This window comes from Hordeum vulgare, chromosome 4H (genome assembly GCF_904849725.1).
Source record: "Hordeum vulgare subsp. vulgare chromosome 4H, MorexV3_pseudomolecules_assembly, whole genome shotgun sequence".
NCBI classification, from domain to species: domain Eukaryota; kingdom Viridiplantae; phylum Streptophyta; class Magnoliopsida; order Poales; family Poaceae; genus Hordeum; species Hordeum vulgare.
Window position 1 is genome coordinate 426,014,382 of NC_058521.1, and position 144,179 is coordinate 426,158,560.

Sequence of the window (144,179 nt, forward strand, 5' to 3'; positions counted from 1 at the left end):
CAAGCTTGGTTTCGACGGCCAGGGGGGTGGCCGCGGCAACAGGGCTTGTGGCCCACTAGCCCACCCCCTCTGATGGATCTTGGCTCAGGTATTTTTCATATTTTCCATAAAAATTCTCTGTAAATTTTCAGGACGTTCCGAGAACTTTCATTTCTGCACAAAAACAACACCATGGCAATTGTGGTGAAAACAGCGTCAGTCCGGGTTAGTTCCATTCAAATCATGCAAATTAGAGTCCAAAACAAGGGCAAAAGAGTTTGGAAAAGTAGATATGACGGAGACGTATCAACTCCCCCAAGCTTAAAACCTTGCTTGTCCTCAAGCAACTCAGTTGACAAACTGAAAGAGAAAGAAAAACTTTGACAAACTCTGTTTGATCTTGTTGTTGCAACTATGTCTAACTCATAACCAGAATTTCAGCAAGATCACAAGTGAACCATATAAGCAAGTGACAGAAAGGTCTCATGGTAAACTAATATCAATGGCATAATCAGCTAGCGAGAAAATAATAATGAGTTTCAAATACCAACAATTCAATCAAAACAAGCATGAAGCAATATGAATAGGTGGTATCTCGCTAGCTCTTTCTGGGACCGCAAAACATAAATGCAGAGCACTTTCAAAGATCAAGGGCTGACTAAACATTGTAATTCATAGCAAGAAGATCCAGTCATAGTCATACTCAATATCAATCAAAAGAAAAGCATAAAAATGACAGAGGTGCTCTCTAATTGGTGCTTATATAAGAAGAGGATGACTCAACAGGAAAATAAATAGACAGGCCCTTCGCAGAGGGAAGCATTGATTTGCAGAGGTGCCAGAGCTCATGCTTTGAAAACAGAGATAATAATTTTGGGCGGCATGCTTTCATTGTCAACGCAATGACCAAGAGTTCTCAATATCTTCCATGCTACTTATGCTATAGGTGGTTCCTAAACATAAAAGTAAAGTTTTAACTCCCCCAACACCAATCAATCACACTCCACGGCTAGCTGAATCCTCGGGTACCGTCCATACTAACATCAATCCAGGGGGAGTCTTGTTTTACAGTTATGTTTTCGATTTAAGCGTGGAACTGGGCATTCCAATTACCGGCCCCTTTGTCGTGAATGACAATGAATAAACACATGTCGAGGATAGCACGCCTAACATGGAAGATACCAATAGCCCCCTGTCACCACATGAGCGGTTCGAGCATGCAAAACAGATTATTTCTTGAAGGTTTAGAGAATGGCACATGCAAATTTACTTGGAACGGCAGGTAAATACCGCAAATAGGTAGGTATGGTGGACTCTCATGGGAAAATTTTTGGGTTTATGGAAGTGGGTGCACAAGAAGTATTCCGCTTAGTACAAGTGAAGGCTAGCAAAAGACTGGGAAGCGACCAACTTGAGAGTAACAACGGTCATCAAGATGCAATGACTTTGACTAACAAGGAGTACAAGCATGAACATGATATAAATCACCATGAACACGAACATCATAGAGGCTATGTTGATTTTGTTTCAACTACATGCATGAACATGCGCCAAGTCAAGCCACTTGAAACATTCGAAGGAGAATACCATCCTATCATACTACATCATAGTCATCTCAAAATCTATGTTGGCATTCAAGACAAACCATTATAAGCTCCTAGCTAAATAAGCATGGCATCAGAAACTATGATCTCTAAGTTGTCATTGCAAACATGGTTCTCTCACAACAAGGCTGAATCTAGGACGACAAGCTAGTCATATTTACAAAAACAAAATAGATAGAGTTCATACCAGCTTTTCCAGTCTCAGTCACTTCATCATATATCATCATTATTTCCTTTCACTTGCATGATCGAACGATGTGAACAATAATAGGCGTGCTCGTGCATTGGACTAAGCTGAAATCTGCAGGCAAACACAAAGGAGAAGACAAAGTAATATGGCTCTTTGAAAGCTAAACAGGTATGCATGCAAGAGCCAATAAACATTATAACCAATATCTTCTACCATGACCCAAACAAAAACAAAACTATTTACACAGGAAAGCTCCCAACAAGCAAAAGAAGAAAGTAAAATCTTTTTGGGTTTTCTCAAAAGGACACAAAACAAGAAAACAAGAAAACAAAAATAAACTAGCATGGATAATACAGTGGCAAAGTGTAGACACCGACGAACAAAGTAAAAGCATAAGCATGAATGTAAGGTCGGTGTGAACACGTACTCCCCCAAGCTTAGGCTTTTGGCCTAGCTTGGTCTAGTCCCAAGGATGGTCCTGGCGAAACCCAAAATCATAATCAGGGTTATACGGGAGTGCTGCAGCCACTGCCTGAATAGTTGCCTCACGAAGACGAGCAGCCGTCGCCTCCCTCTCGTACTCCTCTGCCTCTCCTATAGTTATGTAGTATCTCCATTTAACCTAAAAGTCAAAGAAAGCAGGAGCAGGAAGGGTAATATGGAAGACACGCTGCCGGTTAAATATCAATCGGTATAGGAGGGATTCATCATCCCTCTCAAGAAACTGGTAGCGTGTCAAAGCGACACGGTCAAGGAAGCTGTATGGAGCGGGGGATCTCCTGCGCGGATGGGTACTCCAAGAAAATTTGCTATGCAAGTGGCATAGATGCCGCCAAAGAAATCTCCCCCAATAGCGTTTTTATTCAGCCTCCTTGCTATAATGGCTCCCATGTTGAAGATTTTGTCACCCGTAACTGCGCTCTTAAGGATAGTAAGGTCGGATGCGCACAGGTGACAATTTTCAACCTTACCGTTAATGCATCTACCTATAAAGAGGGCAAAGTAGTGCAAGACAGGGAAATGAATGCTTCCTATGGTATCTTGCATGATGTCTCTAGTTTCTCCAACAGATATATTAGAGAAAAAAATCTCTAACCGAAGTTTAGCAGGATCTTTAAGATTACCCCATCGGGTATTTTGCAAATCTTATTGAAATCCTCCAAATCCATGGCATAGGATTTATCATACAAGTCAAATAGTATGGATGAGTCACGGCCAACTGAAAATTTAAATCTACGCACAAAAGAGGCAGTGAGCATAGCATACTGTTCACATTTATCTGAGAGGAACTCTTCTAACCCGGCATTGCGAACAAGCATATCAAACTCATCCTTGAAGCCTGCTTCGATCATGAACTCGTCGGAAGGCCATTCACATGGTTGTACCGGTGCGTCCCTTAGTTGATAAGGATCGGGCTCCCGAAAAGAAAGATGGGGACCCGTCTTACTTGAGGAACCACCATGAAACTTCCTCCTGAACATAATTTCTCTTTGCTGAAATTTTGAAGTTCAAGAGAAAAGTGACTAAAGACCAACCATACCTTGTAGCAACTACTCCTACTAGTGCCTAGAGACCGTATCACGCGCTAAAACTACTTGGGACCAGCTAAAATCAACATTTCAAGCTCAAGAACAGGGTCACCAAGGTAGCAAGAATACGCGAAGGATAAAGCACTAGGGCAATAACTAATTGGACCAATGGAGGAGTCACTTACCAAGGAGTAATTTCCCCAAAACGGTTCGGAGAATGGTGCTTTGAGCAAGGAGATCGAAAATCACAGCCAAATGAGCAAGAACACGGGTTTGAGCTGCGAAACAATTTTTCTGGAGGAAGAAGAAGAGGATAGGAGCTGGAATGAGTGGAGGGGGCCCCTGTGGGCCCCACAAGCTTGCTCCCCGTGGCCAGGGGGTACCCCGCGGTGACAGGGCTTGTGGCCCACTGGGGTGGCCCCCAGGCCAGCTCTCTGTCCCAGTATTTTTCAAATATTCCGGAAAAAATCATACTAGATTTTCAGGACCATCGGAGAACTTTTATTTTCGAGGTATTTTTCTCCGGGACACTACAACAGAAAACAGGAAAAACTAAACTAAATATATCATATTTCTTCTAAGAAAAAGAAAGTGACACTTAAAACAGAGGTATGTGACTCCTTGGTTCATCCATTTCATGGTCATCGAACGAAATCCGTCAATGGGGTTGATCAAATCCTTATGACAAAACTTTCTCGAATCGCAAGAGAGCACGGAGAATTTTCAAATAGCCACTAAGTCACCTCAATGGGGATATGAATCTCCCCAATAAGCAATTCATACTTCATCTTGACACAAGGAATAGGGCATTCAAAGCTCCCAATAAGAATTGATGAAGTTTTTTCGATAACATTGATGCAATGTACTCGATATCATTTCTTTGGAAAGTGCACGGTATGCTCATTACCGTTGACATGGAAAGTGACATTGCCTTTGTTGCAATCTATAAAAGCCCCTGAAGTGTTTAAAAAGGGTCTTCCGAGGATAACAGCCATGGCATCGTCCTTGGGAATATCCAAGATAACAAAGTGTGTTTAGATAGTGGTGTTAGCAACCAAAACAGGCACAACCTCGCAAATGCCGACAGGGAAAGCAGTTGATTTGTCGGCCATTTGCAAAGAGATTTCAGTGGGTGTCAACTTATCCAGTTCAAGTCTACGATAAATAGAGAGAGGCATAACACTAACTCTGGCTCCAAGGTCACATAAGGCAGTTCTCACGTAGTTTCCTTTAATGGAGCAAGGTATATTGGGCACTCCGGGATCACCTAGTTTCTTAGGAGTTCCACCTTTGAAAGTGTAATTGGCAAGCATGGTGGAGATCTCAAGATCTGGTATCTTCCGTTTATTGGTCAAGATATCTTTCATGTACTTGGCATACGGAGACATTTTGAGCATATCAACTAACCGCATCTGCAGAAAGACGGGTCTTATCATTTCAATGAAGCGCTCAAAATCCTCATCATCCTTTTTCTTGGATGGCTTAGGAGGAAAGGGCATGGGCCTCTGAACCCATGGCTCCCTTTCTCTACCATGCTTCCTAGCAGTGAAGTCATTCTTATCGTATCTCTTAGGTTGTGGGTTATCAGGATTAACCGTAGGTTCAATCTCCACATCCTTATCATTGCTAGGTTGAGCATCATTGTGAACATCGCTGTCCATATTGTCACCAGGTTCATGTTCATCACTAGATTGTGTTTCTGCATCAGACGCAGAAATATCATTTGGTTCTTCAGGTGTGATAGTATTTGGTGAACTAACATGCAGGTTTGTATCATCCTTCTTATTCTCCTTAGGATGACTGGGTGCATCTGCATTAATTCCTTGAGAATCTTGATCAATTCTCTTAGGATGACCTTCAGGATACAGAGGTTCCTGAGTCATTTTGCCTCCTCTAGTAATGACTCTGACAGAGTTGTCATTTAATTCACTGAGCAGGTCATTCTGAGCTTTAAGTACTTGTTCTACCTGAGTAGTAATCATAGAAGCATGTTTACTCAGAAGCTTCAGGTCATTAACGTTTCTGTCTACACAAGCACTTAAATGGATAAGCATACGAGTACTTTGTTCCAAATGTCTGCTAACATAATCATTGAAACTCTGTTGTTTGGCAACAAAGTTGTCAAATTCATCAAAGCATAGGCTAGCAGGTTTATCAAAAGGAATATCATTCTCATGAAACCTACACAGAGAATTTACTTCCACTACCTGTATTGGGTTATCGAGACCATGGATCTCTTTGATAGGTGGTAGATTTTTGACATCTTCAGATATAATGCCTTTCTCTTGCATAGATTTCTTGGCTTCTTGCATATCTTCGGGACTGAGGAATAGAATACATCTTTTCTTCGCAGTTGGCTTGGGAGGTGGTTCGGGATAGTCCAAGCATTATCGTTGATCAAGATGTTATTCAGTAGAGTCTTAGCTTGTTTTACAGTTCGTTCCCTAAAAACACAACCGACACAACTATCTAGGTGGTCTCTAGAGGCATCGGTAAGTCCATTATAGAGGATATCAAGTATCTCGTTCTTCTTAAGAGGGTGATTGATGTCTACTACGCAACCTTCTCCTTGTAGACGTTGTTGGGCCTCCAAGTGCAGAGGGTTGTAGGACAGTAGCAATTTTCCCTCAAGTGGGTGACCTAAGGTTTATCAATCGGCAGGAGGCGTACGATGAAGATGGTCTCTCTCAAGCAACCCTGCAACCAAATGACAAAGAGTCTCTCGTGTCCCCAACACACCTAATACAATGTTAAGTTGTATAGGTGCACTAGTTCGGCGAAGAGATGGTGATACAAGTGCAATATGGATGGTAGATATAGGTTTTTGTAATCTGAAATTACAAAAACAACAAGGTAACAAATGGTAAAAGTGGGCACAAACGGTATTGCAATGCATGGAAACAAGGCCTAGGGTTCATACTTTCACTAGTGAAGTTCTCTCAACAATGATAACATAATTGGATCATATAACTAGCCCTCAACATGCAACAAAGAGTCACTCCAAAGTCACTAATAGCGGAGAACAAACGAAGAGATTATTGTCGGGTACGAAACCACCACAAAGTTATGCTTTCTGATCGATCTATTCAAGACTCCGTAGTAAAATAACACGAAGCTATTCTTTCCGTTCGATCCATCATAGAGTTCGTACTAGAATAACACCTTAAGATACATATCAACCAAGACCGTAATGTCACCTAGATACTCCATTGTCACCTCAAGTATCCGTGGGCATGATTATACGATATGCATCACATAATCTCAGAATCATCTATTCAACCGACACATAGAACTTCAAAGAGTGCCCCAAAGTTTCTACCAGAGAATCAAAACGTGTGCCAACCCCTGTGCATAGGTTCCCAATGTCACGAACCCGCAAGTTGATCACCAAAACATACATCAAGTACTCACATGAATCCACGTGTTCCAACACATATGCATAGGTTCCCAATTGTCACAAACCTGCAAGTTGATCACGACAGATAGACACGTGCAAGACATACATCAAGTGTTCTCAAAGACTCAATCCGATAAGATAACTCCAAAGGGGAAACTCAATTCATTACATGAGGGAGAGGGGGAAGAACATCATAAGATCCAACTATAGTAGCAAAGCCCATGGTACATCGAGATCAAGACATCTCAAGAACACGAGAGAGAGAGAGAGATCAAACACATAGCTACTGGTACATACCCTCAGCCCCGAGGGAGAACTACTCCCTCCTCGTCATGGAGATCGCCGGGATAATGAAGATGGCCACCGGAGATGGATTCCCCCTCCGGTAGGGTGCCAGAACGGGCTCCAGATAGGTTTTTGGTGGATACAGAGGCTTGCGGCGGTGGAACTCCCGATCTAGGTTTCTTTCTGGGGGTTTCTGAATTTATAGGAATTTATGGCGGTGGAATTGCGTCAGTTGGGCCCACGAGGAGGTCACAAGCCTAGTCGCCACCATCGGGGGGGGGGGGGGGGGTGGCGGCGTCAGGGCTTGTGACTCCCTCGTGGCTCTTCTGGCCTTCTTCGAAAGCTTCGGAGGTCTCTTTTGGTCCAAAAAAATCATCGTAAAGTTTCATTCCATTTGGACTCCGTCTGAAAATGGGCCAAAAACACGAAAAAAACAAAAACTGGCACTTGGCACTGAGTTAATAGGTTAGTCCCAAAAATATATAAAATAGCATATTCATGCATATAAAACATCCAAAGTTGATAAGATAATAGCATGGAACCATCAAGAATTATAGATACGTTGGAGACGTATAAGTGATCAGGCAGAGCATTGTGTAGCTGGACGAGCCTCCCCCAAGCTTGTGGGAGACTCTCTTCTTTGAGTTGAGCAAAGTTGTATATTTCCTGCAAGGCAGCTTGCTTCTTATGGGCAGGGAAATATTTCTCATAGAAGTAATAGATCATATCCTACGGACTACTCACACATCCAGGAGCAAGAGAAGTGAACTAGGCTTTAGCGTCATCCTTTAGAGAGAAAGGAAACAACTTAAGGATATAGTAGTGGCGGATCTTCTCCTCACTAGTGAAAAGGGTGGCTATATCGTGTAGTTTGGTAAGATGGGCTACGACCGTTTCAGACTCATAACCGTGGAAAGGATCAGATTCGACTAGAGAGATTATCTCAGGATCGACAGAGAATTCATAATCCTTATCGGTGATAAAGATAGGTGAAGTGGCAAACTTCGGGTCGTATTTCATCCTAGCTTTCAGAGATTTTTCCTTCCACTTGAGAAGTAATTTCTCAGCGTCATAGGCATCCTTACACACAAGAAATCCTCAATAGGAGAGCTAGATCTAGCAGGAGAAAAAGCAGGTTCTATCTCAATAGTATCGGTGGTTTCAGAAGCATCACGAGCATTGGCAGTGACTCTAGCAATCTGAGCATCAAGGAACACTCCTAGTGGCACATTAGGCAAAATAGCATCTCTAGCAGCATCAGGCATAGTATCATCAGGCAAAATAGCATCTCTAGCATCATCAGGCAAGGCAGTATCAAGCATAGTATCTCTAGCATCATCAGGCATAGTATCTCTAGCAGTATCAGGCATAGTATCAAGCATAGCATCATCAGGCATAGTATCAAGCATAGCATCTCTAGCAGTAGCATCATAAGCATCATCAAGCACATGCGACATATCAAGATTTCTAGCAGGAGGTGATGTCGCAAACTTACTCAAAACTGAAGGTGAATCAAGTGCAGAGCTAGATGGCAGTTCCTTACCCCCCCTCGTAGTTGAGGGCAAGACTTTGGTTTTTGGATTCTTCAGATTCTTCATAGTGATCAGCAGATATAAATACGAAGTGACTCAGAGAATAAAGCAATAACTCCCCAGCAACGATGCCAGAAAAATGCTGACTCCGTGTGACAACAGACCTTCCCTTGCAACGGCACCAGAAGAATGCTGCCAGCACACCCCGATAACGAAACTAGAAGAATGCTGTTGCCGGCCCACCAGCACGTGGGATCGCAACAGTTTTCGAGGGTAGAGTATTCGACCCAATTTGTTGATACGCCAAATGGAGGTGAGAGGATACTATCGAGTATTAGCAGCTGAATATGTCCGATTCAACCACACCTGAAAGTTTAGTATCTGCAAGCAAAGTATCAACAACAAAGTGGTATGATAACAACGGTGTCAGAAACGATCTGTTGACAACAGACTATTCCTAACTGTTGTATCAATGGCGCCAGAAGTTTCCTCGTTGATGGAAATTGTCTGTTTCCGTCAACGATCAGCGAATCAAAATTGTAGCAGGTAGTAGCAGTGTAACGAGTAACAACAGTGGCAAGGAACAGCAGTAGTGATAGCGGTAGCAAGTAGCAACAGTAGCAAACGACAGTACCGGCAGAGCAAGACAAGTAACAGCAGTAGCAGCAGAGCAAGACAAGTAACAACAGTAGCAGCAGATCAAGACAAGTAACAGCAACAGTAGGACAAACTCGTAGGCAATGGGTTGGTGATTCGTTTGGATGATATTCATCATGCAACAGTTATAACACGGAGAGATATGTGGCTAGCTCCCGTTCGCCAATGTGATGTAGGCATGCATTCCGTGTGTCGTCATACGTGCTTAGGGAAAAGAACTTGCATGACATCTATTGTCCATCCCTCCCGTGGCAGCGGGGTCCAAAAGGATACTACAGGATATTAAGGTTCTTCTTTTAATAAAGAACCGAAACAACGCATTAGCACTTGGTGAACACATGAACTCGTCAAACTATGATCATCACCGAGAGTGGTTCCGGTTATTGTACTCCGGGGTTGCCGGCTCATAACACATAGTAGGTAACTACAACTTGCAAGATCGGATCTAAAACACACATATATTGGTGACAACATAATAATTTCACATCTGAAATCATGGCACTCGGGCCCTAGTGACAAGCATTAAGCATGGCAAAGTAGTAGCAACATCAATCTCAGAACATAGTGGATACTAGGGATCAATCCCCGTCAAAAATAACTCGATTACATGATAGATCTCATCCTACTCATCACCGCCCAGCGAGCCTACGAATAGATTACTCACAAACTATGAAGAGCTTCATGGAATTGGAGAGGGAAGAAGGTTGATGATGATGATGGCGACGATTTCCCCTCTCCGGAGCCGAAAACAGGCTCCAGATCTGTCCTCCAGATGAAGAACAGGATGTGGCGGTGCCTCCGTATCGCAAACGCGACGAAATCTTCTCTTCTGATTTTTGTGTGCGAAAGTGAATTTATAGAGCTGAGATTGGGGGCGGCAGAGCCACGTGGGCCCCACAAGCTTGGTTGGTTGCCGCGGCCAGGGGGGTGGCCGCGGCAACGGGGCTTGTGGCCCACTGGCCCACCCCCTCTAGTGGATCTTGGCGCAGGTATTTTTCATATTTTCCATCAAAATTGTCCGTAAATTTTCAGGACGTTCCAACAACTTCCATTTCTGCACAAAACAACACCATGGCAATTGTGCTGAAAACAGCGTTAGTCAGGGTTAGTTCCATTCAAATCATGCAAACTAGAGTCCAAAACAAGGGCAAAAGAGTTTGGAAAAGTAGATACGACGGAGACGTATCACCGAGCTGACCATCCTGCGTTGATGCCTAACCCTGGCTCATACGCGCTCGTTCGCGACCCCACCTTCGCCTCCAAGAGGCTCACATGTCGGTTCTCCAGGGTGTTGGTCGACGGCGGCAGCAGCATTAACATCCTCTACCGCGACACCCTACTCAAGCTCGGGCTGAAGGAGAAGGACCTCCAGCCGAACCAGCACTGTCTTCCATGGCATTGTGCCGGGACAATCATGCTCGCCGATTGGAAAAATCTAGCTAGATGTCCTCTTTGGCGACAAGGCGCACTTCCGCCGCGAACCGATTTGGTTCGAGGTGGTGGACCTCAGTAGCCCCTACCACGCCCTAATGGGCAGGCCGTCTTTGGCTAAATTCATGGCCGTTGATGTCGGGTCCCAAGGGCATTATCACCATCACTCGTGACTACAAGAAGTCGCTCGAGTGCGCACGCGACAGTAGCCGTCTAGTCGACGCCCTGGTGATCGCTGAGGAGAAGAGACAGATCGATCGGCTCGTGGCTCAAGCTACCGACCAGCCGGCGATCCCTACTCCACTGTCCCAGTCGGCCGGCGAAGGCTCACTCGAGCGAGCCAAAGAAACCAAGCAGGTGCCGCTCGACCCTGCGAACCCCAAGCAGTGCATCACCATTGGCGCTAACCTGAGCGCCAAATAGGAAGGCGAGCTCGTCGACTTCCTCCGTGAGGATCGGGACATCTTCACATGGTCCCCAAAGGACATATAGGGAGTTCCAAGGAAGTACGCCGAGCACAAGCTTCAAGTGCGGCCGGATGCCAAGCCGGTGAAACAGTCCCTGTGCCGCTTTGCTAAGGGGAAGCGATGCACAATAGGAGAAGAGATCGCCCGGCTGCTTGCAGCCGGCTTCCTAATGGAAGTTTTCCACCTGGACTGGTTGGCCAAGCCAGTTCTGGTGCTCAAGCAAAACAAGACCTCGCGAATGTGCATCGACTACACAAGCCTGAATAAGGTGTGTCCGAAAGACCCTTTCGCTTTGCCCCGGATAGATCAAGTGATCGACTCCACAGCCAGCTGCGAATTGCTGTCCTTTCTAGACGCCTATTCAGGCTACCACCAGATCAAGCTAGATCCAGCCGACCGACTGAAGACCTCCTTCATTACGCCCTTCAGGGCTTACTGCTACACCACCATGACATTCGGCCTGAAGAACGCTCGTTCCACCTTCCAGCGCTGCATGCAACAATGCCTCATGCCGCAAATCGGCAGGAACATCCATGTCCATGTGGATGACATCATCGTCAAGACCAAGCAGCATTTTAGTCTCCTTGAAGATTTGCGAGAGACGTTCGCCAATCTGCGCGAATACAAGATCCGGCTCAATCCGGAGAAGTGCGTCTTTGGAGTTCCAGACAACAAGCTCTTGGGTTTCTCCGTGTCAGCTCGCAACATCGAAGCTAACCCTGAGAAGATAGGAACCATCGAGTGTATGGTGAAGCCGGCTCGAATCCTTGACATCCAGAAGTTTGCTGGTTGTCTGGCGTCCCTCAGCCGGTTGCTACGGCAACAAAAGTTCTTTCCCGGCAATGGTGCCAGAAATTCTTCTATCGTCTCTTGAGCTTGCGTTGATTTTTCCCTTGAAGAGGAAAGGGCGATGCAGCACAGGAACAGTAAGTATTTCCCTCAGTTTGAGAACCAAGGTATCAATCCCGTAGGAGAATCTCGTCAAGTCCAGAGTACCTGCACAAACACAAAGAGCTTGCACCCAACACTATAAAGGGGTTGTTAATCCCTTCAAGATTGATTGCACAGTGAGATCTGAAGGCGGAAAGTGCAACGAAGAAAAAGTGTAAGGCTGAAAATATGGTGTGGAGTAGACCCGAGGGCCATAGTGTTCACTAGAGGCTTCTCTCAAAATAGGAAATATCACGGTGGGTGAACAAATTACTGTCAAGCAATTGATAGAACAACACAAAGTCATGGCGATATCTAAGGCAATGATCATACATATAGGCATCACGTCTGAGACAAGTAGATCAGTACTTTCTGCATCTACTACTATTACTCCACACATCGACCGCTATCCAACATGCATCTAGTGTATTGACTTCATGACGAACAGAGTAACGTCTTCAGCAAGATGACATGATGTAGAGGGATAAACTCAAACCAATGATGAAAACCCCATCTTTTTACCCTTGATGGCAACAACAGGATGCGTACCTTGCTACCCCTTCTGTCACTGGGTGAGGTCACCGCACGGTATGAACCCAAAACCAAGCACTTCTCCCATTGCAAGAATCATAGATCTTGTTGGCCAAACAAAACCCACAACTTGAAGAGAATTACAAGGATATGAAATCATGCATAAGAGAGATAAGAAGAAACTCAAATAAGATTCATAGATAATCTGATCATAAATCCACAATTCATCGGATGTCGGCAAACACACCACAAAAGAAGATTACATCGGATAGATCTCCATGAAGATCATGGAGAATTTTGTATTAAAGATCCAAGAGAGAGAAGAAGCCATCTAGCTACTAGCTATGGACCCGTAGGTCTATGGTGAACTACTCACGCATCATCGGAGAGGTCGTGGTGTTGATGAAGAAGCCCTCTGTATCCGAATCCCCCCTCCGGGCACCAGAACGTGCCCCAGATGGGATCTTGCGGAAACACAAGCATGCGGCGGTGGAAAGGTACTTTCGATGATCTCCTAATTTTTTCTCGGATTTTAGGGAATTTATAGGCGAAAGTCCTAGGGCAGAGGTGGCCCAGGGAGCCCACAAGCCAGGGAGGCGCGGCCCCTCTCGCCGTGGCTAGGGGGCTTGTGGGGCCCTGCAGGCCCCCTGTCCTGATTCTCAGGCTTCCTGATCTTTTTCTGTTTCGGAAAAAATCTTTTTGACAGTTTCGTTCCGTTTGGACTCCTTTCAAAATCCTCCTGTGAAAGGGGTCAAAAATATGGAAAAAACAAGAACTCGCACTTGGCACTGAGTTAATAAGTTAGTCCCAAAAAATATAAAAAAGGCATACAAAACATCCAAAGTTTGACAAGATAATAGCATGAAACCATCAAAAATTATAGATACATTGGAGACGTATCAAGCATCCCCAAGCTTAACTCCTGCTCGTCCTCGAGTAGGGAAGTGATAAAGACTGAATTTTTGATGTGGAATGCTACCTAGCATAGTTGTCCTTTGCAACTTCTTTCACGTGACATGAATGTTCAGATCCGTAAGATTCAAAACAATAGTTTGCTATTGACATGAAAACAATAATACTTCAAGCAAACTTGCAAGGTAATCATGAACTTTCAAAATAACAAGGCCAAGGAAAGTTATCCCTACAAAATCATATTGTCTGGCCATGTCCATCATCCTCACACAACTAATGTAAATCATGCACAACCCCGATATTGGCCAAGTAATTGTTTTCGTACTCTTACTTTCTCAAACTTTTTATAACTATCACGCAATACATGAGTGTGAGCCATGGATATAGCACTATAGGTGGAATAGAGTGTGGTGGTGGTCGTGAGACAAAAAAGGAGGAGATGGTCACATTGATTCGGCATATCAAAGGGCTATGGATATGCCCATTAATAGATATCAATGTGAATGAATAGGGATTGCCATACAAAGGATGCACTAGAGCTATAAATATTTGAAAGCTCAAAAGGAGAACTAGTGGGTGTGCATCCAACTCGCTTGCTCACGAAGACCTAGGGCAATTTTGAGGAAGCCCATCATTGGAATATACAAGCCAAGTTATATAATGAAGATTCCCACTAGCATATAGTAGTGACAAAGCAAGAATCTCTCAATCAAGAAGAACATGGTGATATTATGAAGCACACGTGTGGAAAAACATAGTAGCATTGTCCCTTCTCTCTTTTTATCTTTTTTTATTTGGGCTCTTGGGCCTCTCATTTTTTTAATGGGCTTTTTTTGAATGGGATCTTTTGCCTCTTTTTTTTATTTCCTCACATGGGACAATGCTCTATTAATGATGATCATGACACTTTTATTTACTCACAGCTCAAAGCTTAGAACGATGATGACTCTATATGAAATGCCTCCAACAGTGTACCGGGATTGCAACAATCTAGCTTGGCGTATGACGTTGAAACATCTCGCTAGCTATCTTACGATCATGCAATGGCAATATGAGAGTGACGACACAAGTCATGAGACGGAACGGTGGGAGTTGCATGGCAATATATCTCGGAATGGCTATGAAAATGCCATAGTAGGTAGGTATGGTGGATGTTTTGAGGAAGGCATATGGTGGCTTTGTGCACCGGCGAGAATTGCGCGGCACTAGAGAGGCTAGCAATGGTGGAATTTGAAAGTGCATCTATACCATGACTCACATTAGTCATGAAGAACTCACATACTTGTTGCAAAAGTTTTTGTTAGTAATCAAAACAAAGTGCTAAACGCATACTCCTAGGGGAAGGGTTGGTAGGTGTTAACCATCGCGCGATCCCGACCTCAACACAAAGGATGACAATCAATAGATAAATTATGCTCCGACTTTCTAACATAGAGGTTCACCATACATGCATGCTACGGGAATCACTAACTTCAACACAAGTATTTCTAGATTCACAACACCCTACTAACATAACTCTTAATATTACCAAATCCACGTCTCAAAACTAATTGAGAGGAATCAAAACTTCTCTTTCTACTCAATGCACATGAAGATGGAGGTTTTTGTATCCTCTATGGGTACCTATCACCTTTGGGACTACTTTCATAGCATAAGCCTACTACCAAGTCATGCAACGCCGTGCTCTAAAAGATATAAGTGAAGCACATAGAGGAAAATTATATAGCTCAAAAGATATAAGTGAAGCACTATGAGCATTCTAGCAAAATCACGATGAGTGCATGTCTCTCTCTAAATGTGTGCAGCAAGTATTATTGTGACACAACAAAAAAGAAAAGACTCCTAAGATACAAGACGCTCCAAGCAAAACACATATCATGTGGTGAATAAAAATATAGCTCCAAGTAATGTTACCGATGGATTGAAGACGAAAGAGGGGATGCCTTCCTAGGGCATTCCCAAGCTTAGGCTTTTTGGTGTCCTTTAATTTGGCTTGGGATGCCTTGGGCATCCCCAAGCTTGAGCTCTTTCCACTCCTTATCTCTTTGTCCATGAGAACATCACCCAAAACTTGAAAACTTCACAACACAAAACTTAAAGAGAAACTCGTGATAACATTAGCACAAGAAAACAAACTACCACCTCTTTTGGTACTGTAGAAATCTTGATTTCTATTTATATTGGTGTTGGGATACTGTATTCTACTTTTCCATGGCTAGTACCCCCCCCCCCCCCGATAATATCCATAGTTTCATCAAAACAAGCAACCAACTCAACAAAAACTGAATCTGTCAAAAACAGACACGTCTGTAGAAATCTGTATACTTCGTATACTTCTGGTACCTCAAAAATTCTGAAAAATTACTACTGCCTGGAAAAATTCATATCAACCAGCAGAAAAAAGAATCAACTCAAAATCTCTTTCTGAATAAAAATGAAAAATCATCTCGTGAGCGAAACGTTTCTCTCTTTTTCCAGCAGGATCAAACAACCATCACCAAGACTAGTCATAAATGTTTTGCTTGGCTCAAACAAAAAAGGGAACACAAAAAACACAATTACAACAGAATTATGATGGTGTGGACGCAACAAAACAGAAAGAAAAATATATATTCATTGGGTTGCCTCCCAACAAGCGCTATTGTTTAACGCCCTTAGCTAGGCATAAAAGCGATAGAATCACGTATCGTCGTCTTTGGTGCTCAAACCATAAGTAGCGTGATCACTCATCATCTTAAGGTCTTCATCTTTCTTAATAGATGATTCGCCACTATTTTTAGGAACAAAAACAGACTTGGTGATCTTATTGTGGGCAAAATTTGGAGTTTCTGCACAGCGGCAAAAGCGGAACCCAAGTTGGTTATAACATCCTCTAGCTTGCCAATCCTAGCGGAATCATGACCTAGTTTTTCATTAACTGTTGGTTCCTTCTCCTTTAATTTTTTCAAAACCATTCCCACCTTGGATCCATATTGAGTGATTTGGTTGTGGATCTTTTTATCCAAATTCTCAATAAGTTCGATCGTAGCAACTTTATTTTCAATGACGTCCAACCTACGCATCACATGTTCTAGAGTTAAGGTAGTTCCATTAACCATGAGTGGGGGTGAGCCTACCAAATTTGTTACAACTCCGTAAGAACCAACGTTATGGCTACCCAAGAAATTTCCACTTACGATGGTGTCAAGAATATACCTATTCCAAGGGGAAATACCCACATAAAAACTGCGAAGCAGGACGGTAGTAGATTGCTTATGAGTATATCTACTCTAAGCATTGCAAATCCTATACCAAGCGTCCTTTAAGTTTTCTCCCTCAATTTGTTTGAAATTGAGAACTTCGTTCTCAGGAGTATCATTCGAAGTGGTGGATCTAGCCATGAGGACAGGTAGACTATCCCACACAAACGAACAGAAAGCAAGCGAGAGAAAAGGGCGAACGAAAAGGCAAACAAAGAAAAGGCAAATCTTTTTTTTGTATTTTTTTCAGAAGTGGGGGAGAGGAAAACGAGAGGCAAAAAAGTAAATGCAAGAGATGAGTTTGCGACACTTACTTGGATGAGTTCTTGACTTGATCCTCCCCGCCAACGGCGCCAGAAATTGTTCTGCTACGGCAAAAAAAGTTCTTCCCCGGCAACGGCGCCAGAAATTCTTCTGCTACAGCAACAAAAGTTCCTTCCCAGCAATGGTGCCAGAAATTCTTCTGTCGTCTCTTGAGCTTGCATTGGTTTTTCCCTTGAAGAGGAAAGGGCGATGCAACAAAGGAGCAGTAAGTATTTCCCTCAGTTTGAGAACCAAGGTATCAATCCAGTAGAAGAATCTCGTCAAGTCCAGAGTACCTCCACAAACACAAAGAGCTTGCACCCAACGCTATAAAGGGGTTGTCAATCCCTGCAAGATTGATTGCACAGTGAGATCTGAAGGCGGAAAGTGCAATGAAGAAAAAGTATAAGGCTGAAAATATGGTGTGGAGTAGACCCGGGGGCCATAGTGTTCACTAGAGGCTTCTCTCAAAATAGCAAATATCACGGTGGGTGAACAAATTACTGTCGAGCAATTGATAGAACCGCACAAAGTCATGACGATATCTAAGGCAATGATCATACATATAGGCATCACGTCCGAGACAAGTAGACCGATACTTTCTGCATCTACTACTATTACTCCACACATCGACCGCTATCCAGCATGCATCTAGTGTATTGAGTTCATGACGAACAAAGTAACGCCTTAAGCAAGATGACATGATGTAGAGGGATATACTCAAACCAATGATGAAAACCCCATCTTTTTACCCTTGATGGCAACAACATGATGCGTGCCTCGCTACCCCTTCTGTCACTGGGTGAGGTCACCGCATGGTATGAACCCAAAACCAAGCACTTCTCCCATTGCAAGAATCATAGATCTAGTCGGCCAAACAAAACCTACAACTCGAAGAGAATTACAAGGATATGAAACCATGCATAAGAGAGATCAGAAGAAACTCAAATAATATTCATAGATAATCTGATCATAAATCCACAATTCATCGGATCTAGACAAACACACCGCAAAAGAAGATTACATTGGATAGATCTCCATGAATATCATGGAGAACTTTGTATTGAAGATCCAAGAGAGAGAAGAAGCCATCTAGCTACTAGCCATGGACCCGTAGGTCTATGGTGAACTACTCACGCATCATCGGAGAGGTCATGGTGTTGTTGAAGAAGCCCTTCGTATCCGAATCCCCCCTCCGGCAGGGCACCCGAACATGCCCCAGATGGGATCTTGCGGAGGCAGAAGCTTGCAGCGGCTGAAAAGTACTTTCGATGATCTCCTAATTTTTTCTGGGGTTTTAGGGAATTTATAGGCGAAAGTCCTTGGGCAGAGGTGGACCAGGGATCCCACAAGCCAGGGAGGCGCGACCCCCCATGGCCGTGGCTATGGGGCTTGTGGGGTCCCTGCAGGCCCCATGCCCTGATTCTCAGGCTTCCCGATCTTTTTTGTTTCGGAAAAACTCTTTTTGGCAGTTTCGTTCCGTTTAGACTCCGTTCAAAATCCTCCTCTAAAAGGGGTCAAAAACATGGAAAAAACAGGAACTGGCACTTTGCACTGAGTTAACAAGTTAGTCCCAAAAAATATAAAAAAGGCATACAAAACATCCAAAGTTTGACAAGATAATAGCATGAAACCATCAAAAATTATATATACGTTGGAGACGTATCAACGGTTCATCAGCCGGCTGGGTGATACGTCTCAAACGTATCTATATTTTTTTATGGTTTCATGCTATTATCTTGTCAACTTTGGATGTTTTATATACCTTTTTTATCTTTTTTGGGACTAACTTATTAATTCAATGCCAAGTGCCAGTTCCTGTTTTTTCTGTATTTTTGACTCTTTTCATATCTGATTTTGGAACGGAGTCCAAACGGAATAAAATCCCCAAAATAATTTTTTCCAGAATAGAAGAAGATCGGGGGACTTGAGGGCCAAGGCAGGAGGCCCACAGGGAGCCCACAAGCCCTGTGGCCGCGGCCAGGGTGGCCGCGACCACCAGGCTTGTGGCCTACCTGGAGCTCCCCTGCCCTAGCTCTTTGGCCTATATATTACCTAATATCCCAGAAAAAATCAAGGCGTCCACGAAACCACTTTTCCGAGGCCGCAAGCTTCCGTTTCCGCGAGATCTCATCTGGAGACCCTTCCCGGTGCCCTGTCGGAGGGGACTTTGGAGCTGGAGGGCTTCTACATCAACATCATTGCCTCTCCAATGACTCGTGAGTAGTCCACTTCAGACCTATGGGTCCATAGTTAGTAGCTAGATGGCTTCTTCTCTCTCTTGGATCTTCAATACAAAGTTCTACATGATCTTCATGGAGATTTATCCGATGTAATCCTATTTGGCGGTGTGTTTGTCGAGATCTGATGAATTGTGGATTTGTGATCAGATTATCTATGAATTATATTTGAGTCTTTGCTGATTTCTTATATGCATGATTTGATATCCTTGTAAGTCTCTCCGAGTCTTGGGTTTTGTTTGGCCAACTAGATCTATGATTCTTGCAATGGAAGAAGTGCTTGGTTTTGGGTTCATACCGTGCGGTGACCTGTCCCAGTGACAGAAGGGGCAGCAAGGCACGCATCATGTTGTTGCCATCAAGGGTAACAAGATGCGCTTTCATCATAGATTTGAGATTGTCCATCTACATCATGTCATCTTTCTTAAGGCGTTACTCTGTTCTTATGAACTCAATACACTAGATGCATGCTGGATAGCGGTCGATGTGTGGAGTAATAGTAGTAGATGTAGAAAGTATCGGTCTACTTGTTTTGGACGTGATGCCTATAAATATGATCATTGCCATAGATAACGTCATGACTTTGCGCGGTTCTATCAATTGCTCGACAGTAATTCGTTCACCCACCATCTACTTGCTTTCATGAGAAAAGCCACTAGTGAACACTACGGCCCCCGGGTCTATTCACAACTATCATCTCAACTTTCACTCTTACTTTGCTTTGTTTACTTTTTTCTTTCAGTTCTCACTTTGCAAACAATCTATAAGGGATTGACAACCCCTTCATAGCGTTGGGTGCAAGCTCTTTGTGTTTGTGTAGGTACTTGTGACTTGACGCAATCCTCCTACTGGATTGATACCTTGGTTCTTGAACTGAGGGAAATACTTACCGCCGCTTTGCTACATCACCCTTTCCTCTTCAAGGGAACACCAACGCAAGGCTCCAAGGCCGTGGGGGAATCCTTTGCGTATTTGCCAAAGAAATCCCTATAGGCATAGCCAACAGTAGAAGGATTTCTGGCGCTGTTGCCGGGAAAGGTCTTTCGTTGCAGTAGCAGAAGGGTTTCTGGCGCCGTTGCCGGGGAGAGATCAAGTCAAGATCTATCCAAGTAAGTGTCACAAACTCATCTCTTGCATTTACCTTTTTTGCCAGTTGCCTCTCGTTTTCCTCTCCCCCACTTCACATTTGCCGTTTTCATTTGCCTTTCTCCTTTGCCGTTTTCATTTTCCTTTCGCCTTTTGTCATTTTTATTTGCCTTTTTGCCATTCTCTTTTGCCCGTTTCACTCGCTTACTTCCTGCTCGTTGGTGTGTGGGATAGTCCATCAATGGCTAGACCCACCAATCCAAACTATACCCCTGAGAACGAAGTTCTCAATTTCAACCAGATTGAGGAAGAAAACTTAAAGGTCGCTTGGTACAGGATTTGCAATGCTCAAAGTAGATCTACTCGTAAGAAATCCACTACCGTTCTTCTTCGCAGTTTTTATGTTGGAATCTCTCCTTGGAATAGGTATATTCTTGATACCATCGCAGGCAGGAATTTTTTGGGGAGCCATACTGTTGACTCCTATGGAGCTATCATGAATTTGGTAGGCTCACCCCCGCTCTTGGTAAATGGAACTACCTTGACCTTGGAACATGTGATGCAAAGGCTTGACGCCATTGAAAACAAAATTGCCACAATTGAACTTATTGAGTATTTGGATAGAAAGATCCACAATCAAATTACTCAGTACGGATCCAAAGTGGGAATGGTTTTGAAAAATTTAAGGGAGAAGGAACCTATAGTTAATGATTCCTCTAGAATTGGCAAACTAGAAGATGTCATAACCAACTTGGGTTCCACTTTTGCCGCTGTGCAAAATACTCCAAATCTCACTCTCAAAAAGACCATCAAGTCTGTTTTTGTTCCTAAAGCTAGTGGTGAGTTATCCAATAAAAATGAAGATCTTAAGATGATAAATGATTACACTACTTATGGTTTGAGCACCAAAGATGACTATACGTGATTCCATCACCTTATGCCTAGCTAAGGGCGTTAAACAATAGCGCTTGTTGGGAGGCAACCCAACGAATCTATCCTTTTTCTTTTTGTTTTTTGTTTTTCACACTTTCATAATTCTATTATGATTTTGCTTTTTGTATTTCTTTTGCGTTTGTGCCAAGTGAAGCCGTTATGATTAGTCTTGGGGATGATCGTTTGATCATGCTGGAAAAGACAGAAACTTTCTGCTCATGAAAAGAATTTTCATTTTTTGTCTGTGATAGATTTTGAGTTGATTCTTTTTGCTGCTGATTGCTACGCAAATTCTTCAGACTGTCGTAATGTTTCAGAATTTTTGAAGTACCAGAAGTATACAAAGTATACAGATTGCTACAGACTGGTCTGCTGTGAACATATTCTGTTTTTGTTGTGTTGGTTGCTTATTTTGATGAAACTACGGATAGTATCGGGGGGTATTAGCCATGGAAGATTGAAAATACAGTAGCCCAACATCAACATAAGTAGAATTTAAGTTTGCTACAGTACCTAAGGAAGTGGTGATTTGCTTTCTTATACTAATGTTATCACGAGTTTTTGTTTAAGTTTCGTGTTGTGAAGTTTTCAAGTTTTGGGTGAAGTTCTTATGGACAAAGAGATAAAGAGTGGCAAGAGCTCAAGCTTGGGGATGCCCAAGGCACCCCAAGTTGATTCAAGGATGCCGAAAAAGCCTAAGCTTGGGGATGCCCCGGGAAGGGATCCCCTCTTTCGTCTTCAATCCATCGGTAAAGTTACTTGGGGCTATATTTTTATTCACCACATGTTATGTGTTTTGCTTGGAGCGTCTTGTATCGTAGGAGTCTTTTATTTTTTTTGTGTCACAATCTTCCTTGCTGCACACCTAGAGAGAGAGAGACATGCACTCACCGTGATTTTGTCGAGCTTCACTTATATCCTTTGATTAGGCAATTCATCTCACATGTGTTTCACATATATCTTTTGAGCTAGTTGATTTTGCTCTATGTGTTTCACTTCTATCTTTTAGAGCACGGAAGCACGTGGCATGGTAGTTGATCTATGCTATGAAAGTAGTCTCAAAAGGGGTAGTTATCCAAAGGGATAGAAAACTTCCACCTTCATGTGCATTGAGTAGTTTGAGAAGTTTGATTCATCTCATTTAGTTTTGAGTTGTGGTTGTGGTAATATTGAAGTTATACTAGTAAGGTGTTGTGGATCTAGAAATACTTGTGTTGAAGTTAGTGATTCCCGTAGCATGCACGTATGGTGAACCACTATGTGATGAAGTCTGAGCATGATTAGTTTATTGATTGTCATCCTTTGTGTGGCGATCGGGATCGCGCGATGCTTTATACCTACCAACCCTTCCCCTAGTAGTATGCGTTGAATGCTTTGTTTCGGTTACTACTAAAACTTTTGCAACAAGTATATGAGTTCTTCATGACTAATGTTGAGTCCATGGTTTAGATGCACTTTCACCTTCCACCATCACTATCTTGTTTAGTGTCGTGCATCTTTCGCCGGTGCATAAAGCCCACCATTAGCCTCCCTCAAAACAGCCACCATACCTACCTACTATGGCATTTTCAAAGCCATTCCAAGATATATTGCCATGCAACTACCACCATGACATGTGCCACGACTTCTACATTGCCATTGCATGATCATAAGATAGCTAGCATGATGTTTCCATTGATGTCTATGCCATGCTAGATCATTGTCACGGTACACTACTGAAGGCATTCCTTATAGAGTCATCATTGCTCTAAGTTTTGAGTTGTAAGTGTGATCATCATCATTGATGGAGCATTGTCTCATGTGAGGAAATAAAAGAGGCCAGCGAAGCCCATTTACAAAAAGAGGCCAAAGATGCCCACAATATATATATATATATATATATATATATATATATATATATAAAGAGGCCAAAGAGCCCACAAAAAAAATGAGAGAAAAAGAGAGAAGGGACGGTGCTACTATCTTTCCACACTTGTGCTTATTAAGCACCATCATCTACATGATTGAGAGTCTCTTTTTGTCACCACCATATAGCTAGTGGGAAATTTTCATTATATAACTTGGCTTGTATATTCCAATGATAGGCTTCCTCAAAATTTCCTTAGGTTTTCGTGAGAAAGCAAGTTGGATGCACACCCACTAGTTTTCTTTAAGAGCTTTCACATACTCTTAGCTCTAGTGCATCATTTGTATGGCAATCCCTACTCATTCACGTTGATATCTATTGATGAGCATCTCCATAGCTCGTTGATATGCCTAGTCAATGTGACCATCTTCTCCTTGTTTGCCTTGCAACCTCCACCACACTCCATTCCACTTATAGTGCTAAAACCATGGCTCACGCTCATGTATTGCGTGAGAGTTGAAAAGGTTTGAGAAAGTAAAGGTGTGAAAACAATTACTTGGCCAATACCGAGGTTGTGCATGATTTAAATTCGTTGTGCAAGGATGATAGAGCATAGCCAGACTATATGATTTTGTAGGGATAACTTTCTTTTGGCCTTGTTATTTTGAAAGTTCATGATTACCTTGCTAGTTTGCTTGAAGTATTATTGTCTCCATGTCAATAGCAAACTATTGTTTTGAATCTAATGGATCTGAACATTCACGTCACATAAGAGGAGTTACAAAGGACATCTATTCTAGGTAGCATGAAAGCATCAAAATTTCATTCTTTATCACTTCCCTACTCGAGGACGAGCAGGAGTTAAGCTTGGGGATGCTTGATACGTCTCAAACGTATCTATAATTTTTGATGGTTTCATGATGTTATCTTGTCAACTTTGGATGTTTTATATACCTTTTATATCTTTTTTGGGACTAACTTATTAATTCAGTGCCAAGTGCGAGTTCCTCTTTTTCTGTGTTTTTGACTCTTTTCAGATCTGATTTTGGAACGGAGTCCAAACGGAATAAAATCCCCGAAATAATTTTTTCCAGAACAGAAAAAGATCGGGGGACTTGAGGGCCAAGGCAGGAGGCCCACAGAGAGCCCACAAGACATGTGGCCACGGCCAGGGTGGCCGCGGCCACCAGGCTTGTGGCCTCCCTGGAGCTCCCCTGCCCTAGCTCTTTGGCCTATATATTCCCTAAAATCCCAGCAAAAATCAGGGCATCCACGAAACCACTTTTCCGCTGCCGCAAGCTTCCGTTTCCGCGAGATCTCATCTGGAGACCCTTCCCGGTGACCTACCAAAGGGGACTTTGGAGCTGGAGGTCTTCTACATCAACATCATTGCCTCTCCAATGACTCGTGAGTAGTCCACTTCAGACCTACGGGTCCGTAGTTAGTAGCTAGATGGCTTCTTCTCTCTCTTGTATCTTCAATACAAAGTTCTCCATGATCTTCATGGAGATCTATCCGATGTAATCCTCTTTGGCGGTGTGTTTGTCGAGATCCGATGAATTGTGGATTTGTGATCAGATTATCTATGAATTATATTTGAGTCTTTGCTGATTTCTTATATGCATGATTTCATATCCTTGTAAGTCTCTCCGAATCTTGGGTTTTGTTTGGCCAACTAGATCTATGATTCTTGCAATGGGAGAAGTGCTTGGTTTTGGGTTCATTCCGTGCGGTGACCTTTCCCAATGACAGAAGGGGCAGCAAGGCATGCATCATGTTGTTGCCATCAATGGTAACAAGATGGGCTTTCATCATAGATTTGAGATTGTCCATGTACATCATGTCATCTTGCTTAAGGCGTTACTCTGTTCTTATGAACTCAATACACTAGATGCATGCTGGATAGCGGTCGACGTGTGGAGTAATAGTAGTAGATGCAGAAAGTACCGGTCTACTTGTTTTGGACGTGATGCCTATAGATATGATCATTGCCATAGATAACGTCATGACTTTGCGAGGTTCTATGAATTGCTCGACAGTAATTCGTTCACCCACCATCTACTTGCTTTCATGAGAGAAGCCACTAGCGAACACTACGGCCCCCAGGTCTATTCGCAACTATCATCTCAGCTTTCACTCTTACTTTGCTTTGTTTACTTTTTGCTTTCAGTTCTCACTTTGCAAACAATCTATAAGGGATTGACAACCCCTTCATAGCGTTCGATGCAAGCTCTTTGTGTTTGTGCAGGTACTTGTGGCTTGACGCGATCCTCCTACTGGATTGATAACTTGGTTCTCAAACTGAGGGAAATACTTACCGCCGATGTGCTACATCACCCTTTCCTCTTCAAGGGAACACAAACGCAAGGCTCCAAGGCCGTGGGGGAATCCTTTGCATATTTTCCAAGGAAATCCCTATAGGCATAGCCAGCAGCAGAAAGATTTCTGGCGCCGTTGCCGGGAAAGGTCTTTTGTTGCGGTAGCACTGGGCGAGAAGGCGCTTACACTCTATCAGCTGATGAAGAAGATGACCAAGTTCGAGTGGAATGACCAGGCGGATGAAGCCTTCCGCGACCTAAAGCGCATCGTCTTGAGCATGCCAATCTTGGCAGCTCCGACCGAAAGAGAGCTCATCCTCATCTACATCGCGGTGACCACTCGCATGGTTAGTGTGGTTCTGGTAGTGCAGCACAAGGCGGAGGGCAAGGTGCTATTAGTACATCGCCCTATCTACTACCTCAGTGAGGTCTTGTCCGCCTCCAAGCAATACTTCCCCCACTATCAAAAGATGTGTTATGTGTAATGGGATCCGGCATCGTCTTGATGTCTCCGAAAGGAGACCAACTCAAGTATGATCTCCACATACACTTCGCCGCCTGCAACAACGTCGCCGAGTACGAGGCGCTCGCTCATGGCCTCTGGCTTGCCAGAGAGATTGGCATCCGGCGGATCCTTTGCTTTGGTGACTCGGACCTTGTGGTGCAGCAGGTCTCTGGCGAATGGGATGCCAGGGACGCCAACATAGCGAGCTACTGCTTCCTCATTCAGCAGCTCAGTGGCCCTTTCAAGGGCTGCGAGTTCCATCATGTCCCCAGGGAGGATAACGAGGCGGTAGACACCTTGGCAAAAATTGGCTCCACAAGGCAGGCAATCTCAGCTGGCGTCTCCCTTGAGAAATTGTACAAGCCCTCCATCAAGCCATCTCCGGAGTCGACATCGATCTTTGTACCAGCAGATCCTTCCGTCCCATCGACGTTGGGCTCAGAGAAGTCGCCGGCTACGACTACTCTGCCGGCTACAACTACTATACCGGCTACAACTGCTACGCCGGCTACAACGGCGTTGCTGGCTCCAAGAACAACATAGGCCACGCCAGGCCTCGAATCCTGTCGGCTCAACACCGAGTGGGTGGCCGTCACGGAGGTAGACAGCGTGCCGGCTACCACGACGGCACCAGAGAGAGAAGTTCTCGAGCCTGCGACCGCATCGACAAGTGCGGGGGCTTCAAAATCCCCTGACCTTCAGGTCGAGGCGGAGCCGGCTTCAGTGTCGGATCCCTCATGGGCACAACCCATCCTGGCCTTCCTTCTTCGCGGCGAGCTTCCCCAAGTCGAGGCGGAGGCAAGGTAGATCCAGAGCCTATCCTCGGCGTATGCCATCGTCAACTGTGAGCTGGTTCGGCGTAGCGTGACCGACGTGCTTCAATGTTGCGTCGAGCCAGAAAGGGGGCATGAAATCCTTAGAGATATACATCAGGGTGAGTGCGGGCATCATGCCGCCTCTAGAACCTTGGTGGCCAAGGCATTCCGCCATGGATTTTACTGGCCCACGGCCCTTGAGGAGGCCATAGACATGGTCAACAAGTGCAAAGGTTGCCAGCGCTTCAGCACGCAGAGCCACCTACCGGCATCAGCCCTCAAAACCATCCCCTTGTCATGGTCGTTTGTCGTCTGGGGGCTGGATATGGTGGGGCCATTAAAGACCGCTCGAGGCAGCATCACACATCTTCTGGTCGCTGTTAATAAATTCACCAAGTGGATTGAGGCCAGGCCCATCAAGAAGCTTGACGATCCCACGGCCGTCAGGTTCATCAAGGACATTGTTGTCCACTACGGCGCCCCCCACAGCATCATCACCGACAACGGCACCAACTTTGCCAAGGGTGCATTGGCGCTCTTCTGTGCCCAAGAAGGCATCCGGCTCGACTTGGCGTCGGCGGCGCACCCGCAATCCAAAGTCCAGGTGGAAAGGGCAAGTGGCCTGATTTTAGCCGGCATCAAGCCAAGACTGGTGGCGCCACTAGTCAGGCCAGCCGGCTGCTGGATCGAAGAGCTACCTGCTGTGTTGTGGAGCCTCCGCACCACGCCGAACCGATCAATCGGCTTCACACCATTCTTCCTGGTATATGGGTCCGAGGCAATCATCCCCACGGATATAGAGTTCGACTCTCCTCGGGTCACCGTGTACACGGAGACGGAAGCGAAGGAGGCAAGAGAAGACGGCGTCGATCTGCTCGAAGAGGCACGGGAGCTGGCCTTGAGCCGGATGGCTATATATCAACAAAAGCTGAGGTACTACCACAGCAAGAAGATCGGGCCCCTCTCCTTTTGGGAGAGGGACTTGGTGCTTAGAAGAATCCAGCGAACAGCCGGCCAGCACAAGCTCTCCTCCCCATGGGAAGAAACTTTCATCATCAGCGGGGCATTGCATAACAATGCATACTATCTAATAGATGCCCAGAAGCCAAGGAAGCGCAAGAGAGATGACTCTGGCCAGGAAACGGAGCGTCCATGGAACGCGGCATTGCTTCACCCATTCTATTGCTAAAAAGCAAGAGAAAAAGCATGTATGTATGTATCTTCTTTCCTTTTCGGGATTGTTAATGAATGCAATGGGTGTTTCAAGCTGGTACTTGAGGCATACCTCTTTCAGATTCATGGCAAGAGTTGTTCACTCGAATGTGAGTTCCCCGGACCGGCTTCACGGGCTCGGGGGCTCGCTAGCCGGCCCGAACAACTTCCTTAATTATAGACGGACGTATAGTATACGCCAGGTTGAGCCCTTACCGCCTCGCACGAGCTACAGTCTGGCTCCCGGCTGTCCAGCTAACGAGACCGTGGTAGGGAAGGACGGCTACATGAAAAGTTCGACTACGAAGAGGTTGCCGACTCGGGTCGGTTTGATCGCTTCTGATCTTACTTTCTAGTTGTCCTCTGCTTGCTTGCTTTGAGTCCAAGTGTCTCGACGGCTTCAAAAATCCAGGTCCAATGTTTTCAAAGGCAGAACCCCCTTCCGAGTCACAAATCGGCTCCCGGCTGTCGGGCTGGCGGGGCGGATGCTAGAGAAAGCAAAGGAGCTCGATAAATAGGAGCCAAAAGGGAAACGAAAGACAAAAAAGCGAGTCGGCAAGCACATCGCTTACAAGTATAATGCAGAATAGATAAGCATATATCACATTCAAAGCATTTAAAGGCCCACGGCCGGAGTTCATTACAATAAAACACCCCGAGTGGGTGGAACTGTTGGACTAACAGCAAAATGAAAAAAAAATGAAAAAACAGAGCTAGTTGGTGGTGGCTCCGTCTGCGGCCCCAGCAGCGGCACCTGAGGTGGTGGCTTCAACATTACCGGCTCCGCCTGAGGTAGAAGCACCGTCATCGCCTCGGGCGCCTCCGGCACCGTCCATCATGGCTGAGTCAGCGTAGGCCTCGCCGCTGGAGTCGGCGACTTCTTCCTCACAGGACGTTTTGGTAGAGCTGCCTTCAGCGTCGTAGGGATGCAAATGGAATAGATCCTCAAGGATCACGTTGCCGTCTGCATCACGCTCCAAGCCGAACTCGTCCCAGGTGGCGAAGGCGGCGATGCCACTAGCTCTCACCTTAACTCATCCTCCACGGGTGCCAGTCCCAGGCGCCGCGAGCTTTCCCAAGTCGAGGTTCCGATACCAGAATTTGGCTAGGCGGAGCGCCATGTACGCTCCAGCAGGCGTGGCCGACGCGCGCCAGGCGTCTAGGCGAGAGTTGCCGGCTTCAAGCCAGCGGGATAGCCGGCTCATGGACGCTAGCTCCACCGCATCAGGCCACAGGGCCGTTACCATCTCCAACCCCGAGCTCTGGAGCCGCTCGAGGGAGCATGCCAACTCGAACATGTGGGACTTGGCGCCAATGGCTATTTCCTCCACGGACCAGCCGGCGTTGGCATCCACCTCTTCGCCAGCAGCGCGACGCTCTTCACGGCTGGTCTCAACGGCCGCTTCCACCGCCTCCTATGTCCCGGGGAAGAGCCCCGGGGGATGGGGGCGTGGTATGAAGGATAAGAAGGGGGAAATGCCAACAAGAATTAAAACAAAGTCAGGACAAAAAAGACACACGGTTGAAGTGGATGTCGGCTTCGCGTGCATCGTTCAAAGCTTCGCGGTCTCGTGCCACGCTCTCTTGAGCCAGGCGGGTGAGCTTGCCTTGGAGGGCCTAGTCCATATCGGTCTCCTTCACCAGCTGAGACTGCACCTTGGCCAAGGCGGCGTCCTTCTCCTCTAGGACGACATCCTTCCGCTTCACCTCCTCAAGGTGAACCTTCTCCAACCGCTCCAGGTCGGCAGTATGGTAGGAATCTTTCTCCCGTAGGGCGACGCGCAACTGCTCCAGCTCTGCCTGATGGGCCGTCTCATGGTCCTTCTTATTCGTCTGGAGAAGATCCAGCTGCAGGCGGAGTCGGCCGCCCTCTTCGCGCAGGGCTTCACGCTCCGGGACGGCAACATCCAGCCAGCCCTGAAGGTCACCGGTTCGGCCCTCGGCCGCCTAGATTTGGGCTAGCAACGTGTTGTATGCCTGCACTTGGGCATCATGGAGTTCCTACGACCAACACAAACAAAGCAAAGAATGAGATTCGGCCCGGCTAAGTCTCAGCCGGCCTGATTCTCGGGAGCTACACCCAGTGGGTGCGCTGGTGCGCCTCCGCTAAAAATGAAACAACAAGCAAGGAAATAATGAGATTCGGCCCGGCTAACTCTTAGCCGACCCGATTCTCGGGGGCTACACCCATTGGGTGCGCTGGCGCGCCCCCACTGGCGCAAAGATAAAGAGAAAACGACAAACCAAATCAAGTGAAAGGCGCGGGTTTGAAGACTTACCGCGGTCCATCCTTCGAGGCGCTCCAGGTCACATTTGGCCACCAGGGCCGCCTGCGCCACCTTCTCGCGGCTACGGGAGAATTCTGCCACCAGCGTCGGGATGTCGCCAAGTGCGGCGCGTGGAGGTAGGGTTGCGCGTTCGGCAACGGCCGCGTGAAGGTCTGCATGGGCCGGCTTCCGGAGATGAGACCGGCTCCAGACGCGGACGAGCTGCGGCTTGCTACGACCATGGTGCAGTCTCCGGGCGGTGTGCTTGTGGCCAGCTCCCTCGACACCTCAGCCGGTGCCGTCTCCATGGTGGGAGGTGGATTCACCGTCTCTGGTACCTCCATCGCTATCTTCGGCGCACCGTCTACACCAACATCAGGCGCTTCAGGGATCGCGTCGAGGCTCACTAACGTGGAGGACGCCACCTCGGTGTTCTTGGGTGTCGTGGCCGCCTCAGTGCGGTTCTGGGCCGGCTCGCTGGCCGAAATCCCCACACGTGCCTGTGGGGTGGGGTCGTGCTTCGTCTTTGACCGCCTCTCCTTTATGGTCGCTTATCGACCCGGTTGGGCTGGGTTCGGCCCTCAGCCGCCTTCCGAACCGCCTCCTCCCACTGGCGATTCTCTTCCTCAATCAGAGCCTTCTTGGCGGCAACAGCGGCGGCCCAGGCAGCTCGCTCGGCAGCAGAAGCAGTAACTTCCTCTGCCGTCTCGGCATCCGTGTCGTTCACAAACTGGTAAGGGAAAGTCCTTCATACAAAAAACCAAAAAGGGGGAAAGGTGTTCCCTTACCCGACGACGACGGGCACCGTCCTCCTGCCGATGGTGGCCCGCTGCTTCTTCGCGCCTCGGCCTCCAACCGGAGGTCCTGTGGTGGCACGCTTTGGAGCCGACTTGGCAGCGGCAACCTTCTTGTCGTCTCTTGGTCCTCTTCGTCGGCTGCATCACGCAAGGGAGATGGTGCCTCATCATCATCTGTCCAATCAAGAAGAGCAGACTTAAGATGCTCACCAGGCGGCTCGGTGCCCTTCGACTCCGCCGCCCCTTCCACGTCCTCGGAGGTGGAGATCTGCGGCTCCACCTGCCCCTCGTCCTCTATTTCAGTCGGGTACGATGCCTCCACGTCGGCACCCGGCTGCTGATTGACGTGCAAGCGCTCGAACAACTGGAGGATGGATCCGGCGTCCGGCATCAGAAGATGAAAAGAATACTCAAGAAGATAAGAAAAAGACTCTGGGAAGTACTTACCACTAGAGCCGGGTGGTTTCGGTCGTAGGGGGCCATGCCCCAATCCCAATCCCCGCTTCGTCCATGTTGGCGGAGGAGATCAAGTTCACATTCCGGGCCACCGCACCGGCTCAAAAGTTTTTAGTGGAGAGCCGGCAGGGGTCGCGCCGGCCACAAATCTAACAAATCAGGTGCGGCCGCCGCTGCAGATGCAGAATCCGGCGATCTACCATGGTGGTGAGCAGGTCAGTGGCCAAGAGGCCATGGGCCTTCAACTTATCGAGGTGAGTGCATATCAGCTTCACCTCGTTAATCGGCTTCGGAAGCAATGTCTTCCAGTTCTACTTCGCCGTTGGCGGAGCAATGGCGAACCGTGGAAGATTGATGAAGTCACGGGAGGGGTTTACATTCTTCACATAGAAGAACTCCTTCTGCCACTTCTTTATCGTCCGATCGAAACACCCTTTTTTTCCTATTTTCAAATAGGCTTCCGACCTACTCAATCCTTTCCCTTTCCGCGTCTCCACATTTCTCTTTTTTAATAGCTCGTTATTTTCCGAGGATACGAATCGAAAGGGCACGATACATAAATCCTGCAACAGGAAGCAAAATTTTGCTACTGGATCAACATCCAGCGTCTTCTTCGGACTCAGACACAAGAACGAAACCGCCAAAAACATGAAACAGAACAAAGAGGAGTAGTACTGCAACTGAATCATAGTCTGACACCGTCGATGGTTGGCTGTCGTGAGGAGGGTGCATTGCTGTAGTTGCTGGTAGGATTTTGCTGTTGCTATGTTCTTGCCGCTGCAGTGGCAGCTGTGGGAAGCCGGACGTCGTCCGGTGGTGCACCAGCGCGACACCGCAGGGGGTCATCTTCTTTGTACTCGACTTGTCCGCCGGCGGGAACTTGTTTGTCGTCACAGACTGCTGCTTGAAAAAGAAGAGCTTCCGCCATAGGTCCAGGCGGGGTTCAATCCCTATGAACCCCTCGCACCGGACGACGAAGGCGGCAAGCTGGAGGACGGCATTGGGCGCCAAGTGGTGCGGCTGCAGACCGAAGAAGGTCAGAAAATGCGAGAAGAAGTCACTCGCCGGAAGCTCGAATCCGCGGTAGAAGTCTTCGACGAACACCACCACCTCGCCCTCACCGGGGGTCGGGGCCGCTTCGGCGCCGGGCACCCGCGCTGCCATGAGATCCGCTGGAGGAAGCACGCGGCAGAGGCAAAGCGCCTCAATGTGCTCGGCGCTGACTTCACTGCCCACCCACGCACCTCGGGACTGGCCCTTCCTGGGGGCTCTACTAGACATGGCGGGGTAGTGGCGGGGAGTGAGACGGAGACTTGGCGGCCAACGGCGGCGACGGCACGAACAACAGCGCAGGCACGAGCAGCGCTCTCTTCTTTCTCTGACTCTAGGAAGGAAGGGGTGTTTGTGCGGGGCGAGAAGGGGGCGAATGGCCTCCTCGACGCCCCCGCACACCAATTTAACCCTCCAAGAGATCGTGGGGAGGGGATCCAGTGCGCGCGATCCCCACCTCATGCGGTTAATGTGTGAGCATTTACGCTCTGCCGCGGGGCGATCCGCAGAAGATCCGCGCGCGCGCGTGCCTAGGAGGTGTTGTGGCGGGGCGCATGCCCCATCCCGTCACCCGCGTAGTTAATCATGACGTCGGGCCCGAGGCCTGACACGTGGCGCGGCGGTGCTGCCTGCGATGAAGCTGAGGCGTCCGTTAGAAGCCAGTCGGCTTCCGACTCGGCGTCTCCCGCAACAAGCGACCCTTGAAGATCATCGACAAGGAACTGAAGCCGGCGAGGCCCTTCCTCTTGAGGCGGTGGACCTCCCCTGCTTCGGGGACTACTGCCGGGGGGTAACCCTGGGGTAGGCTCATCCAACCTATTCCTTTGCACCCAAGTACAAAGGAAGTCTTTAGCTTCCTCGAAACGGTCGACTCCCCCTGGCCGGCTAGGAAGTGCCTGCTGGATAGGGGCGAGACGACAACTCCTCCTGGTCGTCTAGAAAGCGCCTACCGGCTAGGGGCGAGAAGGCGGCTCCGAGGCCGGCAAGAGAGGCCGCTAGCCGGATAGAGAGCACGTGTCACATCCGATCCTAGGCTGTGACAGGACTCTATTATTAAAGGTGAAGACCCGTCAGCACGGGTACAAGGTTGAGGCGCACGCCAGGTACAGTGTCAGCGGCCATGCCGCTGACCTACACCAGCTCTGATCCATCAACCCAGCACAGTACCAGCCCGCCAGCGCCCACTCCAGTACCAAGCTCGGCGTGGCAACAGTGGAGACGTCCATACCGGCGACCCATGACGAATCTCGCAAGACGACGCCGGACGTACCACACGTGTCCTGCGTGGGCCTCACGCAAGAGCCCCATTGGCTAGCCCGCAGGTCCCATGGCCAGATAGGACCTTGCAGCCGGCGGGCCCCTCCAACGACAAGACCATACCATGGCGGCCCCCCTGGCCAGTGGGCGAGGCTACCAGGCGGGCCCCTCTTATGTAATTTTATCCATATTGTAGGTCAGTGGGTTCGACTATAAAACCCCCGACCCCCCTCCATGCAGAGGGTCGGTCAACTTCACACACACACTCACCCACTCATACAGGAGAGGTAGACGCGAGCCAGTAGCTCCTTCTTCCTCCTCCGTCGAACATCTCAAGGAGCCCATTGTAATCTCTCTGGTTCATCAACCAATCCGGCAGGACTAGGGGTATTATCTCCCACGGAGAGCCCTGAACCTGGGTACATCGTGCGTCTAACTCGCTTGTACCAATCCCGTTCCCGGAGCCCGCCGGTGTCCTTCGGTTCCCACCACTCTTGATTTGCCTATCCATGGCTACTGTCGTGAGTAAACGACGAGAGAGAGCTAGCTGGGTGATCGTCAAGGATCGATGGGATGATCGGGTGGTATTTTTTCGAGTTAGATCTGTTCCACGTAATTATTTCTTTTACAAAACCATTGCTTTTGCATCGTATTATATTGTTTGTAGTCGGATCGAGGTCGACAAAATTTTAACGACGGCAGTGCCAATCGCGTGGCGAGGCGCACGCGCAGAGGCGGCAACCTAGGGTTGCGGATTCGTTGCATTAGAGTCCTAGAACATGCATTCTATGTGATGGTTTAATCCTACAACTTGTAAAAGTGGACTAACTAGTCCTAGAACTTGCAAAGGAGGTACAAGTTTATTCATGGGCCAATCATACTACGCCACATGGAGCCAGTGTCGAAGAGACGGTCAACTAAGGCGTTTTTGCACTTTCTTCCCTGGCGTTTCCTCATTTCAACCGGCACTACAGAACACCTGAATTAATTTCCCTATCAGTAGCTTGTTTGTGTGCTCGAGGAACAAGAAGCTGGTAGCATGGCTTTCCTAAACATGGAGCAGCACACCTGGGCCTTCACCTTTAGCATCCTATGTACATACACACATTCATCCGTGATCCATATCCATAGATCCATATCCATGGATCCATATCCTACATTGTATGTGCAAGTGCTTCTGTTTCTTTGCCCTTCTGGAAAGGGCAGTACTGGGCGCCGGCGCGCCGGCCCGAGCGCTCGCGCCGGTCGCAGCCCAGTCGTTAGATCCACGATCAGCAAAGTTAGATCTCTCATGCACCAAAAATCCCTCGGTGTAGCAAATTTAGGTCACGACGGAGCAAATTTCGTCCATGGTTGCAACAAAATTATGACTGTAGCAAAAAAATATCAACGTGGTCGTAGTAAAAAAAAGGACGATGATGATGCATGGTAGCAAAACAAAATGTGGGTTGTAGCAAAACAATCCGATGAACTCGGGCTGCAACTCTCACGAATGTGTATGCAACTTTTTTAATGAACGGTTGCAGCAAAAAATGATACCGGTTGTAACAAAAATTAACAGGTTGTAACAAAAATCAAACGCCGGTTGTAAAAAAAAGATTCAACAAACTCGAGTTGTAACCAAACGTTAATGTAACTTTTTTAATGGATAAATTGTAGCAAAATGAGAAACAGTTATAGCAAATTTAAACGTGATTACAACAAATCATAGACGAGAAAATATTACAAGCCCTAGTCAGCTAGCCATGCACGCAGCGCGCCACCGGCCGAATCCGGCTGGAAGCGTTTCCCTTTTGAAAAGAATCATCACTGATTCCGGCTTACTTACACGAGTTGGATCCATAATCTTTGTGCGTCTTCTTCAATCTCTTTCATTGAGCTAAGCCAGCGTTTCAGTTGAAAAAAATGGAACGGCCAAACGAAGCTTTTACACTCTAATCAAGTGGTTACACCCGAACAAAGAAAGGAAACCAACATGCTTGCTGTGTGTACGTTCACAGAGACAAACAAACGTACACACAACTGATTTTCCTTTTTACGTTCACAGAGACAAACAAACGTACACACCCTCTCTTTTTTGTTTCCTTTTTTTGCGTTGGTTCACATAACTGATCATCGTCTCCGTTCTTGGTTTTGCAGGCAACATCATCTCACTCATGGTCTTCCTTTCACCACACTAAGCACCCTCAACTTTACAGTACTTCACTGGTCAGTTTTCACCAAATATACCATAGCCTTGCATACATGTATGTAGATCCATGCATGTCCCCTGTCATGTGTGTGTCTTTGTATATATTCAGACTAAAAATATACTTCCTCCGTCCCAAAATAAATGTCTTAACTTTGTACTAACTCTAATACAAAATTATACTAAACTCTAGACACATATTTTAAGACAGAGGGAGTACTATCTAATAACTACTCCCTCCGTCCACAAATAAGTGTACATATAGATTTGTACTTAGTCAAACTTTTAAAATTTGACCAACTTTATAGAAAATAGTAGCAGCATATATGGCATGAAAATGATATACTTAAAAACTTCATGTAAAGACAAATCTATTGATACTAATTTGATGTCATAAATGCTAGCACTTTTTTCAATAAAGTTAGTCAATTTTTAACTACTTTAACTGATAGAAAAGGAAAAATTACGCTAATTACCGGAGGGAGGGCGTAGGAAAAAAGAGGACCACAGTACATCGTACAACACACATGACACATCACACATGTCAATGAATACATGACTGACGGAAACGGTCACTGCTATCATCTACACTGTTCCAGAATTTTCGCTTATACCTGGAGACAACATAACACTGAATATTGCTACGTTAATTACTACTCAGTAGAGTAAAAAGTGATGAAAGTCACTGTAAGGTAGGTTCAGTGCAGTGCAGTGCAGTTCAGTTCACATATCTCGGTTGTTAGTTTGTTTAGCTGCCCTGATTACGTCAATGATTACTTACTTAATCTAGGTAGGTGCAGGTAAAAACAATTCTTATAGTATGTTGGTTGCTGCATGGTAATATTAACTATCAACTCTGATGGCTTCAAAAAAACTAATAGATGTCTACCGCGTGTTACCGTAAGAAGCCGACGGAAGGGTTCCAGTCGACGCCGTACCTCGTGAGGCTCTTCAACTGCTTGTTGTGGATGTACTACGCCTCCCTCAAGTTCCGCTCCAAGCTCCTCCTCACCATCAATGGTGTCGGTTACGTCATCGAGACCCTCTACATCACCATGTACATGGTCTACGCCCCCAAGAGCGCCAGGCTCCTCACCGCGAAGCTCTTCATTGGCCTCGACGTCGGGCTCTTCGGCCTTATCGCCCTCGTCAACATGCTCGCGTCGGCCGGCCCGCTCGGCGTCCAGGTTGTCGGCTGGATCTGCGTAGTTGTCACGCTCGGCGTCTTCGCCGCTCCCCCTAGCATCATCGTAACGATCCATTTATTTGTATATTCATATCTGTTTAAGGTTTGTGAATTGGAGATATTAATTAATCCTGTTGATGCACAGGCTTGTGATCCGGACCAAGAGCGTGGAGTTCATGCCCTACTCGCTGTCCTTCTTGCTGGTTCTCAGCGCGGTTACCTGGTTCCGTGCGGCGCGCTCATTAGTAGAAAAAGGTTCATTTGTCCCGGTTTCAGAGGCTCATTAGCCCCGGTTTCGAAACCGGGACAAAGAGCATCTTCAACAGTGGCCTCAAAAAACGCGTGTGTGGTAAATAACACTTTTAGCGCGCGCGGGACGAATTCGCGTGCTCCAGCGGACGCGGCAAAAACGCGCGCGCGGTAAACTTTTGCGTGTGCGCGGGACGAATTCGCGTGCTTCAGCGGACGCGGCAAAAATGCGCGCGCGACAAACTTTTGCGTGCGCGCGGGCAAAAGCGGGCGACCACGCGCCAGATCTGGCGCGCTGCTTTCAGGGCGCTATAAAATGCCGCACCCGCCACGCGGCTGCCCACACAGCCACGCGGCTCTCCCTCGCGCTCTCGACTCTTCCTCTGCACTCTTCCTCTGCCGCTCCCTCGCCGCTCCCTCTGTCGCCATGCCACTGCGCCGCCATTCATCGTCGAGCTACCGCAGCGTCCGCGAGCGCCCCTCCGGTACCTACTACGTCAAGATCCGGTCCGGCGACGTCCGCCTCTGCCTCGGCACGTTCGAGATCGCGCACGAGGCTGCCCCCGCGTACGACGCGGCAGTGTGGCGACTAGGGCAGCCTCGCGTGCAAATGAACTTCCACGACGTCTACATGCGCAGGCGTAGGACCTCGTCCCTCCCCCTCGTCTGATCACGGAGCAAGACCGTGCAGAGCACCGTCAGCAGCAGCAGCGCCTGCTCGTCGCCGAGGAGGACGAGCGGCGCATGACGGAGTGGCGCCGGCGCCACCCAAAGGATGTTTCCGCCGAGAATGCCTACTGGGCGGAGAAGACGGCAAGGCGTCGCGCGGAGCGACAGGACAGGCGTGTGCGCAAGTTATTCGTTGTATCGGAGTGCGGGGCCGTCGAAGCTGGTTTGCCGTCCATCTTCACCTCTGACGATGAACGTTGGGAGGACGCGTTTCTATCTACCTCGAACAGCACCCAGAGTGACGACTCGGAGTAGTTTTATATCTATATATGCTAGTTTTAATATCTATGTGCCGAACTAGTTTTATTATCTTTGTGTTGAACTAGTTTTATCTATATGTAATATATTATCCATATTATCTATGTTTTATTATCTATATGTAAAATATATTATCTATGTGTTTTATCTATTTATATGTGTTTTTATCTATGTGTTGGAGCGCCGCACGCATGCTAAATTTGCAGCGGCTGCTGGAGCACCGCACGCACGCTAAATATGCTGCAACCGCTCGAGCCGACGCTCGTCGGCGCCCTAAAAAAAGCTAACCGCGCGCTGTAGATAAGTTTTTTGGGCGCCGGTCGAAACGCGTCTGTTGGACATGCTCTTAGAGCCGGGACTAAAGCCCAAAACCTCTAGTCCCGGTTCTCTTACCAACCGGGACCGAAGGGTCTCCACATGACCGAATCGGGGAGCCCGGGCAGGAGGGCCTTTAGTCCCGGTTGGTCACACCAACCGGGACAACATGGCATCCACGCGTGAGCATCTGGTCGGAGCTGGGTTTTTTTTGAATGGGGGTGTTGGGGGGATTTTGAAGGGTTAATTTAGTGGTTTCATATTGTGTTAGCTAGCTAATATAGAGAAGTGTCCTCTCTTTCTCCGTGCTTGGTCGATGCTAGCTCCTATACATATATAGAGAACATGACGATAGCTAATAAGAAAATGAAGAAAACCATTTACAATCCCTAACATCTTTTACAATGTAACATCTTTTACAATGCCTAACATCATCTATCTAAGATCCAATCACAAATAGCTCACATGATATTCTCCGTCTTTAGGTATGACGTGGTCAAGAAAGAATCCCGTCAATTCCTCTTAAATTGCTCGGATGCCATCATCTGATAGGGGTTAATCCCGCTTCTTCCAGATTTAATTTAAAGAAGGGGGTCAATACATGATATATATGAATAAAACTCAACACAATTAATGGTAATATATAAAATAAAATTGTGAATATTATTTACGTACTTCAAATTGTTTGTCAGAGATGCCCCGCCCACAGATCGAGAGGCGAATGAACTCGCATACGTAGTATGCACATTTTCCAGTCCCAGCTACCTGGTACAAGCACTTTACGAGAATAGAGTTCAATCAAACTGATAAGCAAGCATGGTAATGATATATTGATGAAAATTTGAATGAATTAGAGATGTGCGGAACTAGCTAGTATTATTTACTGGGGTGTGTAAATTGCAACTCTTTGTTTAGACCGGGAGACTTTGAGGTGAACTTCTTCCAAACTCTGTCACGCAAAGAAAATGATTACCTGATATCAGGAAATTAACGAAAGTTGCATGCCGGTATGGTTCCGGTATTGACTGAACTTACTTCTTGAGCATTGCAGTCATGTCCGCATAATCCTCGGGATCTTTACGTCTCGAGTCTAAGACAGTTACTTTTGCCTCGTCAAGCTTAATGGATAGCAGAATAAAGTGGTAACTGCGCACACATATATAACTCATCAATTACATCTACTTAACCTCGAGTAAGCGAAACCGAGTATACAGAGAAGACAACAACACTCACTTGAAGTTGTAAGGAAAGAGTATTTCCCTTTTGTTTTGATTTGCAAGCAACGAGTTTAGCAAGCTAACCTCGGTCTCTTTGGATTCATTTCGTACCGACAATACATTTACGGCTTCTGGGCTAATGAACCCAACATCGAAGATTCCTGTTTTTTTAATTCGACGATCTTCAATCTGCATAATATACATAGTGAGGATAATTATATATACATGCAATGAATGAGCTGAGCTAGAGACTTAACTATAGAAGTAATACTTGCAAACAGTAGGAAGTCAGGAGTTGTTTGTCGAGGTCCAGTTGATTGTATAACTGAAAAACTCCTCAAGTTGAACAAGCATCACTGAAGTTCCAATGAAATCGTGATCTTTTTTCACTGCCATATAGATAGCGTCTTTCCTAAACTCCCTGCATATGTTCATGTACCACTCATGCAATTCGTGCATCCTCGGTGTTAGAGGAGGATGACCATATTTGACGAGAGGCTTCCCGGGAACGTATTCATATTTTTCTTTATTTGTTACCTCAGATATATCAAAAATTACTAAATCCTTCATGTAATCACCAGGATTGGTACGGGCAGCTACCTCGAATCATTAGCGACGACGATATCGCTAGACACATTGAGTGGGGGCATGATTGCTTCTTCTGTTGGCCGAGCTGGGGAATTGTTTTCCCACTTCTTCATTTTGCTAACCTTGCATCACTGCTAGCCGCCAGAGCAGCGGCGGAGTCTGTCTTCCGCTTGAGAGAAGGAGGCGGAGGAGGAGGCATCTTTCTTACTTGTGTAATTTTCGGTGGAGCGGCGACCTGTCTTCCGCCGTTGCAGAGGAGGCGAATTGCTCCGACGCGCCTGAGGAGGAGCTGAAGGAGGTGGACTGCTCCTATGCGCCTGAGGAGGAGCCGAAGGAGGAGGACCGCTATGACGTGCCTGAGGAGGAGCCTAAGGAGGAGGGCTGCTCCGACGCGCTGGAGGAGGAGCCGAATAAGGAGGCGGAGTCCTCCAACGCTCCGGAGGAGGAGCCAAAGAAGGAGGCGGACTGCTCCGACGCGCTGGAGGAGGAGCCGAAGAAAGAGGCGGAGTGCCCTCATGCGTCAGACGAGCCAAAGTGCCCTGATCACTCGCCAGAGGTGGATGAGGAGTTCCCTGATCACTCGTCGAAGGAAAAAGAGGAGGAGCCGTCTAGTTTGGAAGCTTGATGTACTCCTTCGGCCATAGACATTTACTCCTCATAGCATGAACCAACTTATTCTCCCCTTCACCTGTAGGGTGGTCAAGCTCGAGCTGCTCAAATCCCTCCTTTACTTCATCAACCATCACAACAGCAAAGCCACATGGAAACGGAAGGTAGTGAAAAGTTCCGTTGGGTTGAGGAGGTGCAACAAAGCCGATAGCAGCCTTGAAAGTGAGGTTCCGACATTTCGTCAACAGATCGCAAGGTTGAGACACCGTGGTATTATCCACGGGGTAGCTAGGAGTCATGAAGTCAGGCTGAACGAGCTCCGTGGAAGCCACGCTGCTTCTCCGCTGAGATGGCGGGGTAACTTCTGGGGTAGTTTCGTGCCACTGAGATGGTTGGTCGGCAGCTCGCTGGCTCTCAAGTTCCTCTGGAATTTGTAGTCTTGCATTGATCTTGTGCATGTCTCTCAGCTCTGCTTTCCTCTTTCTCTCTCGGCTTGTGTAACCGGCTGAGTCGGGAAACCCAACCTTCCACGGAACGGAGCCTAGTGTGCCTCGTGTTCGTCCAGGGTGCTCAGCATTCCCTAGGGCCTCAGTCAGCTCGTCCTTCTCTTTGTCGGGAAAGAATGTCCCTTCCCGCGCTGCGGTGATACACTTCTGAAGCTTGTTGATGGGTGTTGCAAGTTTCTCGTCTGTCCAAGGACACTTCCCTGTTTCAGGGTCCAAAGTTCCCCCAACCCCGAAGAACCAATTCCTTGAACGGTCAGGCTAGTTCCATGTTCGTGGTTGGGCCCCTTTAGCAATCAGGTCATTCTCAGCTTTGTCCCACAACGGACGGCCTTTTAGGTAGCCACCTGACCCCGTGTGATGGTGATACTGCTTCTTTGCAGCATTGTTCTTATTTGTCTCTAACATTTTCTTACTCCTGTCCGATGTCTTGTAGGCCACAGATGCGGGCCAGTGATCTCCCATCTTCTCAAATTGGCCGACGAATTCTGGAGTCTTCCCTTTGTCGAGAAACTTTGATTTCAACTCATTCTTCCACCTCCTGAATAGATCTGCCATCCTCTTAAGAGCACACGCCTTGACCAGTGGCTCTATAACTAGCTTATTTGGATCCTCCTCTGGTGGTAGGGTGAAATTTTCCTTTAGCGCGGTCCAAAGATCATCTTTCTGCCTATCGGTGACATAATCACCTTCAGGCTTAGGCTTATTCTATTGCTTGATGCTGATCGGGATGTTGTCTGTGGCAATAGCTCCGCACTGAGCAGAAAATGCGTCCTTGGTCCGCTTGGGTTCAATCGGTAGGCCATCGTCCGCGAGTGTTGTGATCGTGAACTTTTGATCCTTGCCCAACCTTCTCTTCGGGCCTCGTCTCGTTATCGAAGTTTGGCTCGATCCAGACTTTTCAATAGCTTCCTCCTCCGTCTGGTCACTGGAGCCGTCATCATGGTCTCCTTCCTCCGGGATTCGGTAGTCACCGAAGCCATCATGATAATGTCCTTCCTCCTCCATTGTTCGATCACCGGAGCTATAATCCTCTCCTTCCACACCATGGATGTCGTTGAGAAAAATCGACAATACCGTCGCCGTGGATTATATCCCCCCAAATTTGTTCTTGGTCCATGTCTCTTGGATTATCCATTGTTTCTGCAAATATTACAAAGTGGGGGAGCCCTTTTTCGGTAAAATATTTTTTATTAAAACTAAAATAAAAATAAGGTAAAAACTAACTTTTATACATAATCCCAAATATCAACATAAAAACTTAATTTGTAACTTAATCTGATCTAAATATTTTTATAATTTTTGTAACTTTATTTGCTATTGTAACTTAATATAATCTAAATATTTTTATAGTTTTTATAACTTGTGTCACATTGAGGAGTTCAAAACTGTACCCAACATATTATAATAAGACTGAAATACACACACATGGATTCGCAAATAGGGAGATGGAGATGGACGTGTTACCGGTGCGTCGACGGGCGATGACGGCGGGCTTCGAAACGACGATGGGCGACGACGACGACGGCGATAGGCTCGGGGGCTACGCCGACGACGGCAACAACGACGACGACGATGATGGGCTCGGGGACGACAACGCGTGATGGGCTGGGGGCGACGACGGGCTCGGGGACGACGACGCGCGATGGGCTCGGGGACGACGACGCGCGATGGGCTCGGGGCGATGACGGGCTCGGGAGCGACAACGACGACGATGGGCTCGGGGCAACGACGGGCTCGGGAGCGACGGCGACGGCGATGACGGGCTCGTGGAGGAGGCGTGGGTCGGCGGCGACGGGCTCGGGTCCGACGGCGACGATGAAGAGGGAACGGGGGGGGGGGGGGGAATGGAAGTTGGTGGAAAATTCGACGATGTGTGGTTGGTGGCTCAAACCGGGACCAAAGCAACACTTTAGTCCCGGTTTGGTACACCAACCGGGACTAAAGGTTAATTTCGACAACTCCCGCAATATATAAGAAAACCTTTGGTTCTGGTTGGTGGCACCAACCGGGATGTGATAGCCCGAGACCGACGCTCCAGAAGATTCCCCTTTTATTCCGTTATCGTCGTGTGGTTCGTTTGTGTGTCGCATTCATCATCGCATCATGCGCATCATCTGCATTGCATCGGCACTCCGTTGCCGCGAGTTTTCAAACTTGCATCTGTTATTAGTTGTTGGTTCTCTCCGTGTTCGGCGTTGACCGTCTTGAGCCAACCACACATGCACGCGCCCGCGGCATCGTTAAAGTATTTGTCTTTTTTAAGAGTGTGTATAAAACTTTCTTCAATTGGGTTGAAACTTGGCGTGCGGTCTTATTTTAATATATGTAGGCCGCGTGCCAATTTTCGTTGCAATCGGAGTCCGTCTGGTACCCGAACGGTCGACCGTAGCGGCACCATCTTCGGTTATTCGTCGGACGGTTTTTGGTGTTTTAAAATCAGGTTCTCGGGTGCCCGTTTTCCCTTTCATCTCCGTCTAGCCTACTCTACACAGCCACTTAACCCGTCCCCACGTTCAAGACCGTTCAATTTCGATCGCACGGTTGGAACCAGGGCGAAAACTGCTAACCCTAGCCCATTTTATCTATAAATAGACCCTCCCATGTCAATTATGAGCCAAACCCTAGCCTGCCTCGGGATCCGTGCCACCCCACCAACTACAACCTCCCACCTCTCTCTCCTCGCGTCGCCAGGCCCGTGAGCCCGCAACCGGCCCGCCAAGCCCATCGCGCCGCTGCCCTCCCGGGCAGCTCCTGCCACCCCGAGCCAGCCTTGCCCCGAGCCCCGTGGTCTCCTCCCGTGCGCGCCGCCTTGCGTCGCCAGCCTTGCGCCGCCCCGGGTCCTTCACATCGTCCTCTGCAACTCTTGTGCCCCGCCGCACCATCCGCCCCGTCTCGCGCCTTTCTTCGCCAAAAATGGAGCCGGAGCCCCAGATCCGGCCGGCCCCGCCTCATTCCCGCCCGCGCCGTCGCGCCCTGCAGCCCGCCGCCTCGCGCCATAGCTGCCTCTGCCGCCTGTGACGTGATCCAGATCGGGTGCAGCGATCCCGCTCGCCTTGCCTCGTTGACCAGCGCTAGGCCGCCGGCCCAGTCCAGAGCCGGCCCAGTCCCGCCAGTCGGCCACCTCCTCGAGCCGGGCCACTTGCGAGGCCTAGTCGGCCTCTACCGCCCCTTCAACCCAGCATCAGCAGCCGGTCAAGGCCCAGCTCGGCTCCCCACCGGCCCGAGGCCACAAGGTGAGCGCCCCTCTATTCCTCGCACGTGCGTTGTTTGCTTATCCTGCGCCCATGCCCTGTTAGGCCTGGTAGGCCAGATTCGGCCCGAGTATATTTTTCTATTATCCGGCGATTTATTAATTTCAGGAAAATGCTAGATTTTCAAAGGCCCATAGATAACTAACCGTGCATCGGATTGCGACGTATTATATATGTAACTCGTGTAGTTTTTCGCGTAGAATAATATTTTGCAACTTGCATGCATGTTTGGAGTGGTTTGACCCGCTGTTTGCCTAGTTTTGCGTGCTTTCCTAATATGTTAGATATTCCGTAGATATTTTTGCGCGTGTCCAGATTGTGCAAACCCCATAGATAAAATGTTCATGTTGTTCGGGACCCTTTGTCATGTATTTTAGAGTAGTTGCTTGCATTGTTACATGTAGGTGGCATCATTAGTTTGATATGTCGTGTTTAGGACATATTCTCGCATATACGTGTGCCGCTAGTTTATTGTTCAAACCCCACATATTATATATGTTTTCGGGGTACAAAAATCCATAGAATTTAATTGTGTATTTAGTTTTTTCTTTCGAGTAAATTAGTGTGCATGATATTTGTGCGATGTTGCCTCTTGTCTATTTTGTGGGATTTATTCCGTGTGTGATATGCATGAGTTGTGAACTAGAGATATGTCCTTGGATATGTATGCTAGAGACTGGTAATTTTGGTTGCAATATAAATCCATGTTTGGGTGTTGTTTGCTTGTTGTCAACATGCAAGAAAATAGTGTTGATTTGGAGATGCTGAAATATTTCTAAGTCTGAAATATGTTATATTTTGTTGCTGTCATTCCATGAGTTTTGCTAGTGATCTATAGATCTTTTGAGGTTCGTGCTATGGAGTTAGTTGTAGTCCTTCAGATTCTCTAGCATGCTGTGAATTTTCATGTCATTCGGTGCCCTGTAGCATATAGTTTTGCTACTGTCAATATGCTTTCAGATCGAAAACTGCACTGTCAATAGTGTTATTTTCTCTAAGTCTGAAACTGTGTGTGAGATGCCATTGTGTGAGTTCTTTTCCTAGTGATCCATGCTTATATGCTAGATGTTATTAGTAGTATGTTGTAGTGCATCTTGACCACTACTGTCTCATGCCTTGTTTCAGCATTTTAGATTTATGTAGCTTGTTGTTTTGGGGTGTAGAAAATGCCTTATGGCTGATTTTGGCATATTATGACTATTTCTTCTGTAGCTTGTATCTGTTGAACCGTTGCTCCATTTTGATCGTGTCCTATATGAAACTTGCTTAGAATCTCGTGTAGGTTCATATTACCTTGTTGTTTGTATGTTTTGGAATGCTTGAGACTGTCGTTGCATACATATTACATTCATGGCATCATATCTTGTGGTGGTCATATCTTTTGAACCGTAGCTCCGTTGCAGATGTTCTCTATGTGTAAATTGATTGGAACGACGCGTAGAATCATGTGAACCTATTTATTTTTCTGTTTAACAAATATTAAAACGTGTTAGTTCAGATCTGGACAGAATTATAAATTAACGTATAAGGTCAGTTCGAAAATGCTATATGTCGTTTCTGACCTCATTTAAAATGTCCAGATAGGTAGTTTAATTATGCTTTACCTCTTGCCTTGTTTAGCCACATTTAATAGTGTCGTGTACCTAATCGGGATAGAACTAAATAATTGGTATGTGGAGTTTCATCAATATGCAACTCGTTGCATATTGAACTTCACTTAATGTGTAGTGTTTGATTGTTGTGAATTGACATGTCATGTCTTGCATATATTCAACTTATCATGCATCATATGTGGATTGCATCTTGTTGTGCATGTGTCGTGGTGAATATCTGTGTTGATGCTTGTTTCCGGTTTCCTTTGTCTCGATAGAGTTCCGCAAGCGTGTTGGAAAGTGAGGACCCTTTCGGCTACATCGGTTCGTTTGCTTCACGGAGTCGTTCTCCTTCCAAGCGGGATCTCACGCAAGATGACCATTTCCCTAGATACTGTTACTATCATTATCATGCTAGTTATTTCGTTTATTTCGCTATGTCTTGTTGCCTACTACCTGTTAAATGTCAGCCTCTCAATATTGCCATGAAAACCTTCAACCTGATCACAACCTAGCAAACCACTGATTGGCTATGTTACCGCTTGCTTAACCATGTGTTAGCGTTGCTAGTTGTTGGTGCAGTTGCTTCCATGTGATAACATGGGTTCCTTGTTATATCACCATATTAATGCTATTTAATTTAATGCACCTATATACTTGGTAAAAGGTGGGAGGCTCGGCCTTTCTAGCCTGGTGTTTTGTTCCACCTTTGCCCCCTTAGTTTCGGCTACCCGTGTTATATTCCATAATTGAGCGCTCCTAACACGATTGGGGTTGTTATGGGGACCGCCTTGATTATTCTTCTAAGATTAAAACTGGTCTGGCAAGGCCCAACTTTGGTACTACATTTCCCTAATAACTAATAAAAATGCATAGGGACCCGCCGGCACCCGCGGAGTAATTAATCAACCCCCCGGCCAGTGCTCCTCATAAGTGTTGGTCCAAAAAGGGCAGATTGCGGGGCCACCACGGGGCAACTCAAGGTTTGGTACCCGTAGGCTTTCCCATCCGGTCGTGTCCTGAGAACAAGATACGCGGCTCCTATCGGGTTCGTCGACACGTCGGGCGTCCTTGCTGGATTAGTTTTACCTTTTACGAAATACCTTGTGCATCGGGATTCCGGTGATGCTTTGGGTAATCTCAGAGTTGAGGTTTTCCACTAAGGAGTTCGATGAGATCGCGAGCTTCGTGATCGAGGATTTCTATGTGGCTTGTGGTAATTTGTGATGGACTAGTTGGAGCACCCCTGCAGGGTTAAATCTTTCAGAAAGTTGTGCCCGCGGTTATGTGGCAACGTGGAAACTTTGTTTAACACTGGTTCTACATGACCTGAAGTAAACTTAATTAAAATTATCAACCGAGTGCGTAACCGTGATTGTCTCTTTCGTGAAGTCCTTATCCGATCGAGGACACGGTGGGGTTATGCTTGACGTAAGTAGGTGTTCAGGATCATTTATTTGATCATTATTAGTTCACGTCCACTATGCGTAGATCATCCCCCTCTTTATTCTTGTACTCGTAAGTTAGCCACCAAATAAATGTTTAGGCGCTTGCTGCAGCCTCACCACTTAACCATACCTCATCCATTAAGCTTTGCTAGTCTTGATACCTTTGGAAATGAGATTGCTGAGTCCCATGTCGCTCACAGATTACTACAACACCAGTTGCAGGTACAGGTAAAGGGTTACTTGACGCGAGCGCGTTGATTGTTCATTTGGAGTTTCTTCTTCTTCATCGATCTAGGAAGGGTTCTAGGCCGACAACCTGGGATAGCAAGGATGGACGTCGTTCTTGTCTCATTTGTTTTCGTCCATAGTCGGACCCTCCTCTTCTTCGTGATATTTATGTATTGTACTGATGTGACTCTGATGTAGCTTGTGGCGAATGTAAGCCAATTCCATATACTCTTCTCTTAAGTACATGTACTTGTAACGATATTCATTCTTGTGAAACGACGAGATGCGCTTCTATCCCCGTCGAGGCTTTGTGCCAAAATCTGGATAAGATCGCATCTTGGGTGTTACACGGGACCAAAGCCACACTTTCGTCGGCCCAAAAGGGCGGGAAGAAGAGACCTTCCATACCGGTTGGTGGCAACAACCGGGACCAAAGGTCCGTATTGGTGTCGGTTGGAGCCACCAACCGGGACCAAAGTGTGGTGCTGCCCGGGGCCAAAAGTTTAGTCCCACATCGCTAGACGAGAGAGGTAGTGAGTGGTTTATAAGCACTACTGCGCACAACCTCTCGAGCTCCTCTCAATTGCACGCTTTCGGGCCTAATCTGTCACTGCTTGTGGGCCTATTGGGACTACTGCGGGCCTGAATCCTGGCCCAATAGTCTGGTTGGGTTTCTAGTCGTATTCACACCGTGCTGGCCCAGTAGGTGGCATTTAAAAAAACTATTTTTTTGTTCTTTACTTTATTTATTTTATTTTGTTCCTGCTTACTATTTTTCAGTGATTCTTTTTTGCTTTTAGGTCACAATTTTTTTCAAGATGCACCATTCAAAGCCACATCATCAATTTTCTACTATTTCTGATTTCATTTGGTATTTTTACAGTATTTACTGTTTTTTAAGCTAAATGACCCTTAAATTGAAAAGCACTACAAATGAACTCTGAAAATGTTGCAAGTTGGCATGGTATCATCATTTCACCCACATAGCATGTGCTAAAAGTTGAGAGGGTTACGGCAAAAATTGGATGCACTTAGTGTACAAAACGGACAATCTCTTTCGAAGTATCAGGGTTTCATATGAAAACTCATCTGTTACGAAGGGATTTCATTTTTTGAACTTATTTGAACTCGATACTTTTTGTGTGTTCAAAATGCACCATTCAAAGCTACATCATCAATTTTCTACTACTTCTGACTTCATTTGGTATTTTTCATGCGTTTACTGATTTTCTTTGAGCTAAATGACCTTTAAATTGAAAAACAATACAATTGAACTCTGAAAATGTTGAAAGCTGTAATGGTATCATCATTTCACCCACATAGCATGTGCTAAAAAGTTGAGAGGGTTACGACAAACACTAGATGCACTTCGTGTACAAAACGGACAATCTCTTTCGAAGTATGAGGGTTTCATACAAAAACTCATCTGTTACAAAGGGATTTTATTTTTTTAACTTATTTGAACTCCAGAATTTAGTGTGTTCAAAATGCACCATTTAAAACCACATCATCAATTTTCAACTATTTCTCACTTCATTTGGTATTTTTCATGCATTTACCGATTGTTTTGAGCTAAATGACCCTTAAATTGAAAAGCACTACAAATGAACGCTCAAAATGTTGAAAGTTGGCATCGTATCCTCATTTCACCCACATAGCATGTGCTAAAAAGTTGAGAGGGTTGCTGTAAAAACTGCATGCACTTCGTGTACAAAACGGACAATCTCTTTCGAAGTATTAGGGTTTCATACGAAAACTCATATGTTACAAAAGGATTTCATTTTTTGAACTTATTTGAACTCCAAACTTTTTGTGTGTTCAAAATGCACCATTCAAAGTCACATCATCAATTTTCAACTATCTCTGACTTCATTTGGTATTTTTCATGCATTTAATGATTTTTTTGAGCTAAATGACCCTCAAATTGAAAAGTACTACAAATGAACTCTGAAAATGTTGAAAGATGGCATGGTATCATCATTTCACCCACATAGCATGTGTTAAGAAGTTGAGAGGGTTGCGGCAAAAACTGGATGCACTTCGTGTACAAAACGAACAGTCTCTTTCGTAGTATCAGGGTTTCATACAAAAACTCATCTGTTACAAAGCGATTTAATTTGTTTGAACTTATCTGAACTCCAGACTTTTTGTGTGTTCAAAATGCACCATTCAAAGCCACATCATCAATTTTCAACTAGTTTTTTCTTCATTTGGTATTTTTCATGCATTTACTGATTTTTTTGAGCTAAATGACCCTTAAACTGAAAAGCTCTACAAATGAACTTTCAAAATGTTGAAAGTTGGTAGGATATCATCATTTAACCCACATATTATGTGCTAAAAAGGTGAGAACATTGCGGCAAAAACTGGATGCACTTCGTGTACAAAACGGACAATCTCTTTCGAAGTATGAGGGTTTATATGAAAACTCATCTGTTACAAAGGGATTTCATTTTTTTAACTTATTTGAACTCCAGAATTTTTGTGTGTCCAAAATGCACCATTCAAAGCCACATCATCAATCTTCAACTATTTCTGACTTTATTTGGAATTTTTCATGCATTTACTGATATTTTTTTTAGCTAAGTGACCCTTAAATTGAAAAGCACTACAAATGAACTCTGAAAATGTTGAAAGTTGGCATGGTATCATCATTTCACCCACATAGCATGTGCTAAAAAGTTGAGAGGGTTGTGGCAAAAACTGGATGCACTTCGTGTACAGAACGTACAATCTCTTTCGAAGTATCAGGGTTTCATACGAAAACTCATCTGTTACAAGGGGATTTCATTTTTTTGAACTTGTTTGAACTCAGGGCTTTTTGTTTGTTCAAAATGCACCATTCAGACTTCATTTGGTATTTTTCTTTGATTTTACAAAGTTCATTTTATTTCTTCATTTTTTCTTTGTTTTTCCTTCGCTTGTGTTCTTTGCACTCTGTTACAAAGGGCATTTCATTTATTCACTTTTTCTACGCTTGTGTTCTTTGCTTATTGCATCGTAACCATGGATAATCTTCTTCGTATAACAGGGTGCTTGGGTCAGCCTTGACTTTGAAGGGAGGAATTTCATGAAACTTTTCGTAATCTTCATACATGTCTCTCTTGCCCTCCAATCCCACGATGTCTCTTTTTCCTGAAAGAACTATGTGGCGCTTTGGCTCATGTCTGTCTTGCCCTCCAATCCCACAATATCTCTTTTTTCCTTATATTTTCTTTTTCTCGGTTTCGTAGACATGTCCTTCACATAGAAAACCTGTGCCACATCATTGGCTAGGACGAATGGTTCCTCTGCGTGCCCAAGATTGTTCAGATCCACTGTTTTCATTCCGTATTGTGGTTCTATCGGTACCCCGCCTCCTGACAGACTGACCCATTTGCACTGAAACAAAGGGACCTTGAAATCATGTCCATAGCCAAGTTCCCATATGTCCACTATGTTACCATAATATGTGTCCTTTCCCCTCTTGGTTGCTGCATCAAAGCGGACACCACTATTTTGGTTGGTGCTCTTTTGATCTTGGGTGATCATGTAAAATGTATTCCCATTTATCTCGTACCCTAGGTAAGTCAATACAGTTGAAGGTGGTCCCCTGGCCAACGAGTACAGCTCATCAGAAACAGTGCTGTCACACATGAGACGTTTTTGCAACCAACTGCCAAAAGTCCAGATGTGTTCATATGTAATCCAGTCGTCACACTGCTCCGGGTGTTTGGAGCTCAGAATATTCTTGTGTTCATCGACATACGGGGCCACCAAGGTAGAATTCTGTAGAACGTGCTTGAGACCAAGAATACCCGTCCCTACTTATTATTGAGTCCGCTCCTAGTGTGACTTTTCCAGTCAGTCTCCCCTCATACCGCGATTGAGGGAGACCAATCTTTTTAAGGTCAAGAATGAAGTCAACACAAAACCCAATGACATCCTTTGTTTGATGGCTCATGGAGATGTTTCCTTCTGGCCTAGCGCGGTTACGAACATATTTCCTTAAGACTCCCATGAACCTCTCAAAGGAGAACATATTGTGTAGAAATACACGGCTTAGAATGACAATCTCGTCGACTAGATGAACTAGGATGTGCATCATGATATTGAAGAAGGATGGTGGGAACACCAGCTCGAAACTAACAAGACATTGTTGTTGGAAATATGTCGTAGAGGCAATAATAAATTGGTTATTATTATATTTCCTTGTTCGTAATAATCGTTTATTATCCATGGTCGAATTTTATTGATTGTAAACTCAAATACATGTCTGGATACATAGACAACACACTGTCCCTAGTGAGCCTCTAGTTGACTAGCTCGTTGATCAAAGATGGTCAAGGTTTCCTCGCCATAGGCAAGTGTTGTCACTTGATAACGTGATCACATCATTGGGAGAATGATGTGATGGACAAGACCCAAACTATGAACATAGCATGTGATCGTGTCATTTTGTTGCTATTGCTGTCTGCGTGTCAAGTATTCATTCCTATGACCATGAGATCATGTAACTCACTGACACCGGAGGAATACCTTGTGTGTATCAAACGTAGCAACGTTACTCGGTGACTATAAAGTGTCTCTACAGGTATCTCCGAAGGTGTCCGTTGAATTAGAATGGATCAAGACTCGGATTTCTCACTCCGTGTGATGGAGAGGTATCTCGGGGCCCACTCGGTAATACAACATCACATATAAGCCTTGCAAACAATGTGTCTAAAGTGTTAGTCACGGGATCTTGTATTACAGAACGAGTAAAGAGACTTGCTGGTAACGAGATTGAAATAGGTATAGGGATACCGACGATCAAATCTCGGGCAAGTAACATACCGAAGGACAAAGGGAATCCTTGGCACAGAGGTTCAACCGATAAGATCTTCGTAGAATATGTAGGATCCAATATGGATATCCAGGTCCCGCTGTTGGATATTGACCGAGGAGTGTCTCAGGTCATGTCTGCATAGTTCTCGAACCCGCAGGGTCTGCACACTTAAGGCTTGGTGACGTTTTCGGTATAGTTGAGTTATATGTGTTGGTGACCAAAGTTTTGTTCGGAGTCCCGGATGAGATCATGGACGTCACGAGGAGTTCCGGAATGGTCCAGAAACGAAGATTCATATATAGGAAGTTGGTATTTGGATTTTGGAAGGTTTTCGGGCATTGCCGGCAGTGTATCGGGAGTGACGAATGGGTTCCAGGGGCCCACTGGGTGGCCCACCACGCCCCAAGGCGTCCACATGGGTTTATTGGATGTGCAATAAGGTATAATGGGCTGACAAATTCATCCGAGGAAAGCCCTTGAGTAAAAAGTGGAAAATCCAAAAGAGGTGGGAAATTTAGGAAGGAGTCCTAATCCAATTGGGATTGGAGGAGGTCTCCTCCCTCCTCCACTTCGGCCGACCCAAGGGAGCCTCCCTTGTGGCGCCAAGGCTAGCCCCTCCCCTCCTCCTATATATACTAGAGATTTTAGGGTTTTTGAGACACAATTTTGCCATGTGCAACCCTAAACCTCTACTTCGTAGTTCTTCCTCTAGATCGGTTTTTTGCGGAGCTCAGGCGGAGCCCTGTAGGAATAGATCATCACCATCACCGATGCAACGTCACGCTGTCGGAGAACTCATCTACTTCCCTGTCTCTTTTGCTGGATCAAGAAGGCGGAGATCGTCATCGAGCTGTACGTGTGCTGAACGTGGAGGTGCCGTCCGTTCGGCACTAGATCGGAACGGATCGTGGGACGACGTTGATTTGAATCACGAAGTTGTTCCACTACATCAGCCTCATTTCTTAACGCTTCCCACTTAGTGATCTACAAGGGTATGTGGATCCGATCTCCCTCTCGTAGATGAACATCACCATGATAGGTCTTCGTGTGTGTAGGAATTTTTTTTGTTTCCTATGTAACGTTCCCCAACAGTGGCGTCATGAGCTAGGCTCATGCGTAGATGTAATCTCGAGTAGAACACAAAAGTTTTTGTGGGCGTTGATGTTCGATTTGCTGCCCTCCTTAGTCTTTTCTCGATTCGGCGGTATTTGTTGGATTGAAGCAGCCCGGACCAACCTTACTCGTACGCTTACGAGAGACCGGTTTCGTCGACTAACATGCAACTTGTTGCATAAAGATGACTGGTGGGTGTCTGTTTCTTCAACTTTAGTTGAATTGGATTTGAACGAGGCGGTCCTTGGAGAAAGGTTAAATAGCAATTTGCATATCACCGTTGTGGCTTTGCGTAAGTAAGATGCGATCATACTAGATACCCATAACAGCCACGTAAAACATGCAACAACAAATTAGAGGACGTCTAACTTGTTTTTGCAGGGTATGCATGTGATGTGATATGGCCAAAGACATGATATGATATATTGGATGTATGAGATGATCATGTTGTAATAGTTAAATATCAACTCGTACATCAATGCTACGGCAACCGGCAGGAGCCATAGGGTTGTCTTTAAACTAATGTTTGTGCTTGCAGATGCGTTTACTATATTGCTAGATTGTAGCTTTAGTAGTAATAGCATAGATAGCATGACAACCTCGATGGTGACACGATGAAGGAGATCATGATGATGGAGATCATGGTGTGGCACCGGTTACGATGAAGATCATGCCGGTGCTTTGGGGACGGAGATCAAGAAGCACAAGATCATGGCCATATCATGTCACTTATGAATTGCATGTGATGTTAATCCTTTTATGCACCTTATCTTGCTTAGGACGACGGTAGCATTATAAGGTGATCCCTCACTTAAATTTCAAGATAAAATTGTGTTCTCCCCGACTGTGCACCATTGCGATAGTTCGTCATTTCGAGACACCACGTGATGATCAGGTGTGATAGACTCAACGTTCACATACAACGGGTGCAAAACAGTTGCACGCGCGGAACACTCGGGTTAAACTTGACGACCCAAGCATGTACAGACATGGCCTTGGAACAAAAGAGACCGAAAGGTCGAGCATGAATCGTATAGTTGATATGATCAACATGGAGATGTTCACCCCTGAAACTATACCCAACTCACGTGATGATCGGACTTGAGTTAGTGGATTTGGATCATGCGCCACTCGAATGACTAGAGGGATACCTATTTGAGTGGGAGTTCTTAAGTAATATGATTAATTGAACTAATTATCATGAACATAGTCAAAAGGTCTTTGCAAATAATGTTGTAGCTTGCGCTGTAGCTCTACTATTTTTAGATATGTTCCTAGAGAAAATTTAGTTGAAAGATGATAGTAGCAATTATGCGGACTGGGTCCGTAAACTGAGGATTGTCCTCATTGCTGCACGTAAGGCTTATGTCCTTAATGCATCGCTCGGTGTGCTGAAACTCGAGCGTCGTCTATGGATGTTGCGAACATCTGACATACACATTTTTTGATGACTACGTGATAGTTCAGTGTGTAATACTTAACGACTTAGAACTGAGGCGCTGAAGCCGTTTTGAACGTCACGGAACATATGAGATGTTCTAAGAGATGAAATTGGGATTTCATGCTCATGCCCTTGTTGAGAGGTATGAGACCTCCGACAAAATTTTTTGTCTACAAAGTAAAGGAGAAAACCTCAATCGTTGAGCATGTGCTCAGATTGTCTGAGTGCAAAAGTCGCTTGAATCAAGTGGGAGTTGATCTTCCATATGAGATAGTGATGGTTCTCCAAAGTCACTGCCACCAAGCTACTAGAGCTTTGTGATGAACTATAACATATCAAGGATACATATGATGATCCTTGAGCTATTCGCAATATTTGACACTTCGAATGTAGAAATCAAGTAGGAGCATCAATTGTTGATGGTTAGTAAAACCACTAGTTTCAAGAAAGGGCAAGGGTAAGAAGGGCTGCTTTATGAAACGGCAAAACAGTTTCTGCTCTAGTGAAGAAACCCAGGGTTGAACCCAAACCCGAGACTAAGTGCTTCTGTTATGAGGGAAACGGTCACTAAGGCGGAACTACCTTAGATACCTGGTAGATGAGAAGGCTGGCGAAGTCGACAGAAGTATATTTGATATACATGATATTGATGTGTAATTTACTAGTACTCCTAGTAGCACGAGGGTATTAGATACCGGTTTAGTTGCTAAGTGTTAGTAACTCGAAATAAAAGTTGCGGAATAAACGGAGACTAGCTAAAGGCGAGGTGACGATATGTGTTGGAAGTGTTTCCAAGGTTGATGTGATCAAACATGGCACACTCCCTCTACCATCGGGATTAGTGTTAAACTAAATAATTGTTATTTGGTGTTTGCGTTTAGCATGAACATGATTAGATCGTGTATATTGCAATACGATTATTCATTTAAAGAGAATAATGGTTATTCTATTTGCTTGAATAAATACCTTCAATGGTTTATTCAATCTCGATTGTAGTGATACATATGTTCATAATATTGATGCCAAAAGATACAAAGTAGTAATGATAGTACCACTTACTTGCGGCACTGCCGCTTGAGTCATGTTGGTATAAAATGCATGAAGAAGCTCCATCCGTATGGATCTTGGTACTCACTCATTTTTGAAACATTTGAGACATGCAAACCATGCCTATTGGTATAAACGCATGAAGAAACTCCATGCAGATGGATCGTTTGGACTCGCTTGATTTTAAATCACTTGAGACATGCAAATCATACCACATGGGCAAGATGACTGAAGACCTCGTTTTCCAGTGAGATGGAACTATAAAGTAACTTATTAGAAGTAATACATTTGGTTGTATGCAATCCAATGAGTGATGAGGCATGCAGTGGATATCGTTATGTTCTTACTTCACAAATGATTTGGGTAGATACTAGTGTATTTGCTTGATGAAACACACGTCTGAATTATTGAAAGGTTCAAAGTAGTTTCAGAGTGAAGTTGAAGATCGTCGTGACAAGAGGGTAACATGTCTACGATATGATCACAGAGATGAATATTTGAGTTGCGAGTTTGGTGCACAATTAAGACAAATGTGAAAATTGTTTCACATCTCATGCCAGAACACCATAGTGTGATGGTGTGTCCGAACGTCATAGCCGCGCCCTATTTGATATGGTGCATACTATGATATCTCTTATCGAATTACCACTATCATTTATGGGTTATGCATTAGAGACAACCGCATTCACTTTAAATAGGGCACCACATATTTCCGTTGAGATGACACCACATGAACTATGGTTTGGAGAAACCTAAGCTGTCGTTTCTTAAAAGTTTGGGGCTGCGATGCTTATGTGGAAAGGTTTCAGCGTGATAAGCTCGAACCCAAAGCGGATAAATGCATCTTCATAGGACACCCAAAACAGTTGGGTATACCTCCTATCTCAGATCCGGAAGCAACGTGTTTGTTTCTAGAAACGGGTCCTTTATCGAGGAAAGTTTTCTCTCGAAAGAATTGAGTGGGAGGTTGGTGGAACTTGATGAGGTTATTGAACTGTCACTTCAACCAGTGTGTAGCAGGGCGCAGGAAGTTGTTCATGTGGCGCCTACGCCAATTGAAGTGGAAACTTATGATAGTGATCATTAAGATTCGGATCAAGTTACTACAAACCTCATAGGTCGACAAGGTCGCATACTGCTACAGAGTGGTACGCCAACCCTATCTTGGAGGTCATGTTGTTGAACAACAATGAACCTACAAGCTATGGAGAAGCGATGGTGGGCCTGGATTCCGACAAATGGCTGGAGGACATGAAATGCGAGAGAGGATCCATGTATGAAAACAAAGTGTGGACTTTGGAAGAACTGCTTGATGGTCGTAAGACTATTAAGTACAGATGGATCTTTAAAAGGAAGACAGACGATGATGGTGAAAAGTCACCATTAAGAAAAGCTCGACTTATCGCAAAGATGTTTCTGACAAGTTCAAGGAGTTGACTGCGATGAGACTTTCTCACTCGTAGGGATGCTAAAAGTCTATTGGAATTACGTTAGCAGTTGCTGCATCTTGCAAATGGATGTCAAAACATTGTTTCCTCGACGGGTTTGTTGAGGAAAGGTTGTATGTGATACAACCAGAAGGTTTTGTCGATCCTAAGGATGCTAACAAGTATGCAAGCTCTAGCGATCCTTCTAAAGGACCAGAGTAAGCATCTCGGAGTTGGATATGTGCTTTGATGTGATGATCAAAGCTTTTGGGTTTATACAAAGTTTGTGAGAAACTTGTATTTCCAAAAAAGTGAGTAGGAGCTCTATAGAATTTCTGATAAGTATATGTGGTTGACATATTGTTGATCGGAAATAATATAGAATTTCTGAAAAGCATAAAGGGTTGTTTGAAAGGAGTTTTTCAAAGGAAAAACATGGATAGAGCTACTTGAACATTAAGCATCAAGATCTATAGAGATAGATCAAAACGCTAAATAGAACTTTCAATGAAGTGCATACCTTGACAAGTTTTTGAAGGAGTTCAAAATAGATCAGCAAAGAAGGAGTTCTTGGTCTATGTTGTAAGGTGTGAATTTGAGTAAGACTCAAAGCCCGACCACGACAGAAGAAAGAGAAAGGACGAAGATCGTACCCTATGCCTTAGCCGTAGGCTCTAAAGTATGCCAAGCTGTATACCGCACCTGATGTGTGCCTTGCCATGAGTCTGTCAAGGGGTACAAAAAGTGATCCAGGATTGAATCACTAAACATCGGTCAAAGTTATCCTTAGTAACTAGTGTACTAAGGATTTTTTTTTCTTGACTATGGAGGTGATTAAAGAGTTCGTCGTAAAGGATTACGTCGATGCAAGCTTTGACACTAATTCGAATAACTTTGAGTAGTAAACCGGATTCGTATAGTAGAGCAGCCATTTGGAATATTTCCAAATACCACGTAGTAGCAGCATCTATAGGATGACATAAAGATTTTATAAATCACACACGCATCTAAAATGTTTAGATCCGTTGACTAAAAACCTCTCTCACAAGCAAGACATGATCGAACCCCAGAACTGTATGGGTGTTATATTCATTACAATCACATAATGATGTAAACTAGATTATTGACTCTAGTGCAAGTGGGAGACTGTTGGAAATATGACCTAGAGGCAATAATAAATTGGTTATTATTATAGTTCCTTGTTCATAATAATCATTTATTATCCATGCTAGAATTGTATTGACTGGAAACTCAAATACATGTGTGGATACATAGAAAACACATTGTCCCTAGTGAGCCTCTAGTTGACTAACTCGTTGATCAAAGATGGTCAAGGTTTCCTGGCCATAGGCAAGTGTTCTCACTTGATAATGGGATCACATCATTGGGAGAATGATGTGATGGACAAGACCCAAACTATGAACGTAGCATGTGATCGTGTCATTTGGTTTCTATTGTTTTCTGCATGTCAAGTATTCATTCCTATGACCATGAGATCATGTAACTCACTGACACCGGAGGAATACCTTGTGTGTATCAAACGTCGCAACGTTAATGGGTGACTATAAAGGTGCTCTACAAGTATCTCCGAAGGTGTCCGTTGAGTTAGCATGGATCTAGACTGGGATTTGTCACTTCGTGTGACGGAGAGGTATCTCGGGGCCCACTCGGTAATACAAAATCACATATAAGCCTTGCAAGCAATGTGTCTAAAGTGTTAGTCACGTGATCTTGTATTATAGAATGAGTAAAGAGACTTGCCGGTAATGAGATTGAAATAGGTATAGGGATACCGACGATCAAATCTCGAGCAAGTAACATACCGAAGGACAAAGGATATGGCATACGGGATTATATGAATCCTTGGCACAGAGATTCAACCGATAGGATCTTCATAGAATATGTAGGATAGAATATGGACATCGAGGTCTGTTGGAATTATGCCCTAGAGGCAATAATAAATATAGTTATTATTATAATTCCTGTATCAAGATAATCGTTTATTATCCATGCTATAATTGTATTGAATGAAGACTCATTTACATGTGTGGATACATAGAAAAAAAAACCGTCCCTAGCAAGCCTCTAGTTGGCTAGCCAGTTGATCAAAGATAGTCAGTGTCTTCTGATTATGAACAAGGTGTTGTTGCTTGATAACTGGATCACGTCATTAGGAGAATCACGTGATGGACTAGACCCAAACTAATAGACGTAGCATGTTGATCGTGTCATTTTGTTGCTACTGTTTTCTGCGTGTCAAGTATTTATTCCTAAGACCATGAGATCATATAACTCACTGACACCGGAGGAATGCTTTGTGTGTATCAAACGTCGCAACGTAACTGGGTGACTATAAAGATGCTCTACAGGTATCTTCGAAGGTGTTAGTTGAGTTAGTATGGATCAAGACTGGGATTTGTCACTCCGTGTGAACGGAGAGGTATCTCGGGGCCCACTCGGTAATACAACATCACACACAAGCCTTGCAAGCAATGTAACTTAGTGTAAGTTGCGGGATCTTGTATTACGGAACGAGTAAAGAGACTTGCCGGTAAACGAGATTGAAATAGGTATACGGATACTGACGATCGAATCTCGGGCAAGTAACATACCGAAGGACAAAGGGAATGACATACGGGATTATATGAATCCTTGGCACTGAGGTTCAAATGATAAGATCTTCGTAGAATATGTAGGATCCAATATGGGCATCCAGGTCCCGCTATTGGATATTGACCGAGGAGTCTCTCGGGTCATGTCTACATAGTTCTCGAACCCGCAGGGTGTGCACACTTAAGGTTCGACGTTGTTTTATGCGTATTTGAGTTATATGGTTGGTTACTGAATGTTGTTCGGAGTCCCGGATGAGATCATGGACGTCACGAGGGTTTCCGGAATGGTCCGGAAATGAAGATTGATATATAGGATGACCTCATTTGATTACCGGAAGGTTTTCGGAGTTACCGGAAATGTACCGGGAATGACGAATGGGTTCCGGGAGTTCACCGGGGGGGCAACCCACCCCGGGGAAGCCCATAGGCCTTGAGGGTGGCACACCAGCCCTTAGTGGGCTGGTGGGACAGCCCGAAAGGGCTCTATGCGCCAAGAAGAAAAAAATCAAGAGAAAAAAAAGGAGGAGGTGGGAAGGAAGGGGGACTCCCTCCCACCAAACCAAGTCCAACTCGGTTTGGGGGGGGGAGTCCTCCCCCCTTGGACTCGGCCGACCCCCTTGGGGCTCCTTGAGCCCCAAGGCAAGGTCCCCTCCCTCCCACCTATATATACGGAGGTTTTAGGGCTGATTTGAGACGACTTTCCCACGGCAGCCCGACCACATACCTCCACGATTTTTCCTCTAGATCGCGTTTCTGCGGAGATCGGGCGGAGCCCTGCTGAGACAAGGTCATCACCAACCTCCGGAGCGCCGTCACGCTGCCGGAGAACTCTTCTACCTCTCCGTCTCTCTTGCTGGATCAAGAAGGCCGAGATCATCGTCGAGCTGTACGTGTGCTGAACGCGGAGGTGCTGTCCGTTCGGCACTAGATCGTGGGACTGATCGCGGGATTGTTCGCGGGGCGGATCGAGGGACGTGAGGACGTTCCACTACATCAACCGCGTTCACTAACGCTTCTGCTGTACGATCTACAAGTGTACGTAGATCACTCATCCCCTCTCGTAGATGGACATCACCATGATAGGTCTTCGTGCGCGTAGGAAATTTTTTGTTTCCCATGCGACGTTCCCCAACAGTGGTATCAGAGCTAGGTTCATGCGTAGATGTCTTCTCGAGTAGAACACAAAAGTTTTTGTGGGCGGTGATGTGCGTTTTTCTGCCCTCCTTAGTCTTTTCTTGATTCCGCGGTATTGTTGGATTGAAGCGGCTTGGACCGACATTACTCGTACGCTTACGAGAGACTGGTTTCATCGTTACGAGTAACTCCGTTGCTCAAAGATGACTGGCAAGTGTCGGTTTCTCCAACTTTAGTTGAATCGGATTTGACCGAGGAGGTCCTTCGATGAGGTTAAATAGCAACTCATATATCTCCGTTGTGGTGTTTGCGTAAGTAAGATGCGATCCTACTAGATACCCATGGTCACCACGTAAAACATGCAACAACAAAATTAGAGGACGTCTAACTTGTTTTTGCAGGGTATGCTTGTGATGTGATATGGCCAATGATGTAATGTGATATATTGGATGTATGAGATGATCTTGTTGTAATAGAAATATCGACTTGCACGTGATGGTACGGCAACCGGTAGGAGCCATAGGGTTGTCTTTATACTAACGTGTGTGCTTGCAGATGCGTTTACTATTTTGCTAGGATGTAGCTTTAGTAGTAATAGCATGAGTAGCACGACAACCCCGATGGCAACACGTTGATGGAGATCATGGTGTGGCGCCGGTGACAAGAAGATCGTGCCAGTGCTTTGGTGATGGAGATCAAGAAGCACGTGATGATGGCCATATCATGTCACTTATGAATTGCATGTGATGTTAATCCTTTTATGCACCTTATTTTGCTTAGAACGACGGTAGCATTATGAGGTGATCTCTCACTAAAATTTCAAGACAAAATTGTGTTCTCCCCGACTGTGCACCGTTGCTACAGTTCGTCGTTTCGAGACACCACGTGATGATCGGGTGTGATAGACTCAACGTTCACATACAACGGGTGCAAAACAGTTGCGCACGCGGAACACTCGGGTTAAGCTTGACGAGCCTAGCATGTGCAGACATGGCATCGGAACACATGAGACCGAAAGGTCGATCATGAATCATATAGATGATATGATTAGCATAGGGATGCTTACCACTGAAACTATACTCAACTCACGTGATGATCGGACTTGAGCTGGTGTAAGTGGATCATGAACCACTCAAATGACTAGAGAGATGTACTTTTTGAGTGGGAGTTTAGCGAATAATTTGATTAAGTTAAACTCTAATTATCTTGAACATAGTCTAAGTCCACTTTGAATATATTTGTGTTGTAGATCATGGCTCACGCGACAGTCATCCTGAATTTTAATACGTTCCTAGAGAAAGCTAAGTTGAAAGATGATGGAAGCAACTTTGTAGACTGGGCTCGTAATCTTAAGCTAATCTTACAAGCTGGGAAGAAGGATTATGTCCTTAATGCTGCGTTAGGAGATGAACCACCCGCTACGGCTGATCAGGATGTTAAGAACGCTTGGTTAGCACGTAAGGAGGACTACTCAATAGTTCAGTGTGCAGTCTTGTATGGCTTAGAACCAGGACTTCAACGTCGCTTTGAGCGTCATGGAGCATTTGAGATGTTCCAGGAGTTGGAGTTTATCTTTCAGAAGAACGCCCGGATCGAGAGGTATGAGACCTCCGATAAATTCTATGCTTGCAAGATGGAGGAAAACTCATCTGTCAGTGAACATGTGCTCAAAATGTCTGGGTACTCAAACCGTCTAGCTGAGCTGGGGATTGAACTCCCGCAAGAAGCTATCACTGACAGAATCCTTCAGTCACTGCTGCCAAGCTATAAAGGCTTTGTGTTGAACTACAACATGCAAGGGATGAACAAGTCTCCCGGCGAGTTGTTTGCGATGCTGAAAGTCGCAGAGTCTGAACTCCGTAAAGAGCATCAAGTGTTGATGGTGAATAAGACCACTAGTTTCAAGAGAAACGGCAAAGGCAAGAAGGGCAATTCGAAGAAGAGCGGCAAGCCTGTTGCCAATCCGCCGAAGAAACCCAAAGCTGGACCTAAGCCGGAAACGGAGTGTTACTATTGCAAGGGTATGGGTCACTGGAAGCGCAATTGCCCCAAGTATCTGGCAGATAAGAAGGCGGGCAAAGAAAAATCAGGTATATTTGATATACATGTTATTGATGTGTACTTAACTGGCTCTCGTAGTAGTGCCTGGGTATTCGAAACCGGTTCTGTTGCTCATATTTGCAACTCGAAACAGGAACTAAGGAATAGGCGAAGGCTGGCGAAAGATGAAGTGACGATGCGCGTAGGAAATGGTTCCAAGGTTGATGCAATCGCCGTCGGCACAGTGTCACTTCGGTTACCGTCAGGATTAGTGATGAACTTAAATCATTGTTATTTGGTGCCTGCGTTGAGCATGAACATTATATCTGGATCTTGTTTATTGCGAGACGGTTACTCTTTTAAGTCAGAGAATAATGGTTGTTCTATTTCTATGAGTAACATCTTTTATGGTCATGCACCGAATGTGAGACGATTGTTCATATTGAATCTTGATAACGATACGCATATACATAACATTGAGACCAAAAGATTTAGAGTTAACAATGATAGTGCCATATTTTTATGGCACTGCCGCTTAGGTCATATTGGTGTAAAGCGCATGAAGAAACTCCATGCTGATGGACTTTTGGAGTCACTTGACTTTGATTCACTTGACACGTGCGAACCATGCCTCATGGGCAAGATGGCTAAGACTCCGTTCTCAGGAACAATGGAGCGTGCAAGTGACTTGTTGGAAATCATACATACCGATGTGTGTGGTCCGATGATCGTGGAGGCACGCGGCGGATATCGTTATTTTCTCACCTTCACTGACGATTTAAGTAGATATGGTTATGTCTACTTGATGAAGCACAAGTCTGAAACATTTGAAAAGTTCAAGCAATTTCAGAGTGAAGTGGAAAATCATCGTAACAAGAAGATCAAGTTCCTACGGTCTGATCGTGGGGGTGAATATCTGAGTTTCGAGTTTGGTGCTGACTTAAGACAATGTGGAGTTGTTTCACAGTTAACACCGCCTGGAACACCACAGCGTAATGGTGTGTCCGAACGTCGTAATCGTACTCTATTAGAGATGGTGCGATCTATGATGTCTCTTACTGATTTGTCGTTATCATTTTGGGGCTATGCATTAGAAACAGCTGCATTGACTTTAAATAGGGCACCATCAAAATCCTTTGAGACGACATCATACGAACTGTGGTATGGCAAAAGGCCAAAGTTGTCGTTTCTTAAAGTTTGGGGATGTGATGCTTATGTCAAAAAGCTTCAGCCTGAAAAACTGGAACCCAAAGCGGAAAAGTGCGTCTTCATAGGTTACCCAAAAGAGACAGTTGGGTACACCTTCTATCTCAAATCCGAGGGCAAAGTGTTTTTTGCTAAAAACGGAGCTTTTCTCGAGAAGGAGTTTCTCTCGAGAGAATTGAGTGGGAGGAAGATAGAACTTGACGAGGTTGTCGAACCTCTCATCCCTCTGGATGGTGGCGCAGGGCAAGGGGAAACCTCTGTCATTGCGACGCCGGTTGAGGAGGAAGTTAATGATGATGATCATGAAACTCCAGTTCAAGTTTCTGTCGAACCACGCAGGTCGACGAGACCACGTGTTGCTCCAGAGTGGTACGGTAATCCCGTCTTATCAATCATGTTGTTAGACAACAATGAACCTGCGAATTATGAAGAAGCAATGGTGGGCCCAGATTCCAACAAATGGCTGGAAGCCATGATATCCGAGATAGGATCCATGTATGAGAACAAAGTGTGGACTTTGGAGGTACTGCCTGAGGGCCGCAAGGTCATTCAGAACAAATGGATCTTTAAGAGGAAGACGGACGCTGACGGCAATGTGACCGTTTATAAAGCTCGACTTGTGGCAAAGGGTTTTTCACAAGTTCAAGGAGTTGACTACGATGAGACTTTCTCACCCGTAGCGATGCTTAAGTCCGTCAGAATCATGTTAGCAATAGCTGCATTTTTCGATTATGAAATCTGGCAGATGGATGTCAAAACGGCGTTCCTTAACAGTTTCCTTAAGGAAGAGTTGTATATGATACAACTCGAAGGTTTTGTCGATCCTAAGAATGCTAACAAGGTGTGCAAGCTCCAGCGATCCATTTATGGACTGGTGCAAGCATCTCGGAGTTGGAACAAACGCTTTGATGAGGTGATCAAAGCATTTGAGTTTATACAAGTGGTTGGAGAATCTTGTATTTACAAGAAAGTGAGTGGGAGCTCTGTGGCGTTTCTAATATTATATGTGGATGACATATTACTGATTGGAAACAACGTAGAGTTTTTATAGAGCATAAAGTATTACTGAAATAAAAGTTTCTCTATGAAGGACCTAGGAGAAGCTGCTTACATTCTAGGCATTAAGATCTATAGGGATAGATCAAAACGCCTGATAGGACTTTCACAAAGCACATACCTTGATAAAGTTTTGAAGAGGTTCGAAATGGAACAGTCCAAGAAAGGGTTGTTGCCAGTTCTACAAGGTACGAGATTGAGTAAGACTCAGTGCCCAGCAACTGATGAAGATAGAGAGCATATGCGCTCCGTCCCCTATGCTTCAGCCATAGGTTCTATCATGTATGCGATGCTGTGCACTAGACCGGATGTTAGCCTGGCCATAAGTATGGCAGGTAGGTTCCAGAGTAATCCAGGAGTGGATCACTGGACAGCGGTCAAGAATATCCTGAAGTACCTGAAAAGGACTAAGGAGATGTTTCTCGTGTATGGAGGTGACGAAGAGCTCGCCGTAAAAGGTTACGTCGATGCAAGCTTTGACACAGATCCGGACGACTCTAAGTCGCAAACCGGATACGTATTTATTCTTAATGGGGGTGCGGTAAGCTGGTGCAGTTCCAAGCAAAGCGTCGTAGCAGATTCTACATGTGAAGCGGAGTACATGGCTGCCTCGGAGGCGGCTAAGGAGGGTGTCTGGATGAAGCAGTTCATGACGGATCTAGGAGTGGTGCCAAGCGCACTGAATCCAATAACCATGTTCTGTGACAACACTGGTGTCATTGCCTTAGCAAAGGAACCACGGTTTCACAAGAAGACCAAACACATCAAACGACACTTCAACCTCATCCGCGACTACGTCGAGGGAGAGGACGTAAATATATGCAAAGTGCACACGGATCTGAATGTAGCAGACCCGCTGACTAAACCTCTTCCACGGCCAAAGCATGATCAACACCAGAACTGTATGGGTGTTAGATTTGTTACAATGTAATTCACATGGTGATGTGAGGGCTAGATTATTGACTCTAGTGCAAGTGGGAGACTGTTGGAATTATGCCCTAGAGGCAATAATAAATATAGTTATTATTATAATTCCTGTATCAAGATAATCGTTTATTATCCATGCTATAATTGTATTGAATGAAGATTCATTTACATGTGTGGATACATAGACAAAACACCGTCCCTAGCAAGCCTCTAGTTGGCTAGCCAGTTGATCAAAGATAGTCAGTGTCTTCTGATTATGAACAAGGTGTTGTTGCTTGATAACTGGATCACGTCATTAGGAGAATCACGTGATGGACTAGACCCAAACTAACAGACGTAGCATGTTGATCGTGTCATTTTGTTGCTACTGTTTTCTGCGTGTCAAGTATTTATTCCTATGACCATGAGATCATATAACTCACTGACACCGGAGGAATGCTTTGTGTGTATCAAACGTCGCAACGTAACTGGGTGACTATAAAGATGCTCTACAGGTATCTTCGAAGGTGTTAGTTGAGTTAGTATGGATCAAGACTGGGATTTGTCACTCCGTGTGAACGGAGAGGTATCTCGGGGCCCACTCGGTAATACAACATCACACACAAGCCTTGCAAGCAATGTAACTTAGTGTAAGTTGCGGGATCTTGTATTACGGAACGAGTAAAGAGACTTGCCGGTAAACGAGATTGAAATAGGTATACGGATACTGATGATCGAATCTCGGGCAAGTAACATACCGAAGGACAAAGGGAATGACATACGGGATTATATGAATCCTTGGCACTGAGGTTCAGACGATAAGATCTTCGTAGAATATGTAGGATCCAATATGGGCATCCAGGTTCCGCTATTGGATATTGACCGAGGAGTCTCTCGGGTCATGTCTACATAGTTCTCGAACCCGCAGGGTCTGCACACTTAAGGTTCGACGTTGTTTTATGCGTATTTGAGTTATATGGTTGGTTACTGAATGTTGTTCGGAGTCCCGGATGAGATCATGGACGTCACGAGGGTTTCCGGAATGGTCCGGAAATGAAGATTGATATATAGGATGACCTCATTTGATTACCGGAAGGTTTTCGGAGTTACCGGGAATGACGAATGGGTTCCGGGAGTTCACCGGGGGGGGGGGGGCAACCCACCCCGGGGAAGCCCATAGGCCTTGAGGGTGGCACACCAGCCCTTAGTGGGCTGGTGGGACAGCCCGAAAGGGCTCTATGCGCCAAGAATAAAAAAATCAAGAAAAAAAAAGGAGGAGGTGGGAAGGAAGGGGGACTCCCTCCCACCAAACCAAGTCCAACTCGGTTTGGGGGGGGGGGAGTCCTCCCCCCTTGGACTCGGCCGACCCCCTTGGGGCTCCTTGAGCCCCAAGGCAAGGTCCCCTCCCTCCCACCTATATATACGGAGGTTTTAGGGCTGATTTGAGACGACTTTCCCACGGCAGCCCGACCACATACCTCCACGATTTTTCCTCTAGATCGCGTTTCTGCGGAGATCGGGCGGAGCCCTGCTAAGACAAGGTCATCACCAACCTCCGGAGCGCCGTCACGCTGCCGGAGAACTCTTCTACCTCTCCGTCTCTCTTGCTGGATCAAGAAGGCCGAGATCATCGTCGAGCTGTACGTGTGCTGAACGCGGAGGTGCCGTCCGTTCGGCACTAGATCGTGGGACTGATCGCGGGATTGTTCGCGGGGCGGATCGAGGGACGTGAGGACGTTCCACTACATCAACCACGTTCACTAACGCGTCTGCTGTACGATCTACAAGGGTACGTAGATCACTCATCCCCTCTCGTAGATGGACATCACCATGATAGGTCTTCGTGCGCGTAGGAAATTTTTTGTTTCCCATGCGACGTTCCCCAACAAGGTCCTGCTGTTGGATATTGACCGAGGAGTGTCTCAGGTCATGTCTGCATAGTTCTCGAACCCGCAGGGTCTGCACACTTAAGGTTCGGTGACGTTTTCGGTATAGTTGAATTATATGTGTTGGTGACCGAAGTTTTGTTCGGAGTCCCGGATGAGATCCCGGACGACACGAGGAGTTCCGGAATGGTCCGAAAACGAATGTTGATATATAGGAAGTTGGTATTTGGATTCCGGAAGGTTTTCGGGCATTGCCGACAGTGTACCGGGAGTGACGAATGGGTTCCGTGGGCCCACAGGGTGGGCCCACCACGCCCTAAGGGGTCCAGATGGGTTTATTGGATGTGCAATGAGGTATAATGGGCTTAAAAATTCATCCAAGGAAAGCCCATGAGTAAAAAGTGGAAAACCCAAAAGAGGTGAGAAATTTAGGAAGGAGTCATAATCCAATTGGGATTGGAGGAGGACTCCTCCCTCCTCCAGTTCGGTCGACCCAAGGGAGCCTCCCTTGTGGCGCCAGGGCTAGCCCCCTCCCTCCTCCTATATATACTAGAGGTTTTAGGGTTTTTGAGACACAACTTTGCCACGTGCAACCCTGAACCTCTACTTCATAGTTCTTCCTCTAGATCGGTTTTTTGCGGAGCTCGGGTGGAGCCCTGCAAGAATAGATCATCACCATCACTGGCGCGACGTCACGCTGCCAGAGAACTCATCTACTTCCCCGTATCTCTTGCTGGATCAAGAAGGCGGAGATCGTCACCGAGCTGTACGTGTGCTGAACGAGGAGGGGCCGTCCGTTCGTCGCTAGATCGGAACGGATCATGGGACGACGGGGATTTGAATCACGAAGATGTTCCACTACATCAACCGCGTTTCTTAACGCTTCCCGCTTAGCGATCTACAAGGGTATGTGGATCCGATCTCCGTCTCGTAGATGAACATCACCATGATAGGTGTTCGTGTGCGTAGGAAATTTTTGTTTCCCATGCAACGTTCCCCAACAATTGCACCAAATGACAACTTAGCCTTGGCAGGATTACTGGATCGATCACCTTCTGAGAGATTGCATTGATTAATGCACATAGCTTCACAATGGCTAATCGAACGTTTTCTAGTAGAAGCCCCCTCAATGCAACCGGAAGCAGTTGCGTCATAATCATGTGGCAGTCATGAGACTTTAGGTTCTGGAACTTTTTCTCTGCCATCTTTATTATTCCCTTTATATTCGACGAGAAGCCAGACGGGACCTTTATACTGAGCAGGCATTCAAAGAAGATTTCCTTCTCTTCTTTGGTAAGAGCATAGCTGGCAGGACCTTCATACTGCTTTAGATGCATGTCGTCTTTTTCATGCACACATTGATGTTCCTCCCGTGCCTCCGGTGTATCTTTTGTCTTCCCATACACTCTCAAGAAGCCTAGAAGATTCACACAAAGATTCTTCTTCACGTGCATCACGTCGATTGCAGAGCGGGCCTCTAGGTCTTTCCAATAGGGTACTTCCCAAAATATAGATTTCTTCTTCCACATGGGTGTGTGTCCAGCATCGTCATTCGGAACAGATAGTCCGCCAGGACCCTTTCCAAAGATTACTTATAAATCATTGACCATATCAAGTATGTGATCACCAGTACGGAGAGCGGGCTTCTTTCGGTGATCTGCCTCACCTTTGAAATGCTTTCCTTTCTTTCGACATTGATGGTTGGTCGAAAGAAATCGATGATGACCCAGGTACACATTCTTCCTGCATTTTTCCAAATATATACCGTTGGTGTCATCTAAATAGTGTGTGCATGCGTTGTATCCCTTGTTTGTCTGTCCTGAAAGGTTACTGAGAGTAGGACAATCGTTGATGGTTACAAACAGCAACACATGTAGGTCAAATTCCTCATGTTCGTTCTCATCCCACACACGTACACCATTTCCATTCCATAGTTGTAAAAGTTCATCAACTAATGGCCTTAGGTACACATTAGTGTCATTGCCGGGTTGCCTAGGGCCTTGGATGAGCACTGTCATCATAATGAACTTCCGCTTCATGCACAACCAAGGAGGAAGGTTATACATACATAGAGTGACAGGCCATGTGCTATGCTTGCTGCTTTGCTCCCCAAAAGGATTAACGCCATCTGCACTTAAACCAAACCATACGTTCCTTGGGTCACGTGTAAAGTCGCTCCACGTTCTCTCGATCTTTCTCCACTGCGACCCGTCAGCGGGTGCTCTCAACTTCCCGTCTTTCTTACGGTCTTTTATGTGCCATTGCATCAACTCGGCATGCTTTTTTTTCTGAACAGAAGTTTCAACCGTGGTATTATAGGAGCATACCACATCACCTTGGCAAGAACCATCTTCCCGGTGCGCTTTCCCTCAACATCACCAGGGTCATCTCTTCTGATCTTATACCGCAATGCGCCGCATACCGGGCATGCGTTCAAATCCTCGTACGCACCGCGGTAGAGGATGCAGTCATTAGGCCATGCATGTATCTTTTGCACCTCCAATCCTAGAGGGCATAGAACCTTCTTTGCTTCGTACGTACTGCCGGGAAATTTGTTATCCTTTGGAAGCTTCTTCTTCATTAATTTCAATAGCAAACTAAATCCCTTGTCAGATACACCACTGTCTGCCTTCCATTGCAGCAATTCCGATGTGGTACCGAGCTTTGTGTTGTCATCTTCGCAATTTGGGTACAACCCTTTTTTGTGATCCTCTAACATGCGATTGAACTTCAACTTCTCCCTTTCACTTTCACATTCTCTATGTACATCAACAATGACCCGACGAAGATCATCATCGGGCACATCGTTTGGTTCCTCTTGATCTTCAGCTTCCCCCATTGCAGCATCATCGTATTCAGGGGGCGGGTAGTTGTCATCATCCTCTTCTTCTACGTTGTATTCCATCATAACCCCTCTTTCTCCGTGCTTGGTCCAAACATTATAGTGTGGCATAAAACCCTTATGAAGCAGGTGGAAGTGAAGGGTTTATAGTCAGAGAATTCCTTCGTATTCCCACAGACAGTACATGGACAATGCATAAAACCATTCTGCTTGTTTGCCTCAGCCGCTTCGAGAAATTTATGCAGGCCCTTAATATATTCGGAGGTGCGTCGGTCACCGTACATCCATTGCCGGTTCATCTGTGTGCGTTATATAATAAAGTGTATTAAAAACCATTACTACATATCATGAATAGAGAAGTGACCAGATCAATAGAAATTCATCATCATATTAAAGCCAAAGTATAGTAGTGACCAAAATAAATACATAACGTTCTTACATAGTTCTCATTATTGAACAACATATAGCTCTCTAGAGCATCTAATTAGAACATACATTGAAACAATTAAATTTAAATGCAACAACAAATGCGATCATAACCACAACTAAGGTACAAATTGATCCAACGACATAATGATACCAAGCCTCAGTATGAATGGCATATTTTCTAATATTTCTAATCTTCAAGCGCATTGTATTCATCTTGATCTTGTGATCGTCACACACATCGGCAACATCCAACTCTAATATCATCTTCTCCTATTCAACTCTTTGTAATTTTTATTTCAAGTAACTGTTTTCTTTTTTAACCAAATTTAACTTCTCGACAAGAATTTGTATGTCGGTTCAAATTTCCGGTTCACATACCTCCTAGGTTAAAAAAATCTATGTCACGTTGGTCGGCATAATTGTCATAAACACTAAATAAAACAAATAGTTATAAAAGATAATATATACCACATCCGAATCATAGGCAGGACGAGGGCCGACGGAGGCGGATACCAAAACCATCGCACTATATGATAACAAACAATAATAGAAGTAAGAAAATTACACAAGTATCTATCTAAATCATACAAGTAAGAACTTTTTTCTTTCAGAAAGAAGATAAGAAGAAGAGACTAACCACGGTGGTTTCGACGTCGAGATGGGCGCGGGCGATCGACGGCGGTGAGGACGGGGACGGCACACGGACGGACCGCCAAAACTACATAAAACTTGAGGAAAATGGAGCTTGGACAAGGAGCTTCAAGAGGAGAAAGCTTAAGTGTGGCTTGGGCATTTCATCGAACACCTCATGTGCATAGGAGGTGAGCTAGAGCACCACAAAGCTCTCCCACGGCCGGCCAAAAAAAACAGAGAAGTGCACTGCTCTGCTCGCGGGCAGGGGGTATATATAGACCAAGCATTGGTCCCGGTTTGTGGATGGAACCGAGACTAAAGTTCAACATAGAGTCCGGTTCCAGCAAAAACCGGGGCTAATGATTGTGGGCCAGGAGCGAGGCACATTGGTCCCGGTTCGTGTCTGGAACCGGGACCAAAGGGGCCAGACGAACCGGGACCAATGGCCCACGAGGCCCGGCCGGCGCCCTGGCCTCACGAACCGGGACCGATGCCCCCATGAGTCCCGATTCGTAAGTGAACCGGGACTAATGAGATTTCATCAAGTGGACGAAAGCCCTCTTTTCTACTAGTGGCTTAAGAAGGACATCTTCGTGGTGGTGCCCAACGTGTTGGGCTTCGTCTTTGGCATCGCGCATATGGCGCTCTACATGGCGTACCAGAACAAGAAGCCCGCTACCGTGGTACTAGTGCACGAGGAGATGAAGCTGTCGGAGCACGTCAAAGAGGTGGCCGGCTGCACCAAGCTGTAGGGCAGCGCGGCGACTGAGGGGAGGATCAGCTGCGGCGCCGAGGTGCACCCCATCACCGTGGCCAAATTAATTCAGGTGATGTGTAGTACAGATTGAAATGAGTAAATGGCAGGGGAGTGCAAAAAAGCCTTGGTTGACCATCTCTGCCACGTTGGCTCCATGTGGCGTCGCCTGGTTGGCTCAGGACAAAATTTACACCATGTGTGTAAGTTTTAGGACTAGTTAGTTCATTTTACAAATTGTAAGACTAAATCATTATATAAGGTGCAAGTTTTAGGACCTGGGATGCTATCATTAGGTCACTGTAGAAGAAAGATCTTCATTAGGATGGAATCAAGGTGATCTGACAGGCAGCAATCCAGCGAAAGAGAAGAGCTCGTTACGACGGAAGGGCACATCACACGGTTCCCAAAATCTAGTAGCTCAACTAGTAATATTGCTTTCACGCATTGGTGAACCCAAGTGAAAGATCAAAGTACTCTAATATAGCTCAACTGGTGGATCCGTACGAAAGATCAAACTTCTTTCTACCAGTTCGGATCAGCTCGTTTATATGCTTCGGTCTGCAATGGACATCATCCATAAACAGGTTTTATCTTTCCTTGATTACGTTTAGCATGTAAAATTATTACACACAAAGCTCTTCTTTTTGATGCTTTGTACTGCATAATTTTTGTAGATATATTATACAACTGCTTGTATAAGGTGTCCGCTTCGATATGGCCAGCTTCTCGTAGGCCAACTCCTTGTCCGCCGCTTAACCAATATTAAGTATCACTCATGACTGAGTCATATCGTTACCTTGGTTAGCCGACGTGCGCGTTGGAACTTCGTAAAACCAACCTTGGCATCAGGCCACATCTTTTTAATTTGCATATTTTCATTATGCAAAGAATTATTATTATTATTATTATTATTATTATTATTATTATTATTATTATTATTATTATTATTATTATTATTATTATTATTATTATTGGACTTGCACTATTTTATGTGTGCAGGTAATCGGCTATCACAGTCCATGCGTTCTCAAGTTGTATTACCACTTTTTCGTGCTACCATGTGTCGGCATTGCCTCGATGCGTGTCCCTATGATGGCATCTCGGCGCCGTCACTCCGCTGAGCCAACCTCGACGCTCAGCCATATTCCTTTAATTATTTACTTAACTTAAATTAATTAAGTCAAATGATTTCTTTAATATATATACACACACACATTATTATTTGTTATTATTTTAGCTTGCATCATATTATGTGCGCAGGTAATTGACTCCGAATGTGTAACGTGGTCACCTCAACGCACCGTCGTTGTCGCCTCGCCTCCGTCGACCGAATTGTGTAGTCACCTTTGTGCCCTGCCGAGTGTCGGCATACCCACGTTATCACTTCATTAAGTCGACGTCACTTTCGACCTCAGCGCGACTGGATCGGGAGCTTCTACATCACTTCACCAACCTACTCGTGGGGTTCCAACATCACTTCACCAACCTACTCGTGGGGCTCGGGGCTGCGCCCGCCACGTCAGCAATGTTTTGCCATCACTTCGTCAACCCGAGCTCCTCGCTCGGCCACCTCGGAACCGGGGGCTGGGACCTCGGCCAGGCCGAGGAATACACCTCCGTCCCGCCACAACCCCAGACCGCACGGAGAACATTAACCAACTAAGCCGTTTTCGTCCTCAACTCTTTTTGAATTTTACTTTTTGTTTGGTTCAACAAAACATTATATATTTTGTTAAGACAAAAAAATTGTTTGTTAAAAACAATTTCCTTTACCAGACTTAACCGGGGGCTCTTACATTTATATGAGCCATTTTATAATAAATGTGTTTTCTTCTTGGTCGTTGCAAAGTCTTTTTCTACTACTTCTTTTTCCGACACTAGTGTGTGTTCCATAGCCAGATAGCCTGGTTTCTTTATAAATCCGCTCAAGTTTGGTTCGCTAAACAGGCCTTGGAGAAACACTCCGCCTTCAATATATGGAGGTTGAAGCCAAAGGCTGACCCACTTGAAGTCCACAGATCGAATGTATCATGTTAAAGCACGACCGAAGCACACATTAATTTTAAAAACAATTTCGGGTTCGCACAATAAAAACTCGATTCTATCTAAACATAAAGTTTTTGCATAAGTTTTTTGTTTTTTCCGAGCATAACTTTTGCAGAACAACGCGAGATGTATTTCATGCATCGGAAATATTAAAGGGGGTATGCGGTTAGCACCAAATCCACCAAACACCGAGGTACTCCATGCAGTCCTCGGCAAAATGACCTTGGTATTTCGCATTTATATGCATTGATTTCGAGTTGTGTCTTTAGTCTATAGCTAGACTGCCCGACTCCTAAGCTTACCTCTTATTGTTTCCGCTTTGTTCGGCTAAGGGGTAAAGGGAGAACCACTGCGATTGTCACTTCCGATTTAACTGGTTAAGTGCCTTAGTTGGATAAAGCCGAAAGTTGACTGTCATAACAAGCGTAAATCAGTCAGCGAACCACAGGCGGTGTGCAACCAAATAGAGCCGATCGAGGTTATCCAAGTACAAGAAGGGCCTTTTTATACGTCTCCATCGTATCTACTTTTCCAAACTCCTTTGCCCTTGTTTTGGACTCTAATTTGCATGATTTGAATGGAACTAACCCGGACTAACGCTGTTTTCAGCAGAATTGCTATGGTGTTGTTTTTGCGCAGAAATAAAAATTCTCGGAATGACCTGGAAATTTATGGGGATTTTTTGTGGAATATATAAAAAATACTGGCTCAAGAATCAACGGAGGAAGTGGAGCATGGAGCCCACAAGACCACCAGGCGCGGCCCCCCCTGGCCGCGCCTGGCAGGCTTGTAGGGCCCACGAAGCTGCACCGCCTCCAATCTCAGCTCTATTTAGTCCCTTTCGTCCAGAAAAAAATCGAGGAGAAGAGTTCATCGCGTTTTACGATACGGAGGCGCCGCCACCTCCTGTTCTTCATCTGGAGGGCAGATCTGGAGACCGTTCTGGGCTCCGGAGAGGGGAGATCGTCGCCATCATCATCATCAACCTTCTTTCATCGCTAATTCCATGATGCTATTCACTGTTCGTGAGTAATCTCATCGTAGGCTTGCTGGACGGTGATGGGTTGGATGAGATCTATCATGTAATCGAGTTAGTTTTGACGGGGATTGATCCCTAGTATTATCCACTATGTTCTGAGATTGATGTTACTGCTACTTTTCCATGCTTAATGCTTGTCACTAGGGCCCGAGTGCCATGATTTCAGATCTGAACCTATTATGTTGTCGCCAATATATGTGTGTTCTTGATCCTATCTTGCGAGTTGTAGTCACCTACTATGTGTTATGACCCTGCAACCCCGGAGTGACAATAGCCAGAACCACTCCCGGAGATGACCATAGTATGAGGAGTTCATGTGTTCATTAAGTGTTAATGCGTTGGTCCGGTTCTTTATTAAAAGGAGAACCTTAATATCATGTAGTTTCCATTAGGACACCGCTGCCATGGGAGGGGTGGACAATAGATGTCATGCAAGTTCTTTTCCCTAAGCATGTATGACTACATACCGAATACATGCCTACATTACATTGACGAACTGGAGCTAGTTACATATCTCTCTGTCTTATAACTGTTGCATGATGAATAGCATCCGGCATAATCATCCATCACCGATCCAATAACTACGAGTTTTTCCTACTGGTCCTTGCTACGTTACTTTGCTGCTACTGCTATCACTGCTGCTACTGTTACTCTGTTGCTACTGCTGTTACCTTGCTGCTAATGCTGTCACTTCGCTGCTACTGGTTATTGTTGCTACTGCTGCTATCATACTACTTTGCTACTGATACTTTGCTGCAGATACTAAATCTTTCAGGTGTGGTTGAATTGACAACTCAACTGCTAATACTTGAGAATATTCTTTGGCTTCCCCTTGAGTCGAATCAATAAATTTGGGTTGAATACTCTACCCTCAAAAAGTGTTGCGATCCCCTATACTTGTGGGTTATCAAGACTATTTTCTAGCGCCGTCGCCGGGGAAGCACAACTATATCCTCTGAGTCACTTGGGATTTACGTCTGCTGATCACTATGAGGAATATGAAAGATCCAAGAACTAAAGTTTTGCCCTCAATTACGAGCACAGGTAAGGAACTGCCATCTAGCTCTGCACTTGATTCACCTTCAGTTATGAGTAAGTTTGCGACACTACCTCCTGCTAGAAATCTTGATATGTCGTCTGTGCTTGATGATGCTACTTCTGCTGCCCATGATGCTTATGATGATGCTATGCTTGGTACTGCTTTGCCATTAGGTGCATTCCTTGATGCACAAATTGCTAGAGTTGCTGCTAGATGTGATGATACTTCTGAAACTGCTGATACTATTGAAGTAGAACCTGCTATTTTGCCTGCTAGAACTACCTCTCCTAGATATGAATTGCCTGATATGCCCGAGTGTTATGTTATGGAGGGAGAGATAGCTGAGGACTTTCTTTCTTGTAAGGATAGCTATGATGTTGAGAAATTACTGCTCAAGTGGAAAGAAAAAACTCTGAACGCTAGGATGAAATACGACCCGAAGTTTGCTACTTCGCCTATCTTTGTGACCGATAAGGATTATGAATTCTCTGTCGATCCTGAGTTAATCACTCTGGTCGAATCTGATCCTTTTCACGGTTATGAGTCTGAAACGGTTGTAGCCCATCTTACTAAACTGCACGATATAGCCAACCTATTCACGAGTGAGGAAAAGATCCGCCACTACTATATCCTTAAGTTGTTTCCTTTCTCGCTAAAGGATGATGCTAAGACCTGGTTCACTTCTCTTGCTCCTGGTTGTGTGCGTAGCCCCCAGGATATGATCTACTACTTCTGTGAGAAATATTTCCCTGCCCATAAGAAGCAAGCTGCCTTGCAGGAAATATACAACTTTGCTCAAGTTGAAGAAGAGAGTCTCCCACAAGCTTGGGGGAGGCTCGTCCAGGTACTGAATGCTTTGCCTGATCACCCTCTTGACAAGAATGAAATACTTGATATCTTCTATAATGGACTTACCGATGCTTCTAGAGACCACCTAGATAGTTGTGCTGGTTGTGTTTTTAGGGAACGAACCGTAGAACAAGCTGAGATCCTATTGAATAACATCTTGTGCAATGAGAATGCTTGGACTATTCTCTAACCACCTCCAAAGCCAACTCCAAAGAAAAGAGGTATTCTATTCCTCACTCCTGAAGATATGCAAGAAGCTAAGAAATCTATGAAAGAGAAAGGCATTAAATCTGAAGATGTCAAAAATCTACCACCTATCGAAGAGATCCATGGTCTTGATAACCCGATACATGTAGTAGAGTTCAATGAGAGTGATATTCCTTTTGATAAACCTGCTAGCTTATGCCTGGATGAATTTGATAACTTTGTTGCCAAACAACAGAGTTTCAATGATTATGTTAGCAGACAATTGGAACAGAATGCTCGTATGCTTAGTCATTTAAGTGCTTGTGTGGACAGAAACGTCAATGATCTTAAGCTTCTAAGTAAACATGCCTCTATCGTTACTACTCGCGTAGAACAAGTACTTCAGGCTCAAAATGACTTGCTCAATGAGTTGAACGACAATTCTGTCAGAGTCGTCACTAGAGGCGGTAGAATGACCCAGGAACCTTTGTATCCTGAGGGTCATCCTAAGAGAATTGAACAAGATTCTCAAGGAGTTAGCACTAATGCACCTAGTCATCCTAGGAAGGAGAAGAAAGATGATAGGAACTTGCACGCTAGCAACCCTGTTACACCTGAGAATCCAAACGATATCTCTGTTTCTGATGCTGAAACGCAATCCGGAGATGAACATGAGCCTAATGATGCTATCAATAGTGATGTTCATGTTGATAACCCACAACCTAAGAATAAGAGATACGATAAGAATGACTTCATTGCTAGGAAGCATGGTAAAGAAAGGCAACCATGGGTTCAGAAACCCATGCCCTTTCCTCCTAAACCATCCAAGAAAAAGGATGATGAGGATTTTGAGCGATTTGTTGAAATGATTAGACCTGTCTTTCTGCAAATGCGTTTGACAAATATGCTCAAAATGTCTCCGTATGCTAAGTACATGAGAGATATTGTGACTAATAAGAGGAGGATACCTGAGGTTGAGATTTCCACCATGCTTGCCAACTACACTTTCAATGGTGGAACTCCTAAAAAACTAGGTGATCCCGGAGTGCCCACTATACCTTGCTCCATTAAAGGTAACTACGTTAGAACTGCTTTATGCGACCTTGGAGCCGGTGTTAGTGGTATGCCTCTCTCTCTTTATCGTAGACTTGAATTGGATAAGTTGACACCAAGTGAAATCTCTTTGCAAATGGACGACAAATCAACTGCTTTGCCTATCGGTATTTGCGAGGATGTGCCTGTTGTGGTTGCTAACGTTACTATCTTAACGGACTTTGTTATTCTGGATATTCCCGAGGATGATGCCATGGTGGTCATCCTTGGAAGACCCTTTTTAAACACCGCATGGGCTGTTATAGATTGCAACAAAGGCAATGTCACTTTACATGTCAACGGTAATGAGCATACGGTGCACTTTCCGAAGAAACAATATCGAGTACATTGCATCAATGCCATCGAAAAAACTTCATCGATTCTTATTGGGAGCTTTCAATGCCCTATACCTCTTGTCAAGATGAAGTATGATTTGCTTGTTGGGGATATTCACATCCCCATTGAGGTAACCTAGTGACTATTCGAAAATTCTCCGTTTCCTTTTGCGATTCGAAAAAGTTTGTCAAGGAGACTTGATCAACCTCATTGACGGATTTCTTTCGATGACCATGACATGGATGAATCAAGGAGTCACAAACCTCTGTTCCAAGCTTTCACCTTCGGTTGCTTAGAAGAAAAATGATTGATTTAGTTTAGTTTTCCCTGTTCTCTGCTTTTAGCGTCACGTAGAAAAGTACCCCGAAAATAGAAGTTCTCCGAACGCCGTGAAAATCAAGTATGATTTTTCCTGGAATTTTTGAAAAATACTAAGACGAAGAGCTAGTTTGGGGGCTGCACCAGTGAGCCAGAAGCCCTGGAGGCGTGGGCACCACCCTGGCTGCGCCACCCAGGCTTGTGGGGCCCACGTGCACCCCCTCCACTCATTCTAGCTCCCATCTGCTTCTCCTACCTCCAGAAAAAATTGTCTCACAACTCAAACCCGTGTTCTTGCTCTTCTTGCTGGGATTTTTGATCTCCTTGTGCAAAGCACCATTCACCAAGCTGTTTTGGGGAAATTGCTCCTTGGTAAGTGACTCCTCCATTGGTCCAATTAGTTTTTGCTCTAGTGCCTTATACATCGCGTATGTTTGCTGCCTTGGTGACCTTGTTCTTGAGCTTTGCATGCTAATTTTAGCTGGTCCCAAGTACTTTTGATGCGTAATATGACCTCTAGGCACTTGTGGGAGTAGTTGCTACGAGTTTCGTTGAGCCTTACTCACTTTTCCTTAGAGTCGCTAAAATTTCAGAAATTTTCAGAGATAGAAAAAGGAAAATATGAGGAGCTTCTTAAGAGGCTCTTCAAGCCGTGACCCCAAGGATGATGGGAATGAGAAGAAACCCAAGTATCCGGTCCCTCAAGTTGCAGAATTTCGAGCATGCGAGTGGCCAAGCGATGAGTTCTTACGCGCCGCCGGACTTTATGAGGACTTTTACTACTTGGTGGAGAACGCATGCCTTACCGCCTTCGTTGAAGATAAGTGTCCACAATACCTCCTCCTCACTAATATCTTCGTGCAAAGCTTTAACTTCTATCCAAGGAAGAATCCTCCTATGGTTGAGTTCAAATTATATGATATCCCCGAGCGCATGTCACTTCAGGATTTTTGCAATGTTTGCAAACTACCTTATGTTGGGGATATTCATGAACCTCGTCCATGGGACTTGGAGGCTTTCATCGATACTATTGTTGTAGGAGAGGAGAGAGGAGTGTCTTGCATTAGAGTTGCTAGCATACATTTTCCCGTGCTTTGGTACTTCTCATTATTCATGGGAAAATGTTTGATTGGCCACGGGAAAGCTGGGTCCCTTAGCTCCCCAGATCTTGCGGTCTTGCACGAAACCCTTTATAATGACAAAACTTATAGCTTAGGCGCTATAGTAGCTCAACGGTTGAACATGGACCGTTCTAAAGGCGTTGTCTATGGAGGTATCTATGCTACTCGTCTTGCTAGACATTTTGAGATACCTATTAGACTGGACGAGGAAGAAGAGATTCTTCTTCCTGAGAGATATCTAGATTATGATAGCATGGTTCGCCATGACTTTCTTGATAGAGATATAAATAGAAGGATGATTTATAACGTGGTATTTAGTCAGGGTATTCGTGAGACTATTACTTTGCCTGCTCCTTCTTTGTTCAATCTTCATACACGCATGTACATTATTATGCCCTCGGACATCTACACATATTGGGGCATAGCCCAACCACACGTGCCCGTGCCCGAGCCGCCAGTCGAGTACCAGACTCCAGTTTATCAGTGGGAGCCAGAGGAGCTCACACAGCAGTGGCACCCTCAGTCCACTCCGCAGTACCCCGGAGCTGGTTATTTCCCTCCTTGGGAGTAGACCAACTTAGGCCAAAAGCCTAAGCTTGGGGGAGTACGTGTTTCTCACCGACTTCATATTCTTGCTTATGCTTTCACTTTGTTAGTCGGTGTTCACACTTTGCCACTGTATCACCCATGCTAGTTTATTTTCTTTCTCTCGCTTTCTTTTCGTGTGTCTGTCTAGTTTGAGAAAACCCAACAAGATTTTTCGTTCTTCTTTTGCTTGTTTGGAGCTTTCCCGTGTAAATAGTTTTCTTTTTCTTTGGGTCAAGGTAGAAGACCATGGTTACAATGTTTAGTGGCTCTCGCATGCATATCTGTTTATCTATCAAACAGCCATATTACTTTGTCTTCTCCTTTGTGTTTGCCTGCATATTCCAGCTTAGTCCAATGCACGAGCACTCTTATTATTGTCCACATCATTCGTTCGTGCAAGTGACAGGCAATAATGACGATATATGATGAAGTGACTAAGCCTGAAAAAAGCTGGTATGAACTCGATCTATTTTGTTTTTGTAAATATGACTAGCTCATCGTTCCAAATTCAGCTTTGTTGTGAGAGAAACATGTCTGCAATGACAACTTAGAGATCATAGTTTCTGATGCCATGCTTAATTAGCTAGGAGCTTATAATGGTTCGTCTTGGATGCCAACATGAATCTTGAGAGGACTATGATGTAGTATGATAGGATGGTATCCTCCTTTGAATGATTCAAGTGGCTTGACTTGGCACATGGTCACGCATGTAGTTGAAACAAAATCAACATAGCCTCTATGATATTCATGTTCATGGTGATTTATGTCCTACTCATGCTTGCACTCAATGTTGGTTAATCTCAATGCATTTTGATGACTGTTGTCGCTCTCTAGTTGGTCGCTTGCCAGTCTTTTGCTAGCCTTCACTTGTACTACGCAGGAATACTGCTTGTGCATCCACTTTCATAAACCCAAAGTTGTTCCATATGAGTCCACCATACCTACCTATATGTGGTATCTACCTATCGTACCAAGTAAATTTGCATGTGCCACTCTCTAAATCTTCAAGAAATAACCTGTTTTGCATGCCCGAACCGCTCATGTGGTGACAGGGGGCTATCAGTATCTTCCATGCTAGGCATGTTATCCTCGATATGTGTTTATTCATTATCATTCACGAGAAAGGGGCCGGTAATTGGAATGCCCAGTTCCATGCTCAAATCGAAAAGATAATTGCAAACAAAACTCCCCTGGATTGTTGTTGCTATGGACGGCACCCGAGTATTCGGCTAGTCTTGGAGTGTGATTGATTGGTGGTGGGGGAGTCAAAACTTTACTTTTCTGTTTGGGAACCGCCTATAGCATGTGTTGCATGGAAGATGGGGAGAACTCTTGGTCATTGCATTGACAATGAAAGCATGCCAGCCACAATTATTATCTCTGTTTTCAAAGCTTGAGCTGTGGCATCTCTGGAAATCAATGCTTCCCTCTGCGAAGGGCCTGTCTATTTATGTTTCTGTTAAGTCATCCTCTTCTTATAAAAGCACCAATTAGAGAGCACCTCTGTCATTTTCTGCTTTGCTTTTAGCTGTTGTTGAGTATGACTCTGATTGGATCTTCTTTGCCATGAATTACAATGTTTACTCAGCCCTTGGTCTTTGAAGGTGCTTTGCATTTATGTTTTGCAGTCTTAGAAAGAGCTAGCGAGATACCATCTGTTTGTACTGCTTCATGATTGTTTTGATTGAAGTGTTGACATTTGAAACTTATTATTATTTGCTCGCTAGTTGATTATGCCATTGATACGTGTTTACAGTGAGACCTAGATGTCATTTGCTTATGTGGTTTGCTTGTGAATTTGCTAAAATTCTGGATATGATTTAGACATAGTTGCAACAACAAGATCAAACAAAGTTCGTAAAAGTTTTTCTTTTGTCTCTTTCAGTTTGTCAACTGAATTGCTTGAGGACAAGCAAGGTTTTAAGCTTGGGGGAGTAGATACTTCTCCATCGTATCTACTTTTCCAAACTCTTTTGCCCTTTGTTTTGGACTCTAATTTGCATGATTTGAATGGAACTAACCCAGACTAACACTGTTTTCAGCATAATTTCCATGGTGTTATTTTTGCGCAGAAATAAAAGTTCTCGGAATGACCTGCAAATTTACGGGGATTTTTTGTGGAATATATAAAAAATACTGGCGCAACAATCAACGGAGGAAGTGGAGCCTGGAGCCCACAAGCCCACCAGGCACGGGCCCCCCTGGCCGCGCTTGGTAGGCTTGTGGGGCCCACGAAGCTCCACCGCCTCCAATCTCAGCTCTATTTAGTCCTTTTCGTCCGGAAAAAAATCGAGGAGAAGAGTTCATCGCGTTTTACGATACGGAGGCGTCGCCACCTCCTATTCTTCATCTGGAGGGCAGATCTGGAGTCCGTTCTGGGCTCCGGAGAAGGGATATCGTCGCCATCATCATCATCAACCTTCCTTCATCGCCAATTCCATGATGCTCTTCACCGTTCATGAGTAATCTACTCACAAAGCATAATCATATTCATGAATAGAGAGGTAATGAGTAGCATCAAGGATCTGAACATAAACTCTTCCACCAAGTAATCCAACTAGCATCAACTACAAAGAGTAATCAACACTACTAGATTCCTTACAAGTACCAATCGGAGTTGCGAGACGGAGATTGGTTACAGGTGATGAACTAGGCTTTGGAGATGAGATGGTGCTGATGAAGATGTTGATGGTGATGAGTCCCCTCCGATGAGAGGAGTGTTGGTGATGATGATGGCGACGATTTCCACCTCCGAGAGGGAAGTTTCCCCGGCAGGATCGTCCTGCCGGAGCTCTAGATTGGTTCTGCTCAAGTTCTGCCTCGTGGAGGCGGCGAAACCACGAAACAACTCCTCCCTGATTTTTTCCTGGACGAAACCCTTCATATAGCAGAAGAGGGGGCCTGTGGGCCAGCAGGCTGCCCACAAGCCCTCATGGCACGGCATGGGGGGGGTGGCCGTACCATGCAGGCTTGTGGCCACCTACACGCGCCCCTCTGGCGCTTCTTCGGCCCAGTACTTTTTATAAATCCGGAAAAAAATCCTCGTTGATTTTTACGGTGTTTGGAGTTGCGCAGAATAGGTATCTCAAACTTGCTCCACTTTCAGGCCAGAATTCCAGTTGTCGACATTCTCCCTCTTCATGTGAACCTTGCAAAATAAGAGAGAAAGGGCATAAGAATTGTACCGTGAAGTGAAATAACAGACCAAGAAGCGATAAATATCATCATGAAAACATGATGCAAAATGGACGTATCAACTCCCCCAAGCTTAGACCTCGCTTGTCCTCAAGCGAAAGCCTAGCTCAATAAATATATCCACATGTTTAGGGAGAGAGGTGTCGACAAAACAAGATACGAACATGCATGCATCATGATCATGATCAGTACAGCAATACCAACATTTAATCTCTCATGCTAAAGTGATAATTCCTTCACAAAGTAAAGCATGGATCAAGAACCTTACCGAGAAGTAACAACCGATAGGCTTTAGTCATGGAAGCAATTGCAATTTGTCACAACATCAGAAAGAGTCAAATAAGATCTTGTAAAGCAAATCCACACAATCAATCATTCTTTCGTTCTCTACAATTGCTACAACTCACGTGGTACTCATGAGATCAAAGTTTCAGCTGGACACAGAGAAAGATAGGGGCTTATAGTTTTGCCTCCCAACTGCTTACCTCAAGAGTAATGTCAACAATAATAATTCATGAATACTTACCTCCAAGTTTACATATGAATATAGATCTTTCCCAAGCATATGACGTTAGCCAAGATAAAGGCGAAATAGGGAATTGGTGAAGATCACCATGACTCTTTCAAAGGCAAAAAGTAAAGGTACAAGATAGGCCCTTCGCAGAGGGAAGCAGAGGTTGTCATGTGCTTTTGAGGTTTGGATGCGTGTCCTCTTAGTGTGGAGGAACATCACTTTATATTGGCTCCTGTGATAAAGAACTTTATTATGCAGTCTGTCGCTTTTATGTCTTCCTCATCACAGGTTCGTACAAAGCTTATTTTCCACACACTAATAGATAATACAATTTAGAGAGCAATTTTTATTGCTTGCACCGATGACAACTTACTTGAAGGATCTTATTCAATCCATAGGTAGGTATGGTGGACTCACATGGCAAAACTAGGTTGATGGTTTATGGATGCACAAGTAGTATCTCTACTTAGTGCGGGAGGTTTGGCTAATATGAGGTGGAAGAAATCGTCACATGCTAAGGGATCTCTAATCATATAACATTGTTCGGAACCAAGCAAACACAATTCATTATGTTGTCTTCCTTGTCCAACATCTACTTCTAGGCATGCAATAGTTTAGTGAGTGTTCACAATCATAGATGGTGTCAGAGATGATATATTTATATGTGAACCTCTCCTTCTTTATCACTTCCTATTAATTGCAACCATGACCAAGGTCTACGTTTGCCTAACCTCAACAAGTTTCAATCCTCATTCTTTTTATATGTGAAGCCATCACTTCCCATAAGATCATTACATGATCTTTCATGCTTTTGTTCTATTCTCACTCTTTTGATCATGGCAAGAGGCAAAGCCCTTAAACTAAGACACTCTTTATTATATGGCTCACGAGTTCGAATACATCAGGGGTGACACAAAGCAAAACTCAAGACTAAAACACTAAGACTTTTAATCTACTACAAAAAGAGAAAACTGAAAAAGGAAACCTAAAACAAAGGTAAAGGCAAAAGATGTGATGGTGATACGATACCGAGCAACTCCCCCAAGCTTGGCACAAGCCAAGGGGATTGCCCATACCAATGCTCAGTTGTCTTCCTTTGGTGGTGATGGTGGTGGAGTTGTTGCAGAGGTCTTGAGCTTGTTTAATTTCCACTTGAGCATAAAATTCTGCTCTCTCAGATCATCATTTTCCTCTTCAAGCTTCAACACCCTTTGGCATAATTCCTACTTACTCTCCTGCAAGAAACGAGAAGGGATAAACAAAGTCTTAGACTTCTTCCTTGAGTCGGGGAGGCTCGACTTCTTGAACTCCACATGTGTGTGTCCAGGTTGAGGTAGAGGAGCCTCCTCTTCATCAGAACTTGTTTGTTCCTTCCCCTTCGGATCATAATCTTCTTCCTCATCAGTGGTCCATCCATAAGGATCCAAGTCCCCATAGACCTTGGGATTAACTAGGTAATCTGCCACAAAGCTCTCCCCCTCTGAATCTTGACAAGACATCTTGCCCTAAATCTGCGGCAGAAAACCGACTCGAAATGAAAAACAGAAGAAATCTGCGTGATGCAGGGGCCAGACCAAACGGGAGTATATATAATGATTTTTTCCAGACCAGAAGGAGTACCCTGCACGAAAACGGAGTCTGGGAGGCGCACGAGCTGACCACAAGCCCCCCCGACGCGGCCAGGGGGTGGTCCCTCGCCGTGCAGGCTTGGCGCCTCCTCGCGCACTTTCCGGACTACTTCCAATTTTTGTAATTTTTTTCAAATATTCCAAAATGGAGAAAATTTCATACTGGAAAAGTTTTGGACTATGTTTTCTTACGGAATCACATACCTCTTCGTTTTGGGAGTCTGATAGAGGTATTCTTCCGGAGTTATGGTATTGATAATATTGCTTTCAACATTTATGGTAGTACTTGAGATATAATGCTTGATTCTCTGCCCATTTACAACCCTCGGACAATTATCTTCCGTGTTATTGATCTTGATAGCACAGGAACGATATACTTCCTCAACAACATAAGGACCTTCCCATTTAGAGAGAAGCTTGCCTGCAAAGAATCTTAAACGAGAGTTATATAGCAAGACATAATCACCTACATTGAACTCACGCTTTTGTATCCTCTTGTCATGCCACCTCTTAACATTCTCTTTGAACAACTTGGCATTCTCATATGCCTGAGTTCTCCATTCATCAAGCGAGCTAATATCAAACAACCTCTTCTCACCGGCAAGTTTGAAATCAAAGTTGAGCTCTTTGATTGCCCAATAAGCTTTATGCTCTAGCTCAAGAGGTAAATGACATGCTTTACCGTACACCATTTTGTACGGAGACATGCCCATGGGATTCTTATAGGCAGTTCTATAAGCCCACAGTGCATCGTCGAGCTTCTTAGACCAATTCTTTCTAGACCTATTGACGGTCTTTTGCAGAATTTGTTTAATCTCTCTATTGCTTAGCTCTACTTGACCACTGAACTGAGGGTGATAGGGAGACGCAATTCTATGGTTGACATCGTACTTAGCAAGCGTTTTACGGAAAGCACCATGAATGAAGTGTGAACCACCGTTGGTCAATAAATATCTAGGGACTCCAAATGTAGGGAAGATAACTTCTTTCAACATCCTGATAGAGGTGTTGTGATCATCACTACTAGTGGGGATAGCTTCTACCCACTTAGTGACGTAATCAACAGCGACTAGGATATGAGTATACCCATTGGATTTTGGAAAAGGTCCCATATAATCAAAGCCCCAGACATCAAATGGTTCAATGACAAGTGAATAGTTCATAGGCATTTCCTGACGTTTGCTAATATTACCTATTCTTTGACATTCGTCACAAGACAAGACAAACTTACGGGCATCCTTGAAGAGAGTGGGCCAATAGAAACTTGATTGCAATACCTTGTGTGCAGTTCTATCTCCCGCATGGTGTCCTCCGTAGGCCTTGGAGTGACACTTCCGTAGGATCTGTCCCTGTGCATGTTCAGGTACACAACGTCTAATAACACCATCTACTCCTTCCTTATAAAGGTGAGGATCATACCAAAAGTAGTATCTCAAGTCAAAGAAGAATTTCTTCTTTTGCTGGTACGTGAAACTAGGTGGTATATATTTGGCAACAATATAGTTTGCATAATCAGCATACCACGGTGCACTACGTGAAGCATTGATGACATTCAATTGCTCAACCGGAAAGCTATCATCAATAGGTTGTGGGTCATAAAGAACGTTCTCCAACCTAGACAAGTTATCTGCTACGGGGTTATCAGCACCCTTTCTATCGACAACGTGCAAATCAAATTCTTTTAGCAAGAGAACCCATCTGATAAGTCTAGGTTTAGCGTCTTTCTTGTCCATGAGGTACTTAATAGCAGCATGATCAGTGTGAATAGTGACTTTGGAATCAACTATGTAAGACCTGAACTTTTCACATGCAAACACGACTGCTAAAAATTCCTTTTCATTAGTAGCATAGTTTCTCTGGGCACTGTCTAGAGTTCTACTAGCGTAGTGAATAACATTCAACTTCTTATCGACTCTTTGCCCTAGAACAGCACCAACAGCATAATCACTAGCATCACACATGATCTCAAAAGGCAAGTTCCAATCAGGTGGTTGAACAATAGGTGAAGTTATCAAAGCCCTCTTAAGTATTTCGAAGGCTTCCTCACAATCATCGTCAAAGACAAAAGGAATATCCTTTTGCAAGAGATTGGTAAGAGGCCTAGAAATCTTAGAGTAGTCTTTAATGAACCGTCTATACAAACCAGCATGACCAAGGAAACTTCTTATACCTTTGATATCTGTGGGGTATGGCATTTTCTCGATTGCATCAACCTTAGCCTTATCGAATTCAATACCTCTTTCGGAAATTTTATGTCCTAAGACGATGCCTTCATTAACCACAAAGTGGCACTTCTCCCAATTCAAGACAAGATTGGTGTCTTTACATCTCTGTAAGACTCGATCAAGGTTGCTGAGGCAATCATCAAAAGAAGACCCGTAAACGGAAAAGTCATCCATGAAAACCTCAACAACCTTTTCACAAAAGTCAAAGAATATAGCCATCATACATCTTTGAAAGATAGCAGGTGCATTACATAAGCCAAAAGGCATACGTCTATAAGCAAAGGTACCGAAAGGGCAGGTGAAAGTGGTTTTCTCCTGATCAGATTGTGCAACTGGTATTTGGGAGAAACCAGAATAACCGTCTAGAAAGCAGAAGTGTGTGTGTTTAGACAACCTTTCTAGCATTTGGTCGATAAAAGGCAAAGGGTAATGATCTTTCCTAGTGGCTTTATTCAATTTCGTAAAATCGATCACCATCCTATAGCCAGTAATAATCCTATGTGGGATCAACTTATCCTTATAATTAGGGACAACGGTAATGCCTCCCTTCTTAGGGACGCAATGCACCGGACTCACCCAATCGCTATGAACAACAGGATAGATAATACCAGCTTCCAGGAGCTTTAGTATTTCTTTTCTTACTACTTCTTTCATCTTAGGATTCAATCTCCTTTGATGATCAGCAACTTGTTTGAAATCAGGATCGGTTTTTATCTTGTGCTCGCATAGAGTGGGACTAATGCCCTTAAGATCATCAAGAGTATATCCAATAGCAGCAGTGCTTCCTCAGAGTTTTTAGTAACTTCTTTTCTTCATGCTCCGAGAGGCTAGCACTAATAATGACAGGATATATCTATTTTTTATCAAGATAGGCATACTTAAGAGTATCAGGCAACTGTTTAAGCTCGAACATAGGATCACTCTTTGGTGGAGGTGGATCCCCAAGCAGTTCAACACGCAAGTTATTCTTAAGGATAGGATATTGTTCTAAGAGAACTCTATCTATCTCATCCCTTTCATCCATATGCATATCATTTTCATGCTCAAGCAAGTATTGCTCTAAGGGATCAGTAGGAGGTACGGCAATAGAAGCTAAGGCAATAGTTTCATCCTTACTAGGCAACTCCTTTCCATGAGGTTGTCTACCAAACTTGGAGAAATTGAACTCGTGTGACACACCTTCAAAGCCAACAGGGACAGTTTGCTTCTCACAGTCAATATGAGCATTGACAGTATTGAGAAAAGGTCTACCAAATATGATGGGACAAAAGCTATCTTGTGCGGTAGAAAGAATGAGGAAATAAACAGTATACTTCATTTTACCACACAAGACTTCAACATCCCTAACAATTCCCACATGGCAGATAGTATCTCTATTGGCAAGCTGAATAGTGACTTCAATAGGCTCTATCTCAACAGGTGCAATCTCATCTTTGATTTCATCGTATAAGGATTGAGGTATTGCACTAACACTAGCACCCACGTTACATAAACCATGATAACAATGATCTCCTATCTTAACAGAAACCACAGGCATGCCAACAACAGGCCTATGTTTGTCTCTAGCGTGAGGTTTAGCAATTCTAGCAGCATCTTCACAGAAGTGAATATCATGTCCCTCAACATCGTCGGGCAGAAGATCTTTGATAATAGCACTGCTAGGTTCAACTCTAATTTTCTCAGGGGGTGTAGGTGTTCTAATATAGCCTCTACGTATCACAGTTGAAGCTTTAGAATGATCCTTTATCCTAACAGGGAAAGGTGGTTTCTCAATGTAAGCACAGGGAACCACGGGATCATTATAGGCAATGACTTTCTCTTCAACTGGAATGGGTTTAACTACATTGACTTCTAAAGGAGGATGATATTTAAACCACTTGTCTTTGGGGAGATCAATATGAGCAGCAAAAGATTCACACAATGAAGCTACTATCTCAGAGTCAAGTCCATGCTTAGCGCTAAAGTCACAAAAAGTATTTGTCTCAACAAAGGATTTAACGCAATCAAACATGAAATTCATACCTGACTCCTTACCTACTTCAAGCTCCCAATCTTCAGAGTTGCGTTTAATTCTCTCCAATAAATTCCATTTGAAGCAATATGTCTCTTCATAAAAGAACCGGTACAAGAAGTGTCAAGCATGGTGCGATCATCATGAGAAAGCCGAGCATAGAAATTCTGAATGATAATTTCTCTCGAGAGCTCATGATTGGGGCATGAATATAACATTGATTTAAGCCTCCCCCAAGCTTGAGCGATGCTTTCTCTGTCACAAGGCCATAAATTATAAATATAATTCTGATCACGATGTACTAAATGCATAGGATAAAACTTTTGATGAAGTTCCAATTTCAACCGATTGTAGTCCCATGATCTAGTATCATCACATAGCCTATACCATGTCAACACCTTATCCTTCAAAGATAAAGGAAATACCTTCTTCTTGACCTCATCCTCGGGCAAACCTGCAAGCTTAAATAAACCACAAACTTCATCTACATAGATTAGATGTAAGTCTGGATGTGATGTTCCATCTCCTGTAAAAGGATTAGCCAGTAGTTTCTCAAGCATAACCGAAGGAAATTCAAAGCAAATATTTTCAGTAGGTGCAGCAGGTTGAGGAGCAACTCTTTGTGCTTCCGTTCGAGGTGAAGATACCCCGAACAAGCCCCTCAAAGTATTAGTATCCATAGTGACAAGTGACAATAAATTTTAGCACACTATATGAATGTTTCCTTACCAAGTTCCACTTACCAAAGGCGCTTCACTCCACGGCAACGGCGCCAGAAAAGATTCTTGATGACCCACAAGTATAGGGGATCAATCCTAGTCCTTTTGATAAGTAAGAGTGTCGAACCGAACGAGGAGCAGAAGGGTCTGACAAGTGGTTTTCAGCAAGGTAAAATCTACAGGCACTGAAATTGTCGGTAACAAGTGATTGTGTGGTGAGATGATTCCTAGCAAGCAACAAGTAACAAAAGTAGCAACGGTGCAGCAAAGTGGCCCAATCCCTTTTGTAGCAAGGGACAAGCCTGGACAAAGTCTTATAGGAGGAAAAATGCTCCCGAGGACACACGGGAATTTCTGTCATGCTAGCTTTCATCATGTTCATATGATTCACGTTCGTTACTTTGATAGTTTGATATTTGGGTGGACCGGCGCTTGGGTACTGCCCCTACTTGGACAAGCATCCCACTTATGATTAACCCCTCTCGCAAGCATCCACAACTACGAAAGAAGAATTAATACAAAGTCTAGCCATAGCATTAAACTAGTGGATCCAAATCAGCCCCTTACGAAGCAACGCATAGACTAGGGTTTAAGCTTCTGTCACTCTAGCAACCCATCATCTAATTACTACTTACCAATGCCTTCCTCTAGCCCAAATAATGGTGAAGTGTTATGTATTCGATGTTCACATAACACCACTAGAGTAAAAACAACATACAACACATCAAATTACCGAACGAATACCAAATTCACATGACTACTATTAGCATGACTTATCCCGTGTCCTTAGGAACAAAAGTAACTACTCACAAAGCATAATCATATTCATGACCAGAGAGGTAATGAGTAGCATCAAGGATCTGAACATAAAATCTTCCACCAAGTAATCCAACTAACATCAACTACAAAGAGTAATCAACACTACTAGCAACCTTACAAGTACCAATCGGAGTCGCGAGACGAAGATTGGTTACAAGTGATGAACTAGGGTTTGGAGATGAGATGGTGCTGATGAAGATGTTGATGGTGCTGAGTCCCCTCCGATGAGAGGAGTGTTGGTGATGACGATGTCGACGATTTCCCCTTCCGGGAGGGAAGTTTCCCCGGCAGGATCGTTGTGCCGGAGCTCTAGATTAGTTTTGCGCAAGTTCCGCCTCGTGGCGGCGGCGAAACCACGAAAAAGCTCCTCCCTGATTTTTTCCTGGACGAAGCCCTTCATATAGCAGAAGAGGGGGGCCAGTGGGCCAGCAGGCTGCCCACAAGCCCTCATGGCGCGGCCTAGGGGGTGGCCGCACCGTGCAGGCTTGTGGCCACCTGCACGCGCCCCTCTGCACTTCTTCGGCCCAGTATTTTTTGTAAATCCAGAAAAAAATCCTCGTTGATTTTTACGGCGTTTGGAGTTGCGCAGAATAGGTATCTCAAACTTGCTCCACTTTTAGGCCAGAATTCCAGTTGCCGGCATTCTCCCTCTTCATGTAAACCTTGCAAAATAAGATAGAAAAGGCATAATAATTGTACCGTGAAGTGAAATAACAGCCCAAGAAGCGATAAATATCAACATGAAAACATGATACAAAATGGACGTATCACACCTCCAGCTAGAAATTTTGATGTGTCGCTTGTGCTTGATGATGCTACTTCTGCTGTCCATGATGCTTGTGATGATGCTTTGCTTGATACTGCTTTGCCACTAGGTGCATTCCTTGATGCACAAATTGCTAGAGTTGCTGCTAGATGTGATGATACTTCTGAAACTGCTGAGATTATTGAACTAGAACCTGCTATTTCACCTGTTAGAACTAGCTCTCCTAGATATGAATTGCCTGATATGTCTGAGGGTTATGTTATGAAGGGAGAGATAGCTGAGGACTTTCTTGTGTGTAAGGATAGCTATGATGATGAGAAATTACTGCGCAAGTGGAAAGAAAAATCTCTGAACGCTAGGATGAAATACGACCCGAAGTTTGCTACTTCGCCTATCTTTGTGACCGATAAGGATTATGAATTCTCTGTCAACCCTGAGTTAATCACTCTGGTCGAATCTGATCATTTTCACGGTTATGAGTCTGAAACGGTTGTAGCACATCTTACCAAACTGCACGATATAGCCACCCTATTCACGAGTGAGGAAAAGATCTGCCACTATTATATCCTTAAGTTGTTTCCTTTCTCGGTAAACGATGATGCTAAGACATGGTTCACTTCTCTAGCTCATGGTTGTGTGCGTAGCCCCCAGGATATGATCTACTACTTTTCTAAAAAATATTTCCCTGCCCATAAGAAGCAAGCTGCCTTGCAGGAAATATACAACTTTGCTCAAATTGAAGAAGAGAGTCTCCCACAAGCTTGGGGGAGGCTCGTCCAGCTACTGAATGCTTTGCCTGATCACCCTCTTGAGAAGATTGAAATACTTGAAATCTTCTATAATGGACTAACCGATGCTTCTAAGGACCACCTAGATAGTTGTGTCGGTTGTGTTTTTAGGGAACGAACTGTAGAACAAGCTGAGATCCTATTGAATAATATTTTGTGCAATGAGAATTCTTGGACTATTCCCGAACCACCTCCGAAGCCAACTCCGAAGGAAAGAGGTATTCTATTCCTCAGTCATGAAGATATGCAAGAAGCTAAGAAATCTATGAAAGAGAAAGGCATTAAATCTGAATATGTCAAAAATCTACCACCTATCGAAGAGATCCATGGTCTTGATAACCCGATACAGGTAATAGAAGTAAGTTCTCTTCGTAGATTCAATGAGAGTGATATTCCTTTTGATAAACCTGCTAGCTTATGTCTGGATGAATTTGATAACTTTGTTGCCAAACAACAAAGTTTCAATGAATATGTTAGCAGACAATTGGAACAGAATGCTCGTATGCTTAGTCATTTAAGTGCTTGTGTGGACAGAGACGTCAATGATCTTAAGCTTCTGAGTAAAGATGCCTCTATGGTTACTACTCAGGTAGAATAAGTACTTAAGGCTCAAAATGACTTGCTCAGTGAGTTGAATGACAATTCTGTTAGAGTCGTCACTAGAGGCGGTAGAATGACCCAGGAACCTTTGTATCCTGAGGGTCATCCTAAGAGAATTGAACAAGATTCTCAAGGAGTTAGAACTGATGCACCTAGTCATCCAAGGAAGAAAAAGAAAGATGATAGGAATTTGCACGCTAGCAACCCTGTTGCTGTTACACCTGAGAGTCCAAACGATGTCTGTCTCTGATGCCGAAACACAATCTGGTGATGAACATGAGCCTAATGATAATATCAATAGTGATGTTCATGTTGATGCTCAATCTAGCAATGATAAGGATGTGGAGATTGAACCTGTTGATCTTGATAACCCACAACCTAAGAATAAGAGATATGATAAGAATGAATTCATTGCTAGGAAGCATGGTAAAGAAAGGGAACCATGGGTTCAGAAACCCATGCCCTTTCCTCCCAAACCATCCAAGAAAGAGGATGATGAGGATTTTGAGTAATTTGTTGAAATGATTAGACCTGTCTTTCTTCAAATGCGTTTGACAGATATGCTCAAAATGTCCCCCTATGCCAAGTACATGAAGGATATTGTTACTAATAAGAGGAGGATACCTGAGGTTGAGATTTCCACCATGCTCGCTAATTATACCTTCAAGGGTGGAACTCCTAAGAAACTAGGTGATGTCGGAGTGCCCACTATACCTTGCTCCATTAAAGGAAACTATGTTAGAACTGATTTATGTGACCTTGGAGCCGGTGTTAGTGTTATGCATCTCTCTCTTTATCGTAGGCTTGAACTGGATAAGTTGACACCCACTGAAATCTCTCTGCAAATGGCCGACAAATCAACTGCTTTCCCTATCGGCATTTGCGAGGATCTGCCTGTTGTGGTTGCGAACGTCACTATCTTAACAGACTTTGTTATCCTGGATATTCCCGAGGATGATGCCATGGCGGTCATCCTTGGAAGACCCTTTCTGAAGATTGCAGGGGCTGTTATAGATTGCAACAAAGGCAATGTCACTTTCCATGTCAATGGTAATGAGAAAACGGTGCACTTTTCGAAGAAACAATATTGAGTACATTGCATCAATGCTATCGAAAAAACTTCATCGATTCTTATTGGGAGCTTTGAATGTCCTATACCTACTGTTAAGATGAAGTATGATTTGCTTGTTGGAGATACACACATCCCCATTGAGGTAACCTAGCTTTGAATTCTCCGTTTTCTTTTGCGATTCGAAAAAAGTTTGTCAAGGAGACTTGATCAACCTCATTGACAAATTTCTTTTGATGACCTTGGGATGGATGAATCGAGGAGTCACAACCCTCTGTTCCAAGCTTTCACCTTCGGTTGCTTAGAAGAAAAATGATAGATTTAGCTTTAGTTTTCCTTGTTTTCTGCTTTTAGCGTCCCGTAGAAAAGTACCCCGAAAATAAAAGTTCTCCGAATGTCCTGAAAATCAAGTATGATTTTTTCTGGAATTTTTGAAAAATTCTAAGACGGAGAGCTAGTCAGGGGCTGCACTAGTGGGCCACAAGCCCTGGAAGCGCGGGCACCCCGCTGGCCGGGCCTACCAGTCTTGTGGGGCCCACGTGCACCTCCTCCACTTATTCTAGCTCCCATCTGCTTCTCCTACCTCCAGAAAAAATCGTTTCGCAGCTCAAACCCGTGTTCTTTCTCTTCTTGCTGCGATTTTCGATCTCCTTGTGCAAATCCCCATTCACCAAACTGTTTTGGGGAAAATGCTCCTTGGTATGTGACTCCTCCATTGGTCCAATTAGTGTTTTCTCTAGTGCCTTATACTTCACATATTTGTGCTGCCTTGGTGACCCTGTTCTTGAGCTTTGCATGCTAATTCTAGTTGGTCCCAAGTAGTTTAGATGCGTGATATGGCCTCTAGGCACTTGAAGGAGTAGTTGCTATGAGTTTAGTTGAGCCTTATTCACTTTTCCTTTGAGTCACTGAAAATTTCAGAAAAGGAAGATGTTCAGGAGAAACTATCATGGTGGTTCCTCAAGCAAGAGAGGTCCCCGTCTCGCGATTCGGGAACCCGATCCTTACCAACCGAGGAACGCACACGTACAACCATGTGAATGGCCTTCTGATGAATTCATGATTGAGGCAGGTTTCAAAGACGTGTTTGATATATTTGTTCACAACGCCGGGCTCGAAGGATTTATCTCCGATAAATGTGAACAGTATACTGCTCTCACTGCCTCTTTTGTTCGCAGATTCAAATTTTCAGCTGGCTGTGATACATGTGTATGGTTTGATCTCTATGACAAATCGTATACCATGGATTTAGAGGATTTCAATAGAATTTGCAAGATACCTGACTGGGGTAGTCTCAATGATCCTCCTAAATCTTCGGTTAGGAATTTTTTTCTCTAGTATAACTGTTGGAGAAACTAGAGATATTACGCAGGCTACCATGGGGAGCATTCATTTTTCCTGCCTTGCATTACTTTGCCCTCTTCATAGGTAGATGCATTAACGACAAGATTGAGCATTGTCACCTCTACGCACCTGACCTTAGTATTCTTAAGAGCGCAGTAACAGGTGATATAAGTTTCAAAATGGGAGATATAATAGCAAGGAGGCTGAATAATAATGCTACTGAAGGGGATTTCTTTGCTGGGATCTATGCCACTCGCATAGAAAATTTTCTTGGAGTACCCATCCGCGAAGGAGATCCCCTGCTCCATACAACTTTCCTTGATCGCGCTGCTTTGACACGCTATCAGTTCCTTGAGAGGGATAATGAATCCCTCCTATACCGGTTAATATTTAATGGACAACGTGTTTTCCATATTACCCTTCCTGCTCCTGCCTTCTTTGACTTTCAGGTAAAATGGAGATACTACATAACCAGAGGAGAGGCACAGGAGTATGAGAGGGAGGCAAAGGCTACTCGCCTCCGTGAGGCAGCTATTCAGGCGGTAGCTGCAGCGCTCCCGTACAACCCCCATTATGATTTTGGGTATCGCCCGGACCATCCATGGGAGTAGACCAACTTAGGCCAAAAGCCTAAGCTTGGGGGAGTACGTGTTTCTCACTGAATTTACATTCATGCTTACACTTTCACTTTGTTAGTCGGTGTTCACACTTTGCCACTGTATCACCCATGCTAGTTTATTTCTTTTTCTCGTTTTCTTCTCGTGTGTTTGTCTAGTTTGAGAAACCGCAAAAAGTTTTCTTGTTCTTCTTTTGCTTGTTGGGAGCTTTCCCGTGTAAATAGTTTTCTTTTTCTTTGGGTCACGGTAGAATACCAGGGTTACAATGTTTAGTGGCTCTCGCCAGCATATCTGTTTATCTGTCAAAGAGCCCTATTACTTTGTCTTCTCCTTTGTGTTTGCTTGCAGATTCCAGCTTGGTCCAATGCACGAGCACTCTTATTATTGTTCACATCATTCGGTCGTGCAAGTGAAAGGCAATAATGACGATATATGATGAAGTGACTGAGCCTAGAAAGGCTGGTATGAACTCGATCTATTTTGTTTTTGTAAATATGACTAGCTCATCGTTCCTGATTCAGCTTTGTTGTGAGAGAAACATGTTTGCAATGACAACTTAGAGATCATAGTTTCCGATGCCATGCTTAATTAGCTAGGAGCTTATAATGGTTTGTCTTGGATGCCAACATGAATCTCGAGATGATTATGATGTAGTATGATAGGATGTTATCCTCCTTTGAATGATTCAAGTGGCTTGACTTGGCACATGTTCACGCATGTAGTTGAAACAAAATCAACATAGCCTCTATGATATTCATGTTCATGGTGATTTATGTCCTAATCATGGTTGCACTCAATGCTGTTTAATCTCAGTGCATTTTGACGACTGTTGTCGCTCTCTAGTTGGTCGCTTCCCAGTATTTTGCTAGCCTTCACTTGTACTAAGCAGGAATACTGCTTGTGCATCCACTTCCATAAACCCAAAGTTGTTCCATATGAGTCCACCATAGCTACCTATATGTGGTATCTACCTGCCGTTCCAAGTAAATTTGCATGTGCCACTCTCTAAACCTTCAAGAAATATTCTGTTTTGCTTGCCCGAACCGCTCATGTGGTGACAGGGGGCTATCAGTATCTTCGATGCTAGGCGTGGTATCCTCGATCTGTGTTTATTCACTACCACTCACGAGAAAGGGGATGGTAATTGGAATGCCCAGTTCCATGCTCAAATTGAAAAGATAATTGCAAACAAAAATCCCCATGGATTGTTGTTGGTATGGATGGCACCCGAGTATTCGGCTAGTCATGGAGTGTGATTGATCGGTGGTGGGGGAGTCAAAACTTTACTTTTCTGTTTGGGAACCGCCTATAGTATGTGTAGCATGCAAGCTGGTGAAAACTCTTAGTCATTGCGTTGACAATGAGAGCATGCCACCCAAAATTATTATCTCTGTCTTCAAAGCTTGAGCTCTGGTACCTTTGCAAATCAATGATTCCCTCTGTGAAGGGCTTGTCTATTTATGTTTCTGTTGAGTCATCCTCTTCTTATTAAAGCACCAATTAGAGAGCAGCTCCGTCGTTTTTATGCTTTGCTTTTAATTGACATTGAGTATGACTGTGACTGGATCTTCTTTGCCATGAATTACAATGTTCAGTCAGCCCTTGGTCTTTGAAGGTGCTCTGCATTTATGTTTTGCGGTCTCAGAAAGAGCTAGCGAGATACCATCTGTTCACACTGCTTCATGATTGTTTTGATTGAAGTTTTGACATCTAAGACTTATTATTATTGCTCGCTAGTTGATTATGCCATTGATATGAGTTTACCATGAGACCTAGATGTCATTTGCTTATGTGGTTAGCTTATGATCTTGCTGAAATTCTAGATATGAGTTAGACATAGTTGAAACAACAAGATCAAACAGAGTTCATAAAAGTTTTTCATTTGTCTCTTTCAGTTTGTCAACTGAATTTCTTGAGGACAAGCAAGGCTTTAATCTTGGGGGAGTTGATACGTCTCCGTCGTATCTACTTTTCCAAACTCTTTTGCCCATGTTTTGGACTATAATTTGCATGATTTGAATGGAACTAACCTGGACTAACGTTGTTTTCAGCAGAATTGCCATGGTGTTGTTTTTGCGCAGAAATAAAATTTCTCGGAATGACCTGGAAATTTACGAGGATTTTTGTGGAATATATAAAAAATACCGGTGCAAGAATCAACCAAAGAAGTGGAGCGTGGAGCCCACAAGCCCACCAGGCGCCCCCCCCCCCCCCCCCCCGCCGCACCTGGCAGGCTTGTGGGGCCCACGAAGCTCCACCGCCTCCAATTCCAACTCTATTTAGTCCCTTTCGTCCGAAAAAAATCAAGGAGAAGAGTTCATCGCGTTTTACGATACGGAGGCGCCGCCACCTCCTGTTCTTCCTCTGGAGGGCAGATCTGGAGTCCGTTCGGGCTCCGGAGAGGGGAGATTGTCGCCATCGTCATCACCAACCTTCCTTCATCGCCAATTCCATGATGCTCTTCACCATTCGTGAGTAATCTCATCGTAGGCTTGCTGGACGGTGATGGGTTGGATGAGATCTATCATGTAATCGAGTTAGTTTTGACGGGGATTGATCCCTAGTATCCACTATGTTCTGAGATTGATGTTGCTACTACATTGCCATGCTTAATGCTTGTCACTAGGGCCCGAGTGCCATGATTTCAAATCTAAACCTATTACGTTGTCGCCAATATATGTGTGTTCTTGATCCTATCTTGCAAGTTGTAGTCACCTACTATGTGTTATGACCCGGCAACCCCGGAGTGACAATAGCCGGAACCACTCCCGGAGATGACCATAGTATGAGGAGTTCATGTATTCACCAAGTATTAATGTGTTGGTCCGGTTCTCTATTAAAAGGAGAACCTTAACATCCCGTAGTTTCCATTAGGACCCCGCTGCCACGGGAGGGATGGACAATAGATGTCATACATTTCTTTCCCTAAGCACGCATGAATATATACGGAATAAATGCCTACATTACATTGACGAACTGGAGCGAGTTACATATCTCTCCATGTTATAACTATTGCATGATGAATAACATCCGGAATAATCATCCATCACCGATACAATGCCTACGAGTTTTTCCTACTGGTCCTTGCTACGTTACTTTGCTGCTACTGCTGTCACTATTGCTACTGGTTATAGTTGCTACTGTTGCTATCACTCTACCTTGCTACCGATACCTTGCTGCAGATACTAAATCTTCCAGGTGTGGTTGAATTGACAACTCAACTGCTAATACTTGAGAATATTATTTGGCTTCCCCATGTGTCGAATCAACAAATTTGGGTTGAATACTCTACCCTCGAAAACTATTGCGATCCCCTATACTTGTGGGTTATCATTGGTGGCGCACCCCTAGGTGGGCCTTAGGCCCACCAGCGCCTAGGGTTTCCCCTCCCTCCCTCTCTGGTGCGCCTGGGCTGAGTGTGGGGGCGCAATAGCCCACCTAGGGGATGGTTCCCTCCCGCACTTGGCCCATGTAACCTTCCGGGGCTTGTGGCTCCTCCCGGTGGGCCTCCGGAACCCTTCCGGTGGTCCCGACACTTTCCCGGTGGTGCCCGAAACATTTCCGGCGTCCAAACCCATCCATCCTAAATATCAATCTTTACCTCCGGACAATTCCGGAGCTCGTCGTGACGTCCGGGATCTCATCCTGGACTCCGAACATCCTACGGTAACCATCAGCGGGATCTGGATACCCATGGTGGCTCCCACATGTTCCACGATGATCTAATCGGATGAACCACGATGTCAAGGATTCAATCAATCCCGTATACAATTCCCTTTGCCTGTCGGTATAGAACTTTCCCGAGATTTGATCGTCGGTATAGCTATACCTTATTCAATCTCGTTACCGGTAATTCTCTTTACTTGTTCCGTAGCACATCATCCCGTTACTAATTCCTTAGTCACACTGAGCTCATTAGGATGATGTTCTATCGAGTGGGCCCAGAGATACCTCTCCGTCACATGGAGTGACAAATCCCGATGTCGATCCGTACCAACCCAACAGACACTTTCGGAGATACCCGTAGTGCACCTTTATAGTCACCCAGTTACGTTGTGACGTTTGATACACCCAAAGCACTCCTACGGTATCCGGGAGTTGCACAATCTCACGGTCGAAGGAAAAGACACTTGACATTAGAAAAGCTATAGCATACGAACAATACGATCTAGTGCTATGCTTAGGAATGGGTCTTGTCCATCACATCATTCTCCCAATGATGTGATCCCGTTATCAATGACATCCAATGTCCATGATCAGGAAACCATGATCATCTATTGATCAACGAACTAGCCAATCTAGAGGCTTGCTAGGGACACATTGTGATCTATTTATTCACACATGTATTACTGTTTCCTGTTAATACAATTATAGCATGAACAATAGACGATTATCATGAACAAAGAAATATGATAATAACCACTTTATTATTGCCTCTAGGGCATATTTCCAACAATAAAGCTCGAATATTTAATTGCATTGTTTCCACTAACACAACCGCCTCCAGACACGAGACGTCGGCTAAGGGTTGTCTTGTTTGTATGGAAAGACCCTACATAGCATTTAAAAGGGGGTGGAAGCCGACAATAGGCCACTTTCAGGTTATAAATGGTGAGCCGGTCACAAAGGAGTCGAAATAACGTATAGCATAAAAGCATTTGTATTCAATATGCGAGTGTTGTCTTCCATAATCATCGTTATAAAGCCATAAATATGCATCAATTTAACTTAAGATTTTGGCCAAGCTAGGTTGCCTAGCTCCTATGCTTACCCCCTACATTCCTGATTGTTCGGCTAGAGGGTAAAAGGGAGCACCTCTGTGACTGTTACTTCCGGGTCATCCGGATTAGTACCTCAAACTGGGTGAAGCCGAAAGCTAGCCATCTTAAGAATATAATTGGTCGGAAACAACACAAGTGGAAATTTTGGTTCATTAAAGGCCATAGAGTTTGGGAACGCTCCCTAAACTAAATCCTCAATATTTTCCTCCGACATTGATCGGAGTTGAGGTTTTGGGATCATGGTCAACATGATATCCTCAGACAAGGAGCTTATAAATGAACTTTTTTCCTAGAAGGTGTTTCTTACATTAAAAAGTACTATATAATATATATATATCCGCGTACCTTTGTTTATAAAACCGTATGACCGGATTGCCTTGTTTGTCGTAAACCTTTGCCCTTATCAAGGCTTTATAAAGTAGGACAAACACTCCTCGGACACTGGCCGAGGAGGTTGAAGCCGATGGCCGGTTAACAAATCTTGTACAATGTGGATCCGAACATTAATGATGCAAAGTACTTGGATACATAGAATCATTACACATAAATTGTGTCAAACATAACAAAGTTTGTGTAAAACAAATATCGAGCCTTAATTTGACTACCCCTGCCAAAATTAAGGCTCGAGGGCTACTCCATTGCCTATTCAATGCAGCAAAATCAAATTGCAATACGGTTTTTGAGGAGATTCAATCCTTAGGAGGTAGGACATCCTCTTGTTCGAGGTGTTCTCCGTGGTAATTCTTCTCGAAAAACTTCTTTTGACCTGCAGTTCGTCGTATGCCCTGCTGAGCTCTACCTTGGTGTTGTCAAAACACACTTAATTGACGAAACTGTGATCTTAGTGGGGAAAAGGCCCAGGAGTTAGTGAAGAACTCGAGGTTCCCTAACCTTAGCTACCGATCGGGGATGAAGCCTCCTATCTGGACGAGGCGGCCGGTCGGGTCGGCGCGCAACGTGAAGCCGTCGAACATGAGAACCTGCCTGGGGACGAAGATGTCCACGTTGTTGATTCTGTCTCTTACGATTAAACAGGCCATCAATCCTTCTGGCGATCATATAGCAGAACTCTCAACGAAAGCACCAATGTCGGTGTTGAAACTAATGGATCTCGAGTAGGGGGTCCCAAGGTATGGACCTTGGATCGATGGGTTGTAGGGGACGAAGGAGGCAATAATTACCCAGGTTCGGGCCCTCTTAAGGAGGTAAAACCCTATGTCATGCTTGATTATATTGATGTGTATGAGGATTATAGAGTTGATCTACCTCGAGATCGTATGAGCTAAAACCCTAGATGAGTCGACCTGCCTATTGTAGCGACGTGTTCTTCAGAAAATAATTTTCAGAAAACATGTCTCTGTGTATACCAGCCCCAGGATTGCTGTTAGCTGGTAGACACTCACTTGATACAGAATATCCAAGCAAAAATACAAAATATGGGTTACAAGACCATCAAGGTCTACGGGGTTGAACAAAAGTCTGAGGTTGACGGCGGAAGCGACTCGAGGAATCTCAAGTACTTATGGGACTCCATTCCCACAGGAACAGTTGACCTAGATAAATTCCTATCTCACAAGACTACTATGCTAGACTCCTAGGTTCCGGGGTTGACGGCATCGTGCTCCTCTCCAAACGCAATCTGGCCAAGACAATAGCCAGGGATAAGCCAGTGAGTACTTTGAATGTAGTTGCAAACATCAAGAAAACAACATGTTAAGCAGGTGAGATGCATGCAAATTCCACTAACAAATATATCAAGTCATTAAAGTTTGGTTCATGGATGCATTCATGAAGATATGCTATGTTACCACCAATAACTTATAAACAAGCAAGGATGATGATGCTGAATAAGTAGTAAAATGTGTGCCACAGTCGGGCGTCTGAGCGACACCACATAAAGGGCTGAAAAGAAATGATAATAAGCATGCCACAGTCGGGCGTCTGAGCGACACCACCTAAAGGGCTTATATGAAACAATAATCAATATTGAATATCCACGAGGTAGAACTGTCCCAAGAATATCGAACAACATAATAGTAGGGGTTAGTCCAGAGTACTAATCATAATACGATCATCCACCACATCATCATATGATTTACCACAACGATTATTATTATAACCATTTATACTCCAAACACCGACTCTAGGACCGACACTTGACTCGTCAAACGACATCCTTGACCGGGGACACGGCTACTCAAATAGTTTTGACTCTGCAGAGTGTGTACTCTTTACCCACAGCTCACGGTTTCGATAGTCGATAAGACTAATCCCGCTTGCAGCATTTTAGAAGCGGACACTCAGAATCTGCACACACCGATTTTTCCTCCGCGAAGCCCGGCTTCACCCGGACTACGCTGCCATGGCAAAACCATAAGATGGGGGGCTCCGACCTCGACTAGCATGGGATCAAAAATTTATACCGCGCGCTCACTGGGAAGGGCCATTCCCTTCCGGTCCCAGACCGGAAACACCCATGCCCCCTGACCGAATGACTGGATTTAGACCATGGCCATGGATACCTTCATACCGGCCCCTCTACTTGGTGTGTGACTGATAATGGGTCTACAACTGACTTTACCCAATCCATTATCTAGGAAACTGTGGTAGCACACTATAGAAGTATGACACGGACAAGACTCGATCTAGGTCGATACTAGAGTTAACCAAGTTTTTACCGGCATCATCGTGCACACGTCATGACCATGCCATAACCTATCACCTTCCGTGTGACTAGGTTATTCCTCGACCTCTCATAACTAGCACATGCCATCACCATATTTCACCATTGTTATAATGTGAGTAACATGCATGAATATGCAAAGTATCATTTCATGTGAAACTATTATGAATATAACCTCAAATCACGCGATATAATCACCACCACAATCATCACACAACTTACGCAAATATGGATTCAAGATGCTTGCCTAAGGGGTTTGAGGAGGGTGATGTGTAACCCCATCATCTTGGAGTAGGTAGCCACCCTTCAAAAGTCCTAGTTTGAAACTATTTGAATTAACACACATAATCAAAACAGCACACAAACGTTGTTTGAAATATTTTAAAATAAATCCTAAAATAAACTAGAGGTCCTTAGAAAATGGTAGGAAAAAGAATCAGTCCATTTGGACTTTCCTATAAAAAGTTATAGACATATTAAGATTCTGCTAGAATCTGTTTTTTTCAATCAAAACAAAAACAAAACGCTTCGGCACGAAATGCGTAAGCGCGAGGGAGAGGCATACTGGCGGAAGGCGTCTCCACTTTCACGGCAGCGGCTCGGTCCTGTCTCTGACGCGCAGGGCCCAGCGACAGGTTTGGCGCTGGTCAAACCGGTCGTCTCCCTCCTCTCGCTGAGGGGAGGTGAGGCCTCCGGCGAGGCCCGCCGGCTACTGGGGCCACCATACGGGCACCCGTGGATACCAGCGTGCTCAGGGGCTCACGATGGCTCGGGGAAGGGTACGACACGACTTCCAAAGGCTTAGGAGCTCCAACGAAGATGAGGCCATCGGACAGCGGTGCGGCGAGCAAGGGAACCTCGCCCACGGTCAACCTTGCACTCACCCGAGAGGGGGAAAACGACCACAACACTCACGCGGTTCTGTTCCAAAAAAAAGGCGGCGGAAGGGAATGGCTGGTCACTAAATTAAGTCAGCTTGGAGGCGGCCGAGGTTTGTCGGAACTGGAGAAGGTATTGGTCTGTGGTCAAATTGGGTGGGGGAAGGGTCTCCTATGGTTGTGTTGAAGAGGTTTCTGCACCAAAACGAGCTCAAGGGGGCTTTAAATAGGTGTCTCGAGGAGGTTACCGGCCTCTTGCGAATAAGCTCGTCGGAGACAGTTTTCTGGCAGGGCAATAGGGCGAGCTAGCGGTGCAACAGGGCAATAGAGGGCTCAGCAGCAGGGGAAGCGATGCACGGGAGGGACCGCGACTCGCTGGCGCTCGGAGGGAGCTTGGGCGGCGCTGTCCACTACAGAAGCAGAGAAGAAGCCACGGCCATCGTGCTGCCAATGCACGGCTCGAGCACAGGGCGACGACCGACGGTCGGGGAGAGGGGGTACTCGGCTCTGCGGCAGACCAAAAGGCAAGGGGCACGGGGACGCGGCGACTCAGCGTCTGCGCGTGCAGAACGTGCGCTCTAGCCACGTCCAGAGCATGCGCTCGACGAAATACCAAGCATCACCGCAGGGCTTCACTTCTGCTCTAACTTAACAGGGTCAGGCTATGGACTAAGGTAAAGCTACTGGACATGCTGGCTTGAGTGGTGGGGCAATTCCACAATGCAAACATAAGCTCATGCCAAATCTGGTCATGCTCTAAGGTGTTTGATGAAATGCTTGGGGTTCCAAATGATCTTTGATGCCCCCCAAACTTTCCAGATCAGGGTCTGTCTAAGTGTTGGCCATGGTGGTAGGGTTAGTTTGGCAAATTCAAATCTAGCTAATGCAAACTTTTGCAAAACACAATACTGGACAGAAACTTGGGGCTATCATCACATGCATCTATTTTCATCCAATGGAGCTCAAATCCTGGAGTTAAGGTTTTGGTAGGGTTGCAAACAAGCATGCGAAATTTGAAAGCAATCAGAGCAAGGAAAATTAGGGTTGTAGTGCAAAGCATCAATCTGGACCAGAACAGAAAAATGGTTGTATTGCTCAAATTTTACATAAAACATAGTAGGATTTTTGCATAAAAGTGAATCTTATGCTATACTTGACATCCCCAATTTTTTGTGGAATATATGAAAGAAAATGTCTAGGGGTTGTAGTACAAACTCAATTCTGGACCAGATTAGAAAAATAGTTATTGTGCTTAAAATATTCAAAACACTTGAGTAGGTTTTTGCATAAATGTGACCTAGAAACATAACTGGTCACCTACAAATGTTTATAGAATTTTCAGAAGAAGTTGTCACAAGGTTGCAGTTCAAATCAGCCTTATAAAGAAAATATAAATATGTTTTTAATAAAAGGGATCTTGGTTAAAATATTAAAGTAAAATATCCTAAGACTTTACCAGAAAGAGGAATGCTTTTATGCAAGTATTCAGATTCGAACATAAATTATCAAAAATATCTTCCTAGGGAGAAATATCTCTTTAGAAGGGAAAGGGGTGTTTGAAACCTTAATTAAAAATCCAGAAATTCAAATATCAAATGGATATAGTCAAAAAAAAATCCCCTCCTAAGCAAATAAATAATTCAAATGGTCTCAAGCAAGGGCTCAAGCATGAAAATAAAATTTGAAAGGCCACTTGAAATGAATTTTTTTTTGGGAAAGAGGCTTTCAAAAGAACCATGAAGCAAATTGCTTTTCTCAAAAAAATTATCCTAGGCAAAATTTTATTTCAGAAAAATATTATTAAAATTTTGGGGTGTGACACCTATGCAGATGAAACCCTTTGGTTTATATAGACACCAGGGGTCCTATGGTTACATAAAACCGACCTCCAGCCAGGGAGAGATGCACCGGTCTAGCCTACTCAACTTGGACGACACACCAATCTTTGGAGCTTTCCTCCTTGTCCACGAGGTCCTCTCGTAGTCCGGTCTTCAATAATGCGGCCTATTAGGTCGGCCTGTAAGAAATGGGCCAACCATTCGAGGACCCCTTAATCCTAGACTCCCTTAGTCGTAGCGATGGCAGATAGGACTTGAGATAATATTGATCTTACCTTTAGTTCCTTGTGGATTCGACGCTCCATACTTATCACTTCCATCTTTGGAAAGTCCTATGATGATTCCATTCACTTGGGGATTATCAAGCTCTTTTCTGGCACCGTTGACATGGAGCAATAGTGTGGGGTTAATTTTTTCGTGTATGCTTTTTTGCTTTTATCACTAAGTAGATTTTGTTTTCTTGTTTTCTTTCTTTAGTTGTGGGTGAAACATTTTTTTTAAATTTAAAACACAAAAAAATACTTTCCTATTAAAGGAGAAGCGATTGGAAAATTATGCATTGAAGAAGTGAGGGTCGACCTTGAACACTTGTGTTCATGCTCATGGAAACAATGTAGAATTTTTCATGAAAGTTTCTCATAAAAAATAATTCACATATATATACCACTTTAACATAAAAATAATTGCTTGTCATAATATTCATGATGCTCTTTTGCATGTTTCATCTACTATTCTTATGTGAGCATCATTGATATCATCATGTCTAGCTAAAAGGCTATAAAGGTAAGCGCTTGTTGGGAGACAACCCAACAGTTATCCTCCCTATTTTTGTGTGTCCACATGATTAATCTACTTTATTAATCATGCTGGTGTCTTTTTATTTCGATAATGTGCCAAGTAAAGCCTTTGGGATGATTTGAATGACAATAGATTTGATCCTGTGCAAAAATAGAGACTTTTGCGTTCGGTGTAGAATTTATATGATTTTATTGGAGTGTATTTTTTATCTAAAGTTTCACACAGTATTGGTACACAAATTCCCCAGGTCTTACTAAATTTTCAGAATTTGGAGTGACAAAAGTATGGTGTTTGTGTTGATCATTACAGACTGTTCTGTTTTAGACATATTCTATTTTTGGTTGCATAGTTTGCTTGCTTTGATGATGTTATACAATATATAGAGGGGTATAAGCCATGGAGAATTTAGAATATAGTAGATTATGCAATAATTAAATATGAATCAATTTATAACAGTACCTAAAGTTTACACGAGGTTTCTGTTAAATTTTGTGTGATGGAAGTTTTCAAGTTTTGGGTGAGGTGCCGATATGAGGAGAATAAGGAGCATGAAGACCCTAAGATTTGGGATTCTCGAGGCACCCCCAAGATAATATACAAGGAATACTAAAGCATCTAAGCTTGGGGATGCCCTGAAAGGCATCCCCTCTTTCGTCTTCAATACTATCGGTATACCTTACTTGGAGCTACATTTTTATTCATTACATAATATGTGTTTGGTTGGAGTATCATTTTATTTTGTTATTCTCTGTTAGACGTTATTCATAATCACGTTTATCAATAAAAGGTTGAGAGAATTTCCTTTAAAATGCTTCAATTGCATGTGTGAGGAGTGCTGCGTAAGAGTAGAAACTTTTGTTGGAGTGTTTTAATTATCATATTTTACTGGAAAATGGAAAATTTCTGAAATTTTACAAAATGTTTCCATACAAATTATTTATCATGTCCTAAATGTTCAGAATTTTTTGAGTTACATAGGTACACTTTTTGAATTGATTGCTACCGACTTTCTAGTTTAGACATATTGTTGTCATAGTTTTGTTATCTACTTATATTAGTGTTTTCATAGCTTATATTGGTATATAAATTGTGTAAATGATAGTATACATTACCGAATATTTTAAAATTATTATGCAACTTGTCTTGAGAGGACATGAAGTAATGATTTATTCTTATGTGTACTAACCTATCTCACGAGTTGTTTTCAAGTTTTGTGTGGATGAAGTGTTTGAGACTTAGGTGAAAACTGGATATGAGAGGACTGAATGGGATACAAAAGTTCAATCTTGGGATGCCCAAGGCATCCCAAGTAAATATTACAAGAAGTATCAAGCATATAAGCTTGGGGATGCTACGCATCCCATCTCTCTTCGTCAATAATTATCAGTTAGCCAATGTTGATCCTAAGTTTCATTCATTCATAAGTGTTATTCTTGGAACATATTTTGTGTACATTATTCCATTTTATTCTATGCACCATGCTGGTATGAGATAATCCTTAGTTAATTTAGAGAACGCTTCATGTGCCTCACTTAAATCTTTTGTGTATGGCTTTATAGAATGCTTTGTGTGCTTCATCTATATATATTGAGCCTGGATATTGGCCTCTCTATATTCATTGAAGAATGATCTATGAACTTCACTTATATCTTTTGAGAGTAGTTTGATGATCACTCTTGTGCTTCACTTATATCCTAAGACAAAGTATTGAATGTCATAAAACGTGAAATTATTTATGCTTCATATGCTTGTCCCATGGGGAGTAGTGACTTCACATACTAAGAGTATAAGAAATAAAATTTATTGGAGGTTAGCAAATCTAGCATTGGTCACTTGAACTATTCATGAAAGAATATTGAAGGAAGAGACATTTCACATATAAATATACTATCTTGGACATCTTCGATGATTGTGAGCCCCCATTAATTATGTTCAAACTTGATCAAGTAGTTGACATTGCACAAGGAAGACAACGTAATGGTTATGCTTGCTTATATTCACATAGTAATTATATTGTCATGGATCCTTTCACATGTGGTGCTTGCTTTAGATACTTCGCTAGCCCAAAATTCGCACTAAGTAGAGATACTACTTGTGCATCCATAACCCTGAAACCAAGTTTCTTTGCATGAGAGTCCACCATCCCTACATATGGATTGAATAATATCCTTCAAGTAAGTTGTCACCGGTGCACAAAGCAATATAAATTGCTCCTAAACATGTATAATCTTTATTGTAAGGGAAAATAAGCTTTGTACGATCTTGTGATGGCAAAGAAATAAAAGTGAAGGACTCCATTATAAAGTTTGCTATCATAAGGGACAATATAAAGTGATGTTCCTTTACATTAAAAGTTTCCACATCCAAAAATAAAAAGCACACGACAATCTATGCTTTCCTCTCCGAAGGGCCTATCTTTTACTTTTCTATATTTACTTTTATGCAATAGTCAATAATGTTCATCCCTATTCCAATCCCTTAATTCTGTAGTTGGAAAGCATCATGTGGCGGGGAAAGATCTAGGCACATATATCCAGTTGGATATATGTGATCATGATACATTATTGTTGACATTATCCCTAAGATAAATAAGTTGGGAGGAAGAATATTAAGCCACTATCTTCATATGTGTTTGATTCAAACAACTTGTTCTAAAAATATGCTTTGAGTGTTAGCAATCATGGAAGACTACATGATAGTTGAATATCTGACATTTGCTGTATCAAATCTCTTACATAGACCTTCCTAAAAATAAGATGAATTGTAATTGTTCGATGACTGAAAACATAATTTGCTACTCCCTCCGTTCCAAAATATAAGTCTTTTAGAGGTTTCACTAAAAGACTACATACGGATATATATATATATAGACACACTTTAGTGTTGGAAATATGCCCTAGAGGCAATGATAAATAGTTATTATTATATTTCCTGTTTAAAGATAATCGTTTATAATCCATGTTATAATTGTATTGAATGAAAACCTAGATACATGTGTGGATACATAGACAAAACAATGTCCCTAGCAAGCCTCTAGTTGGTTAGTCAGTTGATCAATGATAGTCAAGGTTTTCTGATTATATGCAAGTGTTGCCACTTGATAACTGGATCACATCATTAGGAGAATCATGTGATGGACTAGGCCCAAACTATGAATGTAGCGTATTGATCGTGTCGTTTTATTGCTATTGTTTTCTGCATGTCAAGTATTTGTTCCTATGACCATGAGATCATATAACTCACTGGCACCGGAGGAATACCTTGTGTGCATCAAACGTCGCAACGTAACTGGGTGACTATAAAGGTGCTCTACACGTATCTCCAAAGGCGTCCATTGAGTTAGTATGGATCAAGACTGGGATTTGTCACTCCGTGTGACGGAGAGGTATCTCGGGGCCAACTCGGTAATACATGTCACACCCTGTTTTTGGCCTTCCTGATTAAGTAACTTATTTCAAAATTTAGGACCAATTAAAAATTGTGTGAATGCTTCTAATGCTTGGAGTGACTATTGTTTGCCTTGCTTGTTTGCATGATTGTGTTTGATACCTAATAGATCCTGTCACTCTCCTAATCACCTCCTTACTCCATGATCTCCTGCCTAATGATCATACCATGTGTTTAGGACAAATATCTATTTTTACCAAATATTATTTTCACCAAAAAGCTTTTCTTTGAATTAAACTTTCAAACCCCTGAGATGAGGTTTGTACTACAAGTCCCCAAATTAGGGAGTTTCTTTTGCACCAATTGTTTTATTTAAAACCATTATCAAAATGACTTTCAAAAACCACCATATTGTTATTTTAAAAGTTATTTTATTATTTTATTTAAAAGCCTTTCTGTGAGGCCAGAAATGGTCTCCTATGAAGGAAAGTTATTTTTATTGCTTTCAAAATATTTAAGAAAATTTAGGGAAACTCAGTGGATATATTTATTCCATATTTATGAGTTTCAACACATGGTCATGTTCAAAATATTGGGCAAACCCCTCCAAAACCATTCCTGCCTATTTCAAGCTTTTGGAATATTTCTATAAGAAATATTCTCAATAAATTCCACTAAAATTCTAGCATGTCATCTATGATATTCTTGATGATCTTGCCAAGTTTCATTTCAATCCAAGTTGATTTGACTCCCCTAATCACTCTAAAACCCTATCTGTCCAGAATCAAATTTGAGCAACTCTACATTGTGAAGTGTCTCCAATTGTGCTCAAATTTGGTGGACATGTTCCAGTACTCCGATGAGGCATCCACACCAAGTGGTACACCAAGGAGAATAGAGGAACTTGTCCTAAGACCCTCAAAACCCTCTCTGTTGATTTCTGACTTTGACAATCTTTACATTATAAAGTTTCTCCAATTATCCTCAAACTTTTTGTGCATGCCTTAATGCTCAAATAATGCCCTACACCAAATATTGGATTTGTGGGAATTCATTTGAATAGGGTTCTAAGCAGAAACCCATTTCCGCCCATTTCTAGAGTTTTTCAAGTCTACATTGGAAAACTTCTCCAGCAAATCCCAAATTTGGTGTGCAAGCCTATTTTCATCTATTATTTGATCATGTTAAGTTTCATAGCCATTGGAATGCATCTGGTAACCCTACCACAGATCAAACACCTTGTGTGCATTCACTAATTTGGCTTCTATTGCCCCTTCCACTTTATTCCTTGAGCTCAACTTTCTACCACAGCCTCACATAGTTACATTTCACCTCCAGTAACTTTCCCATGGCCACTCGTCAATTATTGGGGAAGGACCCTTTGTAAGTTTCTCGCATTTTCACCCTTGGCAGCACTGTTTTACCCTTCTTCCCATTCTTCTGCTTAAGGTATCACCCCCAACACTTTTCTGAGCATCTAATATATGCCAACGCTTCATTTAGAACCAAGATATGGCATGCTCATGTGGAGAAAATGAGCAGCACTTCTTCAAATAGATTTCTGGCTGAATCATGGCTTTGAACAACAAGTAGTAGCTATCCTCCTTTGTTTGATCTGAAACTTTGCAGTATTAAAGTCCTTCCATGCCTAACACTGCCACACATAATTTCTCCCCAAGGCTCCCCACCTAAGACCCACTTTTATCAGCTATAAGTTTTCTATTAGAAACTTAACATTAGTCAAGTTCAAACCAGCCCCAGATGCTTCCAAACTCCTCCAGTGCATCGTGGAAAGCATGGCTTGCATGGTTGACACCTTGGCCTGGCCAAGGGGTGCCCTAGGACACCAGGTGGGCTGGTGACCACCACCATGGCATGCTGAAACGGTGCTCTGCACCATTGGGCTCTAGCTACAGCTTGGGTCCAGCGAGGGGAGCGTGTCCCGGAGCGCCGCAGAGCATCCTTGACCCCCTCCACGATGCTAGGTAGACTCCAAGACCCCTCTAGGACGTGTGGCGCCCATGCCCACGTGAGCTCCAGAGAGCTCTCGAGCTCTCTCGGCTCCTCCTCCTCCACTTGATGCTCTCCCCGAGCCTCTTCTGCACTGGCACCTCTCCCCCTCATCATTGGGCTCCTCCTGAGCTCCCCCTTGAGCCCCTTCTCCTCCCAAGCTTCCCACTCCCTCCTTCCCTCCTCTTTCTGCCATGGCCGAAGCCCCTCCGGAGGCCTCGTCTCGAGCCAGCCAACCAAGGGCTCTTCCCCTCGCCTCTACGCCCCTGGGGGCTCCCGAGCCGGCACCGCCCCTTCCCTCCCTTCCTCATTCCTTCCTGGTGGCCAGGGGGGCGCTCTCTTCCTTGCGGCCGAAGCCGGTTGCGCCACGGCCATGGCCGCAAGCGCACCGCGTCTCCCGAGCCCTCCCCTATGTGCTGCTGCTATAGAACGATTCCTCGTCTCCCCGGAGTCTGTACCCCGTTTCCCCTTCCTCCTCTTGGTGGCGTGGGAAGCCGTTCCCTCGGTCGTCCTCACTGGATCTGTTGCGGCCAGGGCAGCGCCCATCTTCTTTTCCTCCGGCGGGGGTAAGTCACCCAGGAGGGTGCGGCTCCTCCCCGCGAACGCCCCGATGGCTAGACCGTCGGGAACGAAGCCTCGTGGCGCCGGCGAGCTCTGGCAAACCCCTCTCACGCCGTGCAGCGGGAGGTTGAAGACGAGCTGCAGGTAGGCGGGCCCCGCCTCTCATCGGTCATGGGAGCTGGCGGGTGGCCCTGCCCGTTAAGTGGCTGCGCCTCTCTGAGAAGGTCGCTTCCTCGCTTTGAAGGCGTACCACGCGGAAGCTGCCTCCTGCATGGCCGCGGTCAGCCAGGCCGAGCCAGCTGGGCCGACCCATTGTTTGTTTAGCGCGCCGAGCGCGTTATAACTCTCTCGAGGCCCTCTTTCCTTTTTTATTTATCAGTAAACTTCGAAAATCAATAGCAAATTCATTTTAACTCCAATTTGCTTGATTCAAATTCCTGCAGGATCCTAAAATCAAGGACTACCCGAATATGTGCCTTGCACATTTTTCCAAGAAACCTTTTTGTGGTATTATTATTCAAATGCAGTTTTGAATATATTTAGCCCACCTTTGTAAAATCCTATAGGGTTCAAATCAACTCCAATTGGAGTGATTCAAATTTCCAGAAGCTTCTTAAATCATTTCCTAATTTTAGAGCCTTGGTCAACAATTTTATCAAACTTCATTCTGCTGCTTATAATAAATAGCTTCCTATTGCTATTTATTCCACATTAGAAAATTCCTAGTATATTCATACCATCTCCAAATCCGGTGAAACCACTTCCTAAATATTTCTAAAATCCTTCTCTGTTAAATGGGTGCCTCCACTCATTTTTAACAGAATTATTTCTGTTGGCTTCTTCAATGATAACCTATTGCTCCTTTCACCTAGTCAAAAATCCTTGATGATTCAAATATCCTATATCAAGCTTCAGGTATTTTTCTTATGACTAGAGAGGTCCAAGAAAAATAAAACTTCTATTTATAGAACACTTTTATTTCTGCTTGATGTGTGGCTTACTATGGTTATTTTCGACGATAGTTGACGGTAGACGGAGTATTCGGGGACGAAGCGGAAGACCTCGAAGACCCCGAGGACTTACGTGAGCAAGGCAAGCAGCCCTTTGACCATGACTTAAGCATATGAAATGATGCACGCTAGTATAGCAAGTACTTTCGTTGCATGAGATCATAGTGCCGGTTCATCATTGATGTGATGGTACCGAAGGCTTCATCGAAGCACTTGCATGATAGTAATGTTATTCACATGGCTCCTTGGAGCACAAACATGATGATCTAACCATACTCTCCATGAGGATCATGCTACTTTCATGTTGATTAGTGAAGTTATAAGATCATTGCATTGAGCTTGACCCTACCCCGTGAGGGTCATGTTATTACCATGATGACAAGTAATGATAGAGCATATTATCATGAACATGATGATGAGTTAAATAAAGAGTTTATGAAAACCCCGTCGGGTGCCACTAATGCCCGAGGGTGATGATGAGTTGGTGATCACTTTTGGTGAAGTGATGCACCGGTGTTTTGGTGTGAGTATGGTTTCGGAAATGGGATTAGATTTATGATGTGTCGACCGTCCCAACCTTACCAGTACGACCACGATACCCCTTTATGGGACGGGGCTTTGTTGATTACTCTGGTCGGTACTAGCAAAGAGCCACATTACTAGTGGCGGGAGTGATCGGTGTCACTCTCGTGATTGGGTCGTGCCAGGTAGGACGACTATGCCATTATTATGAGTTCCAGGCACACCGTTGGTCCCTGCATGGTTGATACGGTCCAGAGTCAGTGCTCGTAAGACATACAACATGTGGGCTGGGTACCAATCAAGTGGACCTCTTTGTATAGTATCGTCAGGGGAAAGATGATGATCGGGTACTTACCTCGGGTATATGTGATATACCGCGAGTCATGGATGACACGGAAGTTTCCCGTTTCTCGTGGGTCCAGCGTACTACCTCTGCAGAGTGTAAACTATTCGAATAGCCGTTTCCACGGTCAAGGATAGTTGGGTGGTGCAGCTTAAACTACGTCCAGTGTTTCCGCATAAACCAAGAGTGTGTGTGTGTGTGTGGTGTTAAAAAGGTGTTGTTATGATGATCACAATAATATGACCAAGTTCGATGACTTGGCATATAGGGTGAACCCGGATGGTTCAACCCTTAGCAGATATGTTGATATATGTAACCTGTTCTTCAAAAGTAATTCTTTAACTTGATGCATATCTATGATCATTCCACCCAGATGAGTTATTCTAAAGATGCATGATATTGTTATCCTTCATTTTCGTTGTTCGTATCATGGGCTGTTTGCGAGTACATTCAAAGTACTCATTGGCTTGCCACTGGTTATTTCATTGACCAGGTGTGAAAGACAGGATACGGTGAAGATTAACTAGGTGACGTTCTTGCGAGCTAGGATGCTTCCGAGTCAGAATGCGTGTAGCTTAAGGCTGATGGCATGGGTTCACGCTTTCAACCAATAATTCCGCTATTGGTCTAGTTTTGTGCTTTGGCCTTTAAGGCCCTATGTATGTAAGACTCGACCGAAGTGGTCATTTATTGTATCAAACGGTATGTATGGATGTAAGACTCTATTATTCAGTATCTGTGTTCAGTGAGCATTGATCCTTGGGATCACTGGGCACGGCGATCTCGACTTACCAGTCGGGGTCCCCACAGAGCTGGTATGAGAGCCATCCTGACTGTAGGAAGTCCTTAGTTAGCATGGACGTTAGTTGGGATAAAACTGCTTTCCGGACCATTCAAAATACTTACAAAACTTATATATTTTCTCAACTCTCCTAAAACTTCAAAGAAATTGAAGGTTATGCTCTAGCCTTCCACTCTTATTTTCTTGACACTCCTCGTCTACTTTTTTTTCAAAACTTGCTAATGGTCGCTAGAACCTTATGCCCTTCTGACCATGGGATAAATTGAAATCCTCGTGGGCAGCTCGGAAGGAAGTAACCTTTCCAAGCAAACACCTGTGCTGAAGGACAGAAAAGACAACTCTACGGCCAGACGACACCAATAGTAGTACCTCCATGAGGAACAAGGTTATCGAGGCTTAGAAGATGGTGAAACCCTGGGCACTGTTCCAGAGTGATGCCACTTTCGCCTACGATAATATGGACATAATATATGCGAACCTTGATCTGCATCACTAGTAGACCGACCCTGTCAGTTATAAGTAATTGTGTCGACCACCACCGGTGGATGAGAATCTTGCCATATGGTCCGCCTCACCTTAGTGAGCAGGAAAACGGTTCTCTTCATCCCCCGCTCTAGGTGTCGATATCGCAATTAGTATGATTGACAGATCAGAACTCTATCATTTCTTGCAAATATCGGTGCACGAAGATGTCCCCTTGAGACTCTCGAAGCCTCGGAAGACAAGAAGGCACTTACAAGATCATGAAGACAATAGAAGATCCTGTCAGTGACAGCTATGAAGAACCACCTTCGTCAGCAACTTCCCAGACGAGAAGACAACAAGAGTTCCTTGCAAACTCAAGTGAATCGCTTCGGCAAGCGACAACAAGAGGCGTGACAACACCCTAAGAAGGTCCAGAAGACTTAGCGGACTCCTCTCCGGAGCAAGAAGCAAGCACGACTGTCAAGTCCCTGAACCTAGGATAGGATGAGTCGTGAATCCCATATGCGAAGTCGAGTCCGTGGAATGGTTCGGATGGACCATGTTGTGTGCTTTGATATGAGTCGCGCTTTTGCTTAGGCAACAAGCATGCGGTTATATCACTTGCCTTATTTTGATGTTCAAAATAATTTTTGCACTTGTTTGGGTTCATTTTTCAACGCTTGTTTGATTGCACTAAGACCCTTAAACACTCCTCTCTGTGCTCTCTCTCTCTCTCTCTCTCTCTCTCTCAACCCTCGCGACAACTGAAGACAGCAAGACAAGACGCACCAAGGATCCACTTCGAAGGACGACTGACACTGAAGACACTCACTGTGCTAAGCTTAACCACACGCAACCCGTAGGAGTGTGATTTTCCCTCGAGATTGGAAAACCGCACTAGACCAGACTAACCTCCACAAGCCTTTCCGGCTCAAATTTTCTGGTCACGTGTCTAGTACACGGACTAGCCAGAACTCGTGTAGGTCCCCGATAAACCCCGCTGAGCACCAAGTTCTTAATGGAACGAGTGATCACAACGAACAAGTATCCTTCAATCGTAAGCTAGCACTGTAACCTTGATGCCATAAGAGGACCGATCTCCGATATGAGAGCATTAGACTAAGATTGTTGTGATGATAATAGATGTCTTGAGGATATAGCTAGACTATTTTGGTGGATCGTGAGACCCTTATAAAGGTAGGTGGATTTGGTGGAACGAGTTGATACAGTAGTATAACCTACATGATCTGGAGTAAGATTGGATTTAGTAGGATGATTATGATCGCGAACATTATTCTTGGTGGTATAAATGACTTTAGCAAGTAGTTGGCATGGTTTGGAGATAATTACCATAATGACTTGGAGTATCAAGTAGACTTCTTATTGGATTTGAGTCTTGGATTTAAATAGGTAATCTTAATAGAGTATTGAGGATGACAAAGACCACATGGTTCGGAGTAAATTGGATTTAGCTCATTAATCTCGATCATGATACCATGTTTCCCGGTGGATATAGAGTACGTATACTTGGAGTTGTAAATAGATTTACAACCTATGTAGTTTGGACTTGGAGATTAGATGGCCATGATTATTGAAGTTGGTGGATATACTATGACGTAATTCTTGCAGTAATATGTGAGTTATGAGGACTCTAAGAGATTGTGTAGAACCCCCATCCGTGTTGGATTTGTAAGAGTGATAGTTCTAGTAATGATTGATCACATTGATGGATCACTTGATCGGATTCATAGGAAGGAAAAAAATATTGGATTGGTCTACTGCGTGTTTCCTTAATATAGTAGTGTAGTACCCTGTCCATTGGATGACTTAGGTGGACAATTGGATTTGTTGTGCCTCAGATTCAAACGTGGTAGCTGTTGGGGCTACACCATACTTGTAAGTGTTTGGCTTTAGTTCTTCCCTCAACCCGGAGTTGACTAGCTTGAGCAGTCTGGAGTTGACCATGTAGGATGGCATCCTTGATGAGACGAGGTGATGTTGTCTCAAGTTAGCGGTCGAACTATTGGCATCTAAGGAATGTGGTTAGAAGATAAGATGATAATTGTTCCCCCACATCCTAAATTCCTTGAGACCCTAAAGCTTCGCTTAGCCACAAGATGGACGGGCTACAACCATAGAAGACGACTCTAAGTTGTTGAAATGTGGCCAGTAACCACCCATAGTAAGTCCCTTCTCCTCACCTGACTTTTGAGCACTGTGCTTATGTCGTGTTTGGGAAGGTAGGTTGTCATCCTCACTGATGACATACTTACTCACCCAGTAAGAGGAAGAACACCTTAGTCGTGTTTGGTCCAGCCCAGGAACGCCGATTGTTATGCCTCTCGAAGGTACCGTGATATCTCGAGAAGGTGGACTTCTCGAGGCAATCCCAAGACGACGGAAGTCTATCCTACTCAAGTCAAGACGAAGAACCGCCGTGACGAGGAAGCCACGACAACGACAATGAAGCAACAAGAAGCCAACCACCGACCGCGCACCGACTACATCAACGACGTCAAGAAGCCTCGACGATTCAAGATGACGAAGCCCTTGGATAAGCGAAATAATCAGACGACCTCTCCCTGGTCCAAATCAAGGACAAAAGTACTAGTGAGTCGTGGTGGAAACCTGCTAAAGGTGATTCCCGCTTGCCGAGCCGCACACCTTGGAAATGGATGACTGGTCTATACTCTTGAGTAGCCAACTTATCCAGAAACCCCCGCAAACTCCCAAGATGGCAGGACCTGTTCGGGACCTGAGCCTCTGAGCTTAGACTCATAGGTGAGACCCAGCCCGGACCCTTCCACGAGAAGCCTACGATGACTATTTGCGACCATAGCTTGACTGCCGAAAGGAAGTCAAGGACTTCCTCGTAAGCAGGAAGCTATACGTAGACTTGGGCAGTGCGTTCTAACACGAGACATCTTGATGTCACTAACCGACATGCGAAACCCCAGGACCAGATCCTAGACACACCATCTTGCCACGTATTCTGACCTTGGAATACCCTCGCAAGCCAGAACCTTGCACGGACCTAGCTTACCAAGCCCTTGACCTCGGTCAAGCATAACTTATTGCCAGATTCCACTCATGATCAGTAAAGGACTTGTGAACATTCGAAGTTCTACCATCAAGCACCTCAAGACCACGACAACAACATGGGGACATGAAGACTACCTCTGACTCAAGATTTTGTATCTCACCAACCCCTAGCCCAGAAATCTCGAGGACGAGATTTTCTTAAGAGGGTAAAGTCTCTCACACCCTCTTTTTTGGCCTTCCTGATTAAGTAACTTATTTCAAAATTTAGGACCAATTAAAACTTTTGTGAATGCTTGTGATGCTTGGAGTGACTTTTGTTTGCCTTGCTTGTTTGCATGATTGTGTTTGATACCTAATAGATCCTGTCACTCTCCTAATCACCTCCTTACTCCATGATCTCCTGCCTAATGATCATACCATGTGTTTAGGACACATATCTATTTTTACCAAATATTATTTTCACCAAAAAGCTTTTCTTTGAATTAAACTTTCAAACCCCTGAGATGAGGTTTGTACTACAAGTGCTCAAATTAGGGAGTTTCTTTTGCACCAATTGTTTTATTTAAAACCATTATCAAAATGACTTTCAAAAACCACCATATTATTATTTTAAAAGTTATTTTATTATTTTATTTAAAAGCCTTTCTGTGAGGCCAGAAATGGTCTCCTATGAAGGAAAGTTATTTTTATTGCTTTCAAAATATTTAAGAAAATTTAGGGAAACTCAGTGGATATATTTATTCCATATTTATGAGTTTCAACACATGGTCATGTTCAAAATATTGGGCAAACCCCTCAAAAACCATTCCTGCCTATTTCAAGCTTTTGGAATATTTCTATCAGAAATATTCTCAATAAATTCCAGTAAAATTCTAGCATGTCATCTATGATATTCTTGATGATCTTGCCAAGTTTCATTTCAATCCAAGTTGATTTGACTCCCCTAATCACTCTAAAACCCTATCTGTCCAGAATCAAATTTGAGCAACTCTACATTGTGAAGTGTCTCCAATTGTGCTCAAATTTGGTGGACATGTTCCAGTACTCCGATGAGGCATCCACACCAAGTGGTACACCAAGGAGAATAGAGGAACTTGTCCTAAGACCCTCAAAACCCTCTCTGTTGATTTCTGACTTTGACAATCTTTACATTATAAAGTTTCTCCAATTATCCTCAAACTTTTTGTGCATGCCTTAATGCTCAAATAATGCCCTACACCAAATATTGGATTTGTGGGAATTCATTTGAATAGGGTTCTAAGCATAAACCCATTTCTGCCCATTTCTAGGGTTTTTCAAGTCTACATTGGAAAACTTCTCCAGCAAATCCCAAATTTGGTGTGCAAGCCTATTTTCATCTATTATTTGATCCTGTTAAGTTTCATAGCCATTGGAATTCATCTGGTAACCCTACCACAGATCAAACACCTTGTGTGCATTCACTAATTTGGCTTCTATTGCCCCTTCCACTTTATTCCTTGAGCTCAACTTTCTACCACAGCCTCACATAGTTATATTTCACCTCCAGTAACTTTCCCATGGCCACTCGTCAATTATTGGGGAAGGACCCTTTGTAAGTTTCTCTCATTTTCACCCTTGGCAGCACTGTTTTACCCTTCTTCCCATTCTTCTGCTTAAGCTATCACCCCCAACTCTTTCCAGAGCATCTAATATATGCCAACGCTTCATTTAGAACCAAGATATGGCATGCTCATGTGGAGAAAATGAGCAGCACTTCTTCAAATAGATTTCTGGCTGAATCATGGCTTTGAACAGCAAGTAGTAGCTATCCTCCTTTGTTTGATCTGAAACTTTGCAGTATTAAAGTCCTTCCATGCCTAACACTGCCACACATAATTTCTCCCCAAGGCTCCCCACCTAAGACCCACTTTTATCAGCTATAAGTTTGCTGTTAGAAACTTAACAGTAGTCAAAGCAAGTTCAAACCAGCCCCAGATGCTTCCAAACTCCTCCAGTGCATCGTGGCAAGCATGCCTTGCATGGTTGACACCTTGGCCTGGCCAAGGGGTGCCCTAGGACACCAGGTGGGCTGGTGACCACCAACCTGGCATGCTGAAACGGTACTCTGCACCATTGGGCTCTAGCTGCAGCTTGGGTCCAGCGAGGGGAGCGTGTCCCGGAGCGCCGCAGAGCATCCTTGACCCCCTCCACGACGCTAGGTAGACTCCAAGACCCCTCTAGGACGTGTGGCGCCCATGCCCACGTGAGCTCCAGAGAGCTCTCGAGCTCTCTCGGCTCCTCCTCCTCCACTTGATGCTCTCCCCGAGCCTCTTCTGCACTAGCACCTCTCCCCCTCTTCATTGGGCTCCTCCTGAGCTCCCCCTTGAGCCCCTTCTCCTCCCAAGCTTCCCACTCCCTCCTTCCCTCCTCTTTCTGCCATGGCCGAAGCCCCTCCGGAGGCCTCGTCTCGAGACGGCCAACCAGGGGCTCTTCCCCTCGCCTCTACGCCTCTGGGGGCTCCCGAGCCAGCACCGCCCCATCCCTCCCTTCCTCCTTCCTCCCTGGTGGCCACGGGGGGCGCCCTCTCCCTTGCGTCCGAAGCCGGTTGCGCCACGGCCATGGCCGCGAGCGCACCGCGTCTCCCTAGCCCTCCCCTCTGTGCTGCTGCTATAGAACGATTCCTCGTCTCCCCGGAGTCTGTCCCCCGTTTCCCCTTCCTCCTCTTGGTGGTGTGGGAAGCCGTTCCCTCGGCCGTCGTCGCTGGATCTGTTGCGGCCAAGGCAGCGCCCATCTTCTTGTCCTCCAGCGGGGGTAAATCACCCAGGAGGGTGCGGCTCCTCCCCGCGAACGCCCCGATGGATAGACCGTCGGGAACAAAGCCTCGTGGCGTCGGCGAGCTCTAGCAAACCCCTGTGATGCCGTGCAGCGGGAGGTTAAAGACGAGCTGCCGGTAGGCAGGCCCCGCCTGTCATCGGTCGTGGGAGCTGGCGGGTGGCCCTGCCCGTTAAGTGGCCGCGCCTCTCTGAGAAGGTCGCTTCCTCGCTTTGAAGGCGTACCACGCGGAAGCCGCCTCCTGCATGGCCGTGGTGAGCCAGGCCGAGCCAGCTGGACCCGCCCATTGTCTGTTTAGCGCGCCGAGCGCGTTATAACTCTCTGGAGGCCCTCTTTCCTTTTTTATTTATCAGTAAACTTCGAAAATCAATAGCAAATTCATTTTAACTCCAATTTGCTTGATTCAAATTCCTGCAGGATCCTAAAATCAAGGACTATCCGAATATGTGCTTCACACATTTTTACAAGAAACCTTTCTGTGGTATTATTATTCAAATGCAGATTTGAATATATTTAGCCCACCTTTGTAAAATCCTATAGGGTTCAAATCAACTCCAATTGGAGTGATTCAAATTTCCAGAACCTTCTTAAATCATTTCCTAATTTTGGAGCCTTGGTCAACATTTTTATCAAACTTCATTATGTTGCTTATAATAAAGAGCTTCCTATTGCTATTTATTCCACATTACAAAATTCCTAGTATATTCATACCATCTCCAAATCCAGTGAAACCACTTCCTAAATATTTCTAAAATCCTTCTTTGTTAAATGGGTTCCTCCACTCATTTTTAACAGAATTATTTCTGTTGGCTTCTTCAATGATAACCTATTGCTCCTTTCACCTAGTCAAAAATCCTTGATGATTCAAATATCCTATATCAAGCTTCGGGTATTTTTCTTATGACCAGAGAGCTCCAAGAAAATAAAACTTCTATTTATAGAACAATTTTATTTCTGCTTGATGTGTGGCTTACTATGGTTATTTCCGACGATAGTTGACGGTAGACGGAGTATTCGGGGATGGGGCGGAAGACCTCGAAGACCCTGAGGACTTACGTGAGCAAGGCAAGCAGCCCTTTGACCATGACTTAAGCATATGAAATGATGCATGCTTGTATAGCAAGTACTTTTGTTGCATGAGATCACAGTGCCGGTTCATCATTGATGTGATGGTACCGAAGGCTTCATCGAAGCACTTGCATGATAGTAATGTTATTCACATGGCTCCTCGGAGCACGAACATGATGAGCTGACCCTACTATCCATGAGGATCATGCTACTGTCATGTTGATTCGTAAAGTTATAAGATCATTGCATTGAGCTTGACCCTACCCGTGAGGGTCATGTTATTACCATGATGACAAGTAATGATAGAGCATATTATCATGAACATGATGATGAGTTAAATAAAGAGTTTATGAAAACCCCGTCGGGTGCCACTAATGCTCGAGGGTGATGATGAGTTGGTGATCACTTTTGGTGAAGTGATGCAACAGTGTTTTGGTGTGAGTATGGTTTCGGAAATGGAATTAGATTTATGATGTGTCGACCGTCCCAACCTTACCAGTACGACCATGATACCCCTTTATGGGACGGGGCTTTGTTGATTACTCTAGTCGGTACTAGCAAAGAGCCACATTACTAGTGGCGGGAGTGATCGGTGTCACTCTCGTGATGGGGTCGTGCCAGATAGGACGACTATGCCATTATTATGAGTTCCAGGCACACCGTTGGTCCGTGCATGGTTGACACGGTCCAGAGTCGGTGCTCGTAAGACATACAACATGTTGGTTGGGTACCAATCGAGTGGACCTCTTTGTCTAGTATCGTGAGGGGAAATATGATGATCGGGTACTTACCTATGTGATATACCGCGAGTCGTGGATGACACGTAAGTTTCCCGTTTCTCGTGGGTCCAGCGTACTACCTCTGTAGAGTGTAAACTATTCGAATAGCCGTGTCCACGGTCAAGGACAGTTGGGTGGTGCTGCTTAAACTACGTCCAGCGTTTCCGCATAAACCAAGAGTGTGTGTGTGTGGTGTTAAAAAGGTGTTGTTATGATGATCACAATAATATGACCAAGTTCGATGACTTGGCATATAAGGTGCACCCGGATGGTTCTACCCTTAGCAGATATGTTGATATCTGTAACCTGTTCTTCAAAAGTAATTCTTTAACTTGATGCATATCTATGATCATTCCACCCAGATGAGTTATACTAAAGATGCATGATATTGTTATCCTTCATTTTCGTTGTTCGTATCATGGGCTGTTTGCGAGTACATTCAAAGTACTCATTGGCTTGCCACTAGTTATTTCATTGACCAGGTGTGAAAGACAGGATACGGTGAAGACTAACTCGGTGACGTTCTTGCGAGCTAGGATGCTTCCCAGTCAGAATGCCTGTAGGTTAAGGCTGATGGCATGGATTCATGCTTTCAACCGCTATTGGTCTAGTTTGGTGCTTTGGCCTTTAAGGCCCTATGTATGTAAGACTCGACCGAAGTGGTCATTTATTGTATCAAACGGTATGTATGGATGTAAGACTCTATTATTCAGTATCTGTGTTCAGTGAGCATTGATCCTTGGGATCACTTGGCATGGCGATGTCGACTTACCAGTCGGGGTCCCCACAATACAACATCACACACAAGCCTTGCAAGCAATGTGACAAAGTGTAAGTCACGGGATCTTGTATTACAGAACGAGTAAAGAGACTTGCCGGTAACGAGATTGAAATAGGTATGCGGATACCGACGATCGAATCTCGGGAAAGTAACATACCAAAGGACAAAGGGAATGACATACAGGATTATATGAATCCTTGACACTGAGGTTCAACCGATAAGATCTTCGGAGAATATGTAGGATCCAAGATGGACATCCAGGTCCCTCTATTGGATATTGACCGAGGAGTACCTCGGGGCATGTCTACATAGTTCTCGAACCCGCAGGGTCTGCACACTTAAGGTTCGATGATGTTTTAGTATAGTTGAGTTATATGTGTGGTTAACGAATGTTGTTCCGAGTCCCGTATGAGATCACGGACATCACGAGGGTTTCCGTAGTGGTCCGGAAACGAAGATTGCTATATAGGATGGTTTCATTTGGTCACCGAAAAGTTTTGGGCAATTCCGGCAGTGTGCCGGGAGTGACGAATGGGTTACGGGAGTTCACCGGGAGGGTCCCACCCACCCGGGAGTGAGCCCAAGGCCCTAGGATGGCGCCACAAGAACTTAGTGGGATGGTGGAGTCGGCCCAAGGAGCCCATGGCACCACATAAATAAAATACCAAAAGGAAAGAAAAAGAAAAAGGAAAGAGGGAGGTGGGAAGGAAGAGGAGGACTCCTCCTTCCCAAACCAAATTGGAGGAGGCTTCCTCCTGTTCCCTGGTGTCCGGTGCACCCTTGAGGCCTTGTGCCTCAAGGCTAGCCCCTCCCCCACTCTCCTATATATAGTGGTGGTTTAGGGCTTTTTGAGACACAACTTTGCCACGTGCAACTCTAGCCTAAACCACACAGTTTCACCTCTAGATCGGATTTCTGCGGAACTCGGGCGGAGCCTGCAGGAGTAGATCATCACCACCATTAGAGCGTTGTCACGCTGCTGGAGAACTCATCTACTTCTCCGTCTTGCTTGCTGGATCAAGAAGGCCGAGATCATCGTCGAGATGTACGTGTGCTGAACACGGAGGTGTCGTTCGTTCGGCGCTAGATCGGAACGGATCGTGGGACGGATCGTGGGATGGTTCGTGGGACGGTTCGAGGGACGTGAAGACGTTCCACTACATCAACCGTGTTTCTTAATGCTTCCTGTTGTGCGATCTACAAGGGTGCGTAGATCCATATCTCCACTCGTAGATGGACATCACCATGATAGGTCTTCGTGTGCGTAGGAAATTTTTTGTTTCCCATGCAACGTTCCCCAACATTTAGAGTGTAGATTCACTCATTTTGCTATGTATGTAGTCTGCTAGTTGAATTCCTAAAAAGACTTATATTTAGGAACAGAGGGAGTAGTTTTCAAGGAAGTTTATGGTCTATACTTTAACATGTGAATAGCTTGTTACTTGATCATGAGAATTTCTATGAGAAAAGAGTTGTTGTTTTATGATGTTAGAAAAGGTGATTCGAAGTAACATTGATCAAACTTATATGCCATGCTAGCATTCACAATTCATCAATTATTATTTTTATCATTTACCTACTCGAGGACAAGCAGGAATTAAGCTTGGGGATGTTGATATGTCTACAACGTATCGATAATTAGTGAAGTATTCATGCCAATATTCTACAACTTTCATATACTTTTGGCAATATTTTATATTATTTTGGGACTAACTTACTTATCAAGTGCCTAGTGCCAGTTCCTGTTTTTTTTGTTTCCCGGAAAGTCCATATAAAATTAAGTGCAAACGCGATAAAAATTTATGGAGATTTTTTTGGAATATATTGGGAAGAAGAATCAATGCAACACGGTGCCCGAGGGAGGCATGAGGCAACATGGCACGGTGAGGGGGTGGATGCACCCTGTTATCTCGTGGTTCCCCCTTAAGTCGGTTGGGGTCCTTCTTTCGCCAAGAAATATATATTTTCGATAAAAATACCCTCAAAATTTTAGCCCGATTGGAGTTATAGATATCCGAATATTTAAGAAGCGGTGAAGGGCTAGAAACCAGGAGCAAAACCAGGAGATAAATAGAGAGAGAGATCTAATCTGTGAGGGGCTCTCGCCCCTCCAGGAGCCCTGAAGGTCAAGAACCAGAGGGGAGAACATCTCCCCATCTAGGGAGATGCCATGGTGGCGCCAGAGTGTCGTTGGGGAAGCCACCGCTGCGGTGATCATTATCATCAACATCACTGTCTTCATAACCTTCCTAATCTCTTTTCAGCGATCCACTCTCCTGCACCCCGCTGTAATCCCCTACTTGAACGTGGTGTTTCATGCCGCATATTATTAATCAATGATGTGTTGCCATCCTATGATGATTGAGTAGATTTATGTTGTCCTTCTGGTTGATTGATGACTTCATTGGTTTGAGTGTATCTTTTATTTTCGTGTTGTCCTATGGTGCCCTCCGTGCCACGCCTACGTGAGGGATTCTCGTTGTAGCGTGCTGCAATATGTTTATATTTCGTTTATAGTGGGGGGTTAGAATGCCATAAGCTTACAACCGAGTAAGGGGATTGTTGGGTATGGGAGTAAAGGGAACTTGATGTTATGGTTGGGTTTACCCTAATGATTTCTAATAGTTGTGGATGCTTGCTAGAGGTCCAATCATAAGTTCATATAATCCGGGTATAGGAAGTATGTTAGCCCATGCCGCTTCCTCGTATAAAATGGCAAGATTGATTACCGATCTGGTTATCAATTGCCTTGGATGATTCCGCACACCATACCATCATTATTCCACACTAGCTATTTTCATATTTTTGTTCTCCAATATCATGCAAAGCTATCCTCTTTATACTGACAACATAGTTTTATTTCTCGTTACTAGATAGAAGAAAACGTTCGGTTTATGTAGAGTCATATCAGTGGCAGATAGGACTTGAGAGAATATTGATCTTACCTTTAGCTCCTTGTGGATTCAACACTCCATACTTATCACTTCCATCTTTGAAAAGTGCTACGATGATTCCTTGCACTTGGGGATTATCAACGACCTTGAAAGAAACCTCGCCTCGACTACGAGGATGTCTTAAACGAATCTTCGGGCAATACTAATTACAACATGTTGCGTCTAAGGCTAGTTAGCAACGCCGAAAGGATTTCAAATATATCTAACGTCTTCGAGACGAGGAGAACTACCTTAATGACTGGTAGAACGAGCTCCTCCAAACCGAAGAAGCACTCAAGGCTAAGTTGGGGCAGATAGAGGACAACAACTACCCACCACACTTGCAAGAACCTCCCTGAAGAGATGGAGCAGTGGTCGAGGACAATGCCATATATGGGTGCAAGGGGGTTGAATACCTTAGCTGGTCGACAAAAAAACGACCTCTTCGCATTGACGAACAATAGCCCGGTGCCTCCCTCATACGGTGGCTCGAAACTTCCCCGGGTAAAATGCCCAAGCGACCAGAGGAGATCCCTTCTCGACCAATTTATCAATCTAGACAACACCCACCTGCTAGCTAAACAGAAAATAATTTCGAACAATGTTAAAACAACAAGTTCGACACTTCATTTACGCAATTTCTGCTTCTCAAATTGCCATACAAGACATACAAGGTTTTAGGTTTTACATGGGCATGGACTTTCTACTCCAAGTAAAAAAACAATTTTTTTACAACAAATACCACTAAGGGCTTGTTTGGTTAATCCCTCCCACAAAGGGATTAGAGTGGATTGGAGGGGATTAAGATGAACTTTGACTTACACGTGATTTAATCCCTTTCAATCCCCTCCAAACACCTTTAAATTTCGAGAAACCAAACATGGCCTAAATGTTTTATGTACGTGCAAAGTTTCATGAAGAATAAACATTATAAGGTGCTGGGAGAAATAAATAAATAAATCGATGCTCAAAAAGATAAAATTTAAAAGCATTTTGGAGCATTGTTTTTTTTCAAAACATTAATGTTTTTTTCTTCCCAAAAGATTGCATGTATGTGTAACTTACAATAATGTTTCCGTCGAAACCGAGGCGTCTACGGTAACTTCTTAAATCTCAAGATGATATGCCGACTCAGTTTGTCACAGGTGCTCATAGGGGTAGGGTTTGCGCGTGTGTATTTATAGGGGTGAGTGTATGCATGTGTATATAAGCGTTTATGTCTATACTGTTCAACTTTTTAAAAAATAATGTTTGATTTTTTATTGTTCTGATTTTACTACACTTTCGAGTTTTACTTTATCTTAAACTATCAAATCGGTCAAGCACCTAGATCTCGCGTGTCTCGTCGACACCGTGAAATTCCCTAAGAGCAAGTATAATAGTGGGTTTATAGTGATAGAGGCAAAGTTGTCCCTCTCTTTCGATGAGATTGTGGGTATCGTTTTGGTGGAGTAGACTGATACGTCTCCAACGTATCTATAATTTTTGATGGTTTCATGCTATTATCTTGTCAAACTTTGGATGTTTTGCATGCCTTTTATATATTTTTTGGGACTAACTTATTAACTCAGTGCCAAGTGCCAGTTCCTGTTTTTTCCAAGTTTTTGACCCCTTTCAGAGGAGATTTTGAAACGGAGTCCAAACAGAAGAAAATCCCCGAAAAGATTTTTTCCGTAACGGAAGAAGATCAGGAAGCTTGAGAGCCAAGGCAGGGGGGGCCCAGGGGCCCCACAAGCCCCCACCCCGCGGCCAGGGGGAGGCCGCGACCCACAACCTTGTGGGGCCCCTGGGCGCCCTCTGCCCTAGGGGTTCCGCCTATATATTCCCTAAAAATCCCCTAAAAATGAGGAGATCATCGAAAGTACTTTTCCGCCGCCGCAAGCTTCTGTCTCCGCAAGATCCCATCTGGGGCACCTTCTGCTGCCCCGCCGAAGGGGGATTCGAACACGGAGGGCTTCTTCATCAACACCATGACCTCTCCGATGATGCGTGAGTAGTTCACCATAGACCTACGGGTCCATAGCTAGTAACTAGATGGCTTCTTCTCTCTCTTGGATCTTCAATACAAAGTTCTCCATGATCTTCATGGAGATCTATCCGATGTAATCTTCTTTTGCGGTGTGTTTGTCGAGATCCGATGAATTGTGGATATATGATCAGATTATCTATGAATCTTATTTGAGTTTCTTCTGATCTCTCTTATGCATGATTTCATATCCTTGTAATTCTCTTCGAGTTGTGGGTTTTGTTTGGCCAACTAGATCTATGATTCTTGCAATGGGAGAAGTGCTTGGTTTTGGGTTCATACCGTGCGGTGACCTCACCAGTGACAGAAGGGGTAGCGAGGCACGCATCGTGTTGTTGCCATCAAGGGTAAAAATATGGGGTTTTCATCATTGGTTTGAGATTATCCTTCTACATCATGTCATCTTGCTTAAGGCGCTACTCTGTTCGTCATGAACTCAATACACTAGATGTGTGCTGGATAGCGGTCGATGTGTGGAGTAATAGTAGTAGATGCAGAAAGTATCGGTCTACTTGTCTCGGACGTGATGCCTATATGTATGATCATTGCATTAGATATCGTTATGACTTTGCGCGGTTCTATCAATTGCTTGACAGTAATTTGTTTACCCACCGTGATATTTGCTATTTTGAGAGAAGCCTCTAGTGAACACTATGGCCCCTGGGTCTACTCCACACCATATTTTCAGCCTTACACTTTTTACTTTGTTGCACTTTCCGCCTTCAGATCTCACTTTGCAAACAATCTTCAAGGGATTGACAACCCCTTTGAAGCGTTGGGTGCAAGCTCGTTTGTGTTTGCGCAGGTACTCTGGACTTGATGAGACCCTCCTTCTGGATCGATACCTTGGTTCTCAAACTGAGGGAAATACTTACTGCTCCTGTGCTGCATCACCCTTTCCTCTTCAAGGGAAAAACCAACGCAAGCCCAGTCTCCGTCAACGTGTCAATTTCTGGCACTGTTGTCTGTTCCCATAGCATAGACTTTGACGATCCGACTACGAACGTGTGAGGACGTCGCGCCTTAGCAATCGCTAAACCAACTCCGAGAGGTTATTGACCATGCCGGAGCACGATCGACCTGACCACAAAGGTTTCTTTCCTGCACGCAAACAAAGAACAAACAAGAAGTCAAGATGCAATCAAGATATTGCGAATATAAGAGGAAAGCTTTATTGATGAAGGTGGGGTTCTGTGACGCCTTTGTCTGGTCGTAGAACACAAACGAAGAGCGCGAAGTTGCAGCTATGGCGAACTTGTAATCTAAAAAAACCTAAGTCTAAACGGTGCCCTAAGGGTTGTATATATGAGGGAATAGAGAGGCAATTTCGTGACCCTTGGAGGAGGGGTCCAAAAACAACCCTAAACTTGGTTTCCCCACACATACAGACTCTAAAATATAGCCTATATTATGGTATTTCAGAATTACATGGGCCTGGCCCAAAAATAAGGTGGTGCAACACCTATAATAGCCTATGGATGAAATTTATAAAGAGGCGTCTTGAATATTTCGTCCAAAGCCTTCATGCTCTCCTTATGGTGGCTTTAAAGTGCGAAAATCACCAATGGAAGCCCCATTGTTCTCTCCCGTGCGTGCACCTTCTTCTCCATTCTTGATCCCACTCCAACGGATATCCTTCTTCTCCATGCTAGGTCCTTCATTCATGAGCACAACAAAAGTATCTAACTTAGGTAGCATCATATGTTCATGAACATTAGAAGTATTCCCAAGAAACGAAAGTACCTCGTAATTCAATTGGCGTGCACGAGCTCTAGTAGCTGGTCCAGTATGTATAGCAACTGGGGATGTGGGTGTAACAATGGTTTTGATGTCCTCGTCATCCTCCCCTTCTTGAACTGAAGTCGTCCTCGACGGAAGCTCATCTTCCTCACCCAAATATGGCTTCAAATCTGCAATGTTAAAAGTGGGACTAACCCCAAAATCTGCAGGCAGCTCAAGTCTATATGCATTATCATTTATTTTCTCTGACACTTTGAGAGGACCATCACCACGCGGCATTAGCTTTGACTTGCACAAATCAGGAAACCTATCCTTACGCAAATGCAACCAAATAAGATCTCCACGTGCAAACACAACATGTTTTCTACCCTTATCTACAGCAAGTTTATATTTAGCATTCATGCGCTCAATGTTTTCCTTAGTTAACTCATGCATCTTTAATATCAAATAATCACATTCTTTAGCATCAAAATTAACCTTCTCCGAAGATGGAAGAGGTAACAAATCAATAGGTGCACGAGGTAGGAAACCATACACAACTTCAAAAGGACACATCGTTGTAGTAGAATGTAGCGAACGATTATACGCAAATTCAATATGAGGCAAGCATTCTTCCCACAGTATTAGATTGTTCTTCAAAACAGCCCTAAGCATAGTAGACAAAGATCTATTGACTACTTCAGTTTGTCCATCAGTTTGGGGTGACATGTAGTACTAAAAAGCAATTTTGTCCCCAACTTAGCCCATAAACATCACCAAAAGTGGCTAAGAAATTTAGCATCACGATCTGAAACAATCGTATTTGGCACACAATGCAAGCGAATAATTTCACGAAAGAACAAATCAGCCACATTAGCAACATCATCACTTTTATGACATGGTATAAAGTGTGCCATTTTAGAAAATCTGTCCATGACAACAAATATCCTATCCCTCCCCTTCTTTGTTCGAGGTAAACCTAAAATAAAGTCCATAGATATATCCTCCCAAGGAACACTAGGCATAGGCAAAGGCATATACAAACCATGAGGATTGAGTCGTGACTTAGCTTTTTGACATGTCGTGCAGCGAGCAACAAAACGCTCAACATCCCGTCGCATCCTTGGCCAAAAGAAATATGTAGCAAGTACTTCCTCCATCTTCTTTACGCCAAAGTGTCCCATCAATCCTCCTCCATGCGCCTCCTGTAACAAAAAAAGACGAACGGAGCTAGCTGGAATGCATAGCTTGTTAGCACGAAACACAAATCCATTATTAATGATGAACTTGTTCCATGTTCTCCCTTCTTTACAATTCTCCATACAATCTTTGAAATCAGCATCATGCACATATTGATCATTGATGGTCTCCAAACCAAATATTTTAAAGTCAAGTTGTGAAAGCATAGTATAACTACGAGACAAAGCATCAGCAATAACATTTTCTTTACCCTTCTTGTGTTTAATGACGTACGGGAAAGTCTCAATGAATTCAGCCCATTTAGCATGTCTACGGTTTGCTTGACTTTTAGTATGTTTCAAAGATTAATGATGAGAATGTATGACAAATTCTTTGGACCATAAATAATGTTGTCACGTTTCCAAAGTTCGAACAAGAGCATATAATTCATTATCATAAGTAGAATAATTACCATCTTGTAATAAAACACCTCCTAATCCAATTCCACTAGCATCACATTCAAGCTCGACAGTCTTATTAAAATCAGGAAGTTGGAGTGAAGGAGCATGTGTTAACTTATATTTCAAAACCGTGAAGGCTTCTTCCTGTGCGGTACCGCAAGAATAAGGCACATCCTTCTTTGTAACCTCATTAAGAGGTGCAGCAATGGTGCTCAAATCTCTCACAAAACGCCAATAAAACCTGGCGAGTCCAAGGAAACTCCTCATTTGTGTAACCATTTTGGGTTGCGGCCAACTCTCAATAGCTTCAATCTTGGCTTTATCAACTTCAATTCCCTGCGGAGTAACAACATAGGCAAGAAAAGATACTCGGTTTGTGCAAAAGGTGCACTTCCCAAGGTTACCAAACAGACGTGGATCACGTAGAGAAGTAAAAACAACACGGCAATGATCCAAGTGTTCCTCCAAAGATCTACTATAAATCAGTATATCATCAAAGTAGACTACCACAAATCGTCCAATGAAAGCACGTAAAACCTCATTCATTAATCTCATGAAAGTGCTAGGTGCATTAGTCAATCCAAAAGGCATAACTAACCACTCATATAAGCCAAACTTAGTTTTAAATGTCGTTTTCCATTCGTCTCCCAATTTCATGCGAATTTGATGGTATCCACTACGCAAATCAACTTTGGAAAAAATTATAGAGCCACTTAATTCATCAAGCATATCATCTAGCCTAGGAATAGGATGACGATAACGAATAGTAATATTATTAATGCCTCTACACTCAACACACATACGCGATGTACCATCCTTTTTCGGCACTAGAATAATAGGAACAACACAAGGACTAAGAGATTCACGTATATAACCTTTGTCGAGCAGCTCTTGTACTTGATGCATAATCTCCTTCGTCTCCTGTGGATTGGTACGGTATGGTGCACGGTTGGGTAGCGATGCACCGGGAATTAAGTCAATCTAATGCTCAATCCCTCTAATAGGTGGTAATCCCGGTGGCACGTCTTGTGGAAAGACGTCGGCAAACTCCTGCAAAATGTTGACAACAGGAGGCAAAGAGGGTGACATGTTCTCAAATGAAAATAATACCTCTTTGCATATGAAAGCATAGCAAACAGATGTAGTAATATCCAAATCAGTAATATCAGATTTAGTGGCAAGTAAACAACCACTCTTCTGTTTTATTTCAGAGGCAACACTAGATGATGATTTAGTAGGCTTATTGTGTTGCTCAAATTCCTTCGCTACAATCTGATTTTCACTCTTATGTAGGTCCTGTTTTGCTTTACTAGCTCTAGCAATGTCATCTTTCATAATATGTTCAGGAGTCATAGGAAGCAAAGTTATATTTTGATCCATATGAACAAGAGTATACTGATTTGTTCTACCATGGTGTACATAATTTTTATCAAATTGCCATGGTCTACCAAGTAAAACGGAGCATGCTTGCATGGGTACCACATCACAATCAATAAAATCAGAATATGTAGCAATGCTAAAATGCACACGGACAATACGTGTTACCTTAACCTTGCCACTGTTGTTGAACCACTGTATATAATAAGGACGAGGATGTGGTCTGGTGGTGAGAGACAGCTTCTCCACCGTCTCCATGCCAGCTAAGTTGTTGCAACTCCCTCCATCGATGATTACGCGAACAGAGCGTTCCTTTACCACTCCCTTAGTATGGAACAAGTTGTGCCTCTCATTTTGCTCAGCCTGTGTTACCTGCACACTTAAAACACGTTGAGCAACTAAGCTTTCATACCTATCAGCGTAGTTACCAGCCATGTATTGTGTCTCTTGTTCAGTATCATCTACACCCCGTTCTTCACTTGCAATAAGAGCTAGAGTCTCCTCGTCATAATCACTAGCGGAGTCATATCCACCATCCTCGGTAATAATCATCACGCGCTTGGAGGGGCACTCTCTCGCATAATGACCTCCACCATTGCAATGACGACAAATAACCTCATGTGTTTGCCTTGTGGATCACATGGATGAATAAGAGCTCCGTGCGTGCCCGAAAGGTGTGCTATTGGCGAAGGGTGGTGCAGGTACCTGTTTCCTGGTATCTCTGGTGGAATTGGCGGCTGAAGCACGCGGTGCAGATGCAGGAGGACGTGTGGAAGTAGACGTGGTTTGTGGCATCCATGAGGAAGTGCGACCTGCAGAAAAGTTAGTTCTCGCCAATGCATGTCGATCCTGCACTTCACGTTCAGCTTTACAAGCAAGATGGAATAAACGAGTGATAGTGTTATAATCCTTATATTCTAGAATAGTCTGAATATCTATATTTAATCCACCCATAAAACGTGCAAGCATAGCTTCATTGTCCTCAACAATACCACATCTAATCATGCCAGTTTGTACTTCCTCATAATATTCTTCTATACACTTTTTTCCTTGTCTTAAACGCTACAAGTTTTGAAGTAATTCACGTTGATAATATGGTGGAACCCAATGAGTATGCATAACAGTTTTCAAAGCAGGCCAAGTAGTTGGAATATTAGCATGATGTATTCTACAATATTCAGACCACCAAACACAAGCAAAACTAGTGAAAGAACAAAGAGCAGCAGCAACACGTCTATCTTCAGGAAATTGCAAGCATGTAAAACGTTGCTCTGTTTCTAACTCCCAAGTAAGAAATATATCAGGAACATATCGACCATCAAAAGTAGGAATATTCAATTTAAGTTTAGGGAGATGGTCCTGATCCCGTACCTGAGGGTGTGGTGCATCCCTATCGTTGCGATTGTATCCATGTGGACGATCGGCGGCTTGTCGTGGTGGTTGTTGTTCCTGGTGCTGAACTGGAGCAACCTCGCCCTCATCATCGTAATCACCATCATAATCATCATCATAGTCCTCATTCTGCTCAGCCATAGAAACCTCATTAGTAGCAGCAGTAGTAGCAACAACACCAAAATTCTGCACTTGGCCGACACGCACACATCGCGCTCATAGCCGTTGTGGTTGTGGTTGAAGAGGGACAGAAGCTGCAGCTGGTGGTGATAAACGGGCAAGCACCTCATTGAACTTGGCGTTCATCCTGGTGTCGAATTTCTTATCCATACCTTCGTGCTTGTACATGGCCTCTCCAAAGGTGGTCACGAAATCATGTACCTGGTCAGACATCATTTGCTGAAATTTATCATGGATCTCCCGGTTGGTCAGGTTCTCCCACTCGATCTCCTCGTCGTGTGATCCTGGCATGGTTAGCAGCAATAGGAACACAAAATAATATGAACCTACAGACTACTAGGAAATGGTGGTGGTGGTGGTGGTGATGTGTCACAAATCCGTCAAGCAAATCTCAATTTCTTACAAATTCTTACCCAGCAGCAGGTGCCGATCGGCAACCGGTGTAGTCAAAACTCTCAAAGCTTGGATAGAGTGATTTCCAGGTGGTGTCAAACACACGATGTAGATGTATGTGGAGTTGGGAAGGCTTATAATATGTTAGCAAGAAGGGTCAGCAATAATTAGTTCACACATGCAAAATTGAAAAGACGCTCAACGACGGTACCGTGTTGGTCCTAGACTAGACCCTACTAGAGACGCGAGCCTAGAACACGAACAAAATCACAACGACACGTACTAATCAAGGGAAGAGCCACTCTGATTTTTCTCTCTCTCTCTCTCTCTTGCGTTTTTTGTGTGCGCTTATTTTTCAGCAAATCACAATAATGGCGAGTGTCTCAAAACTCTTCCCAAGCACCAAAAACAGGATAGGCACAAAAAAATTGACATTATTTTTATTTCTGGAGCAATTCGGGGTTGCGACGACCAAAAATTCCGACAAAAATCACTATGATGGCGAGTGTCTCAAAACTATCTAAAAAGCCTAACAAAACGATAGGGGAAATTCACCCCTCGAAATTTTGTACTAAAAAGTGCTCTGGAAAGCGTGCCAGATTTTTTTTTCTGAAACCTACTCAGGTAAGGAAACGCGAAACCGAAAGCAAAAGGATCTCGAAATTAACCTAAAGCGGAAAGGGTTGTAGTGTATATATGGTCGTGGTATATGGCAGCAAGGATAATGGTGGCGTGGTGGTGGTATATATCAGCATCGATGATGGTAGCGTGGAGGTGATATATGGCAGCGATGAAAGATGGTGCGGTGGCGGGGTGATAACCTATGAACATAACTCGAAACTCTAAAGAACTAGACACTAAGACCAGCAACTCGACACGATGATGTAACCACAATTTCAATAAAGCAAACTACTGAAAAGACTATGCAAAGGCTCAGATTGGTTCGGATATGATGATCTAACCCTATTTTTTCCTTAGCACTATAGGTATGAAGAACAGATGCGATCTAACTACGAAAAACTGGTAAAATCTCACCGAGCAACCTAGAAATATGTGCCACTTGATAGAGGCGAAGTTGTCCCTGTCTTTCGATGAGATCGTGGGTATCGTTTTGGTGGAGTAGACTTCGACGATTCGAATACGAACGTGTGAGGACGTCGCGCCTTAGCAATCGCTAAACCAACTCCAAGAGGTTATTGACCACGTCGGAGCATGATCAACCTGACCACGAAGGTATGTTTCCTGCACGCAAACGAAGAACAAGCAAGAAACCAAGATGCAATCAAGATATTGCGAATATAAGAGGAAAGCTTTATTGATGAAGGTGGGGTTCTGTGATGCCTTTGTCTGGTCGTAGAACACGAACGAAGAATGCGAAGTTTCAGCTATGGCAAACTTGTAATCTAAACAAAACCCAAGTCTAAACGGTGCCCTAAGGGCTGTATATATGAGGGAATAGAGAGGCAATTTCGTGACCCTTCGAGGAGGGGTCCGAAAACAACCCTAAACTCGGTTTCCCCACACATACGGACTCTAAAAAGAGCCTATATTATGGTATTTAGAAATTACATGGGCTTGGCCCAAAAATAAGGTGCCGCAACACCTATATGTTGTGGAATGTTGCATGGGAAACAAAAAATTTCCTACGCACACGAAGACCTATCATGTTGATGTTCATCTACGAGAGGGAGATCGGATCCACATACCCTTGTAGATCGCTAAGCAGGAAGCTTTAAGAAACGCAATTGATGTAGTGGTACAGCTTCGTGATTCAAATCATCGTCGTCCCACGATCCATTCCGATCTAGTACCGAACGGACGACACCTCCGTGTTCAGCACATGTAGAGCTCGATGACGATATCCGCCTTCTTGATTCAGCAAGAGAGATGGGGAAGTAGATGAGTTCTCCAGCAGTGTGACGATGCACCGGTGATGGTGATGATCTATTCCTGCAGGGCTCCGCCCGAGCTCCGCAGAAAACCGATCTAGAGGAAGAACTACGAAGTAGAGGTTTAGGGTTGCACGTGACAATGTTGTGTCTCAAAAACCCTAAAACCTCTAGTATATATAGGAGGAGGGGAGGGGCTATCCTTGAGGCTCAAGAGAGACCCAAGGGCAACGGCCGACAAAGGAGGAGGAGGATTCCAACTCCAATTCGGTTTGGGAAGAAGGACTCACCTCCTTCCTTCCCACCACCCTCTTCTTTTTTGTTCTTTTCCTTTGATTTTTTCCTTCTTAACTGACATAGCCCACTTGGGCTGGCCTCACCAGACCATAAGGGCTGGTGTGACACCCTTGGGCTATTGGGTTCTCTCCCGGGTGGGTGGGCCCCTCCCGGTAAAGACCCGGAACCCATTTGTCACTCCCAGTACACTACCGGTAATGCCCGAAATCTTTCCGGAGGCCAAATGAAACAATCCTATATATCAATCTTCATTTTCGGACCATTCCGGAAACCCTCGTGACGTCCCTGATCTCATCCAGGACTCCGAAAAACCTTCGGTCACCAACACCTATAACTCAACTTTACTAAAACGTGACCGAACCTTAAGTGTGCACACCCCGCGGGTTCGAGAACTATGCACACATGACGTGATACACTCCCCGGTCAATATCCAACATCGGGACCTGGATGTCCATATTGGATCCTACATATCCTACGAAGATCTTATCGGTTGAACCTTTGTGCCAAGGATTCATATAATCCCGTATACCATTCCCTTTGTCCTTTGGTATGTTACTTGCCCGAGATTTGATCATCGATATCCCTATACCTATTTCAATCTCGTCACCGACAAGTCTCTTTACTCGTTTCGTAATACAAGATCTCATGACTAACACATTATCCACATTGCTTGCAAGGTTTATATGTGATGTTGTATTACCGAGTGGGCCCCGAGATACCTCTCCGTCACATGGAGTGACAAATCCCAGTCTTGATCCATGCTAACTCAAAGGACACCTTCGGAGATACCTGTAGTGCACCTTTATAGTCACCCAGTAACGTTGCGACATTTGATACACAAAAGGTATTCCTCTGGTGTTAGTGAGTTACAGGATCTCATGGTCATAGGAATGAATACTTGACACGTAGAAAACAATAGCAACAAAATGACACGATCACATGCTACGTTTATAGTTTGGGTCTTGTCCATCACGCAATTCTACTAATGATGAGATCCAGTCATCAAGTGACAACACTTGCATATGGTCACAAAGCCTTAACCATCCTTGATCAACTGGCTAGTCAACTAGAGGATTACTAGGGACATTCTTTTGTCTATATATCCACACATGCATTTATGTTTTCATTCAATACAATTATAGCATGGGTAATAAACGATTATCTTGAAACAGGAAATATAATAATAACTATTTTATCATTGCCTCTAGGGCATATTTCCAACAGTATCCCACTTGCACTAGAATCAATAATCTAGTCTCACATCGCTATGTGATTTACATTGGAATGAATCCAACACCCATACAATTCTGGTGTTGATCATGCTTCGCTCGTGGAAGAGGTTTAGTCAGCGGATCTGTAACATGCAGATCCGTGTGCACTTTACAAATATTTACGTCCTCTCCTTCAACATAGTCGCGGATCAGGTTGAAGCGTCATTTGATGTGTCTGGTCTTCCTGTGAAACCTTGGTTCCTTTGCTAGAGCAATGGCACCAGTGTTGTCACAGAACAGATCCATCATGAACTGCGTCATCCAGACACCCTCCTTAGGCGCCTCTGAGGCAGCCATGTACTCTGCTTCACATGTAGAATCTGCTACGACGCTTTCCTTGGAACTGCACCAGCTTACCGCACCCCCATTGAGAATAAATACGTATCAGGTTTGAGACTTTGATTCATCCGGATCAGTGTCAAAGCTTGCATCGATGTAACCTTTTACGACGAGCTCTTCGTCACATCCATAAACGAGAAACATTTCCTTAGTCCTTTTCAGGTACTTCAGAATATTCTTGACCGCCACCCAGTGTCCCACTCCTGGATCACTTTGAAACTTGCCTGCCATACTTATGGCCAGGCTGACGTCTGGTCTTGTGCGCAACATTGCATACATGATAGACCCCATGCCTGAAGCATAGGGGACAATACTCATCTTTTCTCTATCTTTCGTAGTTACTCGGCACTGAGTCTTACTCAACTTTATACCTTGTAACTCTGGCAAGAACTATTGGAAATATGCCCTAGAGGCAATGATAAATAGTTATTATTATATTTCCTGCTTAAAGATAATTGTTTATTATCCATGCTATAATTGTATTGAGTGAAAACATATATACATGTGTGGATACATAGACAAAACAATGTCCCTAGCAAGCCTCTAGTTGGCTAGCCAGTTCATCAAGGATAGTCAAGGTTTTCTGACTATGTGCAAAGTGTTGTTGCTTGATAACTGGATCACATCATTAGGAGAATCATGTGATGGACTAGACCCAAACTATGAATGTAGCATATTGATCGTGTCGTTTTATTGCTATTGTTTTCTGCGTGTCAAGTATTTTTTTCCTATGACCATGAGATCATATAACTCACTTGCACCGGAGGAATACCTTGTTTGCATCAAACGTCACAACGTAACTGGGTGACTATAAAGGTGTTCTACACGTATCTCCGAAGGTGTCCATTGAGTTAGTATGGATGAAGACTGGGATTTGTCACTCCATGTGACGGAGAGGTATCCCGGGGCCCACTCGGTAATACAACATCTCACACAAGCCTTGCAAGAAATGTGACTAAGTGTAAGTCACGGGATCTTGTATTACAGAACGAGTAAAGAGGCTTGCCGGTAACGAGATTGAAATAGGTATGCGGATACCGACGATCGAATCTCGGGCAAGTAACATACTGAAGGACAAAGGGAATGACATACGGGATTATATGAATCCTTGACACTAAGGTTTAACCGATAAGATCTTCGGAGAATATGTAGGATCCAATATGGGCATCCAGGTCCCGCTATTGGATATTGACCGAGGAGTACCTCGGGGCATGTCTACATAGTTCTCGAACCGCAGGGTCTGCACACTTAAGGTTCGGCGATGTTTTAGTATAGTTGAGTTATTTGTGTGGTTACCGAATGTTGTTCGGAGTCCCGGATGAGATCACGGACGTCGCGAGGGTTTCCGAAAGGGTCCGGAGACGAAGATTGATATATAGGATGGCTTCATTTGGTTACTGAAAGGTTTTCGGGCATTACCGGGAATGTACCCGGAGTGACGAATGGGTTCCGAAAGTTCGCACGGAGGGGGACAACCCACCAGGGGGAAGCCCAAAGCCCCTAGGAGTGGCACACCAGACCTTAATGGGCTGGTGGGACAGCCCTAGAGGGCCTTGGCGCCATAAGAAAAAAACCAAAGAAAAAAAAAGAGAGGTGGGAAGGAAGAGAAGGACTCCACTTTCCAATCCTAGTTGGACTAGGATTGGAGAAGGACTCCTCCTCTCCCTTGGCAGGCGCACCCTTGAGGGCTTGGCCCTCAAGGAAATCCTCCTCCCCCTCCCTCCTATATATAGTGGTGATTTAGGTCTTATTTGAGACAACTTTTGCCACGTGCAATTCAGATCTAGACACCATAGTTTTCCCTC

The 144,179-nt window shown here is 44.4% G+C and overlaps 1 pseudogene; it reads left to right on the forward strand.

Annotated features, from left to right (window-relative positions):
• The first annotated feature begins 34,807 nt into the window (after nucleotides 1–34,807).
• On the forward strand, nucleotides 34,808–73,559 carry LOC123450577 (annotated as a pseudogene).
• Nucleotides 73,560–144,179: the final 70,620 nt, after the last annotated feature.